The sequence below is a fragment of the Leptodactylus fuscus genome, chromosome 5, assembly GCF_031893055.1.
Source record: "Leptodactylus fuscus isolate aLepFus1 chromosome 5, aLepFus1.hap2, whole genome shotgun sequence".
In the NCBI taxonomy this organism is placed as follows: domain Eukaryota; kingdom Metazoa; phylum Chordata; class Amphibia; order Anura; family Leptodactylidae; genus Leptodactylus; species Leptodactylus fuscus.
Window position 1 is genome coordinate 32,853,756 of NC_134269.1, and position 143,613 is coordinate 32,997,368.

The 143,613-nt window shown below is 44.1% G+C and overlaps 4 protein-coding genes across 6 annotated transcripts; 1 reads left to right on the plus strand and 3 right to left on the minus strand.

Annotated features, from left to right (window-relative positions):
- Nucleotides 1–32,397: 32,397 nt before the first annotated feature.
- On the minus strand, nt 32,398–36,948 carry LOC142204800 (endonuclease domain-containing 1 protein-like). The gene is made up of 2 exons (XM_075276125.1): nt 36,573–36,948; nt 32,398–33,227 (listed from the first exon to the last, which is right to left on the minus strand). Exons 1-2 carry the CDS (start codon nt 36,930–36,932, stop codon nt 32,637–32,639), a joined length of 951 nt encoding a protein of 316 aa, XP_075132226.1. The 5' UTR covers nt 36,933–36,948; the 3' UTR covers nt 32,398–32,636.
- Nucleotides 36,949–45,363: 8,415 nt separating this feature from the next.
- GMIP (GEM interacting protein) lies at nt 45,364–93,241 on the minus strand. Its single transcript, XM_075272829.1, has 22 exons — nt 93,046–93,241; nt 91,702–91,839; nt 82,507–82,600; nt 81,555–81,627; nt 74,448–74,508; nt 67,697–67,819; nt 66,935–66,999; nt 65,157–65,267; nt 64,623–64,703; nt 62,838–63,020; nt 59,415–59,552; nt 57,089–57,279; nt 56,443–56,552; nt 56,044–56,145; nt 55,255–55,350; nt 55,002–55,162; nt 54,691–54,879; nt 52,857–52,994; nt 52,261–52,445; nt 49,011–49,272; nt 47,060–47,099; nt 45,364–45,941 (listed from the first exon to the last, which is right to left on the minus strand). The coding sequence occupies exons 1-22, from the start codon at nt 93,239–93,241 to the stop codon at nt 45,802–45,804; spliced, it is 2,877 nt and encodes a 958-aa protein (XP_075128930.1). The 3' UTR covers nt 45,364–45,801.
- A 7,880-nt stretch (nt 93,242–101,121) lies between these two features.
- On the minus strand, nt 101,122–117,080 carry NXNL1 (nucleoredoxin like 1). Its single transcript, XM_075276126.1, has 3 exons — nt 116,996–117,080; nt 110,465–110,816; nt 101,122–101,572 (listed from the first exon to the last, which is right to left on the minus strand). The coding sequence occupies exons 2-3, from the start codon at nt 110,791–110,793 to the stop codon at nt 101,233–101,235; spliced, it is 669 nt and encodes a 222-aa protein (XP_075132227.1). The 5' UTR covers nt 110,794–110,816; nt 116,996–117,080; the 3' UTR covers nt 101,122–101,232.
- Nucleotides 117,081–118,805: 1,725 nt separating this feature from the next.
- On the plus strand, nt 118,806–140,813 carry PGLS (6-phosphogluconolactonase). Of its 3 annotated transcripts, none has more exons than XM_075272783.1 (6): nt 118,806–118,826; nt 132,348–132,609; nt 134,763–134,870; nt 137,005–137,106; nt 137,659–137,799; nt 140,065–140,813. In XM_075272783.1, the coding sequence occupies exons 2-6, from the start codon at nt 132,355–132,357 to the stop codon at nt 140,197–140,199; spliced, it is 741 nt and encodes a 246-aa protein (XP_075128884.1). In that variant the 5' UTR covers nt 118,806–118,826; nt 132,348–132,354; the 3' UTR covers nt 140,200–140,813. The 3 variants fall into 3 exon arrangements, with proteins under 3 accessions (XP_075128884.1, XP_075128883.1, XP_075128882.1); XM_075272782.1 differs by lacking the exon at nt 118,806–118,826 and adding an exon at nt 118,855–118,876; XM_075272781.1 differs by lacking the exon at nt 118,806–118,826 and adding an exon at nt 118,892–118,969.
- Nucleotides 140,814–143,613: the final 2,800 nt, after the last annotated feature.

Genomic DNA, 143,613 nt, shown 5'->3' on the forward strand with positions numbered 1-143,613 from the left:
TCAATGGTCCATAAACATGGTGTGTTTTCTGAACTCCAATAAATTGCTCCAGCATTTGATGATGCAGACTGAGGACTTTTTTGTCCTTTCGAGCTATATGTTATCTTTCTTCCAGATCATGATACTGCTAAATAGCCCCTCTAAAGGTGAATTCCTCATCCTGAGGATCGAGGCTTTCGGAGCTAGGTTTTTCCCTCGTGTGTGGGGGTCATAAGAAGTATGTGGGGTCTTGGTGTGGAAATCAACAGATGAGCAACAACATGTGTCTTTAAAGAAACCTTGTTACCCAAATTAGACAATTCCTTAAAAGCTGAAATTTCTAATTAAAATAAAAAGATTGCAAACTGTTACACATAATCATAAGGTACTATAGCATTGTTTGATGGAGACAAAGGCAGCAGAAAACCTCAGCAGTTAAAGGGGACTTTTCACCACCTCCATCAACTTCATCTCTTCAATAAGTGCCGTTCCAATGATTCTGACATTGTTGAAATTTTTTCTCTAGCCCCCACCATTGGTTCTGCTGATGTCAGCACCTAATGTGCTATTTTGGCTGTCTATTGCCAAATGTGCTGAGCTGGAGAAGACAGATCCAACAAATATAAGGAACTGGTCTTGGTGTTGGTGAAGGTTGTGAAAGGCTCACTTTAATCTGAAAAGATTCTATAGATGAAAGATGACCTGCTTTCCAATCCCCATTTTGGACCTTGGCTCTGATGCATTGTTCTAAGCTTCGTACAATTTTTAGTAAATTACAGGTGTAGCACAATGAATACAACTATGGCGTGACTTAGATTATGATATAGGGTAGAAAAGAAATACATGTTTATGGGGGGGGGGGGTTACAGGAAATAATGGCTTCAGAAATATTAATATTCACACGTTTCACCCTATAACAGATGAAGCCCTGAGATCTATATTGTGGAGAGCATTCCATTCAATGATTTAATATGATCCTTGTGTTCTCCTCCTCTGAGTAGTTTGTAACCTCCATCTCTACCTTGTAGATGTCCCACCAGTTTTCTAGATTCCTGGATATGACTATTTGGGCAGATACAACCGATTGGAGGTATATTGCTATAAAGATAGCTTTGCTGTCCAGGATTCTGGGCTAACTAGGGGACAACTACTGCAGTAGCCTTGCTGGTGGCTCCAAAGTCATGATCATATAAAATATTACTGATGACCTACTGTAATTCCAAGGAGAACTTGCATTCTTGGAGGATCTATGGTCTTTGTTATGGTAAGGAGCTAACGCCAATCATAAAATAGCAATATGGATATCCGACCATCTACCTCTGTTCTTGGGAAATACAACTTTTTGAATCCACAGCCATGTGTACAATCTCATTGGACTTCGTAAGCATAAATATTTGGTCTTTTCAGTTATAATAGGACTACGTGGGACATTGAACCATTGGCCTATCAGGACCTGGGGTGGTTTAGTGTCCCAAATAGACCCGACATGTTCCCTTCAAATCTACTTCAAGAAGACTGTGACCTTTTGTATACCTAAGATCTTTGCTGATAAGATCAAAAAGTCAGGAACAGAACTGTCACTGTTTAAGTATGACTTCTTTTATTTCTTGAATATAGGACAACTATAAACCAACTATTCTGTACAATAAAAAAATCCCTAGTCTTCCTTAGATCAGATCCTAATGGTGGGTTACCCCTCTGAGCCTCATTGGACTCCTCTTGTTCTCCCATAACCAGCACAGTTGTTCAGTAAAGATGGGAAAGTACGTCTAATCTTCATTGCGCATGCGTCCAATGTCCGGTGCATGTGCGCTTAAGCTAAGGCATTAGTAAAGAACTACTGTATGTTGGCATTGGGAGTATAGAAGCTGGAAAACTTGTACAATAAGGCTATAAAATGGACCCTAATAAGATAAGAGATAAGATAATCCTTTAATAGTCCAAAAGTGGGGTAATTTCAGCATGTTACAGCAGCATAGTAATACAGATACAGGATAATACACAGTAATATATTACAGACGTAGACACACATATATAATAGGGACTGTTGGATAGTTTAGTGATCCAACTAGACCTTACAGGTTCCCTTTAATACTGTAATACGACTATGATGAGACCCAAAATACTGAAACAGATCATTCTACAAATCCAAAAAAGGTCTAAAGACTTGACTTTATATCTGATGCCTCCAGTAATTTGCAGCTGGCAGAATGTTTGCATATCGATACCTATACACCTATACACTGGTCACTAATATTACTGTTAGTATTTTCTACCTGTAATTCCCACATCCTCAGTCCTATATATTAAGTACATGCTTTGTTACCTGTGTTGGAATCATCCAACGATCGCTCATAAAAATTCTTCATTTCTTCAGTGGCCGCGGCTGTGTCTCTTGTGACTATCACTTCCTTCAGTATGGAGAATTATGGTCACCTCGACACCACAGATTCACCACATGTCCAATCTCATGTACATTTGCTCCCTAGTGCTTCCTGTGAGCAGGGAGATAAATACAAGGGAACATAAAGTGTAGAAAGAATAGAGGAAGCCGGAGGAAAACGCGGATTCAGCTACTATCTCTGGACAAACATCCCATTCAGTGGTGTGTTATATTAAAGGATACAGAACAGAAATAATAAAAAGTCTTACAGGGAGTCTGTCAGCAGCAAAATAAGCTAGAAATATTATTATTTTATTATGCTTACTTGTATAGCACCATCATATTCCGCAGCGCTTTACAGATATTGGAGTCACTGCCCCACATAGACCTCACCATCTATATTCTCTATCAGTACGTCTTTGGAGTGTGGGAGGAAACCAAAGTACCCGGAGGAAACCCATACAAACACGGGAACAGGGGCGTGACTACCTCCATATTAGCGGAGGCAGCTGCCACAGGGCCCGGGACATTAGGGGCCCGGTGACAGCCGCTACTGCTGCTATCATTATACTCGGGGGTCTTTGCAGACCGGGAGAGGTAAGGGAATGTAACAAACACAGTTACTTACTAGAGATGAGCGAACACTAAAATGTTCGAGGTTCGAAATTCGATTCGAACAGCCGCTCACTGTTCGAGTGTTCGAATGGGTTTCGAACCCCATTATAGTCTATGGGGAACATAAACTCGTTAAGGGGGAAACCCAAATTCGTGTCTGGAGGGTCACCAAGTCCACTATGACACCCCAGGAAATGATACCAACACCCTGGAATGACACTGGGACAGCAGGGGAAGCATGTCTGGGGGCATAAAAGTCACTTTATTTCATGGAAATCCCTGTCAGTTTGCGATTTTCGCAAGCTAACTTTTCCCCATAGAAATGCATTGGCCAGTGCTGATTGGCCAGAGTACGGAACTCGACCAATCAGCGCTGGCTCTGCTGGAGGAGGCGGAGTCTAAGATCGCTCCACACCAGTCTCCATTCAGGTCCGACCTTAGACTCCGCCTCCTCCGGCAGAGCCAGCGCTGATTGGCCGAAGGCTGGCCAATGCATTCCTATGCGAATGCAGAGACTTAGCAGTGCTGAGTCAGTTTTGCTCAACTACACATCTGATGCACACTCGGCACTGCTACATCAGATGTAGCAATCTGATGTAGCAGAGCCGAGGGTGCACTAGAACCCCTGTGCAAACTCAGTTCACGCTAATAGAATGCATTGGCCAGCGCTGATTGGCCAATGCATTCTATTAGCCCGATGAAGTAGAGCTGAATGTGTGTGCTAAGCACACACATTCAGCACTGCTTCATCACGCCAATACAATGCATTAGCCAGTGCTGATTGGCCAGAGTACGGAATTCGGCCAATCAGCGCTGGCTCTGCTGGAGGAGGCGGAGTCTAAGGTCGGACCTGAATGGAGACTGGTGTGGAGCGATCTTAGACTCCGCCTCCTCCAGCAGAGCCAGCGCTGATTGGTCGAGTTCCGTACTCTGGCCAATCAGCGCTGGCCAATGCATCCCTATGGGAAAAAGTTTATCTCACAAAAATCACAATTACACACCCGATAGAGCCCCAAAAAGTTATTTTTAATAACATTCCCCCCTAAATAAAGGTTATCCCTAGCTATCCCTGCCTGTACAGCTATCCCTGTCTCATAGTCACAAAGTTCACATTCTCATATGACCCGGATTTGAAATCCACTATTTGTCTAAAATGGAGGTCACCTGATTTCGGCAGCCAATGACTTTTTCCAATTTTTTTCAATGCCCCCGGTGTCGTAGTTCCTGTCCCACCTCCCCTGCGCTGTTATTGGTGCAAAAAAGGCGCCAGGGAAGGTGGGAGGGGAATCGAATTTTGGCGCACTTTACCACGCGGTGTTCAATTCGATTCGAACATGGCGAACACCCTGATATCCGATCGAACATGTGTTCGATAGAACACTGTTCGCTCATCTCTATTACTTACCTCTCCACAATCCTGCCAGGCCTCCTTCCTTCTTGTCTGACATCTCTGACGTCATATGAACCCGGCCTGCTTCCCGGGTCATGTAACGTCTGACGTCATAGAACAAGCAGCGGAGAAGACAGCATAGGAGCCGGGGGACAGGTAAGAAACCGTAATTTATGTTTTTATTCCCCCGGGTCTCCGATTATTATACTCTGGGGTCTGAAAAGACCCCAGAGTATAATAATTGTTTATGGGTGTCCACTATGGGCTGAAATACTGTGTGCAGTAGCCATTATGGGGGATAATACTGTGTGCAGGGGCCACTATGGGAGATAACACTGTGTGCAGGGGCCACTATGGGGGATAATACTGTGTGCAGGGGCCACTATGGGACATTATACTGTGTGCAGGGGCCACCATGGGGCATAATACTGTGTGCAGGGGCCACTATGGGGGATAATACTGTGTGCAGGGGCCACTATGGGACATTATACTGTGTGCAGGGGCCACCATGGGGCGTAATACTGTGTGCAGAGGACACTATGGGGATAATACTGTGTGCAGGGGACACTATGGGGGATAATACTGTGTGCAGGGGCCACCATGGGGCATAATACTGTGTGCAGAGGACACTATGGGGATAATACTGTGTGCAGGGGACACTATGGGGGATAATACTGTGTGCAGGGGACACTATGGGGATAATACTGTGTGCAGGGGACACTGTGGGGGATATCCTGTGTGCAGGGGACACTATGGGGGATAATACTGTGTGCAGGGCTTACTAAGGGACATAATAGAGTGCGTAGGAGGCGGTCGGTCTAGGTCTTCGGCGTCGGTGTCGGTTGGGGGGGGGGCCATATCAAAAGTTCGCCACAGGGCCCTGCCATTCCTAGTTACGCCACTGCACGGGAAGATTTACTTTAAGAGCCTTCGTTCTCTTCCAGGCACCCCATGCTTCCATCTATAGGATTTCAGACAGGTCTGGGTACAGGGAGGATGTTTTTGTGAATGAAAAGGGCATATACAAGAAGCAAGAAACACTGATGTACTCCCTTGGAATAATACATTTACATAATTTTTACACAATTTCATAATTTTCCTGAACTATAGTTTCTACTTTCATAGACACTCATGACTGTTCCAAAATAAAGCCAATATACAAATATATCTGTAGTCTCCCATAAGAACATAACATATATTCGGTGGTATGGACCGAATATATGTTATATAATGTTTTTGCAATTTTCTAAATTTACACAGTGCCTTTAGGTTTAAAAATGCATTTTTATTTCTGCCGTGTCACACTTTCTACATGGGAGAGGAGTGTTTCTAGAAAGTTCCAACCCTACGTAGTCTCTAGTCATATTGCTGTTTATACCGTATGCCCCGTAAATCTTGCTCACTTACCAAATACATAGAAAGCAGATGAATAGGACTGTAGGATCTGACTATTGGTTTTCTTTGTTGTCTGTAACTATGGAGGCATGGAGATCTACATAGAGCAAAAAAAAAAACAAAAAGAGAATCAAAATTTTCACTATTTAAATGAATCTTTATGTATTATCATTTTATATGCATTAAACAACTGGTTGTAAAGATGGACCTTATCCTATCTACTGTATATTGTCAGCTGCCAGAAGAGGAAGGAGACTGATTCTATCTAGAATCCTGAAGCCCCCAGCAGCACCAAGGTGAATCCATAGAAGCAAAACAATATTATGAAAAATCATTAAAAATCAGAACTTTAAGTCTTTAAAATGATTCCTTTTGATTGATTTTCAGTTAATTCTATTATGTGTAGTTATTTGTGTATAGCAAAATATATAGAGAAATGTATATATTGGTAAGGCTTTCTTCACATCTGAAGGCTTGGGGACCTCCCAAACGGAAACCTTATCTTCATAAAAAAAAAGCGGTTACCTTAGGAAACCCGTGGACCCCATAGACTACATTGGGGTCCGCATGATTTCCGTGCAGTTTCCACTTGAAAAGGGCAAAAAATGAGGAGAGGGGAACGGAATCCCCGTACGGCATTGATCAGAAAATAGCTGGGCTTCTGACAAGTCTCAGACCTTCGAAAGTTCCTGCATTAATTATTGAGATGGAAGACTGTCACCACTAGAGGAAATCTTTAAAATTCTGCAAATTTTACTTCTATTTGCCAAAACATGTATCTTTTCCTTGTCTAGAAGCTACAATATGGTTCTGTCCATGGTAAAACCCTTAGAATTATTTTTGTGATGCCGCTGGAACAGGAAATATTTTCTGACATGCTCCTGCTGATTCGTCTGTATTGCTAATCTGTTTAATTTCCAGCAATTCCTCTATTCAGCCATTGTATTCTGGGATACTGCAGGAAGGGCTTGTTTGGTGAAGAATCCCACAAGAATACTTGCATGTGGAGCAATGTCATTGCTGTCATGTTGTACATGTTAGGATACTTGTTGTATGTTTTATACTGTTTTTATATAATATTGGTCCTGTGCCCCCGCTATTGTGGTTTGTAAGCTGGAGGGCCATCCCTCAGCAATTTCTAGAAAAGTCGGAGGGGTTAAAGTTATGACTAAGCTAGCTCCACCCTTAAGCTAGGGCCATACGGTCTAATGTGCAGAGAAATTTGAAGTGGTCTTCCTCCTCAGATTCCTCTCCACAATCTGGCCCTAAGGATCCTGCACCAGAATACCATGGCTTTGCTTGTTGGTTATCCCCAGACACAATGGGGCTGATCAGCCTGAGCCTCACCCTGCCAGTCCTTGTTGAGTCAGTCTCAGAATTTTTGGCAAGATTGAGTAAACCACGTCTTTTTTCAGCGTCCTGAAGAACAAGCATCCGTAATTGTCTTCCATTGAAAACTGGAGTAGCCAAACCTTTGGGCTCCAGAAGCCTTCAGAAGATCATTCTTGATTGAGAACATCGACACTAGTTGACAGTGATGGACAACGTCTTTGGTATACATGCCCTGACTACCCAAAGAAGGCTGCATTGTATATGATGGGGATGGCCATGAGTCCTAGAAAGCGAACAGTTACCTTACGTCCGCCAAGAATAACCTTTGGTCAGCCAAGAATAGCCTTTGGTAGATTTGGATGAGAATGGGGAGATATTTCCACTCCACCACACACCACGTCACAAAAGTAAATCAGGGACTAAAGTTAATTGTATCTTCATTGCTGTATTAGAGTTAACCATGAAGTCTTGAAATAAAGCATTGCAAGCCACGGCCTGTTAAATTGCCACTACATCTTCTGGTCTCTTTTATGTCTATCAGAGGCACCCCGGTTCACCATCATCCAGGGGAACATTTCAGTTGAGTGTGCTCCACGGGTTAACACCATTACAACCCTTTCACCACGGCACCACTCTGGATCTGTGAGGTATCTGCCACTGTTACTATAGGCAGAATTTGGTATCCCTCACCCTGCTGCGCCTTGTTTTCCCCAGTGGTGGCACGGTGCTGCAATAATATGTAGCCAGCTGATACTAATTTTGGAAATAAGTATGGACCCTTTAATGACCCAGCTTGTTTGCAACTTTATAAGCAACTTTTCACCTTCCAAGAACCATAACTTTCTTATTTTTCTATTGATGTAACTTTTTTTGTGTGGAATGAGTTGTATTTTTCAATGGAACCATTTTGGAGTACATACATCTTATTGATTAACTTTTGTTAACACTTTTGGGGGGAAATGGAAAATAACCTGCAGTTTTGCTATTATTGGCATGGTAAATTTTGCGCTACTCATTGTGCAGCATATATAACTTCTCACCTTTATTATGTGGGTCTTCACAATTATGGCAATGACCAATATGTAATATATTTTTGGGAGCCTTATTTTTTTTTTCCATTGATTGAGCTGTATAAGGGCTTGTTTTCTGCAGAATGAGGTGACATTTCCATGACTTGACAAGATGGCATAAGCATTGGGGATAGACTTAAAACCTGTATTTCAGCATTTTTCCTGAGCTATTGGGTAGAAACTAGCTGCTATCATGTCTGCCATATACGGTATATGAAGAAAACTGGGAACTTGTGCTTCTTGATGCTCACTCGGCAGCAGCAAAGGACATTTTAGTAAAGAACTTCTTTGGCAATTTGTAAAGTGATTTTTCAGTGAGCTGTAACCCATCTTGGCAGACCAAGACGGATTCAGCAGAAATTTTTACAATGAGTGAGCAGTTTAGGAGGTAGAGGGAAGAGTAAGAGAACCTGATAAGCAGAGAAACAAGCATTTTTCTCTGGTAAGACATTACAAAGTTTTCTACTGATTGCTTTATGGTCAGTGTATATTTGCTATTTGTCAAGTACCTTAGTGCCAACCAATTTTTTAAGGAATCCATATCCCTACTCACCACACAAGCACATGTGATCTTGGGTGTGACCATAAATGGGGACTCCACTACCACACTCACCTATCCCACTAGACTCTACACAAATAGCTTCCACCACCCACCACTTTACAATAGGCAAGATACCAATATACTCAGACCACCCAATGGCATGCAATAGCAAACTAAAAGGTAACATTATTTATTCTCTTCAGAATTGTAGGGATGTTTAGAGCCAAGGAAAGGACATTAAGAAATTTAAGATTTAATATACAAAAAAGCACAGTGCTAACAAAAAATAGGTGTAATAAAAACATATGAATTTAAAATAAATCAGTCCATAGCTCATTACACTGTTAGGGTGCATTCACACGGAGTAACGTGCCGCGTGACCTGGCACGTATAAAATCACAGCTGCAAAATAATGCGGCGTATACGATCCAGGCTCCCATTGAAATCAATGGGAGTGTATACGGCGCTCAAAATCTCACACGGTGTATACGTGCCAGGTCACGCGGCACGTTACTCCGTGTGAATGCACCCTCAGGCAAACTCTGGTGCACTACTTCTAGAGTCTTAGAGATGTCTGGAGTCAATATGGTGTGCACTTTCCTAGCACCATCACTATGGAATTCAATGAATCCAAGACTCCCTTCAATTCACATTGACTTTGTACAGTATCCTATAGATTCTTGACGGTGGTTCATAACTGTGGTTGAGGGTATTTGCACAAATATACAACAGATTTGTAGAAAAAAATTCTGTACTTAAAAAAATCCAAGGTAGTACCGTCACAGCATATCTGCCACATATGAATATGCCCTAAAAGCTCATACACACAAATAAGGAAATCTGGAACAACATCTATGCTTGAAAATGTGTAGGACTGTAAATGGACACCAGGCCTGTTGTCCATTTAGTAGGTGTCCATTATTCCATAATATGAAAATGTTGGAAGGACTTTGCTGGAAAGGACTGACAAAGAATTTCAATAACTTCCAGTTTTTGTTTTTCATGCCAGATCTAAAATACACTTAGCAAAGCAATTTCTATGTCTCCGAGCTTCCTGTTTCTGTTGTCGTATTCCAGCAAATTAATAATTTTGTGGTGTGATGAAACGTACTGCAAAAGCAAATATTTCAAGAGGTTTTCCTGGACTGTGATACTGGTGACCTCTGCCAACACCCTCACTGATACTAAATACAGCAATGTACTGTATATTGTATAGTGGCTGTACGAGGTATTGCGGTTCACTTCGATTCATGAAAATTAAACTGAGCTGTATATGGCCTGGAGACTAGTAAATGTCATGTGGCATGAGGATTTTTGGGTATACATTTTTAGCCAAAGCAGAAATTTTGACAAAACATTACAATGTGTTAGAAAATTGCATTTACACAATGCGCTAGTTTTCTTGACAGCGACAGGGTTCAATGGCTAACTTGCTGATTGGCGGAGGTCTAATTGCTGATTATGAGAACTGGGATATGTGTTGCCATGCTATTGCTTTTACTAGGAGCCACAGAGATAGCTGAGCACTGTACTTTGGCTACCATTGTCTTTTCCCATTGGAATGACTGGCCTGGCAGCGCACATTTCTAACCTGCTACCCCATTCACATGACTGGACTGGCAGCGCACATTTCTAACCTGCTACTCCATTCACATGACTGGCCTGGCAGCGCACATTTCTAACCTGCTACTCCATTCACATGACTGGACTGGCAGCGCACATTTCTAACCTGCTACTCCATTCACATGACTGGACTGGCAGCGCACATTTCTAACCTGCTACCCCATTCACATGACTGGCCTGGCAGCATGCATTTCTAACCTGCTATTCCATTCACATGACTAGCCTGGCAGCGCACATTTCTAACCTGCTACCCCATTCACATGCCTGGTCTGGCAGCGCACATTTCTAACCTGCTACCCCATTCACATGACTGGCCTGGCACCACACATTTCTTACCTGATATCCCATTCAAACTCAAAACAGTTCTTGTTATCAGTGGGAGACCCTGCAATTGGACATCCACCATTCAAGTATGGTCCAGTAGACTACTTCTTTCTCTTTGGTATCTACAGCTCCATCCACATTTCTTTATGTTATTTGGTTTGTCTTTTTTGAAGGTTCTTAAGAAATAATGCAAGCCAGGGGAATGATCTTTGGTGGTGGAAGTAAGATTAAACAACATGGCCACAAAGCTACATGTCATAGATGGAGATGATTTATTGGTAGGGTTTCTATAATCCAGGATGCTGGAGCACTGCGGCACCTAAAGCATAACAACATACCCATACATAATGGTGTTGTAGCATCTCAGCCTTATCCCCTTCATCTAAGACCAGGTATTACTATTTCAGTCCTAGAAGACCCTTTGGCAACTGGTCAGTTACAAAACTGACACATAAGAGTCCAATCTCAAGCCCCTGTTCTTTTCTGGATATCTGAATATTCCACCAAAAATATAGCAGGTCCGCAATCCTTGGGCTTGGTAAAAAATAACTTTTAATAAGCCATTAAAACTCACATAACATAAACCAAAACGTGAAAAGTCAGAAAAAAGAAAACATAGTGCTTAAAACCGCCGACGCGTTTCGAGGCTATACAGCCTCTTAGTCATGGCATTACTAAACAATCCTATATACCTTTATATATGTTCCACAGCAGCTGTTTCATCCGTGGAGTGACCCACCCATCATAACAGTATTTCCGGCTTTTAGCTTTCATTAAAATTCTAATTGTAACATTCAATACGAGTATCCTTATTTCTGTTAGTTATTTATTACCATCTTCTCATATTTGCAATATAACCAATATATCTAAAGTTTTTGGTACCTCCGTCCGCAATTCTCACGCTCCCGTCCACCTTCTACCTGCAGCCCACGTGATGCCTTTTGTCCTATCCTATTTCTCTCTTATTCACTTACACACCCTCCCGAACCTAGCCAACGTGTCATTCCTCGGTCACGTGGTACAAATCCACCAATCACCACTTCCATCAATCCCTTCTCACTCTAACAGGCAAAACCTGCTCGGGAATATATCACGGCTTACACATAGAATTCTAGGCATGTTATACAGTAAACTACTGACATGGTGTTACAATCAATCCGATCACGGATTTCCGATTTAAAATTAGAAGCATTACTGTTTATATTTTTAGTAGCTAATAATTTAGCACACGTTCTGCATTTTGGGGATCCACATTTAAAATTTCCTCCTATTGTTCTTGATTTAACTTCTGGTTCTGTATAGCAACTCGGAGATAAGGATTGTCCTAAAGTTCTACATTTCCTTGTTGTAAACTGCACTCCGTCCTTTAATATTTCACTGGGTCTAGTTCTAAAATGGGCAAGGTTCTCTGTACTATATTTTTGATTTTATTAAACTGGGGACTGTAGGCTGTGCTAAAGACCAAACTTCCTTCTCTCTTTATTTCATTTTTATTTTTTGCACCTATTAACTGTGACCCGGACGGCTGCTTAAGTCGTCCGGGTCTTGACCGGGCGTGTGGCCTTTTCATCCTCCTCTCTTCCCCCCTCCCGGCGGCTGTTGCTGGCCGGGGCGGGGTTTCGGAGGAGGCGGGGCTTACTTGCCCTATTTAACCTCCGGCGCTGGGCGGGGACTTTCTCTCGGATCCCCGCCAGCGTCGGAGATAGATCGTTCTACAGCGCGATGTCTTCAGGTGCCCGGCAACAGCAGCTCATGGAGCTGCTGCAACAACGGGTAAGAGATGAGGCTTGGCTAGAGACGCTGCTCTCTTCGAGCGCCGGCCCCCGGTTCCGGTGGTCAGTTCTGGTGCGGGGGGTGCGCCCCCCCCACCCACCCCCTCCGGCCTTAGCTGACAGTGGCACTTTAAGCACCTTGCCTGTGATGGGCCCTCCGCCCCCCTCCCAGCATATTTCAGGGAGTGCTCCCCCTATGGTAGCCTCCCAACAGGCCATGGTTGTTGTGCCCCCTGTGGGGCCCAGTGATATTACGCCTTTGGTTGCTCCTGTGGCGCCCCCACCGCCGCCGGGTAGATTGGCGCGGTGGTTTGGGAGGGCAAGTACCACCCCGGCAGGGGCAGACAGTGCCGTGACAGCCCAGGATATGGCAGCCGGTGTATCCACCCAGGCTTCTGCTCTGGCTCCGTTGCCGGCTGCGGCTTCCCCAGTTTTGTTCCAAGAAAGTGAGGAGGAATTCTTTGATGTAGATTACGTGCCCGGAACTCCTCATGTTTTGCCTCATACGCACTCCCATTCCCTTTCTAGCCACGTGCCTGGATTTGGGGCTCGCTCCTACAGGAGCTTTGGGCCTGAGGATGATATGTCTCTGCGTTCTGGTCGGTCTCGGCGTTATCGCAGTCGCTCTAGGTCGCGGAGTCGCCGCAGGCGTCGTGGATCTCGCTATAGTAGGCGTAGGTCAGAGTCACGTTCATCATCTTCGTCACGGGATTCACGTAGATCGCGGCGGTCGCATTATAGCAGGAGTTCCAGGAGGCGGAGTGGGAGGAGTGCATATGGTTCCGCCCAGGGCGCCCCTGGCGCACCTGCTGTGGTGGTTCCTGACCCTCCTCCTGTTGTGGCTCCGTTGCCTCCACCCCTGGTCGCTTCGTCGCAGATTCCAGTGATTCCGGCTGGTGAGTTATCATGTTCACAGGCTTGATCTACTCAAACGCCACCTGCTGGTGGTGATGTGTTGGATGTCTTAAAGGCTATGGTTAGTCAGTTAGAAGGTAGCGGGCAGTCACTTGCTTCTCCAGGGGCGGCTAGTACGCAGCCTGAGCCGGTTCCCCCTCCTTCAGGTTTGAGGTTTCGTGATTCTTATTTTTGTGCCGTGGCTCCGTTGGGTACTCATGTCTCAGCGGAGCTTCGCCATAAGATCACGTCTAATGAATATGTTGATATCTGGCTCTTGTTGTCCCCTGATCAGCTAACAGTAGATAAAGAGAGAGGTTTTGGTCGGGGTGATGACAAGAAGCCCAAAGTGGCGAAGACGTTTTCTAATTGGTTACAAGCCTTTTCTATTTTTTCTTGTATACTCTGTCAGACAGCGCCTTCTATGGCTGCTGATCTCTTTGTTTATTTAGAGACGATTTTTACAGCCCATGCGTTTAGTTTTAAAATGCTTACAGTTTAATGTGGTTTTCAGGGCTCGTCATGTCCCGGGTGTTGATAACATGGTTGCTGATGCTCTTTCTCGTTTTCAGTGGGAGCGCTTCAGAGACATGCACCCGAGAGCGGATTCGGTGGGCTGCCCGTGCCCTCCTTTGCTGTGGGACCTGGTTCTGCAGTCTTGAGCCCGCTGTTGCAAGATTCCGTTACGCCGGCGACGTGGTCAGCGCATGGTAAGGCGTGGAATGAGTGGCTGTCCTTTGGTTCCCCGGAGAGATTGTTAGATCCTGACTACTGTAAGGATTTAACGTTTGCTTACCTAGCTCGTTTGAAGTCTGAGGGCGTGTCGGCTGCTACCGCGGCCAGGAGGTTGTCGGGTGTAGCCTTTGGGCTTAAGTTGTTGGGTTTTCCGGATGTAACGAAGGATTTCGCTTTTCAGTTAATCCTGCGTGGTTGGAAGAAGTCTGTGCGTCCGGTTGATAAGCGTCGCCCGGTTTCGTTTTTTCTTTTGCGTCGCTTGGTAGGTATAACTGAGTCGGTTTGTTCTTCCCCGTTTGAGTCGGAGTTATTGAGTTGTGCTTTTGTTTTGGCCTTTTTCGGTGCTTTGCGCGTGGGTGAATTGGTCGCCCCGTCTCGGCGGGCGGCTGGTGGGTTGGCTGCGGACGATGTGGTGCTTTTGCAGGATTCCATCCGTGTCCGGGTTAAACGGTCTAAGACGGATCCCTACGGTCAAGGTACTTGGTTGACTATTTTGCGTTTAGAAGGCCCCTTATGCCCCGTTGACCGTGTGCGTCGTTTTGTGTCGGTCCGCCCCCTTGCTGGCCAGTTTCTGGTTCATGCTGATGGTTCATTTTTTACTAGATTCCAGTTCGAATCATTGTTTAAGCGTTGTCTTTCCGCTTTGGGAGTTCCGTCGGATGATTTTGGTACTCACTCTTTCCGCATCGGGGCAGCTACTGCGGCCGACGCGGTGAGGAGGAAATTAAGCGTATTGGCCGCTGGCGGTCCAGCTGTTACAGGCGTTATGTCCGCCCGGGTCTTCTTACGGCTTAGTTTTTTTGTTTTTCCTTTGCGTCTTTTAGTTTGTGGTGTGTTTCCTTTGTAATTATTAAAAAAAAAAAAAAAATTTCATTAACATTGTTCTCTTTTTTAGGTCATTATCCGGTGGTTTGGATCCTAGGCCACTCGTATATTTATTGGGCAGCACGGCGTGCCGCTATACGGCCTGGAGGTTTGCAGCTGGGTTTTCAAGAAGCGGAGCTGAGATGGCACGGAGTCAGAGGAATGAGCTGGTCGCAGATGTTGCCACAAGTTGTTGAGATTGGTCGAACCTCCCAGGCCCCAGTGGTGCTGGTGTTTCATGCTGGTGGTAACGATTTGGGCGTGACCCGCTTGTCCGAATTGATTTCCCTGATCAGATCTGATGTGGATCGCTTTCCTGCCTTTTTTCAGGATGTTGTTATCGTGTGGTCCGAGATTGTTCCTCGGGCCAGATGGCGTGATGCTCGAGACCCGGCAGCTTTGGAGCGTGCGAGGTGCCTGCTCAATTTGCGTGTGTCGCGCCACGTGCGCTCCCGATCGGGAGTCGTGGTTCGGCACAGGCAGCTTGAGGGTGATAATAGAGCGCTGCTCCGGAGTGATGGTGTCCATCTGTCTGACATCGGTCTAGACATTTTCTTGTCTGGGCTTCAGGATGGTATCGAGCGTGCGCTTTTTATGCTCTTGGAGGGGGGTCGGACCCCTTTGTAGGTTTACGTCGGGGTCCGGTGGCGGGACCTTGCGCCTTCCCCTTCCCATCCCCCTTCGGGTCATTGGTGTAGAAGATGGAGCGCGTCACCCGTGGAACATCATACACATGCACACCGCAGGCGGTGGCGGGGCATTCCGGTGACGCGCTTGGTCCAAGAAGAAAGGGGAGGGGGATAGCGGGGTTCTGCCGATATGTATATAGTTTAATAAAGCTGTGGCCGACCCCCACTATTTTTACCATCCAAGAGCGTGTCAGTGTTTTCTTCTATGTTGGGGTTTAACAGCTGTGGGAGGTCCTTGGGGGGGTAGTTATACCACATTCCGCCTGGTCTGTGACCCGGACGGCTGCTTAAGTCGTCCGGGTCTTGACCGGGCGTGTGGCCTCTTCATCCTCCTCTCTTCCCCCCTCCCGGCGGCTGTTGCTGGCCGGGGCAGGGTTTCGGAGGAGGCGGGGCTTACTTGCCCTATTTAACCTCCGGCGCTGGGCGGGGACTTTCTCTCGGATCCCCGCCAGCGTCGGAGATAGATCGTTCTCCCTCCCGCCCTCCCCATTTTTGTTTTTGTTTGTTTGTATTATGGTTGTTTTTTATTATTTATTGATTTCGGTGTTTCCTTACTTTGTTATTTATTCTGGTTTATTTTCCAGGTGTCACAGCTTGCATGTTGGCGGGACCTTGCGCCTTCCCCTTCCCATCCCCCTTCGGGTCATTGGTGTAGAAGATGGAGCGCGTCACCCGTGGAACATCATACACATGCACACCGCAGGCGGTGGCGGGGCATTCCGGTGACGCGCTTGGTCCAAGAAGAAAGGGGAGGGGGATAGCGGGGTTCTGCCAATATGTATATAGTTTAATAAAGCTGTGGCCGACCCCCACTATTTTTACCATCCAAGAGCGTGTCAGTGTTTTCTTCTATGTTGGGGTTTAACAGCCGTGGGAGGTCCTTGGGGGGGTAGTTATACCACATTCCGCCTGGTCAAATCCTTTCTCTCCCTATGTTCAACTTTCTTTTCCGCCCTTTTTCTTGTCCATTCTGGATATTTCCGTTGTCTAAGTCTTCTCAAAGTTTCTTCCTTTTTATATTTATATTCTGTCTCCTCGCTAAACGCCCTTTTTGTGCGGACCAGTTCACCCACCGATACACCTTTAACCACTTCTGGACCGCCCATAGACTATATACATCCGGGAAGTGGTTGCCTTGTTCTGACAGGACGTACCTGTACGTCCAGTCAGAACACAGCAGCTACACGGAGATCGTGTAGCTGCTTTCACTAGGAGCCGGCTGTAACTTCAGCCGGAGCTCCCAGAGAGATAGCAGGGAAGATTTATTACCTCCTCTGTTATCTTGATTGCTGTGTATACAGCGCTCAATGAGCGCTGTATACACGGCTATGGACGCAGCCATAATTCAGCTGCCCTCTGACCCGGCGGACACGTGATCCGCAGCAAGCAGTGTCCTGCCAGAGCTGCTGGGTCCTACAGGACCCCAGATCAGCTCTGTATACTGTGTATACAGTGTGCAGGAGTCTGTATTTCTACTGTAACTGATGTTAAATGTACCAGCCCCAGTTATAGGAGAAATCAGCCTCAAGTACAAAAAAAAAAGTGATCAGATGTCCCCAAAGGTCTCTTATCACCTTATGGGGACACAATCTGGGAAAAAAATAAAATAAAAATATAGTAAAAAAAGTTTTTAAAAAATGTAAATAAAATAATAATTAAAAATAAATAAATAATACGCTAATAAAACACCGTTATTAAAGGTTATAGCCCCACCCCCGACGACACCATACAAAATAAAAATTACCGTAACAGTGAGGAAAAACTGTTTTATAAAGTTTTTCTGTGACACTTTGTGTTATTAAATAAAAAAAAAATTATAAATTGAAAACCAGACACAATTTTCCTCCTATTTTGTTTATATTTTCCTGGATATAAAAAAAAATTAAAACACATTTGAAAATAAAAATAACATAAAAATAAAGCTCTATGTGTCCCCGAAAAAAAACGCAAAAATTAGTTGACTAAGACATACGAGAAAAATTTTACAGACCTCAAACCCGCACATACAAAATAAACCTAAAATGTGTCTGGTCTTGGACCACAAATTGGCCCGGTACTGAAGTGGTTAATGGTGTGCAGTGGGTGACAACTATCGGCTCTCAAAATTCCATTTCCAGCACTGGGTTTCCTAAATAAAGATGTAATAACTCTCCCTTCTGTAATGGACCCTCTGAGAGTAATGTCCAAAAAAATCAATCTCCATTGTATTGTGGGTGAACGTAAATCGGAGACCGTGTTCATTCTGGTTAAGGTATTGGATAAACTCTGGTATGGGTGCTACATTTCCGACCCACACAATGAGTAGGTCATCAATGTAGCGCCCATACCAGAGGAGGGAGGAAGCAAAAGGATTACTGTCCATTACTGGTAATAAATAAATAACAGAAATAAGGAGACTCATATTGAATGTTACAATTAGAATTTTAATGAACGCTAAAAGCCGGAAATACTGTTATGATGGGTGGGTCACTCCACTGATGAAACAGCTGCTGTGGAACATATATAAAGGTACATAGGATTGTTTAGTAATGCCATGACTAAGGGGCTGTATAGCCGCGAAACGCGTCGGCGGTTTTAAGCACTATGTTTTCTTTTTTCTGACTTTTCACGTTTTGGTTTATGTTATGTGAGTTTTAATGGCTTATTAAAAGTTATTTTTTACCAAGCCCAAGGAGTGCGGACCTGCTATATTTTTGGTGGAATATTCAGATACGAAGATTGCCTCACTCAGTCCAGAGGTAAAAGGCCGTGCACCCAGGGGATTTGGAGCATATTTACATGGTGAGATCGAAACTTTTTTCATTTCTTTTCTGGATAGTTGAAACCATACATGTCTACATATATAGTTATGACTGTGTGAACATCCAACTAACCTCTAAAGGAAAGGATCAGTGAATTGGGCAGGTTGTTTACTAGCATTACATCCCCCTTCTTTAAAGGGATTCTATCATTAGAATCCCGTTTTTAGCTAAACCCACGTAGGAATAGCCTTAAGAAAGGCTATTCCTCCCCTACCTTTAGATGTCTTCCATACCTTAGATATCCCAGTTTTTGTCCATATGCTAATTAGTTTTCTCGCAGCACTGGGGGTGTCCCCTGTGCTACGAGAAAACTCTCCAGCGCCGCCTTCTTCTATTCACCGCCTCCGCCTCTTTTTTCCTATTTGACCACAAGAAAATGGCGACAGACATGCGTAGTCGGCTCTTTTTGAAGATGTCACGGGACAAGGTAGAAGAGGAGCAGGCGGGGAAGAAGGCGGCACTGGATAGTTTTCTCACAGCACAGGGAACATCCACTGTGCTGTTTGAGCACTGGGGACCGCCCCCAGTGCTGCGAGAAAACTAATTAGCATATGGACAAAAACCGGGATATCTAAGGAACGGCGGTGCGGGGAAGACTTCTAAGGGTAGGGGAAGAATAGCCTTTCTTAAGGCTATTCCTACGTGGGTTTATCTTAAAACGGGATTCTATTAATAAAATCTATTATCTGATAGAACCCCTTTAAGATATCCTTAGAATATGTCATAGCTTTTGGATATTTAAAAAGAAATTTCCAAAAATACCACCACTTCGCAGGTAGTGTCTATTATCACACATACAGTATATACTTTAGTGGTGGTGAGGTGCAATACTACACATAGACCATGACCTAGAAAGCATTATAAAAAACAATCCTAACTGGAAGTCTTGTATTTCCCATCACTTGGCACAGATACCTCTCTAACCAGAATTCTGATCAATCTACTTTTTCTTGACTAAGCATTCTTTACTTCTTGTGAAATCTCTGGCTGGACCTGCTGATGTAGTGACCAAAGTTTCCCCATCAACACCCTGATTAAATAGGATGTGGGTCAGTTCTGTACAATGTAACGTAACAAAGTCTCAAGCCAACGCTGTAATAGTAGATGAGAAGAGGATGAGATGAGCCAAACATGTGCCAAGCTGAGATACAGTGTTGCCCACTTTTTTGACACAGTTCTGTGAACCATAGTGTGCAGGCCATAAAAGTGTCATCATTGCATAGATAACTCACCACCAACGTCTTACAGGTCTGAAGCCAGGCTAATGTAAGGATTCCATAGCACAGATGTGTGGGGTGAGAGTAAGAGTCATGAAGCAAACCAGTAGGCTAGACACGAGGCTATGAGAAAGTGCACAGTAACCATGTGTCTTACACAAGGGGCACCTAACATGTAAATCTGGGTACAGTGACTCAGTGGGCTCAGAGTAAGGCTAGTCTAACATTACACAACTTTCCATAGCCTCATTGCACTGACATTAAAGAACTTCCATCTATGTTTCTGGTGAGATGTTTTTTTTCCTCTAGACGTAGAAGACGTCCCCTTGTCACAAAGGCCTTTAAAAAAATGTTTGCACTTTAGATATACCAATACGACAACTAACGGATACTACATAGAACAATGTACAATTCGCAGAGAATAATGCTGTAAACTAAATCGTTTCTATGATTTGATGAAATCGCCACCTAGTGGTCACATATGAAAATACAGCTTTATATATACAATGGTAATTTGGCTCATAAAACTGTATAAGGCCACCACTAAAAAATTTGAGTCCCCATAAAGACAGAATCTATAGGATGGATTTTTCATCGGATTTCACATTTGCACAGTAATGAGTTTAAAATAGGCAAACACATAAGCAGCCGGGTGGTTAAGAGTCCGGGGATTTTCCCTGTCATTGCGGGGGATTTTTTGGAACCCGAAATTGAGTCGACTTATCATTCAAGCAGCCTACAATTCTCTTCCATACTTTACTTTTGTGTTCACTTTCTGTGTTTTTGTCCCAATTTATGAGTTTCCTCTCCACATATCGTTCCTGTGTATTTTCTATTTTTTTTTGCCCCATTATTGCTAATGTCCAGCAGATTGTTGGATAAGGCCCAAACCCTGTGAACATCATTGCCATTTGCTTGCCTGTTCACAGGCGGCGTCAGTGTGTCACCAGTTGCTATTGATGCTGATATAGGGGCAGTGTTCTGGTGCTATATCCAGTGCCATGGTATTGCTGTTCAGTAAGGGACAGTACATGGACCCAGCACCACTTTATCATACCTCCCAACCGTTCCGATTTACACGGGACATTCACGATTTCAGTGACGTGTCCCGCAGTCCCGGTTGGAGGGAGGTATGTCCCGATTTCAACTCAGATCTGCGTCTGAAGCTGAGACACAGGAGCTGCAGGTCTGGCTCCTGTCAGCGCTGCAGGATGCTCCCCCTCTCTCCCCCCTCCCTTTCTCTGCTGTCCTCTGCCCACCAATGAGAGGAGGAGGCGGGGCTTATCCCTGCCGTCCAGCACAGAAGAGAAGAGGAAGAAGCTGCTCCAGGAAAATGAAACTGAAGCTACACAGGTACGTACTGGGGTTACTTATTACTATCAGGCATTTGGGGGGATTACTTGTGTTTTAGTAACTCCATGTGCCTCATAGTAATAGCAGTTAACCCCATCATCTCCCTCACATTAACCCCTGTTTGCCTCACCATAAGAGTTACTGATATGTGAGACATTTGGGGGTAATAATAATGAAGATACTTTATTATTACCTCCATGTCTCTCACATATCAGTAACTCTTATGTGAGGTACACAAGGCTTAATGTGAGGGACATGATAGGGTTAACTGTTATTAATATGAGGCACATGGAGTTACTAAATTGTAATGCACAGGGCCAGATTTTTTTTTATCCACAATTTGTCCTGGTATAGCGGTCAGCGGGTGACAGTATTTAGTCCTGTAGGGGCCACTAAGGGACATAATACTGTGTGCAGGGGCCACTATGGGACATAATACTGTGTGCAGGGGCCACTATGGGACATAATACTGTGTGCAGGGGCCACTATGGGACATAATACTGTGTGCAGGGGCCACTATGGGACATAATACTGTGTGCAGGGGCCACTATGGGACATAATACTGTGTGCAGGGGCCACTATTGGGTATAATACTGTGTGCAGGGGCCACTAAGGGACATAATAGAGCGCGCAGGAATGCATAGGAGGGACTCGGTCGAGATCTTCGGTGTCGGGGGGGCCCCATGTCAAAAGTTCGCCACGGGGCCCCGCCATTCCTAGTTACGCCACTGGATGGGGGGACATGAATCTGGGGACAGAGATGGGGGACATGAAACTTTGGACAGAGATGGGGGGGGCATGAAACTGGGGGCAGAGATGGAGGGGGGACATGAAACCGGGGCAGATGAAGGGTATATATGAAACTGGGGGAGAGATAGAGGGGGGGCATATAATTTACGGGTGACTGCAGGAGGATTATACTGTGTGGGGGCACATCAAAAATGAATGAGAATGGGCGGAGTCAACATAAAAGTGGGTGGAGCTAAATTTGCCGCGGCGTGCTATGCGCGCTGCACATTTTGTCCCTCTTTCAGTTCTTCAAAAGTTGGGAGGTATGCTTTATCCATATGGAAAACGGTGCATCCGCCCTGGGCCCTATGGTATCGGGGGCTCCTTCAGCAAACTGCATCAAACAGGACAGTCCAACATTTTGGGCAGCCCTGCATGGACCCATACTACAAATCACATGACATAACATTGCCAGCTCCCCCATAATAGTGGTCCCCCATAATAATGCCCATAATGCTCATAGTAATAATAGGACTTGGTCATCTTCCAGAAACAGTGGCTCTTATATATAGAGAATATGGCGGAGAGCCCGGCCGCTGATAGAAGAACCCACAGCCAGAATAAGAAACTGATATCCCAGATATGGAGAGTGAAAATTTAGACAGACGCTCTATCTAGTGGCCACTGTGGAGTATGACAGCTTTGTCCACCAGGTATCCAGACAATGTTATTGTATAAAGGGGCTTAGCCCATCAACATAATCATATTATTACACATTTTAGATTTTTTTCTAACCATCATAGTGGCGATAGTCTTTTGTCTTGATCAGTTGTCAATGGACATAGCCATGAATGCTTAAACTTTCTATGGTCTGGGACCTGTCAGAAACCCAGCCATGATTTCCTTATTTTGGTCAGGTTATTGGGCAAGGACACTACATGTATACATGTATCAGAAGATAACCCGGCCACAAGAAGAAAATCATTGTTGGGTGTCTGACAAGTCCCAGACCATAGAAAGTTCCTGCATTCATGGTCATATCCATTGGCAACCACCGATCAAGGCACTACTGAAGATGTCACTACTAAGGTGGTTACTGAAAATCTTTATCCCCTTCCCGCATTTTCACGTACATGAAACTCAGGGAATGGGGGTAATTACTGCGTGGGATGGTAAAATGATTTCAGCATGCCCAAAAATCTGATTTTTTTTGGTGCTAACAATCATATGATTGAAACTCAGTTTACATCTGCCAGGAGTAACTGTAGAGTAGCAAACAAATAGTTGAGAAAAACCTGACCATAATATAGGAGACATTAGACTGCAAATATGTGGCAAATATGTGCAGGCAAGGTGCTAAAACACTAGAAAATCTATGAGCAAATTCAGGAAAGCTGTATGCTGTCTGAATAATACCCCATCTGTAATCACATAAAAAGCAAAGTATAGATATTACGGTAAGAAGACTTTTCTTACATTGTAGGTTGTGAGATTTGCAGAATGTTCAGTCCGTTGCACAGAGCAGAAGTCTGCAGATGTATGCACAGGCTGTGAGGAGAATCAACCGCCTTAACTTGCTGTGATTCCGTCTTGCTTATCTACTGTATTTATGAATGTACTTCCCTGGTAACAAAGAAGTGAAATGTAAATTAGCTAGAAGGGAGACACCAAGTGGCAGGAATTTGCTTTTTCCTTTGTGCACTTTTTGGATTGAATAAATTATGTGTTAATTCTTTGTATTGACCACATGTATATTCATACATGTAAATCAGATCACCTCTAAGCTGCTGTATATGGACAGCAGCCTACCCTGTCATCCATTTTTTTTTTTTTTCACGAACACCTAGGCCCGTGATGGCGAACCTATGGCACTGGTGCCAGAGGTGGCACTCAGAGCCCTCTCTTTGGGCACCCATCCATGGAACAGATTATACTGTGTGGGGGCCACTATGGAGCAAATTGTACTGTGTGGGGACCACTGTGCAGCAGATTATACTGTGTGGGGGCCACTGTGGAGCTGATTGTACTGTATGGGGGCCACTGTGGAGCTGATTATACTGTGTGGGGGCCACTGTGGAGCTGATTGTACTGTATGGGGGCCACTGTGGAGCTGATTTTACTGTGTGGGGGCCACTGTGGAGTAAATTGTACTGTGTGGAGACCACTGTGGAGCTGATTATACTGTGTGGGAGCCACTGTGGAGCAAATTGTACTGTGTGGGGACCACTGTGCAGCAGATTATACTGTGTGGGGGCCACTGTGGAGCAAATTGTACTGTGTGGGGACCACTGTGCAGCAGATTATACTGTATGGGGGCCACTGTGGAGCTGATTATACTGTGTGGGGGCAACTGTGGAGCTGATTGTACTGTATGGGGGCCACTGTGGAGCTGATTATTCTGTGTGGGGGCCACTATGGAGCTGATTGTACTGTATGGGGGCCACTGTGGAGCTGATTGTACTGTGTGTGGGTCACTGTGTAGCAGAAAGTTCTATAAAACCCCATTCATATCACCATATTTTGCAGGTCTGTAATTGTGTGCAATTGTGAATCCACACATTATTAAGGTTAAATTGCTGTTTTGGCACTTTGTGATAAATTAGTGGGTTTCTGGTTGCAGTTTGGGCACTCGGTCTCTAAAAGGTTCGCCATCACTGACCTAGGCTTTCATTGGTGTGATGCATCCATGATTTTTACAAAGATGGACCAGATAACAGATTTGTGATTGCAAACCTGGACACAAAGGACCCGTGCTTGCCAAATGGATGAGTAGATATACGATTTTTGTTGAACAACACACTACGCGTTTCGGGCGTAACTCCGCCTTTCTTCAGGTGTAAAAGTTCTAAAACAATAATAAAAACAAAGCATACTCATATGTATCTCTCAGTTGCTTACAGTTTTTAAAAATAAAACATTTTGATCCAACATCCAATTATGTACAAGATTAATCGCAATACATTTGTAGTTCATTCCAAAAATCCAGAAGAGAAAAAATGAAATAAACTCTAAAAACTTATGGTAAATTATCTGGTTCAAATAATAAAAACAATTACCATAATGTCCATCCTGTGTGTATCATACACAAATCATGCTATAAGAACAAACGGACTATACTGTCAGATCAATTGACTGAAATAATGACCCAAATGGTTGCCTTACTGCCCCTCCTGTGCATTACACACAGAATGAGGCCGGATAGAACAGTGTTTCCCTTATTACAGACCGTCTCAAGAGTGCCCCACTGTTTACAATACACAGAATTCTGCTAATAAATAATTCCAAGTGTTCCCTGTATAGGTATAAAATTACAATAAGGCAGAAATTACTTCATCCATGATATGTATTAAAAGAGTACATGGTCTTACCTTTACCGTCAGGCCAGGAAGCTTGTTAACCCGGCGGAAGGCAAGGTTTAAATACCAATGGTAGGCGTGAAGCATCGCTATGCTTCACGCCCAGCGCCGCACCTCCCATGAGGCGACCTGAAGCGATCACTTCAGACGGCGCTATGCCAGGGCCCCAGGGAGGACGGCATTTTTTCTTACCTAAGCCAGTCCAGGACAAGCTGTCCTGGACTGGCTTAGCACCGAGCGGTGGATTGGGGAGGCCATTGGAGCAGTGCTGCTCCAGCGGCCTCCCCTCACGCTCAGGCAGAGAGCAGGTCCTCTCCGTGACTGCTCTCTGCCTGCGAACGGCGCTAAGCCCCGCTCCTTCACTTAGCCCCGCCCCCGCTTCGCCACACCCTCTCCTCCCGGGGGGGGGGGGGGGGGCAGCTTTCTGTCGTTCGCCTCGGGCGGCGAAAGGGGCAGGTTCACCCCTGTTCACGCCTACCATTGGTAATTAACCCCTTCCCACCGATGGCACTTTTTGACTTCCTGACCAAGCTCGATTTTTCAAAACTGACATGTGTCACTTTATGTGGTAATAACTTTGGAACGCTTTAACTTACCAAAGTGATTTTGAGATTGTTTTTTCGTAACACATTGTACTTCATGTTAGTGGTAAATTTTGGTAGATATGTTTTGTGTTTAATTATGAAAAAAATAGGAAATGTGGTGGAAATTTTGAAAAATATGACATAAATAACATAAAAATAAAAATAACATTTTATGAAGTCTTAAATGATGCGCATTACATACAGATAGTCAGACCACCAAAATTATATCATAAATCTCATGTCCCAGATCTCTGCTTTATGTCGGCATCAAACTTTAGTCGCCCTTTTATTTTTTACGGACATTATAAGATTTACATGTGAAGCAACAATATTCAAAATTTTCAAGAAATTTCCAAAACCCATTTTTTAAGGGACTACTCTAGTTATGAAGGGGTTTTGAAAGACTCTTGTATTAAAGCCCCCCATAAATCACCCCATTTTCAAAACTGCACCCCTTAAATAAGCCAAAACAACATATACCTAGTAATTTAACCCTATAAGTGCTTAACAGGAATTAATACAAAATGGAGGTGAAATTTTCAAATTTGAATTTATTTTACTAATATTTTCGTTTAGCCCTAGAATTTGCACATTCACAAGGGGTTAAAGGAGAAAACGCATCCCACAACTTGTTATGCAAGTTCTCCCGACTACCATAGTACCCCACTTGTGGGTGTAAACTAATATATGGACGCACAGCGAGACGCAGAAGGGAAGGCGCACCAAGGAGCTTTTAGAGGGCAGATCTGGCTGTGATCAGTTTCAGGCACCATGTCGCATTTACAAAGCCCTTGAGGTGTTAAACAGTGGAAACCTCTAGAAAGTGACCCCATTTTGAAAACCGCACCCCTCAAAGAATTTATCAAGTGATGTAGTGAGCATTAGTAACCCCGAAGTGAATGTGTAAGCTATGCGGAGTAAATTGGGTACACCAAATCCCATTCTATTTTCCCACTAGCTCCTATGACACGGATGGGGAAGAGGGGCATTCTGGGGGGTCAGCGCTGGTGTATTCTCTCTCATAAGCTCTAAATATGGGGGGGTCCCCTGAAAACGCTCGCACAGATTATACATTTCCTTCTAGTTGCAGCCACTTACGTCCTAATGATTTGGCGACTTTTAGGGGTTTTGTCTTCACATTGTACAAGCTAGATTTGTATTTTTATTTTCTGGCAATGTGGCCATATGAGGGCTTGGTGTTTGCAGTATTAGATGTGCTTTTCAATGGCACCATTTTGGGGCCTGTAACTTATTGACTACATTTTATTAACTCTTTCTGGGTGGGATGTAAAAGGAAACATCAATTCTGGCATAGATTTTTAGCATTTACTTTTTTTCACGCGCAGCGTACACTATAAGTAACATGTTACCTTTATTCTGCGGGTCGGTACGGTTACGGCGATACCTCATTTATATTATTTTTTTAATGCGTTGCTATTTGTGCAGAATAAAATTCAATTTAGGGAAAAAAACTATTATTTTTGCATCGCCATCTTCTGAAAGGCATAACGTTTTTATTTTTCGCTAGACAGAGCTGGTTGAGGGCTTATTTTTTGCGGGAAGACCTCTTCTTTTTATTGGTACCATTTTGGTTTTCATCTGACCATTTGATTACTTTTTATTGAACATTTTGTAAGGGAAAGGTGGTGAATAATCATTATTTTGTGCGGTTTTCTACTTTTTCTTTTTACGCCGTTCGCCGTTCGGGTTAGATAATGTTTTAATTTTATTGTTCAGGTTATTACGGACACGGCGATACCAAATATGTAATGTTTTTTTCTTTTTTTCTTAGTTTTACATAATAAAACATTTTATATGGGGAAAAGGAGGTTTTTGGGGCTTTATTTATTTATAATTTATTTTAAACTTATTTAAACTTTTTTATAACTTTTTTTTTCCTGTCCCCATGGGGGATTGAAGCAGTGATCGGCTGATCACTGCTTCACTATATATACGGTGCAATACACGTGTTACACATGCATTGCAGTGTATAGGAAGCTGTCAGCCTGTGTGGACGCACAGGCTGACAGCTTCCTTTTTAGGCAGGATCAACCAAGTACGTGAAGGGGGTAAGTGATGGGGCAGACCCGGGGTCACTGATCAGACCCCGGGCTGCCCCCTACGAACACCGGCACCCCCCGAAACTGGCGCGGGGGGTTCCGATCGGCACTACATTATATTGAAACCCCGGAGATGCCGGTGGTCATGTTGACCGCCGGCATCTCAGAGGTTAACACCCGCGATTGGACCCGGTTCCGACCGCGGGTGTTTTGGGGCATTGTCAGCCGTAACATACGGCTGACACCCGCAGTGCAAAGTGCGCACACAGGTTCTGTGTGCGCACCATGCAGCTGCCGTAATAGTACGGCGATTTGCGGGAAGCCCTTCCCGGCAGTGCCATACTATTACGGCGGATGTCGGGAAGGGGTTAAACCTTGCCTTAAACCATTTGGGTCATTGTTTCAGTCAATTGATCTGACAGTATAGTCCGTTTGTTCTTATAGCATGATTTGTGTATGATACACACAGGATGGACATTATGCTAATTGTTTTTATTATTTGAACCAGATAATTTACCATAAGTTTTTAGACTTTGTTTATTTCATTTTTTCTCTTCTGGATTTTTGGAATGAACTACAAATGTATTGCGATTAATCTTGTACATAATTGGATGTTGGATCAAAGTGTTTTATTTTATAAAACTGTAAGCAACTGAGAGATACATATGAGTATGCTTTGTTTTGCTTTTATTATTGTTTTAGAACTTTTACACCTGAAGAAGGGCGGAGTTACGCCCGAAACGCGTAGTGTGTTGTTCAATAAAAATCGTATATCTACTCATCCAAGTAATCCCATCATCACCAAAGCAGTTGTGTATACACACAACCTAAAAGGTGAGCCTGGTTTTTGTCATCTGAAATTATCACTATCAGTACGATCTGCACTACGGGTTGCTTGGTGTCTCTTTTCTTTTTGAGATCCATGATTTTTATCAGGGCAGGTTAGGGGCTGTTCACACTGCGAAAATTTTCCTATCTAAAAAATGCAGCTTCAGGAATTTGAAGTTAAGTATCTGTAGATCAGGTCTGCAGTCTGAAATAAAGTGTCTGGGGTCTGGGGTCTGTACTATTAGGGAGGGTTCACACGGTGTAACGTGCCACGTGATGTGGCATGTCTACGCCGCGGGACCCTTTGCGGGCCGTACACACTCCCATTGATTTCAGTGGGAGCGGGGATTGTATGCGCCGCGCTAGTTTGCGGCCGTAAAATCACGGCCGCAAACTAGCGTGGCGCATACGATCCCCGCTCCCATTGAAATCAATGGGAGCATGTACGGCCCGCAAAGGCTCCCGCGGCGTACACGTGCCACATCACGTGGCACGTTACACCGTGTGAACTCTCCCTTAAAGGGCATAGGAGAATCTGTACTAATGAGACTTGGTCTGTAGTCTGTCTAGGTTTAGAGACTGATCTGGGATCTCCATTTGTTTACAATTTTTGGTCTGGAATTAGTTTTCGTTCGGGGTCTGGACTGGGATTGGAATTAATTTAGGTGGCTCTGTCTGTAATAATTTTGGGGTGTGATAATGATATTTATGTGCACTCTTTAGGATTCAAACGCCATGAGGTCATACATTTTGTTTGTCATGTCACTTGATATTTCCCCTTTTAGAATCTCACTGATATTCTTTCTGATACAGTGGCAAGACACTTTCATCACCCTTAGGCTGGGTTCACACTAGCATGCAGAAGACGAAAAGCTGTCAGACCGGGCCCGGCCGTGAGCGCCGGTGAGCGTTTTAGTCTCCATTCAGTCACAGAGAATTGATTTCACTGTAAATGACTGGGCAGCAGCTGGACGGTAGAGAAACATGTATTGCTTTATATTGATGAGCGAGTCAGCCGATCCAAACAGCACGCTCCATAGAAATGAATGGATGCACCTGGTACTTCCGCTTTGACGTCGGCCGGCCGCTTAACCCCCGCGTGCCGGCTACATCCATTCATTTCTATGCGAGCGTGCTGTTCGGATCGGCTGATCTGAACAGTACTTGCTCATCTCTATTGATTACATTTTCAGTGTAATTTTTTTTGTAATATTACAACACATCTTGGGCAACCAGCTCTTACGCTGACCTATGAATTTCCACAGACTATAAGTTCTACTTCCATGTGTGACACTTAGTTCTCCATGAAATTGTAGACACAAAACAGTTGGATATTTTTTGAAGAGATGGTTTTCTTCCAAAAACAGTACAACGCCTGTCCGCAGGTTCTATGTGGCATAAGACCTAAATCAGTGATTATGTCTGCCAGCCGATATCTATCTCTCCCGACCTTGTGATAAACTCACATGAATGGCTAAAAATGCAGACAGTGGCATTACTAGGAATGATGGGGCCCCAAAGCAAACATTTGGCATGCCCCCTTCCCCCCCAAAAAAAAACTTGGACCAACCAACTCCCCCTGCATTCCAGTACATACTATTGTGCCCCATAATGCCCCCTGTACACAGTATTATACCCCACAATGGCCCCTGTACATAGTATTATGCACCATTGTGGTCCCTGCACACAGTATTATACCCAATAGTGGCCCCTTCACACAGTATTATGTCCCATAGTGGCCCCTGTACACAGTATTATGCCCCATAGTGGCCCCTGCACACAGTATTATCCCCCATAGTGGCCCCTGCACACAGTATTATGCCCCATAGTGGACCCTGTACATAGTATTATGCCCCATAGTGGCCCCTGTACACAGTATTATCCCCCATAGTGGCCCCTTCACACAGTATTATGCCCCATAGTAGCCCCTTCAGACAGTATTATGCCCCATAGTAGCCCCTTCACACAGTATTATGCATACCTCCCAACCGTCCCGGATTCTGCGGGTCAGTCCATCACCTCCTTCTGGCGCCTGCACAATAGAGCCAGTTCTATTGCGCAATTGCCAGCAGAAGTGAAGAGCTGAAGGATCCGGCCTACCACACATTTAAGGCTAAGACAACAGGAAGATATCCATGTAACCAAATGCAGAAGATGCCAGGAGCTCCCAGAGAAACTCAGAAATCACTCAAAACACTGCTAAAGCTATCTTGGTGGACTTATTAACTAATAAATAGTACTAAAACACCTTTTTTTAAAAAAAAAAATTTAAAAAAGGGTTCTTGCCCGGGAAAACCTCTTTAATGGTTAGGACTGGTCTCTGATCCACCTGTGTGACCAGTCGGTCTGAGAGACGTACCGATAGGAAATGTAGATTGTGAGCCCTATATGGGAAAAATGACTGACAATGTCTGTAAAGTGCTGTACAACATGTCAGTGCTATACAAGTAAGAGAAATTAATGTATGAACTCCTGACAAAATTCAGGAAGTTTGAGTAGCATCTAGCGCCCTCTGCAGCCTTTCACTTGTCCCTTTCTGGAGATCTTGTTTTATTCCCATTGTACTGTGATGGCCTTATTATATAATAACAGGCGTCCTTCTCCATGGCTACCTATAGGCCTATGCCTACTTAGCCTATGTGTAAAGACAAACTGGACAAAAGTTGCTGAGAAAAAAATTATTTTATTCTTGAAGCAGAAGAGCGAGAATATTATAACATATGATATACATAACATACCGTACTGTACCATATCAGTGTAACACATTACAATGCAGGATTAATTATATGGGCTAAACTGTGATTACATATTAAGAAGTCCTAGAGCCAATACAGTAGCCTAGAGATAATTCTATGGCCTCATTCAGACAGTCGTAGCAATGCAGCCACATTTTGGCACCCATATAATGGCAGCAAAACCCAGATCCCTGATATCAAGAGAATTAGTGGTGTAACTAGGAATGGCGGGGCCCCGTGGCAAACTTTTGACATGGCCCAATGATGCAAGCCCAAGTCTGGGATGTCACCAAGTAGGCTTGAAGCCTTCCAGAACCAGGAGAGGTAAGTAACAGTGTTTTTATATTAACCTCACCTCCCCTGGGCCTCTGATCATTATGCTCGGGGGTCTGAAAAGACCCCCTAGTATAATAGTAGCGCTTGTGGGGATCGCAGGCCTCCGGACTTACTTACCAATCCCGACTCCTGCTCACAGCCTTTGCAGAAGGGGAATCGGCGGCGGCCGTGAGCAGGAGCAACGATCGATAAATAAATAGGGCCCGTTGCCTCCTGGAGTTACTCTAGCACAGGGGTGCCCAATACGTCGATCGCGATCTACCGGTCGATCGCAATGGACGTATGGGTCGATCGTGGGATGCAGCCAGGGATCCCTGGTGTCTGCTTGTTCACAGTGCAGGCTGAGAGTCGACTCTCAGCCTGCGCTGTGAACAAGCATTCCGGACACTTGCAGGCCGCTCTTAGGGATGGAGGGGGCCGGGGTGCTGCTTGTTCACAGCGCAGGCTGAGAGTCATCTACGGACACTGGCAGGCGGGGCTGCCGCAGCCCCAGCCCCAGCCTGCCAGTGTCCAGAGATAACTCTCAGCCTGCGCTGTGAACAAGCAGACACCAGGGATCCCTGAGCGGCCACAGAACACCGCTGTCTCCTGCTCTCACGATCCGCATGGCCCTGCCCACATGCCCGTCCCCGCCCACAGACACCCCCACCCCGCCCACAGACACTCCATCCAAAGGCCCGCCCACAGACCCATTCCTGCCCCGCCCACAAGAAGTGGGTAGTAGATCTTTTGACTTGGTAATGTTATAAAGTAGCTCACATGCTGACAAAGTGTGAGCACCCCTGATCTAGCAGGTAACGGTCTATTAAAAAAAAATAAAAAATCCAGAGCGGTAGCAGCTGCTGCCAGGCCCCCTAATGTCCCGAGCCCTGTGGAAGCCGCTACCATTGCTACCCCAGTAGTTACACCCCTGAAGAGAACCAAACTTTGATTCCCATGGTTCATTTTAACCTTGGGACGTCTAGGCCTGTGGCCACATTATGACTGTCTGAATGAGGGCTACAGTATCTTCTCCTGGCTCTGGACACATCCTAAGGGCTACAGTTATTATGAAATAACACAATATCATCAGAAACACCCAATAGACGTTTCAGTTCACTTTGGAAATCGCCAACATTTTGAAACTTTCGAAGTTGACTGTGTTTAATATTTTCAGCAACTGCGGCTCCAGAGAAGAATGGTTTATCATTGTTATCTATACAGCAGTAAGCGTTCCACATATAAGCCGGAGCGATTAACCTACTACGGGGGACTCGGACATTCCCTGGCACAACGCCTGTTATTACATACATCTGCTTACACTGTGCTGACATTTTAATCATTTCAATTTCATATTGGCTCCAAATGTTATTATTTAGCTCTTTTATCATTGGTGCTACATTGGTAAAGGTGAACGTTGCTTTATATTCATCCTGAACGGCACTATGGTGCCCACAGGGACTTAAATGCCCCTTATCATAATCTCCAGTTGGATAGTCATTATCACCAGCCTGACTTCTTTTTAAGAGGTATGGGGGTCTGTTTTTCTCCTTTGTTTGGTCAATCCCTTTTTCTTTGTTATAATTCTTCAATACTGTAAATGCGTCTCTCGTCATGTCTCCGGACACTCCTCGATAAACCAACTACGAAAGAAAGTAAATGAGTTGTCATTACTCTTATTCTTCTAAAACATCGCTTGGCTATCTCTGGGACTCCCATTGAAATGAATGTAGCTATATGTGCACTACCCAAACATGGCTACATTCAGAATGGGGGACAAAGCACCCATGTTGTCCTCCTGAACAGTCCCAATGGTCAGACCCCACTGGTCTTCAACTGCAGTCATCAGTGTGTCCGACTTTGTACCCAAAAAAAAAAAAAAACGGTTTAGCCGTGGATAGAGTGGACAATTGCCTGCAGGTTTCTGTTTCCTGCCCAGTTTCAGTCAGGAAACGGAAACCTGTATGAACAGAGACCGGGCGCAGATGTGAACGAGCCCTGAGATGAGACTGTGATGGTGCTGAAGTGTTGCAAGTGTAAGTGAATTATAATACGTTAGTACTTGCAAGACTGTTATATAACCATCACACTAGCATACCTCCCAACCGTCCCGATTTCCGCGGGACAGTCCCGATTTGGGTGACATGTCCCGCGGTCCCGGTTGGAGGGAGGTATGTCCCGATTTCAACTCAGATCTGCGTCCAGAGGACGCAGATCTGAGTTGAACACATATGCGGCTGAAGGAAGGAGCTGACACAGGTCAGCTCCTCGCTTTGCCGCTGGCCGCCTCTCTCCCTGACACACGCGGCTGAAGCTGCTCGCGTGCTCGCTTCGCCGCTGCGTCTCTCTCTCGCTGACACATGCGGCTGAAGCGAGGAGCTGACCTGTGTCAGCTCCTCGCTTCACTGCTGCCGCCGGCTCCTGGCTTGTAGACGCGATGTACAAGCCAGGAGCCGGCGGCAGCGGCGAAGCGAGGAGCTGACACAGGTCAGCTCCTCGCTTCAGCCGCATGTGTCAGCGAGAGAGAGACGCAGCGGCGAAGCGAGCACGCGAGCAGCTTCAGCCGCATGTGTCAGGGAGAGAGGCGGGCAGCGGCGAAGCGAGGAGCTGACCTGTGTCAGCTCCTTCCTTCAGCCGCATGTGTCAGCGAGAGAGGCGGGCAGAGAGCGGCGAGGGAGCGGAGGAGAAGGTAAGTTTAATGTGGAGGTGGAACGTGAATCTGGGGGCAGATGAAGGAGAGGACAGCATGACACTGGGGGCAGAGATGGAGAGGACATGAATCTGAGGGCAGAGATGGGGGACATGAATCTGGGGGCAGAGATGGAGGGACAGGAATCTGGGGGCAGAGATGTGGGGACATGAATCTGGGGGCAGATATGGAGGGACATGAATCTGGGGGCAGAGATGGAGTGGACATGAAACTGGGGGCAGAGATGGAGTGGACATGAAACTGGGGGCAGAGATGGGGGACATGAATCTGGGGGCAGAGATGGAGGGACATGAATCTGGGGGCAGAGATGGAGTGGACATGAAACTGGGGGCAGAGATGGGGGACATGAATCTGGGGGCAGAGATGGAGGGACATGAATTTGGGGCAGAGATGTGGGACATGAATCTGGGGGCAGAGATGTGGGGACATGAATCTGGGGGCAGAGATGGAGAGGACATGAAACTGGGGACAGAGATGGAGGGACATGAATCTGGGGGCAGAGATGGGGGACATGAATCTGGGGGCAGAGATGTGGGGACATGAATCTGGGGGCAGAGATGGAGAGGACATGAATCTGGGGGCAGAGATGGAGGGACATGAATCTGGGGGCAGAGATTGGGGGACATGAATCTGGGGGCAGAGATGGAGGGACAGGAATCTGGGGGCAGAGATGTGGGACATGAATCTGGGGGCAGAGATGTGGGGACATGAATCTGGGGACATATGGAGGGACATGAATCTGGGGGCAGAGATGGAGTGGACATGAAACTGGGGACAGAGATGGGGGACATGAATCTGGGGACAGAGATGTGGGGACATGAATCTGGGGGCAGAGATGGAGAGGACATGAATCTGAGGGCAGAGATGGGGGACATGAATCTGGGGGCAGAGATGGGGGACATGAATCTGGGGGCAGAGATGTGGGACATGAATCTGGGGGCAGAGATGTGGGACATGAATCTGGGGGCAGAGATGTGGGACATGAATCTGGGGGCAGAGATGGAGGGACATGAATCTGGGGGCAGAGATGTGGGACATGAATCTGGGGGCAGAGATGTGGGACATGAATCTGGGGGCAGAGATGGAGGGACATGAATCTGGGGGCAGAGATGGAGAGGACATGAATCTGGGGACAGAGATGGAGGGACATGAATCTGGGGGCAGAGATGGAAGAGGGACATGAAACTGGGGGCAGATGAAGGGTGTATATGAAACTGGGGGAGAGATAGAGGGGGGACATATAATTTACGGGTGACTGTAGGAGGATTATACTGTGTGCGGGCACATGAAAAATTAACGAGTGGGTGGAGTCAACACAAAAGTGGGCGGGGCTAAGTTTGCCGCGGCGCGCTACGCGCACCGCACATTTTGTCCCTCTTTCGGTTCTTCAAAAGTTGGGAGGTATGCACTAGTTGCCTTATCTGAGAAAATTGTAACTTCCAAGCTCATAACCTACTTGTGAGCAAAGTTCTACAGTTCCCATGTGTTTCTACCATCTTTTTTCTACTGTGGGTAGACTTCAAAATCCTAATCAATTTAAGGGGTACACCAACAAACTTAACCTCAAAATTTAAGCATATCAAAATATATCCAGTGCTTAAATTGAGAATTTTTTTTAGGGAGAACTCCCCTCTCCCCCAAAAGACCCTGACCAACCAATGTTCCCCCCCACACACACACATTCCTGCACACACTATTATCCCCCATAGTGGCCCCTGCACACAGTATTATGCCCCATAGTGGCCCCTGCACACAGTATTATACCCCATAGTGGCCCCTGCACACAGTATTATGTCCCATAGTGGCCCCTGTACACAGTATTATGCCGCATAGTGGCCCCTGCACACAGTATTATGTCCCATAGTGGCCCCTGTACACAGTATTATATCCCATAGTGGCCCCTGTACACAGTATTATGCCGCATAATGGCCCCTGCACACAGTATCACACCTTGTAGTGGCCCCTGCACACAGTATTATGCCCCATAGTGGCCCCTGCACAAGGTATTAAGCCCCATAGTGGCCCCTGCACACAGTATTATGCCACATAATGTGCAGGGGCCATTATGAGGCTGTCACCAAGTACACCTGAAGCCTTCTGGACCCAGGAGAGGTAAGTAACATTGTTTTTTAAGTTTCGCATTTCAGAAAATTTCTTTGTTTATACCAGATACCAATTTAACCACTGAATATAATTATATATCTCATTGCTTAACAGGAAATAATCATAGACTGACAAGGATTTGTCATTGGAAATACTATATATGAGAAATACTTACCTGAGGCTCCAACTTAAAACCTTGAGGTCGTGAACATTCTTTTGGAGTTTCACCATGATTTACATCCATGATGTAGGCTGAGTACAGGGGCATCAACCTCCCTCTGTCATATAAGGTGGCATACCAAGAGGTACCTTCAAACATTTGACATATGTAGGCTGGAGAATTCAGGTCTTTTCTGTTCATCCCATCTGGAAAATTATTGCGATCAAAGCGATCAGGCTGAGCAATATCTTCGAACCCAGTGGGGACATGATTCTTATAAAAATACTTCAGACAGTTGCTAAAATCATCATCCACCAGGGCCTGGATGTCATTGACAGTGGCCAGAAACAGTGAAATGCTCAGCAATAGCTTCATGTTCTCTGCTGGAGGACGCAATGTATGAGAAGATATATGTGTGAGCAGAGGAGCCTTTATATAGTGCAGCTAATACTCATACAATAACCGAGTAGGAAGGAACACCCGGCTATGTAAACACTAAAATCGAAAGTGAAACATTTTCCAAAGAAACCAAGTGACCTTCAATATTTGATGAGTCTGAACAGACTTCCAGCAAAAGTTTTGAAATAGTGAATTTTACCCCACAAAGAACCTTTATCCTAATCCAATCTGGGAGGTTTATAGCCTGCACACTGACTGTGTATGATATTGTGGGTTTTCCAGGATTTTTTAACTCATGACCTATCATTAGGATAGATAGATCAATTGAAGATCTGTGAGGGTCTGACACCCAGGACCCCCACCCATTCACTTGAATGGGTCTGAGCTGCAATCAGGCTATGTAGCTGATGAAACAGTATCCTGAGAGTCTGTCCCCTGCCGGTCTTTAAAGAAGAACTTTCATGGATTTGGGCACATGTGGTGCCATATACCGCTGGAAAGCCGACAGTGCGCTGAAGTCAGTGCACTGTCGGCTTTCCTGATCTGTGCCCCGGGTAAAGCGCTATTGGTCCCGGTACTGTAGCGCTTTACAGTCAGAAGCACGTTTCTGACAGTCTGTTGGAAACGTCCTTCTGCACAGCAGCGCCTATCGCTCTGTACAGTGTGAGCGGGGAGGAACGCCCCCTCCCCTCCCTCTGCTCACAGTGCTCAACCATAGATGAGTATTATCAGGAGGGGTTGGAGGCGTTCCTCCCCGCTCACACTGTACAGAGCGATAGGCACTGCTGTGCAGAAGGACGTTCCTGACAGACTGTCAGAAACACCCTTCTGACTGTGAAGAGCTATGGTACCAGCACCGATAGCTCTTCACCCAGGGCACCCAGCGGTATATGACACCACATGTGCCCAAATCCATGTAAGGTCCTCTTTAATTGATGATCTATCCTAAAGCTAAGGAAGACCTACTACAGGACAGTCAGCAGCTAGTGCCCAGCCAAGATCTGGAGGAGACATCCACCGCTTCCTCCGGTAGGCAGGCAAGTAGCAATGAGGAGAGTGGCATGGGAGCTGGTGTTGTGAGCAGTCAAGCTCCTGGCTCAGAGACTGATGAGGAGGATATCAGTGACCTGCAGACATTAGTAGATGACGATGTAGCCAATTGCAATGGGGAGCCGGGTGATGAAGGGGCTTCATCATCATCGGGAGAAGAAGGTGGCAGCTTAAACATGAGGCAGAGGCAGAGTCAGCAAGTTGGTAAACGAATTCCCAATGTTCCTGTATAACGTGCCTTATATATAATGTATTAACTCATAGGACGGGGGATACCTGTCCCAATAGGACGTCTATTTCTAATTAATAACAATTTTATTCGTTACCATTTAAAAACTGTTGACCTAACCTAAATATAAAGTGAAACAGAAACAAAAAGCCCTAAACTACGTGCAGTAATAGCACAGCTGCCAAGTCAATTCCTGTTAACACTATGACTGCCGATAACACTCTAATGCAGTCATCATCTAAATGATGGTCCGGGACCCGAAGGGTTCATTAATAGAGATGAGCGAGTACTGTTCGAAACGGCAGTTTCGAATAGCACGCACCCATAGGAATGAATGGAGCCGGCCGGCACGCAGATGGGGCCGGCGTCCTGCCGCTTAACCCCCTGCGTGCCGGCTGCGTCCATTCATTCCTATGGGTGTGTGCTATTCGAAACAACAGTTGCGAACAGTACTCGCTCATTTCTATTAATTAATGCCCACCTTATGGATACTATCAGCTGTTTGTAACCATTTCTATACTGTTAGTCCTAATCCATTATAATTTCCCCGGCCAAACCCACCACAGATACCACTTAAATTCCCCCCTCACATGGATTCTACCAGTACACTACTAACGCGTTTCAATGTTCCCTCAACACGGAAACATATCGTCAGAGGCAGAATAAATTATCGGACCTAGCCAGCTCTTGTACTATGCTGCTAGCTAGTCTCTTTCATCGTGAATCAGGAGCTCAGTCTATCACCTAACAGTGTTCAATGTTCTAGGTGATCTTATCAAGGAGTTTCTATTGTCTCCCATTTCACAACTCCCCCCCTCCCCGCCGGCATTATCCTACAGCCTCAGGGATTTTTGTTTCTGTTTCACTTTATATTTAGGTTAGGTCAACAGTTTTTAAATGGTAACTAATAAAATTGTTTTTTAACCACTTCAATACCAGGCCAATTTGTGGACCAGGACCAGACACATTTTAGGTTTATTTTGTATGTGCGGTTTTGAGGGCTGTAACATTTTTCTCGTATGTCTCAGTCAACTAATTTTTGCGCCTTTTTTCGGAGGCACATAGGGCTTTATTTTTATGTTATTTTTATTTTCAAATGTGTTTACATTTTTTTTATATCCGGGAAATTGTGTCTGGTTTTCAATTTTTTTTATTTTTTTTATTTAATAACACAAAGTGTCACTGAAAACTTTATAATATAGTTTTTCCTCTCCGTTACAGTAATTTTTATTTTGTATGGTGTCGTTGGGGGTGGGGCTATAACCTTTAATAACAGTGTTTTATTAGCTTTTTTTTTTACTATTATTATTATTTTATTTCCTTTTTTTTAACTTTTTTATTATATTTTTATTTTATTTTTTTTCCAGATTGTGTCCCCATAAGGTGATAAGAGACCTTTGGGGACATCTGATCACTTTTTTTTTGTACTGGAGGCTGATTTCTCCTATAACTGGGGCTGCTACATTTAGCCTCAGTTGCAGGAGAAATCCAGCCTCCTGCACACTGTATATACAGCTTACTGAGCTGATCTGGGGTCCTGTAGGACCCAGCAGCTTTTGCAAGACTCTGCTCCCAGCGGATCATGTGACTACCGGTTCAGAGGGCGGCTGAATTATGGCAGCGTCCATAGCTGTGTATATAGCACTCATTGAGCGCTGTATACACAGCGATCAAGAAGGCAGGGGAGGTAATAAATCTTCCCTGTCTTCTCCCTGGGAGCTCCGGCTGAAGTTACAGCCAGCTCCCAGCTTAAGTAGCTGTAGGATCTCTGTGCAGCTGCTGTGTTCTGACTAGACGTACCAGTACTTCCTGTCAGAACAAGGCAACCACTTCCCAGACGTATATAGTCTATGGGCGGTCCGGAAGTGGTTAATCAATAATAGACGTCCTATTGGGACAGGTATCCCCCTGTCCTATGAGTTAATAGAGTCAGCAAGTTGGCAGCAGTGGGACGTTAGGGGCTGAATGTGTCTGAGGTAGACCACCCGCTTCACAGCAGCCTAACTGCCCAGAAAGCAGTGGTGCAGGGGCAGTAGCAGTCAGTTAGTGCAGAGTGTTGTGGGTAAAATCACCCACTCAGCGGTGTGTCAGTTTTTTGTTAAGCCACCGGGAGAGGTGAACATGGCCATATGTTCAATCTGTGGGCAGAAGGTGAAGCGTGGCCAGGGTGCCAATGCTGGCACCACAGCCCTGTGTCAAACATATGCAGAAGCACCATAAATTGGCCTGGGAGAGCCATAGCTTCAATGAAGTGGTCCAGCCTCTGCCATTGGGTGACTGTATGGGCTCCTTACCCTGCTGCCACCTCTGTACTCTGCCACTGGGTGATTGTATAGGCTCTTCACACTGATGCCACCTCCTGACTCCTCCACTGGGTCACTGTATAGCCTCCTAAAGCTGTTGCTACCTCCACATTATATCAACTCTCCACTCTGTGGCCTACTCCCCACTGGAACAAATCCGCGCTGCAGCTTCATGGTCCTCACATCATAGATATGTGAAGCACTATAGATTAAGCTCTCGTGCTCCAGACGCTACTGCCTTCGGGCAGTTGGTCTTCAGCTCTGTAGGTCAAGGAAACCCTCCCTAGGGGGATTACTTGTCATCTGCCCATATTGTGCTTCTGGTATGACGATAGGGAATAATTTATTAGCTAAGTTAATATGTATGAACTCCAGAGGCAACATGGTGGCTCAGTGGTTAGCATTGCAGCACTGGAGTCCTGGGTTTGAATCTCACCAGGGACAACATCTGCCAGGAGTTTATATATTCTCCCTATACTTGTGTGGATTTTCTCCCATACTATAAAAACATACCGATAGAAAAAAAAAACATGTACATTGTGAGCCCTAGATGGGGCTCACAATCTATATAAAAAAAAATATGTATGAATTCCCAAAATAATAATCGGCTACAAAATATAACTTTTAATACATACCAATAAAACAGAAGAACTACAAAAATTAAAATACATAAAGATCCCATGTAACAAGGGCAAAAGGGCCCATATACTAAAAGAGGGATGTCACCAATATATAGCAAATAACATTGAGACACGGCAGGCTCCAAGAAATAAAACCATGTAACTGACCGTGACATAGTTTTACTCAATTGGCAACAGCATACTGGCAATATGGAATATGGGATCTAATAAAATCCCAGTACACACTAGTCAGTCGCTTAAATGCTATTTTAGTTGATACTGGTTGATTTGCTGTTAGTAACTTATTTTTGGAAAAAACATTATTTGCTTCCTCTATCCACTTCTCTAGATCTAAACTTTCTGATAGAAAGCCTGCCATTCAGGTATGTGCACAAAAATCTTTTCGATTAATTGGGATATCTCTACAGTATAACCACAATTATAACGTCACAGAGAGAATCTTCCACCAAAATTTATATAGTCACAGAAGAGGAAAATGGAACCTAAAATATAACTTATAATCACACAATACTAATAAAAAAAGATTAGATCCACTTCTCCATAGTGTCATAATATAGTGTTTGTGCAACAATCATATGATCACAAGTCAGCTACGATGCACTCCAGAGACGCCCATAGGATAATAAATCATGGGGTGTTTTACACAATGATGCCTTAGTACTCCTCGTGTCCAATAAAATAATCTTCAGCTCAGCATATATCTATCTTCTTAATCAATTCGTCCCATCTTCTATAAGGTTTACAAGGTGGGACACTGGGACATATTAAACATGGACCCAGATTTGGATGGTTTGATTACTACTAGAGATGAGCGAGTACTGTTCGGATCAGCCGATCCGAACAGCACGCTCCATAGAAATGAATGGATGCACCTGGTACTTCCGCTTTGACGTCGGCCGGCCACTTAACCCCCCGCGAGCCGGCTACGTCCATTCATTTCTATGCAAGCGTGCTGTTCGGATCGGCTGATCCAAACAGTACTCGCTCATCTCTAATTACTACCAATCCAGCACTCACGTTCCATAGAGGGAAAAAATTGAGAGACCGGTTAGTTGACACCAGGGGCGTAACTACCGGGGTAGCAGCGGTAGCAGCTGCCACAGGGCCTAGGACATTATGGGCCGGGATCGGTAAGTTAACCCACGGGTCCCACAAACACTATTATTATACTCAGAGGCCCAGGAGAGGTAAGGGAACATAAAAAAAACCAGTGTTACTTACCTCTCTGTGTTACAGACAGGCTTCAGGCCTACTTCTGTGACGTCCCTGACGTCACATGACCAAGGCATGCGTCCCGGGTGATTTGATGTCCCAGATGTCATTGAAGATGGTCGACACCACCGAGGAGTACAGCGGAGCCAGGGATAGGTAATTAACAGTGTTTTTTATGTTGGTATCCCCCATCGGTCTCCGATTATTATACTCTGGGGTCTGAAAAGACCCCAGAGTATAATAATTGTTCATGGGTGTTCACAATGGTGCATAATACTGTGTGCAGGGGCCACTATGGGGCATAATACTGTGTGCAGGGGCCACTATAGGGGATAATACTGTGTGCAGGGTCCACTATGGGATATAATACTGTGTGCAGGGGCTACTATGGGGTATAATACTGTGTGCAGGGGCCACTATGGGACATAATACTGTGTGCAGGGGCCACTATGGGGCATAATACTGTGTGCAGGGGCCACTATAGGGGATAATACTGTGTGCAGGGTCCACTATGGGATATAATACTGTGTGCAGGGGCTACTATGGGGTATAATACTGTGTGCAGGGGCCACTATGGGGCATAATACTGTGTGCAGGGGCCACTATGGGGGATAATACTGTGTGCAGGGGCCACTATAGGGGATAATACTGTGTGCAGGGTCCACTATGGGATATAATACTGTGTGGTATTATCTAATTTGCCACATGTCCTTGTCCATTAAACTATGTTGGTAAGATGAATAGGAGATTTAGACAACATATCCAGGAAAATTACATGTAGAGATAACAGACCGATCAGACAACATAGGTGGGAATTTCACAACGGAGATCTGAGGGGCCTGACTTTTCAAGGGATGGAAATTGTCCATCCATCTGGGTGGAGCAGTAAATTCGGAACGTTGGATAATGCAGAAGTAGGTACACTGAATCTTTAGGATCCAATGTGTTAGGCCGCAAGAGCTAAATGATAGTATTTCATGCCCTTCGTATATCTGAGGCCTTGGATTCAGGTATCTGATTACTCCTATTTTAGTGTCATATAGGGGCTATTAGATTTTGTGTCCTCCCTTCATAAGCACCAGGTCTTTTTATGACTTAGATACAATTTGTCTTCTTCTTTACTACATCATTCCTCTGTATGAATCTATCCATCCACCCACAAGTAACTTGGATGTAGTACAATTATTTGGAGGTATCGGTGTATAATACATATACATACATTCCCTTTATATTTTATATCTACCATATTGAGTGTTACACGTCACCGTCAAGTCTTCATCCAAAAGCGCTGACTGTGCAAGTCTCTCAGCCATTTTCCTGTGGCCTCTTCCGTTCGGCCACAGGAAAATGGCTGACGGACATTCGCAGTTGATGCTTTTGGGTGAAGACGTGATGGTGACGTGAGAGAAGAGGCGGTCTGGAGAAGAAGGCAGAGGCACTGGAGAGTTTTTGGACAGTACAGGGGACACCCCCAATGCTGTCTTAAAACTCATGTACATAAGGAAAAAAGAAGATATTCCTGAGGAACGGCGACACGGATCAGAATAATAAAGGTAAGAGAAAAATAGCCTTTCTTAAGGATATTCTTATGTGTACTTAGTTAAAAAAGCGAATTCTAATGACATTATCCCTTTAACATTTGAGTACCAATGTCCACCATTGGAACCCAGGAAATTCAGATTTTAATGCCATCTTTTTCTTTTTTAGGCTGTATTGTCTCTTTAGGGAGACTGAATATTATTTTATATTAGACAAGGAGTACTAAGGCATGTTTTGTGTAAAACGTCTCTGATTTACTATCCTATGGACGTATCTGGAGTACATCGCAACTGACTTGTGATCATGTGATAGTTGCACAAACACTATATTTTTTTATTATTTTTAGTGTATTGCAACTATTGGGTGGAGTATCTAGGACTTTACAGTAGTATCATGAGTATACAAGTTATGCTTTAGCCTGTTTATAGGTTGCCTTTTCCTCTTCTGTGACTATATAAATTTCACTGGAATAATCCCTATGTGATGTTAGGATACCTTTTTTTTAATTTTTTTTATGTAGATTGTGAGCCCCACATAGAGCTCACAATGTACATTTATTCCCCTATCAGTATGTCTTTTTGGAATATGGGATGGAAATCCATGCAAACACGGGGAGAACATACAAACTCCTTGCAGATGGTTTTTTGCGCTTGGCGGGATTTGAACACCAGGATTCCAGCGCTGCAAGACTGCAATGCTAACCACTGAGCCACCATGTGGGTCCCCTTTAGGATAACTATTGGTGGATTTTTTTCCCAGAGCGTTCCCTATTGAATACTCCTCTATCCATGTTATATGGTGTATGCTTCCATTAATACTTTTACAGTGTTATATTCATAAATTTATTTATATATAACAACCAATATGTAAGAAGTTCTGTACAAAAAAGGAATATGTAAAATAAGGAACAATAAAAGTTCATTTAGTTGCAGAAATAAATAAAAAAAAGCCAAGTTTGTAACCACATATGTTTGTCGCAACCACAGAAGTTTTGTTCAATCTGCTGGAATTATTGCTGTAAATCCTAATTAAAAGAAATCAGATCAGTACCATATATTGTATAAAGACACAATGGTGAGACCAAGGAGAACCTCTGGAAATTGGAACTCCTGTTCTGGGGATTTAGCCTGACCATGCGTTATATATTAACCTATTAAATCTCCTGACCACCAACGTGTCTTGCTTAAGCCAAGTGGTTGTTCATACTGTTGACTTTTCATCCTTGCTTAACCAGTTAACTGGTTATATCTAATAAAAGGTTACTGTATCAAGGCTGGGCTTACACATTGAGGATACATTGGGGAATCACCATAATGGTTATGCCACTTTTGTGACATAAAATAGTTGAAAATTCAACATTTTTCAACAGAACGTCTGGTTCCTTGTAGGCCGACCATATTCTATGTCTGAGGAATACAAACCAATACTAGCAATTCAGGTCATTGACAAAGACAGGGTATGTCCTGTTGAATTCAGAAGACGCAAACATCTACTGTTCCGTCCATCTACTGAAAAACATATTCCGTCTTTAAGTTTTTCAGCGTCGGTGTAATTATCTCATTATCCTCGTAGTCTATAAGTCTATCTTGACTCTTCCCAAAGATCATTTGAGATGAGTCTTCCACCAGAAACACGTTTCTCAGATGTTTGCCAGTTCCCATATTGGGAATGGAGTTGAGTATTTGATTTTACATGTAAACATGAACGATATGTCTTAGAAAAATAAGTCTGGATACTTTTTTTCCATGAAGAATAATTAAATATTCATTAAAAAAAAAAATCCTTCAGATTTTCCATTCTTCTTTTTCTCATCACATCCTCCTTGGTGAGTTCCCTCATCCTCGCCGTTCAGTTCCAGATTCCCCATCTGATCATTTGATCTGTTCACCACGTGGAGCCTTTACGGGCATACGGCTAAAATGACCCCTGGTATATGTCGCGCTTCCCGATAAGCTCTCGTCGTCTTCCTCTTCTCCCAGACAGGCCTTTTCACCATCTTTTCCATCAAAATCTAGTACAAAGGATATTGATCTATCAATGGCAAGATCTGTTATTTCAATCATTCACCTTATTTAATACCAGCATACTTTTTTCAGTGAATGGTTTACATTCAGAAGTCATAATGCCTTTCCTCCATTGTTCATACTAGAATTTAGAAATACCTGAATTTGTAGAATAGACATAAATTGACATTTGGGTGTTACCAGTTTTGGGTGTCTAACCACACCCTCACACTATGCTATCAGTGGTGACTCTGTAAAGACACACCCCTTTGTCAGGTATATCCAGTTAGCAATTTATGCATATATAGATAGGTAGAATAACAGAGGAAAATCACTATAGAAAGTTATAAGAAAGGGTGTTCAAAAATCTCAGGCGAAATATTAAGTAATTCCTGGTAGTTCCTCTTTAACCCCTTCTTGACATCCGCCGTACTATTACAGTTTTTAAATATGGCGCCTTCTCAGAAGCAGAGCAAGTGTCATAACTACTTACTATTAGAGATGAGCGTGTACTGTTCGGATCAGCCGATCCGAACAGCACGCTCGCATAGAAATGAATGGACGTAGCCGGCACGCGAGGGGTTAAGCGGCCGGCCGCCGTCAAAGCGGAAGTACCAGGTGCATCCATTCATTTCTATGGAGCGTGCTGTTCGGATCGGCTGATCCGAACAGTACTCGCTCATCTCTACTTACTAATATAGAGTGGAGACCTGCCAGTAATGGATGGACAGAGAAAATGGTGCAAATGCAATTTTTCTCTAATTCTACCTCTTTCTGACTTTTTTCCAGCTTCCCAGTACATTGTACAGAATATTAAATGGTACCAATATGTGAATTACAACAAAAGAAGATAGATATGGTTATGGATAGATATGGCGGGGAGTAAAGAACGATAATGAAAAAAAAAATTCTGTTGAGAATTTAGTGGAATTAAAAAAATTTCACAGGGGGACCATTTTATAAGCAATAGGCATGTAATCTGCTGTTCTTTGAGGGACCTCTGTTGTCTGAGTCTGCCCCTGAGTAAAGTTGTAAAAATTTTTAATTGTACAATATATGACTTTTACACACAGAAGCTTTTTAGATCTATGAAGATAGATGGAATGGATAGTGAATGTATTTTTACCTGATATATCAGCACAGTAATCAGCGCCCTCTGGAGGATCCTATAGAACAAAACACGGAATAAATCACTTCATATTTACTCAGAATTTTGTTACCAGATGCCAGAACCAAATGCAATGTAAATAGTTAAATAATGTACACCCTTTTCATGTACTAAACCTACTGGAAGCAGTTAAGAAGACAAAAATAATATGTTCTTCTAGCACAGGGGTAGGCAACCTTCGGCACTCCAGCTGTTGTAAAACTACAACTCCCAGCATGCATACTCGCTCTGCTGTTCTTGGAGCTCCCATGGAAGTGAATGGAGCATGCTGGGAGTTGTAGTTTCACAGCAGCTGGAGTGCTGACGGTTGCTGACACATGTTCTAATAAATCAATTCATCTACTATAGTACTGTGCAAAATATTTAAGACAAGATAATCCTTTAATAGTCCCACAGTGGGGATATTTCAGTATGTTACAGCGGCATAGTAATACAGATACAGGATAATACACAGTAATATATTACAGAAGTAGACACACACATGCTGAGAAGAGAAGATATACTAGGAGTCCATAGCAGCCAAGGAACAGAAGAAGAAAGAAGGAGGACTTCAGGGTCATTTAGTTTTCTGTGCGGAGTGATCTTCGCTTGGCCTAATGTAGATTGTTTAGCCTGACCACGGTTGGAAGGAAGGACTTGTGATAGCTCCTTCTCACACTTGGGGAGAAGCAGACAGTCACTTACAGTGCTGCCAAGTCCCATCAGGGTCCCATACATGGGGTGGGATTTGTTCTCCCGCATGGAGGTCACCACAGACAGTATCCTTCTGTCACCCACCACCTGTACTGGGTCCAAGGGGCTCCCCAGGACAGAGCTGGCCCTCCTGATCAGCCTGTCAAGTCTATTTCTGTCCCTGGTTGATATACTGCTCCCCCAGCAGGCCACACTGAAAAAAATGGCTGAAGCAACCGCAGAGTTGAAAAAGGGCCTAAGAAGTGTCCCCTGGATTTCCAAGGCCCTCAGCCTCCTGAGCAGGTAGAGTCTGCTGTGGCCCTTTCTGTGCAGCCCATTCAGGTGATCAGCCCAGTCTAGTTTATTATTGAGGAGCACACCCAGGTACTTATAAGCCCTGACTATCTCAATGCATGTCCCTTGGATCTCCCTTTCATCACCATCAGTGATGAGTCCTACAATTGCAGAGTCATCGGAGTACTTCTGTAAGTAACAGCTAGATGAGTTATGCCTAAAGTCAGCAGTGTACAGTGTGAAGAGAAATGGCAGGTGTGTTACAAATTGTGTGTGGCAGGTGTGAAAAATATTACAAAGTAAAAATGCTTTGAAATGTTATTAATGCCAATTAACACAATGAAGTGAATGAAGAAAAGAGAAATGTAAATCCCATCAATATTTGGGGTGACCTCTGCCCTTTGGAGGAGGGTCCTAGAAGTGATGATACGGCCCCCGCAGAGCCCTCAACATCATCCAGTCTGTCTGGGATTACATGAAGAGACAGAAGGATTGGACAAGCCTATTTACACAGAAGATCTGTGCTTAGTTCTCCAAGATGGCGGGCACGACCTCCCTGCCTATGTCTGCAAGTGTATCTAGAAGAATTGATGGAGGGCTGAGGGCAGTCACACCAAATATTGATGGGTTTAGATTGGTTTTCATCATTCACTTAATTTTAATTGACAGAAATAAACTATTAACATTTCTATTTTAGAAAGCTTTCTCACTTTGCAGCATTTTTTACTCACCTGCCTGCAACTTTTGCACAGTACTGTTAGAAATTGACTAGATTGATAACTAGATATACCATGAAACCTCCTTGAAACACATTCCTGAAATTGTAGTCAGAGATGGCCTTCTCAAAGAGGCCAATATGTTGTACATAGAACATGGAGTAAGAGATCGGTCAGGTCTAGATCATGGAGTCTTCTGGAGAGGTTTCATTGCACTATATTCTTACCTCAGATATCATTGACTCATCCATTTCAGCCTCAGAGGGCTCTTCGGCTGCCTCCTGCCGCCCTGACGCAGGTAATTCATCCATCCCAAATATCTTCTCATAGTTATTAATAAGAAACTCCACCGCTTGCGCTTGGTTTCCAGAATCTAACAAGCAGGTCATAGGTTTGTCTTGGTCCGGCGCTGGGCGAATCAGGGTAGGCCCAAAGATAATTCCCAAGTTATTAGGATTCATCTTGTTGTCCTCAAACCTTTCTGAAACTCTGAGAAAATTGGAAAGAAAGGATTTATCTTTAGTTGTGCACCATTGATAAGTGTATAGATTTCCTGTAGGGGGTGGTCCAGACTACACAACCAAAATACTGTTGTAGGTGGTGCACTAGACTACAGAACCAGACTGCTGTTATAGGGAGTCGTACAGAGTACACAACCAGACTGTTGTTATAGGGGTAGTCCAGACTATACAACCAGACTGTTGTTATAGGGGTAGTCCAGACTATACAACCAGACTGCTGTTATAGGGGTAGTCCAGACTATACAACCAGACTGCTGTTATAGGGGGTCGTCCAGAGTACACAACCAGACTGTTGTTATAGGGGTAGTCCAGAGTACACAACCAGACTGCTGTTATAGGGGTAGTCCAGACTATACAACCAGACTGCTGTTATAGGGGTAGTCCAGACTATACAACCAGACTGCTGTTATAGGGGTAGTCCAGACTATACAACCAGACTGCTGTTATAGGGGTAGTCCAGACTATACAACCAGACTGCTGTTATAGGGGATCGTCCAGAGTACACAACCAGACTGTTGTTATAGGACAGTGATGGCGAACCTTTTAGAGACCGAGTGCCCAAACTGCAACCCAAAACCCACTAAATTTTCGCTGAGTGTCAACACGGCAATTTAAACTTAATACTGTGCGGATCCACAATTGCGGACGGTTACGGACCACAAATTACAGTCGTGTGAATGGGGCTTTACAGAGCTTTCAATAATATAAACTGTACTAATATGTAAAGCTATCTGCATTTTGTACTATGAACAATTAATTTTCACTATTTACACAGCACAGGATCTGTTTTATAGTGACCGTGCAATGTTATTACAGCCTGTACTAATATCATGTCTGCTATAAAACAGATACTGTGTGATATAAATAGTGAGGGGACACCAGACAGAATTATATGCTCTGCAGTGGCTCCCCCTACAGTATTATATGCTGCACAGTAGGCCCGCCACACAGTATTATCCACAGTACCAAGGTAGCCCCCTAGTCCTATATGCTCCACAGTAGGCCCCCCCCCCCCCCCCACAGTATTATACACTCCATAGTAGCCTCCCACAGGATTATATGCTCCACAGTGGCACCCACACACAGTATTATACGCTCCATGCTCTTTAATATGCCCCCCAGTATTATAAGCTCTTTAGTACGCCCCCCCAGTATTATAAGCTCTTTAGTATGCCCCCCCAGTATTATAAGCTCTTTAGTACGCCCCCCCAGTATTATAAGCTCTTTAGTACTCCCCCCACAGTATTATAAGCTCTTTAGTACGCCCCCCCCCAGTATTATAAGCACTTTAGTACGCCCCCCAGTATTATAAGCTCTTTAGTATGCCCCCCAGTATTATAAGCTTTTTAATACGCCCCCCAGTATTATAAGCACTTTAGTATGCCCCCCACAGTATTATAAGCACTTTAGTACGCCCCCCCAGTATTATAAGCTCTTTATTATGCCCCCCAGTATTATAAGCTCTTTAATACGCCCCCCAGTATTATAAGCACTTTAGTATGCCCCCCACAGTATTATAAGCTCTTTAGTACGCCCCCCAGTATTATAAGCTCTTTAATACGCCCCCCAGTATTATAAGCACTTTAGTACGCCCCCCCAGTATTATAAGCTCTTTAGTATGCCCCCCAGTATTATAAGCTCTTTAGTACGCCCCCCCAGTATTATAAGCTCTTTAGTACGCCCCCCACAGTATTATAAGCTCTTTAGTATGCCCCCCAGTATTATAAGCTCTTTAGTACGCCCCCCCCAGTATTATAAGCTCTTTAGTACGCCCCCCACAGTATTATAAGCTCTTTAGTACGCCCCCCCCCAGTATTATAAGCCCTTTTGTACACCACCCCAGTATTATAAGCTCTTTAATACGCCCCCCCCAGTATTATAAGCTCTTTAGTACGCTCCCCTCCAGTATTATAAGCTCTTTAGTCTGACCCCCAGTATTATATGCTCTTTAATACGCCCCCCCCAGTATTATATGCTCTTTAGTACGCTCCCCTCCAGTATTATAAGCTCTTTAGTCTGACCCCCAGTATTATATGCTCTTTAATACGCCCCCCCCCCAGTATTATATGCTCTTTAGTATCATATACACACTCGCACACAGTCAGCCACAGACAGTCACACACAGCCACACAGTCAGTCACGCTCAGCCACAGACTGTCACACACAGCCAAACACTCTCATACTCACCCATGAAGAGCTGTTGGCATCCACCTCCTTTTCACTGCCGGCGCTGATGACGTCATCGCGCCCGCGTTGGGGCACAGGTCAAACTCTGCAGTCAGTGTAGGCCACGGACGCGATCCGTGGCCTACACTGACGGCTTTCAGCTGTATGTGCATTTGCACATACAACTGAAGGCAGCGATCGCTCATCAATGGGGAATTCTGTACCGGATTCCCCGTTGGTGAGCGATCTGGGCGACCGCACGCATGCCAGCATGGAGGGCTCTGCGTGCCCTCTCTGGCACGCGTGCCATAGGTTTGCCATCACTGTTGTAGGAGATCCAGACTACACCACTAGACTGCTGTAATAGGGAGGGGTCCAGACTAGACCACTAGACCGCTGTTATAGAGGGAGATCTAGACTACACAGTCAGACTGCTGTGCTACGGAGTGTGCTAAACTAGACAGCCACATTGGTCTCGTATTTGTTTCAGACTACACAACTAGACTGCTGTTATAGACAAACTCCAAACTTAACAATCAGACTGTTGTTATAGGGGATGCTCCAGACGTTTTAGACCACAACATCTGGCTGCTGTTATATCAAGTGCTCAAAGCTTAAGAACCAGATGTCCGTATTAGGGGACGCTCTAGACTACACAGCCAGATAGCTCTTAATGCATGCACTCTAGACTTCACAACTAGACTGCTGTAATGGGGATGCTCCAGACTACACAGACTGATGTTATAAGAAGACCTCCAGAAAGTGGACACCCCCTTGATTTCTTACTCACCGGTACAGATGGGCTGTCAAATGGCGCAGTGTGTTGTAGTTACTCGCTGGTAGCCGGCAAAGAATATCCTTCATCTGCTGAACGGCCTCTTGTCGAGTTTCTGGATCCCTCTTGTCTTCAGGGAATTCTTTTGAGAAAGCCATAAACTTCTCATACAGATGATGAGAGACCACAGAGTCTGGCAGCTGGAGAATAAGATATGAAGTTTTACAATTGAGTCTACCATTGTTTCTCCTTATCAACTGCAGGAGATAATCTGTTCTGACATCTTCCTACAATGCTAAGCCATGGAGCATTGGAAAATATCCATAGCTCAAAGACGGAGCAGGTTTATATAATATATACTGCATACAAATAACAGCAAAATATACTGTATGTGTGAATGGGAGACAAATTCAGGGATACAGTATACCATATCACTCCATATGTAGTCCATACACTATGTAGTCCATACACTATGTAGCCCATACACTATGCACATGTGCAGAGACATAGCTATAAAATATATATTATAAATTTATGGAAGTTAAGTGGATAATTTGATAGAATTATTTGATGTATCTATGCGATCTATGCAAAATAACATTATATTATACCTCCTTCAGAAAATGTTTGAGGGCACTGGTGATGTCATGGGGTGAATGTCCTGACAGATCCACAAGTTCTCTGCCATTCTCAAACGCCTGCAGAAGTTTCTCCACCCGAGCTTTGGCCCCACTGATACGATATAAACCCTGGAAAATATACAGTATAAAAACATGTGTTATTAGTCAGGCTTAGGTCTTGGGGGTTTGTCAGCAGCATGGTCGGCTCTAGCTTTTCTGCTGCCGGAGGTGAAAATTGAAATGGTGCCGTCCCTCCCCCTTCCTCCAAAGTTAAAAAATTAGGCTTGACTACCAGTTGACTACCACTGAAGCCACTTGACTGATCATGTTGGCATTATGATGCCTAATGACACTGATGTAACCCACATGACGTGACCCATTTATATCTAATACCGAAAGATGCCCGAAGACTGACACCAGAGGCCAGGAGAGGTCGGTAACACTGTACTCAATCACCTTCCCTCAGCTTCTGATCATTCTGATCTTCAGACCCAGAGTACAATAATGGCTTGTGAGTTGTAAAACTCAAAAATTGTGGGTCCAAAATTTTTTGAAAATTCTAACAAAAACCGTAGAGTATAATATTAGCAATTCCGTTTTGCATGTGCTCAGACTGAACAAAATCTTGCAAGGTTTGCCTAAAAAATACTCTCAGTGTTGCCCCTCAGGGACTTAGCAATGTGCCGCCTGAGGCAAGATACTCACCTCGCCTCATGGCAGATGCAGTCCTGGTCAGTAAAGATCATCAACTTTGAACAATCCATACTTGTTAGCAGGGGTGAACCTGCCCCTTTTGCTGCCCGAGGCGAAGTGCAGAAAGCCGCCTCCCCCCCTGCTGGGAGGGGGCGGAGCCTGGGCGTGGCTTAGCAGAGGGGGCAGGGCTTAGCGCCGTTCGCCGGCAGAGAGCAGGCCCGGAGACTGCCTGCGCTCTGCCTGAGCGTGCGGGGAGGCTGCTGGAGCAGCGCTGCTCCAGTGGCCTCCCCAAACCACCGCTCCGTGCTAAGCCAGTCCAGGACAGCTTGTCCTGGACTGGCTTAGGTTAGCAAAAATGCCGCCCTCCCTGAGGCCCTGGCATAGCGCTGCCTGAAGCGCTCGCTTCAGGTCGCCTCATGGGAGGTGCGGCACTGCTTGTTAGAGGAGTCCCATAAAGGGGTTGTTCAGTTCATATAATTAATATTGAATACTACTGCTACTAAGGATACAAACATAAATATTGGGTACTCACCTCTCCCTGGGCACCCGTTTCTATACGTATAACAGTAACTCCCCTGGATGATTTCACCAGTCCTGTTTGAGCTAGGAGACTACTGCAGCCAATCACAGACCTCAGCTGTGACCTCTTCACAAATGGCACATAAGTGCCATGATGTGACCACAGAGGCCTGTGACTGGCTGCAGTGGTCAACTGGTACAAACAGCTAGGGGACCTGTATATGGATCAGCTGTCGCCACTGGAAACAGAAGCCCATGGAGAGGTGGTTACTTGTTTATTATGTTTACTGCCCATCTAGCAGCACTATTAAATAATGAAAAGTATGAACTGGACAACCCTTACATAATAACAATAATAACCTGGCTATAAGTTTTTAATTTCTCTGCAGCACCCCTACAGGCAATATTAAGAATTACACACTGCTTATTTGAAACACTGTGTTGCCTGTGTAATATAGGACAGGTCCTCCAGAGCAAGAGGCACTCTTTGTAACCATTCTTCACACTGGAGAATAGATAGTTTCCTGAACAGAGGAACCAAATACACAAGTTAAAAGAAGAAGATTATGGCCAACCATGACCAAGTTTAGTATACAATAATAAATAGGGTTACCTGTTGTCCCAGTGCCCGTAACTCTATCTCAGATGTACACTTGGAGATGATGAAGGGAACCTCCTCAGGAAAGTATCTTGGGAATTGATGAAAATCAACACCAAACAGAGGTACTTTGGGTGGCAGCTTCTGATGTCCACATTTGATCAATAAGCCCTCGAGACACTTCTTATGACAAGTCAAGTAGCACTGTGGTAGAAAGATAGAATTTAATCTAACGGTATTAGAGATCTATAGCTTCTTTATGTATAGGAGAGAAGAATTGGAGTTGACCGATTCATATATTATACGCAAGACTTTTGACATCTTACCTCATCACACTCAAAGCCTGAGACCATGAAGTTTTCACACTCTCTACATTTGCTTGGAACTCTTATACGTCGAAATCGGTGAGTATGTCCAGCTGGTGAGACGGCCAGCTTGTCCATGATGTTTACTGGCAAACCATTCTCTGAGGAAGCATCCGTGGAGTCTACAAATTCATGTAAAAATGAGGTAGGTGGCCTATGGAGTGTATCCGCAAAAACTTAGCAGGCGAAGGCTTCTCCATAGAAATTTACTCACCTACATCCTCACCATGGAAGGAATCTCTCTCATCAAGGTCTTCAGAAGACATGGTCCCGGTAGAGGAAGCTTTAGCTACCTTCCTTACCAAGTGAACTAAGGGGAAGCAAGAACAAACAGAATTGGCGTAATTGATATTATCTACAGGAGGCAACATCAGTTGGGTCTTCAAAAACAATAGCTTAGGGTTTGAAACCTTGGGAATTGTCTTGTGAAGAGAGCACAAAGACTTAAATGGAACCTATCAGGTCGATCAGTGGTTTAGAGCCCCAAATATCCCCATTGTAATCCTTAATTCTTACCCAGAGATAAGTCTGATGTTCTGACTGGAGTCATCTCTGGTGCTCCTGGTGCATGTGCAGTTTTACAATGAAGCCTGTACATCTCAATTTCAATGTGCTAGAACCACTAGAGGACTACGCATGTGTCGGCAGCAATTATCTCTGTCCGTATATTCCCTCTACTCCCCTTTCCATCCCTCTACAAGTACACTATAGGTATATTTGGGAAACCAAACCATCGGATCAGAAAAGCCTGCTGGTGATTTAGTATCCTAAATGGACCTGACATGTTCTCTTCAAGACCGTGTCCACAATTATAAAAGATGGCTGATTTCTTTTAAAAACAGCTGCACACTTGTCCATAGACTGTGTATAGTATTGTACTTCAACTCCATTTACTTCAAAGGAGCTGTGCTGCAGACAAGTATGTTGCCTGACGAAGAAAGTAGCCATGTTTTCTGCCAGGATCTCCTGATATCAACACCTAAGGACTACAAACTTTCCTTACCTGGACTATCGAAAGGAGATTCTAGAGATCTGGGCTCACTGCTGCCCCCTACACTTTCAGAGTCACTGGGCAGAATCTTGTTACCCCAAGAGCTTCGTTCTCCTTAAATAAAGAGAAAAAAAAGTTTAAACAAATATATTATTGTCTGGATAGCTAGATAGATACTGTAGATAGATAGTTAGATAGTTAGATAGATAGATAGATAGATAGATAGATAGATAGGAGATAGATAGATAGATAGATAGATAGATAGATAGATAGATAGATAGATAGATAGATAGGAGATAGATAGATAGATAGATAGATAGGAGATAGATAGATAGATAGATAGATAGATAGAAGATAGATAGATAGATAGATAGATAGATAGATAGATAGATAGATAATTAAATACAACACCTGGCAACATCCTTGCTCCTGACTCATCAGTTCTGACATTGAGGTCAGACAAGGAAGATGACACTCGGACCAGATGCACTGCATTTTTCCTTTTACCGCTAGGAGACGATCTGCAAAATTATCATTATATTAGCTATGCATGAATCAATGAAAAGTACCCAACCACCAGGGATTACTCCCTCTTAACCTGGCATACCATGGTAAATCCCACTAACCATCTCCTGCCTATAGGGACCAGCAGGCATGGCTGGATATAGCGATTGGGAAAGTTTCAGTCCATCCTATTTTAATGTTTCCCAAAGATGAGCAGCATCTACAATACCTAGTAGCTGCCCATCACCCGATACAGGGAAAGACAATTTCCAATGATTATATCCGAAGTGTTATATTAACTTTGCTGCAATCTGCATAGAAACTGGACAAGAATTCCGTTTTCCTGCAGTGCCTCCACTGGCGAAATAAAGCATTACATAGTTTCTATTGACATCAACAGGCTGAGCATGTCATGATGGGTCCTCCAGATCAAGAGACACTCTTTGTAGCTATTCTCTGACATATATTAGTAATTTCCATAACATGTAGGAGACCAGTCTATTATGATGATAGAATATATACAACAATATTCCCCATCACGTGGTGACATCACCTTTGGCCTGCAGGGGTATGCTCCTGGAAAGTGAATTTTTCAGGCTCTATATACTTTCTTGGTATTGTCAAGACAAACTGAAGATATCGGTCTCCAACTTCATAAGGTTCACACAAGCTGAGCAAATTGCCATATCCAAACGGCACAGATTCGCACTGTGAGCGCTTCATACGCATAAGGTTCTGTGTCACCTGTCAGAAAATAAGAAATATTTCATAGATTCTATTCAGTATTTGGATCTGCATTAACAGTCAACAATCAATTTTTAATTATCAAAGTTAATATTATGCATTTTAGTGGCCACTAGAGATGAGCGAGTAGTATTCGATCGAATACCTCGCTCCCATAGGAATGCGTGTAAGCGGCCGATCACCAAGGGGTTAAGCGCAGTGAATATTCGATGCGCTTAACCCCTTGGTGTTCAGCCGCTTACAAGCATTCCTATGGGAGCGAGTTATACGAAAGAATACTACTCGCTCATCTCTACTGACCACATTTTGGCTATTTGGCGCCCGCTATGGGGCACACTCTACCCAAACTATGTCCAAGGTCCACTAAAATGTAGATCCTGTTCTGCCTTTTTGTGGCTATATCAAAGATGTTTCTCCATAATAATAATAAGGATCATTAAAATCTTCTTGTGAGAGTTACCGTGTTTTGTTCCTCACATACCACTTTGACGTGAACATGTGTGATATGATATGGAAACTACTTGGGCAGACAATGGGATTGCGGCAGACTTATTATAGGGTTGTCGGTATTTCCAAGCACAAATAATCTGGTCCGAGGTTTGGTTACATATGGTGACAATTCATGTCCTGTGGTAGTTTATGAGATACACACATAGATGTAGCCATACCACAGACCTCAGGAGATAACGTCTGCCATATGGAACTTACTACATTTACAGCAGGAACTAAAAAAATAATATATTTCTGCAACGATATTTTTGATGTCAAAAATTCAGATACTTGATATCCCCCCCCTTGAGATCCCCTTAAAAACTGGTCCATCATACCGCTCATTGGTAGTATGAAGAGAAGCTTAAGCCACGTACCTAATATTCACTTTGCTTATTGACAAAATAGCAATATCTCAGCAATGGTGGCAGCAATTCACATGGGGTAATCGGTTTTCGATTCAGGTGAGCATAACCTATCCATCCCCGGAGCTTAGTTGATAGGCTGGGTTCTGTTTACGGTCTCCCTTTAAGTGAGAACTTTACCGGGTGTAATGGTATCCAACAGTATAAGGGCCCCTTCACACTACGGATACGCTGCCTGATTCTGAACGTTAAAACACGGTCAGAAAAAGCGCGTATAAAGCAGATTCCATTCATTTCAATGGGAGCCGGTATACGAGCGCTCCCCATTGAAATGAATGGACTGCTTTTTACTCTATGAGCGCTCCCATTGAAGTGAATGGGAAGCACTCACGTGTATGGCTCGCCGTGTGAAGGGGCCCGGCACTCAGCTCAGTCCCACGCGAGCGCTTCCCATTCACTTCAATGGGAGCACTCGTACAGTAAAAAGCAGCCCATTCATTTCAATAGGGAGCGCTCGTACGCCGGCTCTCATTGAAATGAATGGGAACTGCTTTATACTCGCAGATTCTGACCGTGTTTTAACGTTCAGAATCAGACAGCGTATCCGTAGTGTGAAGGGGCCCTTACTCTTAAAGTTTATCCACATGTCTGAATTTCTCGGCTGTTTGATGTCCATGATCAATCAAAAATAGGACTTGCGTGTTAAAAATGGCTCAGACATATGAATGTAGCCTTAGGATATCATACTGATCTTTTTAGTTGAATATGCCCCAATATAGTCCTCTCTACATTGGGCTGATGAGATCCAACCAGATCGAAACAGCTGTCCTCGATTGAGAGACTATACCTGGTATTAATCCCAGCGTCATTGCTAAACAAAGGCCTCTTGGAAGGTCGGGCATGAGGCTAAAGGGAGCAGCCTTTATTGGGTTATTTCACTGGAATCCTGTCTTAAGACAGGCTTGCACATTCCAGTGAGCGCCCTCTATTGGTTTGCAACAATGAGGCAGCAACTGTCTTCCTAATTACATCATGGAAGGCAGATTTGCATATTCTTCCCATAGTTCCTTGCAAAGTGGAGTGCTAAAGGCTTAACAAGTCTCCACACACCTATATGGTGGTCTCTCCCTAAGGAGTGACAATATCCCCCTATGCCCCAATAGTCATAGTTTGTTTTACGGTGTCCCTAATTGAAGAACCAGTACCAAAGTTTCATGTACCATGAGACACAACATGATAAGTATGGTCATTCATGTCTAAGACCATATATTTGGCACATACCTCTTTCATCACCTGGTCTCCCTGGTTGATAAGTTTTCTGATGTGCGATATTATTCTCTGTCGGACTTTTTCCTGTTGTTCACTGCGAGCATTTGCCTCTGTCACACAGGTTCTGTATATAACCTCGGCCTCGTGTGCCTGAGATGGAAAGAGAATATTCAGAATATATCTAGAAACAGTCAGCTAAATACATATATACGTAGACCATTACCAATATCTAACCAAATACACTGTGCTGCTGGTGTAAGAGCCGATAATTATGAGTAGGCTATTCATGCCTGACCTTAAGAGATCCCAACATGCCAAACTGGTTACTTCTTACTCCTTAGAAGACTCCTCAATATTTAGCAGAGCACAAAGTAGACCTTTGTTGACATCTACAATGATTTGTTCAGTAAGAGTTCAGATCGCTGACCCAACACAGGAGAAATTAGGTATTACAGAGTGCCCATTCCATGGGTTGTGTGTATAGTAAAAGACAGGACAGGTCCGCCAGAGGAAGACATGTTTTTTTGCCAAGTGATAACTCCCCACCTGTATTAACTCTGTATTTCCTAACAGGGTGTAGAAAATAGACAACCCATATTAGATATATATGTAATGAGTGTTGGTAGGCTTTGAAGATATTTAGGACACCATAGAGAAGAGGACATGATAACCTGGCTCGAGACCCCCTCTTACAGTTCGAATTGAACGCTGATTCAATATATAAGTCGTCCATGTAAGACAAGTCATCTTATTGACCACTATGGTATACTACAAATGTCTGGTTGTGGCCTCCTTAAAGTTTTTGGGAGCCAGATATACTATCTTCTATATAAATGGTGCACAATTTTTGCCAGGACTTGCTCTAAATGAATGAAACATAGTAATCCATTATGGCCGCTCCTAAAGGAGATGCTTAGAATGACTGTACACAAACTGTGTACTCTGCCAACTATGGCGGATTTTCATCTCCAACAAGTAGATTCTAATACTCAAATATTGCAAAATTACCGTATATACTCGAGTATAAGCCTAGTTTTTCAGCACACTTTTTGTGCCGAAAAAGCCCCCCTGGCTTATACTCGAGTCAAGCAAAAAAAAAAAAAATGACCAGGCGCAATAGTAATGTATAGAATCTCCCATAAAATAGTGTAAAAGAAGAAGCTTTAGAAAAATACAGTAAAAAAATAAAATAAATAAAAGTTGTAAATCCCTCCTTTCCCTAGAATACATATAAAAGTAGAAAATGACTGTGATACACAAACACATTAGGTCTCCCTGTGTCTGACAGTGCCCGGTCTACTGAATATAGGGGATCTGCAGTGCTCCTGTTCCGTCAGGAAGGGGTTAGTAGGAGCACTGCAGATACTCTATAGTCAGCCAGGTTGAATTCCAAGTGGGGAGAAGAAAAAAACAGTCCTCAAGCTCAGGGAAGGGGAAGACAGACAATCAAAACACCCCCTCCCCTTCCCCAGCAACTACTGCACCCAAAAACTCCGACCATTTTAATTTTTGAAATTTTCCAGTAGCTGCTGCATTTTCCCCCTCGGCTTATACTCGAGTCAATAAGTTTTCTCAGTTTTTTGTGGTAAAATTAGGGGCCTTGGCTTATATTCGGGTCGGCTTATACTCGAGTATATACGGGTATTCAAAATTATCCCATTATTTTATATTATAGGAATTGAGTTTCCGGTCTACAAATTCCCGTCTGTAGAAGACCATTCAACAAATAAAATGTCCAAAATATGTCAGAACATTAAAACAAATGATGAAAATGGTTGAGAATCTAGAACATGTTACAGCCAGGATCACATTTTTCCGGCTGACTCATCCTCATTTACAGGACCTTAAGCGATCACACCTCATATATAATGGAAGGATCACATTTCATAGACATGACACAGCTTATGCTTTAAAGGGGTTTTCTCATGAACATAACATATTTAAATTTGTAGACAATTAAAGAGATTTTTGCATGATACACTCCTTGGAAGATATCCCAAAAATTTAGTAGAGTGTTTATGGAAATGTGTGCTGCAAAAACAACATTAATGAGGCCATTCACTGATGTTGGATGATGTTTGCTCACAACTGGTATACAATTCATCACAAAAGTGTTGGATGAGGTTGAGTTAAGGGCAGCTCCTCGGGTTCCTCCACACCTAACTCTTTATGGACCTTATTTTGTTGGGAGCATAAAGTTGACCAAAAAGTTGTTGCCTGCTATAGTAGTAACATTACCCATCAGCGGTCTAACCCAAACCCTGAAAATCAGCCTTATATAATTATCCTTCTCTTAAACTTTAGAGTAGACTCTATGTATTCAATAAGGTAGTGTTCAAAACATGCCCCATACTTTCGGCAGCCCGCTCTATGGGTTTGCATGGTCTACCATTTTATAGCTGAGCTGTACACTAATAGCACTTATAGGCAACCTAGGCAGATCTAACCAAACAGCTTGAAGGAAAGGTGGCAACATGCCATGATTAGTCACTGCACTCTAAGGGTGAGTTCACACGGAGTAAAGTGCCGCGTTATGTGACTCGTATACGCTGCGTGAGATTTTGCGGGCCGTATATGCTCCCATTGATTTCAATGGGAGCCGGGATCGTATATGCGGCGCTATTTTGCAGCCATGATTTTGCGGGTTGTCCAGGAAAAACCTTTTTTTTTCCTGGCAGTCAGGGAAGATGAAAAGTAAAAATAAAACCAAAAACCACTCAGCTGTCCCCAGCGCACCATTGTCCCAGGTCCTATGGAAAGGATGTTACTCAAATATGTCACCTGTGACATCCCAGGTCCTTTCTTTAGGTCACTGATTAGCCTCAGAGGTAAGGTGCGACAAGGACTTCCATCCACCAGAAAAAGCATTGGACGGCCGCAGGACCAGACAGCAGGCTGGGACATTAGAACGTCCTTTTTGTCAGCGTGCTGTCCATTATATTAATACAACTCTATGACTTTGTGCACAGAGGTCCATGTGGAGGTTGCAAGCTCGGGCAGCAAATGTCAGGGCAGGTCCTATTCCTGTTGGTTTTGTGGTCTTAGGGGGCATTCACATGGAGTAACACGCCGCTGATTCTGGCACGATAACTCGCGTAAGAATCAGCTCTGCAAAACAGAATCTCATTGACTTCAATGGGTTCTGTTTACCGGGCATAGTGTATTGAAATTAATGGGAGGCTTTTTAACCCATTAATTTCAAAGTGTTATGCGTGTTAAATAGAACCCATTGAAGTCAATGGGATGCTGTTTTGCAGCGCTGATTCTTACGCGAGTTATCGTGCCAGAATCAGCGGCGTGTTACTCCGTGTGAATGAACTCTTAGGTTGTTCATTCAAACCTAGACATTCATGGAAAGCATAGACAGCTCACAGATGCCGTTTTTCACAGTGTTGCGATGTCTTCCACCATGTCTTGCTATACACTGAGCCTCACCTTGATTTGAGCTTCTTCACGTGACTTTCTCCTTTTCTCCATAAGTTTGCTAGCACTTCCAGGGTAAGTTCCTGTGTTCTGCTCCTCTTCTATCTTGGCACTCAGTTGCTTGGCCTTCTCGAGGTCTTCACAGCGTTGTACATATTGTTGACGGGCCTTACGTAATGAGCTCAAAGAATCCGACTGTGGTAGAATAGAAAAATGTGTCACAACAGGATGCAGTAAAGTTTACAGTTCCTTACATGGTGAACAAGTGTCTTAAATGAAACGTACATGATATTAGGTGGCCTTTCCTGGTTCAGTCTCTAAGGAACCATAGCTACATGGTCTTCTAATGTAATATCTATTAATATCTTCACTACTGAAAGGTCTGTATGGTTGTCATGTTGTGTACTGAAGAACCACCTTCATCAAACCTGAGATTTCTGAGTATGAAGTGATAGATTAGAAGGAAGTGGTAACTTAAAGGACTTGTTTGGTTTGGAAGACATTTTGCTATTATGGTAGTCTGAGTACCACCAAAAAAGAAGGGAAAGTCAACCCCAAAGGTCATCATGGCTGTCCAAGACGTAAAGCACCACATATGGAACTTACCCCGGTTCACATTAGCGTTTGTATTCCGTCTGGGGAGAGTCCGCATGGAGACTCGCTGAAGGGAATACAAGCACAATTGCAAGGCAAAGCGCATGGACCCCATAGACTATAATGGGGTCTGTGTGCTTGCCACGCACTGCCCGCACAAATCATGTCCACTTGCAATTGTGTTTGTATTCTGTCCGGGGGGATCTCCGTGCGGACTCTCCACAGGCGGAATACAAAAGCAAATATGAACCACCCCTAATATATCACGTGACATTGTCCCAAGCTTCACATCTATTGGGAAAAAAAATATTGATATTATTTCTAAGATCTGTAATACTCCTTGGGATCTTTTAAGGTGGCAAAAACCATGACATTTTACAAAGCTTGCAAAATTCCCCACAAGTCCCCAGCGAATCCCATCCCCACATTGCAGAAACATACCCATAACCGTTGCATTTTTGGAAATCACAGCATGTCAATTATACCTATGGAAACACTGGCGTTTCCCTATAGGTATAATAGAAGCAGACAGTCACAGAGAAAATCTTTGCGGATTCTGTTCTGTAAAAAGCGCTACAGGAAAAACTGTGAGGAGTCGTTATCGTGGTTTTTCCACCACCAGCTTTTTTGCTGCAGCCCAGTACATGGGGCTATAACCCGGATGGGTTTTCTGACCCCATAAGGATTTTTCATACTGCTGATCTATACCACACCTGGACCCTGCACAGATCAACTGTTTGACAGTCTCCAGACACTGCAAGTTACAGCAGTGGACAAGAAGCACAAGTAATAGTCTACTCCTGCTCATGCACATCAGTCCTGTCTGCATATTACTGGTTCTGGGGGATTCCTCCTATTACTTATATGCACTCCCTAACTTTTCTACCTTGTGCATTGGAGGCATTTAAAAAAAAATGCCACATTTTAAGGTTTATATTTACGTAAAATGATGAGTAATTTGGTACATTTTTGTTTCACTTCCCTTACACTGAATTTTAGTAACATGGCGATTTCTTCTCCAATCACGGGTAAAGCTAAAGACAGCAACGTAGCTGGCTTCCTCTTGCATTATTAGAGCTCAAATGACCCTAACAAATCTGAAAAATGAGTGGAATTGGACCTGGTATGCTCAAAATAAGAACAAGGTTCCAAATAATTGGAAGCCAAGGCCGGCATTGTCAAGGTCAAGGCAAGGTTACTTACCATTCTCTTCTGTTCTCTAAGCCATTGTTCCCTAAACTCCTTTCTCCACTTCTCAATTTCTGTCTTCTTTGATAATAAAGGCTGGAAAACAAATCAGGTGTTATGTTTCAGAATTCTAGGATATAGGGAAATTTTTTACAAAATTGCCAAAATGTTTTCCCTAGGTATTCAGTTGGTTATAGTTAAAATTGAAACTCTATCGAAAGAGTGAGTTTGGATGTAGAACCCATCACAAAAAAAACCTCCAAATTCTACCTCTATTTATCTTCATGGGGGTCACTTCATGATCTATCTTTGGGTGGATTCCACTTTGCCAAGCCTATTGAATGGGAGGCAAAAATAAGTGTTTTTTGTGGGGGTTGCAACAGCAGTTTTTGCAAAATTCACTGCAAAATTCAATGGGCTTTGCAAGGAGGAATCCACCTGAAGATAGATCATGAAAAAATTAGTTACTATGTTTGTATCACCATATGGTTATGCCCTTCAACTTCCCAGTGGAGTGTAAAGTCAAGGGTTAAATGAGCAGCTACTTACTTGACAATACCTCTTCATCTGTAGCAGACCCACTGTCTCAAGGGCTGAGTTTCCCGTCTGGGTTTCATGGTCCAACAGTAGGAGGTAGACATCTTGTAGGGGCATGCATGTCTGTAATAGGCCAAAAAACTAAGAAACCACATGGAAGTAGAGCTTAGTCATCCATGCTAAACACTGATATGGTATGGACTGTTCTACTGTGGGTGGGTATCAAACTCAGTGTTTCTGGTTAAAAAGAATACTTTTTTCCTTAGTCAAAGATTACTTCTCTCGAAAAGACAAATCTGTCCTTGCATGATTTTCCCATATCCATATGTACTTAAGCATCAAAAAAGTTGACAGGTTTACTGCATTACCCAATAGTTATGTTAACACTATAATCCTTAAAATTACCACTAACCCCCACAGAAAGACTGCCAAAAATATAGATATTTTGTTTTCTTCTTTACATGCATGTTATCTCTATTCTCTTCTGGATGTGATACTGGAGCTGTGTTTTGCTGCTAGGACTATTGGGGTCTCCATTTCCCCTCCCGTTTCATCAGGACTCTAAATATCTGCACTCCTAGTTCTCAGCACAAATCTCGTCATTCTTTTCTGTGCAGTGCTGCTGATTCTGTTTGGCATCTGCACTTACCACAAGGCTATTCCTTTAAGGTTGCTATTCCTTCCAGTCATACTTTGGCTGGGTCTGCTCAGCTAGTCACAGGTTTGAAATACAGAGCCAACCAGTCAAGGGCTGTGGCTGGGTCTTGTAACCTGAAACTTTCCTTACTTAGGTGGCTGTGATTGTTCTTGTATCCTAGGCTCTGTGTTCTCAAAATATTCTTCCTTACATCTTCTTATACATTCCCTACTTTACCGATTTGGGCTCGCTTTCTTGTTACTCCCTTTCTTGCTCACCTGTCTTTATCTGCGACCTTCTGAACTCAACCATGGGCTAGACATCTAATAGTCCTCTGTTTTCATTTTGATAATTATCATAGTCTCCAGATTTTTGCCCCTGGTTTGTGTATAACTCTCAGGCCAACATTGGACTCAGTCCATAGCCTGAAGTACACCTATTTTTCGGCACCTTGTTCTGGGGTTGCAACCTGGGTCCCAAGAAGCCAAGTCTGTCCATCTTTTTTGGCAGGCTCTGGTCAATACACCAGTCATCTTAGACTCCACAAACTAGGGCGGAGTAGTATTATAATAAGCTAGTTTACTTGATGTCATCTGGTCCTGACACCTGCTACGCATTAGGATATTGCTTAAATAGAAATTCTGTTACCTTGTGCCAATTTTTTAAGCAGAAATTCCATAACACAGTCTCTGATATACACATTGAGTGACAAATACTGCAGCTACATCTCCCTCCTCTCCCCTTCTTTACAGTTTTACAGTGTACAAGGGACTGAGGACGTTTCAGAACATTTACAGAAAGCCTACATGCAGGGAAAGGGAAGCTACAGACTGCTGGAAATTTAGGAAGATGTCCATTTCCCCTATTCAGATATATATAGATTTCAATATATTATTATATACTACTGATCTATGCCAGTACGCAAAGTTCTACATATGATCTGCATATGAAAAAGATAAGAGATTTATGACAGATAGGGAATGACACATATTTGAATGATCAAAATCTGCTTCCCATTTCTATTCATATGAACTGTACAGAACATTGTGCAAAAATTTTGGTGTCCATTTCTCAACCAAAATCCTGCAAGTACTCATTGTGAATTCAGCCTAAAACTTCATATTGCCTGCTGGACTTTAATGGAGGATCCTACCTGTTGGTTAAGGTTGCTCCTTGCAGACTCACACAATCGGATGGTATTCTTAGCATATTCCGCTTCTACAAAGAAGAATAATCAGGGTCAAGAAGAAATATCTTACAATTCATAAGTAATTTCAAAAAGCACATAGAAAGACATAACAAATAATCGATATAAAGTGATTACAAATTATTCTACAATCTAAACGAAGCAAGGAAATTTCCTCGCTCCATTACATCAAATGGGTAGTTCATTGATTTATTGCCTCATTCTGTCCATTTACAACCTCTTATCTACAACCTAGCAGTGTTAAAATATTACACTCTGGGGTTTGAAGAGACTCCAGAGCATAATAATGTTACTTAGAGCATCCTACAATAGAAGATATTGAAAGACAGTCCTGGAAGCCCTCAATAGGCTCCCGGCCGTCTTGGTAACGGGACGCCGGTCCAGGAACTCACTCCAGGTGCTGGCAATCTCCAACAAAATGGCGGCGACTACCAGCTTTGCATAATACAAAAGAGACCCAATGGCTATGGCGGCTGCTAAGCTCCTGAGTGGGTGTCATATTTAAATACCTGACATCTGCCATATTATTACGGCGGATGCTGGGAAGGGGATAAGGTCTGGTTTGCAACAAACCCAAAATGGGACCCAAACCACCTGAAACAAAATGAACTATGAGAGGTTTGTTCATCTCTACCAGTAACCCAGTATAACACATCTCATTATCTAGCTGCATACTGCCGGTGAATTTTATTATTTTTATATACATACCATAGGTAAGTTTCTTCTCAATGTACCCCAGCACTTCGCGCACGTATTTACACCACCGCTTGGCATAGTTGAGAGCGAATTCCACTCCCCCCTCATTACGTATGAGGATTTCATCAGCTTCAGCTACAAAAAGAGGCAAAAACAGACTGAAATAAGAGGGATGTAAGTCATAGGGGGTGTAGACATAGCCAAAAACCTTAGGGTAAAATTATATATGTGCGAACACATGAAAAAACTTAGTTTTTTTTAATCATTTTAAGAATGTTCACCATTAAATTTATTAGAAAACATAACTTATGGGAGAAGACAGTGCGGGGATATTTTACATTTGTTTTTGGGACTTTTATAAACTGATTTAATTATGTTTCTTGCATTTACTTGTTGTTTGGTGCTTTTCTACATGGTATATAGTGGTTGATCTGGTTATAGATTTATGGGCTCATTATTATTATTATTATTATTATTATTATTATTATTATTATTATTATTATTATTATTTATCTGCTATTGAACCCACCTCTGCTTTGCTGTCTGAATTCTCCCTTCGATCATCTGCTGTAATATTCAATGGTATATAATCCTGTATTTCACCTCTGCATGATTACTGAACTATATCCTAGCATTTCATCCAGGCTGTATATTTTTTGCACTTCCATGTCTTCTTATTTGCACTAGTGTCAGTCTTTTGATCATCAATGATTTTATTGCTGTTCTGGCCAAGTGTTTACTTGGATCCACACTGCCAGTCTCCTCATGTGTCACAGTTTGTAGATTAATTAGTTAACGACTTAAATTAGTGCTAGTCTGAAGCTGTGCTTCCCTATATAAGTAGATATAGCTTATGGGGTGCATCTCATATGCGGGGGCATCTCATCTGCAGCATGCATCTTAACCAAAGTGCATCTTAACCAAAGTGCATCTTAACCAAAGTGCATCTTAACCAAAGTGCATCTTAACCAAAGTGCAGATTAACCAAAGTGCAGATTAACCAAAGTGCAGATTAACCAAAGTGCAGATTAACCAAAGTGCAGATTAACCAAAGTGCAGATTAACCAAAGTGCACTTATACATGGCACTTAAACAGGGCACGAAACAGGCTAACCATGGCAGAACACCAGGTAAATTTCAACCTAAAACAACAAGTTTTACCACATGGTATCCTGTAGCTGCACTGTCTCTTACTATCTTAGCCATTGTCTTCCTGCAGATCTCTCCTCCACCTCTACCACCAGTATACACCATCCATGTCAGTCCCTCTTTTCTTCCTTCTCCCATGTACAGCTCTCACACACTTTTCACACTCTGTAATCACCCCTTTACTTCTCTTAGCAGTGACACCAAACATAAGCGCCCACATAAATCCCTGAACCACCTTCTGTCTCTGTCCATTCTGCTCCTCCTAGCTGCTGGGGACATCTCTCCTAACCCCGGCCCTCCTTCCTTCACTAACTCTTCTCCCTGCACACATAGAAGGCCTACAAACCTCATCAATATTTACCATGTTCCTTCCCCTCATCTCTCCCCTGTCTCTTTTAACTGCTCTCTCTGGAACGCCCGCTCAGTGTGTAACAAACTAGAATACATTAATGACTTATTCCTTAGCAAATCCCTTGGCCTGCTCGCCCTTACTGAGACTTGGATTCAGCAGTCAGATACGGCCTCCCCTGCTGCTCTGTCTCATGGTGGCCTACAATTCGCACATACCTCTAGGCCTGATAATAGGCAGGGTGGTGGGGTAGGATTACTTCTGTCACCGCAGTGCATTTTTCAGTCCATTCCCCGGGTCCCCTCACTCACATTTTCCTCATTTGAAGTCCATGCTATCAGACTTTTCCGCCCACTCTCCTTACGTGTAGCCGTGATCTACCGCCCACCTGGCTCACCCTACCAATTTTTGGACCACTTTGCTTCTTGGCTTCCCCACTTTTTATCCAGTGACATTCCTACCCTCATCATGGGTGACTTTAACATCCCTATTGCCCCCCCTCACTCCTCGGCTGCCTCACAGTTTCTCTCATTAACCACTTCTCTTGGTCTCTCACAATGTTCTTCTTCCGCCACACATATAGATGGTAACACGATTGATCTAGTCTTCCATCGACTCCTCACAGTCTCTAAATTTTCTAACTCTTCTCTGCCGCTCTCTGACCACAACCTTCTATCTCTCACCATCAGTGCTCTCTCCCCTTCACAAGACGCCCCTACCCATCACACATATAGGAACTTGCATGCTATTGACACCCAGCACCTCTCAGATACTCTACAGTCCTCCCTGTCCCCCATCTCTTCAATCTCCTGTCCCAATCTGGCCACCAGTCACTATAATGAAACCCTCAAAAATGCATTGGATGAGGTGGCTCCCCCCTCCACTCGTAAAGTCCCACATAGGAGGCAGCAACCCTGGCACACGCCACAGACACGATTTCTCCAGCGATGCTCTAGGTGTGTCGAACGTCTCTGGCGAAAATCATGCTCACCTGCAGATTTCCTCCACTTCAAGTTTATGCTTAAAACATATAGCTCTGCCCTTTACCTCGCCAAACAAGACTATTTCACCGCCCTCATCTCTTCTCTCTCCAGCAACCCTAAAAGGCTTTTTGAAACCTTTCACTCCTTACTCACACCCAAGGAACAGACGCCATTCACAGACCTTAGTGCTGATGACCTGGCCATGTATTTCCATGATAAAATTGATAAGATCCGTCAGGAAATTACTGCCCAAGCCCCAGGTGGCATTGACTCCCACACCTACGATAGTACTGATCCCCTCACCAGCCGCACTTCAGACTGTCCATTGTCATCTTTTGAACCTGTTACAGACGAGGAAGTCTCCCAGCTACTTTCTTCATCTCGCCCCACAACCTGCAGTAGTGACCCTTTCCCCTCACACCTTCTCCAATCTCTGTCCCCTGCTGTCACTACTTACCTTACTAAAATATTTAACCTTTCTCTCTCTTCTGGAATCTTCCCATCCTCCTTCAAGCATGCTGTTATAACCCCGCTACTGAAAAAACCCTCCCTGGACCCATCCTGTGCTGCTAACTATCGACCCGTCTCTAACCTCCCCTTCATCTCTAAACTTTTGGAACGCCTGGTTTATTCTCGGTTAATTCGTTATCTCTCTGCTAACTCTCTGCTTGACCCCTTACAATCTGGTTTCTGCGCTCTGCACTCTACTGAAACAGCTCTCACAAAAGTCTCTAATGATCTACTAAAAGCTAAATCCAATGGTGACTTCTCTCTTCTTATTCTTCTGGACCTCTCTGCAGCTTTTGACACTGTTGACCATCAACTTCTCCTCACTATGCTCCGCTCAGTCGGCCTCAATGACACTGCACTCTCCTGGTTCTCCTCTTATCTCTCAGACCGCACTTTCAGTGTATAATTCGCGGGCTCTGTTTCCTCCCCTCTTTCCCTTGCTGTTGGGGTTCCTCAGGGCTCGGTCCTCGGCCCCCTGCTCTTTTCTCTCTACACAGCCCCCATTGGACAAACAATCGCCAGATTTGGCTTCAGGTACCATCTTTATGCTGACGACACCCAATTATACACATCTTCCCGTGACATCACCCCTGCACTCATACAGAACACCAGTGACTGTCTCTCTGCTGTCTCTAATATCATGTCCTCGCTCTATCTGAAACTAAATCTCTCCAAGACTGAACTACTACTGTTTCCACCATCTAACAGATCTGTCCCTGATATATCCCTTGCAGTCTCAGGCCTTACTATAACTCCTAGGCAGCATGCCCGCTGCCTCGGGGTTATATTTGACGCAGACCTTTCCTTCACCCCTCATATTGAATCACTCGCACATTCATGTCACCTCCACCTCAAAAACATCTCCAGAATACGCCCTTTCCTTACCAGAGATACACTAAAGACACTTACTGTCTCTCTGATTCATTCTCGCCTTGACTACTGTAACTCCTTACTAATCGGTCTTCCCCTCACTAAACTCTCCCCTCTACAATCTATTCTGAATGCAGCGGCCAGGCTCATCTATCAGGCTAGACGCTACAGCGATGCCTCTGGTCTGTGCCAGTCACTACACTGGCTGCCTATTCATTATAGAATAAAATATAAAGTTATTACTCTCATCCACAAGGCTCTCCATAAAGCCACACCTCCCTACATTTCTTCCCTCATCTCTGTCTACCGCCCAACCCGTGTTCTCCGCTCACTCAATGATCTAACACTTACATCCTCTATTATCAGAACCTCCCACGCTCATATACAAGACTTCTCCCGAGCTGCACCACTTCTCTGGAATGCTCTACCCCGGACAATAAGATTAACTCCCAACTTCTACAGTTTCAAACGCAAACTAAAGACGCATCTTTTCAGACTAGCCTATCACAATTCCTAATGCACAAAATTGTCTGAACACTGTATAAGCAATGCCGCCCCTGCTACCTCCTGTGTCACCCCCTCTACCTCATAGATTGTAAGCTCTTTTGAGCAGGGCCCTCAGTCCCATTGTGTGAAATGACGTTCTTTGTTATGTATGTCTGTCTGTATCTGAACCCTATAAATTGTACAGTGCTGCGGAATATGTTGGCGCTATATAAATAAAATGTATTATTATTATTATTATTTATATAGCACCATTAATTCCATGGTGCTTTACATTTGGGGGTTACATACAGTACACAGAATATACAGGTAGATATAATACTAACAGTGACTGACTGGCACAGTGGGGTAGAGGGCCCTGCCCGCGAGGGCTTACAATCTATGGGGGAAGGGGGATAGAGACAGAAGGAGAGGGGGAGACTGTACAGATGGTGGTGCGGTGATAGTGTTATTGGAGGTTGTAGGTCTTCCTGAATAGGTGAGTCTTCAGGGCCTTCTTGAAGCCTGTGATTGTGGGGATCAGTCTTATATGTCGTGGTAAGGAGTTCCAGAGTATGGGGGATGCACGGGAGAAATCTTGGAGACAGTTGTGTGAGGAGCAGATGAGGGCAGAGCGGAGTAGGAGGTCATTGGAGGATCTGAGGTTACATGTCGGCAGGTAGCGGGAGATGAGGTCAGAGATATATGGAGGGGACAGGTTGTGGATGGCTTTGTATGTTAGTGTTAGTAGCTTGAACTCAATTCGCTGGGCTATAGGTAGCCAGTGGAGGGACTGGCAGAGGGGAGCAGCCGATGAAGATCGGGGGGTGAGGTGAATTAAGCGAGCAGCACAGTTTAGGGTGGACTGGAGGGGGGCGAGGGTGTTAGCTGGGAGTCCATGGAGAAGGGTGTTGCAGTAGTCTAAGCGGGAGATTATGAGGGCCTGGACGAGCATCTTGGTAGTTTCAGGGGTGAGGAAGGGGCAGATTTGATGAATGTTCTTGAGCTGGAGGCGACAGGAGGTGTTGAGGGTTTGAACGTGTGACTTGAAGGATAGGTCGGAGTCCAGGGTAATCCCAAGACATCGGGCCTGTGGGACAGGGGAAAGTGGGGTTCCGTTAACTTTGATAGATGGGTCAGGTGGAGGGGCCATATGGGGTGGGGTGAAAATGATGAACTCCGTTTTCTCCATGTTCAGTTTGAGAAAGCGTGTCTGGGCCCACCAGAGGATATTCTGCTATTCCAATAGGCTGGTTTGACCTTGAAATCAGATGAAAACCAAAACCAGATTCCTCTTTTGAAGTCCAAAACACTGAAACAAATCTGCCCACAGATTCCTGTTATGTATACAGTAACCGAACTTTCCATTGCATTCAATGTATTGACTCACATTTGTTCCTTTGCCTGTGAACTACCATATGTATGCTGTACACAAGCATCAGTGTAATAGGAAGCCATTAATAGTATGTTTTTGTGGTAGGCCAGAACACCAGAGAACCTGGAGATAGCCTATGCAATCACAACTGTGCGTATCCCATGGGGTAGGCTGCACAGTCCCTAAGAGTAGGAGCCACCGTTTCCTCTGCCCATGTTGCGGCACTGAAGAGTCCATTTTAAAACATGTGGGGGGCATTCAGGGGGTCATTAAACTGAATGTAAGGCCATTCTACTGAATGTAGGGGCCTTTAAACTATACGTGGGTCAGTGAAGGATTCACTATTCTAATTGTGTGGGGGGCATTATAATATAGGTGGGAGCACTAAGAAACCATTTTACTTCATGTGGAGCCACCAAGGTGGTCATTACATAAAAGTGATGAAGGGTCCAAACAAAGCCAGATTTTGTTAACATTTTGGGGGTGCTCAGTCAGGAGTTTCTCACTAGGGGGTACTTCTCTTGATAAGGTTAAGAAACACTGACATATGTTCTCCCTGGTAGGATACAAAGTGAGACCACCAGTCCTACAAGGTGACAATGTTAGCCACTAGAAGACCATATCACACACATAGCGCAGTTCATAATATTCTAAGGGTGTCAGACTACTCACAAAATGTTCCATTAGTCATTAGCTACATGTCTGCAAGTCTATGTGTGTTCTCAATGGGGACAATGTTCCCCTGATGATGCACATAAGGGTAGTCAGGACATAAGAAATTACACAAATTTATCAAAACAGGGCCTTGCATACAGTGTTGGTCTTCCCACCTTAGTAGCAGAGGATCCTCTTGTAGGCCCAGGCTCCAAAACAATAATGGTCCAGCAGAGGACACACCAAAATTTGAAGGAGTCTATTTCCAAGGAGTTGTTGGAGGGTAGGCCCTCAGGATCAGTTTATCCAAGGAACCACAGGCTGACACTGCTTACATATAAAGAAATATCAGATGGAACTAGAAAAGATAAGACTAAAGATACTACTTACTAGATAATGGTGTCCCATCCCGGTCAATGGTTGTGCGATTTATCTCCAGAGGAGTGCTAATCTATAACAGAATAGAATATAGACATGGATAAGATCAATGTGACAAACTCTCTAAGGAGTCTTTACTTGCAAAACACTGTGTCAAGGTGTTGTAATAAATGGTTGTCCTTGGAAATCACCAATAAGTGATGACTGTTCAGACCAGTGATGTACAACGAAGAGAGGTGACCCCAAAGCAGAGATGTGGAGCTTACTATGGCGCCTTCCCACTTGGTCATTGGTGGGATGTTATATCTCACCACAATCCATTTATTCAGGGTGTCAAATGGGGTGATAGCTTGCTCATCTCTAAGACACATAAAAAAATAGCCAAAGATACAATCTCCAGTAAGGAGCACCAAGTTAGTAAAAAGACCACCGTATAATGAGTCTGTTTGCTCCCATCAGTGGTCAGAGCAATAGTTTGCCTTTATCAATGTGGGCACCCTACTAGGGAATCCCCTATTATCTAGAATTCTCCTAAAAGGGAAGTTGGAATGGGTTTTTCTAATAATAAATACTAGAAATGCTACTTGCAAACTAAGCCATGTATTTTGGGGAACGGAACTGATATACATCTCAATAATGGCTGTAATAGGGTATTTCATGGTGTTGAAGATACATAAAGCAGGATAGGACTCTTTGGCAGCTAAAGGACCACAATAAGCATTATATTGTTCCATGATTATTTGGGTTACAATTCATATACATATAAATTGTCCTTCTATAAGTCCATATACACAATACAAAGTCACGTGGTCTGTAATTTTGGCACTGTAGACATTACAATACCTGTCCCACATAGGATGGCTTCACAAGACACTTTATCCTACACTAGAAGTAATTGTTCTAGGTGCAAATAAAACAATGTATGCCTGGGCATACCACAAATGGTTCCGCCATGTTTCATTTAGTATGTAGACTTCATCATGACATTTGACCTCGCAGTCTAAATGTAGCAGGTAAGAAGAATGTACATGTCAGATGGAAATGACACCATAAAATCTGAGACAGATCCCTTCTTTATATGCAGTGACCATAAGTTTATATGTGGTATACTCCACAAGATTTATCACCACTCTAGTCCACGGTAATCCGTCTCCCATAACTGTCAATAAAGAGACGGATTTTTGTTTACAAGATTTCCTAGTAGAAAGTTAGGGCATGTTCTTATGGTGAAAAAGAAAAGGAATTTGAGAAGGACTTCCACCTCAGATTCCTTTTCCATTTATCATCCGTCTGGCTTTCCACTACAACTTTAAGGCTGAGGACCTGCACACAGTATTATGCCCCATTATGGCCCCTGCACACAGTATTATCCCCCATAGTGGCCCCTGCACACAGTATTATCCCCCATTATGGCCCCTGCACACAGTATTATGCCCCCTTAGTGGTCCCTAAACACAGAGTCATGCCTAGGGTTGAGCTGATGTTGATATTTCAGGATCGATTTTAAAATCCAATTTCCAATAATTTTCCAGCCGATCGCGATCGTGAAATTTGCTCGATTGCCGATTGGGATCCGATCTTTCCCGATCACGATCGCTCAACCCTAGTTATGCCGCATTGTGGACCATCCATAAACAATTATTATCTGGGGTCTTTTCAGACACCAGAGTATAATGATCTGAGACTCAGGGGAGGATACAAACGTAAAAAACACTGTTACTTACCTCTCTCTGGCTCCTGCGCAATCCTCGCTGATGTCGCCCGTAGGGTTGAGCTGATCTTGAGATTTCAGGATCAATTTTAAAATCCAATTTCCGATCATTTTAGAAGCTCATCCCGATTGCAATCGTGAAATTTGCCCGATCGCCAATCGGGATCCGATCTTTCCCGATCCCAATCGCTCAACCCTAGTCGTCCATCTTCAATGATGGAAGAGACGTCACTTGAGCCAGGCCTGTGTCGCGACACATTATGACACAGGCCCATCCCACATGACGTCCGGGGCGTCACCAAATAGTTGTGAAGCCTTCTGGAACCCAGGAGAGGTAAGTAGCAGTGTTTTTTTATGTTCCCTCACCTCCCCTATCCCTCTGATCATTATATTCGGGGGTCTAAAAAGACCCCTCAAGTATAATGATACTGGTGTTTATGAGGTTCGTAGATCCCCTCTCCTGATCACGGCTGCCTCCGCAGAAGGGCGTACCGCTGGCAGCCGTGAGCAAGATCGAGGATGGGTAAATAAGTAGGGCCTGTTACCTGCTGGGGTTACTCCAGCAGGTAACAGCCTATTATAAAAAATAAAAAAAAATCAGGGGCCCGCCAGGTCCCCTAATGTCAAGGGTCGTGTGGCAGTGGCTACAGCTGTTACACCAGTATTTACGCCCCTGGTTATTACTGTAATTACAGTGTAATACTGGATAACTTGTGTTCATTTTCCCAGTGTCTAGGAGTTGGGATAGTGTTTCGGAATGCTCCACACAAGCAGCACAATGATGTCATAACTCCAGCCACTTATGCAGAGGGATTAGAGTTCAGGTGATGTCATTACCCCAGGACACCTGCCTCAGTTCCTGTCATTTTGTTCATATCAGATATCCAGATGAAAAATAATAGCCAGATACCCTTTAATGATTGGCCACAGAATAGAAACCATTATCCCATTTCAGCTCACATCGTGGGCTAGGACTACTCAAATGTGATTTTTCTTGGATAAGCATTTTATAAATTAGTAAAAACAAGTCTACAAAACATGGCAACAATGAGGAACGCTGCATCATCTGGCAAACACATACAGTGGGGCAAAAAAGTATTTAGTCAGTCACCAATAGTGCAAGTTCCACCACTTATAAAGATGAGAAGCGTCTGTAATTTACATCATAGGTGACCTCAACTATGAGAGACAAAATGAGAAAAAAAATCCAGAAAATCACATTGTCTGATTTTGTAAGAATTTATTTGCAAATTATGGTGGAAAATAAGTATTTGGTCAGTAACAAAATTTCATCTCAATACTTTGTTATATATCCTTTGTTGGCAATGACAGAGGTCAAACGTTTTCGGTAAGTCTTCACAAGGTTGGCACACACTGTTGTTGGTATGTTGGCCCATTCCTCCATGCAGATCTCCTCTAGAGCAGTGATGTTTTGGGGCTGTCGCTTCTCAACACGGACTTTCAACTCCCTCCAAAGGTTTTCTATAGGGTTGAGATCTGGAGACTGGCTAGGCCACTCCAGGACCTTGAAATGCTTCTTACAAAGCCACTCCTTCGTTGCCCTGGCGGTGTGCTTTGGATCATTGTCATGTTGAAAGACCCAGCCACGTTTCATCTTCAATGCCCTTGCTGATGGAAGGAGGTTTGCACTCAAAATCTCACGATACATGGCCCCATTCATTCTTTCATGTACACGGATCAGTCGTCCTGGCCCCTTTGCAGAGAACAGCCCCAAAGCATGATGTTTCCACCCCCATGCTTCACAGTAGGTATGGTGTTTGATGGATGCAACTCGGCATTCTTTCTCCTCCAAACACGTAAAGTGGTGTTTCTACCAAACAGTTCCAGTTTGGTTTCATCAGACCATAGGACATTCTCCCAATACTCTTCTGGATCATCCAAATGCTCTCTAGCAAACTTCAGATGGGCCCGGACATGTACTGGCTTAAGCAGTGGGACACGTCTGGCACTGCAGGATCTGAGTCCCTGGCGGCGTAGTGTGTTACTGATGGTAGCCTTTGTTACATTGGTCCCAGCTCTCTGCAGTTCATTCACTAGGTCCCCCCGCGTTGTTCTGGGATTTTTGCTCACCGTTCTTGTGATCATTTTGACCCCACGGGGTAAGATTTTGTGTGGAGCCCCAGAGCGAGGGAGATTATCAGTGGTCTTGTATGTCTTCCATTTTCTAATTATTGCTCCCACAGTTGATTTCTTCAATCCAAGCTGGTTGCCTATTGCAGATTCAGTCTTCCCAGCCTGGTGCAGGGCTACAATTTTGTTTCTGGTGTCCTTTGACAGCTCTTTGGTCTTCACCATAGTGGAGTTTGGAGTCTGACTGTTTGAGGGTGTGCACAGGTGTCTTTTTATACTGATAACAAGTTTAAACAGGTGCCATTACTACAGGTAATGAGTGGAGGAAAGAGGAGACTCGTAAAGAAGAAGTTACAGGTCTGTGAGAGCCAGAAATCTTGATTGCTTGTAGGTGACCAAATACTTATTTTCCACCATAATTTGCAAATAAATTCTTACAAAATCAGACAATGTGATTTTCTGGATTTGTTTTCTCATTTTGTCTCTCATAGTTGAGGTCTACCTATGATGTAAATTACAGACGCATCTCATCTTTTTAAGTGGTGGAACTTGCACTATTGGTGACTGACTAAATACTTTTTTGCCCCACTGTATTACAAAGTATCTGTTTCAACTGATAGTTATTAGAGATGAGCGAACAGTAAAATGTTCGAGGTTCGATATTCGTTTCGAGTAGTCCCTCAATATTCGACTACTCGAATTGAATATCGAGCCCTATTATAGTCTATGGGGGGAAAATGCTCGTTTCAGGGGTAGGCAACGTTCGATCAAATTATACTTACCAAGTCCACAAGTGAGGGTCGGGCTGGATCCTCCGAGAAGTCTTCTCCATGCAGCGTCCCTGCGGCGTCTTCCGGCTCTGAATTCACTCTGCCAGGCATCGAGCCTGGGCAGAGCCGACTGCGCATGTCCGCACTACAAGCAGACATGCGCAGTCGGCTCTGCCCAGGCCCGATGCCTGGCAGGGTGAATTCAGAGCCGGAAGACGCCGCTGGGAAGCTGCACGGAGAAGACTTCTAAAGGTAGGAGAAGAACCAGCGTTGATTGGTCAACTGTATAGCATTCGGCCAATCAATGCTGGTTTTGCATCGAACTTTTCCATTCGAATAGCGAGTGGTACTCCATCGAGTACGAGTATTTCAAATACCGTAGTATTCAATCGAATACCTACTCGATCAAATACTACTCGATCATCTCTAATAGTTATCACTGAAGTTCATGGGACCCTTGCCAAGATATATATATATATATATATATATCCTATCCTACTAATATTATGAATGTGAAAGTTTAGATGTTTGTTCCTCAATCACACAAAAACGGCTGAACGGATTTGAATGAATTTTGGCACATAGATAGTTTGTAACCTCAATTAAAATATAGGCTACTTTTTATCCCGGTAAATGACATGGCTTCATAACAGTTATGAATTTATGTTCACATACTATATTAAACGGCTCTTAGCAGCAGCCTTATCTCAGCCAGCGCTGTTATCTCTAGGTGTGTAAACACACTTAACCCTCAGTGTGTAGACACCTTCTCATATTATCTGACCTGCTCCAGTGCTGACAAACATGGGCAAACACCTAAAATCCAAATTGGCAGTTTGCCAATTTTTAAAATGCCTGGGAAAAGAGAATCTAATTTGTCGCAAACAACAACATCTATGAGGTAGCCAGAAGTCACAGAGTTCTTCTCAAGTGCAGCTGAGGTGAATCATCAACGTCAACAACATGCTCATTATATGGCTTCCCAACGAGGTGCTGAGATGCTGGAACCAAGTTCAGCAGCAGGTCAGCTTGAGAGCTGCGGAAACGCTGGAACATGCGAATCATCAACGCCAACAACATGCTCATTATATGATGTTCCAGTGAGGGGCTGAGATGCCGGAACAATCCCAGGCACAGTGCAAGAAACAAGTTCAGCAGCAGGTCAGCTTGAGAGCTGCCGAAACGCCGGAACATGCGAATCATCAACGCCAACAACATGCTCATTATATGTTGTCCCAGTGAGCTGCTGAGATGCCAGAACAATCACGGGCACAGCGCCAGAAATGAGTCCAAAGGCAGGCCTGCTTGACAGCTGCCGAAACGGCGAAGCAGGCGGATCATCAACACCAACAACACGCTCATTATATGATGTTCCAGCAAGGTGCTGAGATGCCGGAACAATCCCAGGCACAGTGCAAGAAACTAGTTCAGTGGCAGGCCAGCTTGAGAGCTGTCAAAATGCCGGAGCATGCGGATCATCAATGCCAAGCACACGCTCATTAATATGGTGTTCCAGCGAGCTGCTGAGATGCCGAAACAATCACAGGCACAGCACGAGGAATGAGTTCAGAGGCAGGACTGCTTAACAGCTGCCGAAAAGACGGAGCAGGCAATTAATGTGACCACCTCCTACTTTTGATGTCAACGTTACATAACCAATGGCAGAAGGCACGTGTCATCAGCCATCTGGGTGCACTCATCATTGTGGAAGGCACGATGGATCAACACAAGTATGTATCTATCCTTGCGGACCATGTTCCCCCCTACATGCAAAATGTTTTTCCTCAGGATGATGGCATCTACCAGCAGGACAGTGAGACGTGTCATAAAGCTCGCAGTGTACGTGCGTGGTTCAAGGAGCACCAGGATGAGTTTACCGTACTCCCTTGGCCAGCAAATTCCTCGCACTTGAACCCAATCGAGAATCTGTGGGACCACCTCGATCGGGTTATTCGCGCCATGGATGCTCAACCGCGTAACCTAGCACAGCTGGCCACGGCACTGGAGTTGGCATGGCTCAACATCCCAGTGACCATCATCACAACATCCCCTCTCTTCCTGGATTCTGGATTTTGACAGGTGGTCACATTAATGTAACAGGACTGTGTATATCACCATCCTACCACCCCATTGCCCAAATGGTCAACCTTGACCTGGTTCTCCTGCATATTTTCCAGCTTACAAATGGACATTCCACAAATTACTAGTACCAGTCAGATAACCCACTAAGATATAATAATAACACCACATAGCACCAAGTATGTGCCAACTTCCCTCTTCGACACCTACTGATAAAATCACACAGTAGTACTCTCAGCCTTTGACGCACCCAAACCTAGTACTACGAAAGTCCGTGCCAACCTCTGTCAGATAAATACAGCATCCCAAGGAATCACTAGCAATGTCATCCTCTTCTTGTGGGAATGATAATTGAGGACAATCATAATGCCAGCCATGTCTGATAGATGCAATGACAACACCACATGAAGAAAATATCCATCCCTGCCCTCCAGTTCCACAGACAGACAAATAGTTCCCATATCTCACCAGCGGTTCTTCTTCATCGTGTTGTATCTCAGAGTTTGCTAGCCCAGAGTCATTTAGGAACATGTCCACGGTCCTACAGGGAATAGACAAGATTATCAGTCACATAACATGATGGAAAGACCACAAATACGCAGGAATTTTTAATATCTCTTTCATCCATAGAAAGGTAAGATATCCCAACGGCTTCCAACATCCTACCAAAACCAGCACTACACCTTTCCATGAGCTATGTCTCGTAATGCAACTGAGCAATACGGAAGTGAATAGGGCTAAGCAGCAATACCCCACCCAGCCTGGGTACAGGTGTGGCACTGTTTTTGAACATGTTTTTCTAGTCCCAGGCCATCCCTTTAGATCTTGAAGGACAGCTCTATGTTAAAATCAAGGTTAGGACTTCATGGTGACTCCAAGACCAAAGATCACCATGTTACCTTGCAACTCTTTCACTATTGTAAGGGAAAGGAGTCACCTTATGGCTGTGAGGGTGCTGCGACTGAGACTGATGGATTTTTTTGCAACTAGAAGTCGCAATTTTTGCACCCTCTGAGTCATAATGTAACATGTGATCTTCGGTTGTATATCGGAAGCCAAAGTTGCTGTAGCCTTCATTTTTTGTGAACTGTTGTCTTCCAATTGACGCATGCCATTCACTAAGGTGTATACAAGATCCTGGCTTATATGTCTTGTAAGACCAAGCGACATTTTGGTCTGGGCTGAGATATATATCAGAAATGGATGGAAGTCAATGTCTTAGGGTAAGTATGGCGGAATTTCCATGCAAAATCCATTGCAGAGATCTCCAACTCTTATTTACTTCAGTATAAGGTTTGAGCAAAATCCGCGAAATACAGTATATCACACTATGTTGAATACGTTTGAAAACACCTTTCGAATTTTCATCATCGATACCAAATTTCCAGGCTCTAGCCACAAATATATTGGTCATACTCACTCATTCCCAATGCTTATTTCCAGGGCATCCAGATCCCGAAATATTTCGCTAAACCTTTTCCGACCCTCTGTAGGCCCAGCCTGTGCGTTTACATCTGTAAGAGACATAATAATACGATATAGGTAGTCAGACACTGTAGGTACCATAGATGATCGGTCCTCCTACATAAAATGGTGGGACAAGGTACTAAAGTTATAAATTGATAGGGTTTTTCAGTTTCCGACTGGCCCAAAAGATGGTGGACTTGAGATGTGATAAAACAAGTGGGCCTAGACACAACGGGTTCAAGATTTTATAGGAACAATTCCATTGTTGGAATCCATTGTTGGGTCCAAGGTACTTTGGTCCTCTATAGGGTTTGTTTAGATATATAAGGTTCTACTCTTGGTGTATGACACATAGTGAATATATGGTTATTTTATATAGTCCTTGGTCAGTATAAAAAAAACCAAATAGGTGTCTATGAGCTGATGTTTTTTACGGGGTCGGTAACATCTCTAATCCCTTCACCCTCCTGCCACATTGTGTGCGGACAGAAGTAAAGTCACGGACTTGGTATATACTAAGCTGTAAGCAGGATGTGGTTAGACCATCACTACAAGAACATATCGCTCTATAAAGTCTGACACACACGTACTATGAGTATGATATGATAGAACTAGGCTTCCGAGTATACATATGGGTTATAATCATAGGATCGCCTATAGATATATAACAATCCCTATACATGCAATATATATGAGCCCTACCGTCATACAGGAAGTGGTAGACCGATAACTGCACATATAGTGACACAATATACATCTGTCTGTATCCTGCTAAAATAGACAACTATCTCTGCAATATAATACAGATATCAAGACGTGAATACTGCACTGAATAGAGTACAATCTACGTCTGGTCAGTGGGATTGCGGATTGTGGCCATAATATGGTAGATGGGTCCACGTTAGAGCTTTGTGTAAATGGTCAATGCCCCACATATACTCTGATCTAGACATAGCATATACATCGTACACATGGAATATATATGCATAGTACATGTACAATTGTATACTATTACACTACACACATCTTATATCCAAAAACATCAATACACCAGTACGTGATTCTCAACACCAAAGGGGAACAGACTGCAGTAAACAGCTATACACAGAATAAGAGGCAAGTCCATAGAGACTGAGGAGACAGCACAATGATAATGGGGGGCAGGTTGTAGTTTCTTACCCCCTCCTCTGCCTGACGCCATGTTTCCAGGCCCAGCTGGAGTGGACGCCCCTGCCAATTGTGGAACCCGGGTTTACTGGTGTAGTGACAAAGACCCACAGCTTCCTGACAGCAGTCATCACATCAGGAAGTGCAAAGTGAGAGTGCTGAGCGCTGCAATCACCCTCATAGGCGTAGTAACTCCGCACCGAGCACAAAACAGGGCCCTGCTTACTGACCTTAAGACTGGACGGTATAATGTGCATCCTATCTGGTCACTTCTATATACATGTAGAGTAGAGAACAGTATTCATACCCACAGCTTTTTTGCAGAGTATAAAAATAATATAGTTATATAATTTTTATTTTATTTTTTAGCAAAAAAAAATCTCTACAAAGTGATCAAAATAAATAACAGGACCGGTCACCAAGAACAAAATGTCGCCCGCCTATTCAAAAGATGATGCACCACGTTTATTAATGGGGAGACATTATACTGTGTGGGGCACTATGGGGAGACATTATACTATGTGAGGCACTATGGGGAGACATTATACTATGTGGGACACTATGGGGAGACATTATACTATGTGAGGTACTATGGGGAGACATTATACTATGTGGGGCACTATGGGGAGACATTATACTATGTGGGGCACTATGGGGAGACATTATACTATGTGGGACACTATGGGGAGACATTATACTATGTGGGGTACTATGGGGAGACATTATACTATGTGGGGCACTATGGGGAGACATTATACTATGTGAGGTACTATGGGGAGACATTATACTATGTGGGGCACTATGGGGAGACATTATACTATGTGGGGCACTATGGGGAGACATTATACTATGTGGGACACTATGGGGAGACATTATACTATGTGGGGCACTATGGGGATACATTATACTATGTGGAGCACTATGGGGAGACATTATACTATGTGGGGCACTATGGGGAGACATTATACTATGTGAGGTACTATGGGGAGACATTATACTATGTGGGGTACTATGGGGAGACATTATACTATGTGGGGCACTATGGGGAGACATTATACTATGTGAGGTACTATGGGGAGACATTATACTATGTGGGGTACTATGGGGAGACATTATACTATATGGGGCACTATGGGGAGACATTATACTATGTGAGGCACTATGGGGATACATTATACTATGTGGGGCACTATGGGGAGACATTATACTGTGTGGGGCACTATGGGGATACATTATACTATGTGGGGCACTATGGGGAGACATTATACTATGTTGGGCACTATGGGGAGACATTATACTGTGTGGGGCACTATGGGGATACATTATACTATGTGGGGCACTATGGGGAGACATTATACTATGTGAGGCACTATGGGGATACATTATACTGTGTGGGGCACTATGGGGATACATTATACTATGTGGGGCACTATGGGGAGACATTATACTATGTGGGGCACTATGGGGAGACATTATACTATGTGGGGCACTATGGGGAGACATTATACTATGTGGGGCACTATGGGGAGACATTATACTGTGTGGGGCACTATGGGGAGACATTATACTATGTGGGGCACTATGGGGAGACATTATATTGTGTGGGGAAATATGGAGATATTATACTGTATCGGACACTACGGAGGGATTTCATGGTGTGGGGCACTATGGAACCATTATACTGTGTAGGGGTATTATGGGACTATTAAACTTTGTATGGGAAACTAGGAGGTCATTATACTGTGCGTGGCCAGTCATGGGGTATTACACTGTGGGAGGGCACTAAGGGGACATTATATTGTAGGGGGGCACTAAAGAGGCATTAAACTGTGTAAAGCAACTAAGGGGGCACTATTACTTTATTGGGGAACTAAGGGACTAGGTGAGGTCAAAAGGGGCACAGACAGGACTGGGCAAGGTTATGGGTGTGGTTTAATATATGTAAATTTGTTTTGTCCCTCTTTCTGTTCTCTGTAAGTTAGAACTCTATGCACTACACATCAACCTGTCCACACAAATCACCAACATACTGCTTACTACGTATCATATCATCACTTACACCAACCAGTACAATGCTGGGAGAAATGGGGGGGAATTTAGTGGCCACACTACATGCCAACAAGAGAGACTCAGAGATGCTATCTTTGCTATTAGATGACTTAGGCTCCCTGTACTGACACAATTACCTTCCCCTGATGAGACCAGTATAAGTCGAAACGTGTATTTTAGTCCTAATTTTTGTTCCCCTTTTTATGGATAGGACAAACCCCCTTGGATAGTTGGTATATTTTCATGATATTGGTAGCAGGATCACGCTTGATATTGCCCGTGTAATTAATTTTGTCATGGATTAAACACCTTCCATATAGCCATCTAATGTCATATAACATGAATGACTAGTATGACATGGAATGACAAGTTGATGCATACATGGATAAAAAGCATCCATATAATTATATAGGATTAACCTCTGACATCACAGTTCTTGAGTGGCATTTACTATTCTGCTTTGGTTCTGGTTGATATTAATGACATCCCTTTGCCCTGACATCTATTACTGTAATGAATGGGATTGTGCCATTATGGACATGTATCCTCTATGCACAAGACAAGGGATAAGTGTCCAATCGCTGAAGGTCCAAATGTTGGGTTCCTCAGGGATCAGGAGCGTAGGGAGACAAAAAGTCCCCCTAAATCTTCGTTGTGAATAGAAAACCAGTGCAGTTACATGACCAGCTCTCCATTCACTTCACTGGGACTGCTGGGACTGTAATCTCTGGCAGCCCCAAAGAAGTGAATGAATCGCTAGTCACGTAACAGTACGAGCACTCCAGTTCCAAGGAGGCTTTAGGGGAACTTTCGTTCACAGTTTTCCTGATCACAGAGGGACCCAGCATTCAGGCCCCCAGCGCTTAGACACATATCGCCTTTCCTGTGGATATGGGATAAGTACTTATAATGGCATAACCACTTTAACTATGCAATGTGCAGAAGACATGTTCCATGGAAGGAACATGCACAAGACTGCAGGCTAATGCAGATCACAGTACAATTATCGTAACCCAAAAATGGCGAAAAGAGTCATAAAAGTGGGACTGGATTAGATCTGACCTGTCCGAATCTGACCTACTACTGCAGACACAAATAGAAGATGTGACTAGACATTCTCCATTAAAATTTGTAAGGGGGTTGTTGAGCTTGAACTACCTGAAACACAGTACAGAACCCCTTGCAGTGTTCATTTGAACTGAACTTACTGTGCTCTCTATTGTCACCACCCCAGTTAGCTTAAAGGGGTTTTCCAGAATTTATTAATTCATGACCAATCCTTAGATAAAGATTTTGGTAAGGTGGTCCAAGACCCAGGCCCCTGGCTGATCAGATGTTTGATGGCACTGCATCCTCTTTAGCACATACAAAGCACAGTGCCATCTTACATGGTGTCACAGCCCAGCTCATTCACATCAATGATACCGACCCACAACCAAGCCATGTGAACAATGAATGTGACATCACATGACTTTTGAAGTGTAAGCGCCTGCTGCTTTTCACAGCTGATCCATGGAGGTACCGGGTGTTGGACCCCCAGAGATCTTCAATTGATGACCATAGGTTATCAATTAAAAAGTCCAGTAAAAAGCCCTTTGAGTAATATTATTCTGATGACACATTCTGCAGTATTATGTCTTGTTTTGTGCCAATGTGCACATTATACAGAGTTTCTTTTCCTAAAGTGGGAAGGGTCAAGTATGCGACATAGGCGCAAAGATGCCAGCCTCATCATTAATTAAACGTACTAGCACGTAAAGTCTAAGTCTGGAGTATAATATTCTGGTCTTATGAATGCCCCCGATATGCATTGTTTTTCAAGTGGGCACAAGGGTTATAAAATTACAATTGTGGACATCATGAGATCAGTTAGATTCAGTCAGCGACTAACGCTATTGATCCTGAGATCCTGGGATCCTAGTAAGTTGTGTGCCAGCCACAGACTGTAACCACCAAGTTGTGTTCCAGCCATAAACTGTAACCACTATGCCGTATGCCATTCAGAGAATTGGAACCACTAAGCTGTGTGCTAGCAAGAGACTGTAACCAATAAACTGTGTGCTAGCCAGAGTAACTGTAGCCACTAAACCATGAGTCCATCAGAAAGCTATAACCACTATGCTGTATCAGAGATTGTAACCACTAAGTTGTGTCTCATCCAGAGTCTTGTAATGACAAAGAGTTGTTTCCAATCAAGACCTTCATCCAGTAAGCTTTATGCAAGACAGAGAACTGTAACCACTAAGCTGTGTGCCCACTAGAGAACTATAACCAGTAAGTTGCGTGCCCACTAGAGAACTATAACCAGTATGCTGTGTGCCCACTAGAGAACTGTAACAAGTAAGCTGTGTGCCCACTAGAGAACTGTAACCGGTAAGCTGTGTGCCTACTAGAGACCAGCAACTAGTAAGCTGTTTGCCCTAGAGAACTGTAACCAGTAAGCTGTGTGTCAGCAAGAGAACTATAACCAGTAAGCTGTGTGCCCACTAGAGAACTATAACCATTAAGCTGTGTGCCCACTAGAGAACTATAACCAGTAGCTGTGTGCCCACTAGAGACCTGTAACCAGTAAGCTGCGTGCCCACTAGAGACAAGCAACCAGTAAGCTGTTTGCCCTAGAGAACTATAACCAGTAAGCTGTGTGCCCACTAGAGAACTATAACCAGTAAGCTGTGTGCCCACTGGAGACTTGTAACCACTAAGCTGTGTACTCACTAGAGACCTGTAACCACTAAGCTGTATGTCCACTAAAGACCTATAACCAGTAAGTTGTGTGCCCACTGGAGACCTGTAACCAGTAAGCTGTGTGCCCACCAGAGACCTGTAACCAGTAAGCTGTGTGCCCACCAGAGACCTGTAACCAGTAAGATGTGTACCCACTGAAATTACAACTAGTAAGTTAAGAGCCTACCAGAGATCTGTAATTGCCAAGTACTTTAGCTATTTGTGATTGTATTTACCATGCACTTTACCAATATGTGACTCTAACCACCAAGCTAAGTGCTTTGTATTATAACCTTCAATGCTTATTGAGCTAAACTGACATAGAGACTTTCTAAGACTGCTTTGCTCTCATGTCTAGATGTCCAGTATTTCCTATTCTTACTGTCCTCTCCTCCCATTGTAATCTATAAATAGATATTAACATTATTGCCCTGCAGAACAACCTCAATAATAACACTAATAGAGAACCTAGGTGCCTACATTACGTCCGTCCATCTTCCATGACGACAGTGCTTACTATTGTTTACCTAATTGTACGGATCCCATTAAAGTGACGCTTCACGTTGGAACCACAATAAATAACATATTAGATATACTCTGACATCATGTTATTACTGGCCTGGTGTCCTAGAGCTGCGGTTGTATTCCCAATACAAGCAGCTCTATGGGACATTCCAGGTGAGAATTTCAGGTTTGCCCATTTGCCTTTAGACCAGTCTTGGACCATAGTCTTGTTATAGTTATGGTCTATCCCAGGCTACAGTAAAAAATGAAAAAAAAAACCTGAAGAGCAACCAAAGGGAACTTGAAATTCCTATCGGAAAATTTCCTGCAATGCTTCATGTTACCATCTAATAATAACTTGCACGATAGGAAATCGCTAGGTCCTTTGTATTTTCCTTACATATTACCTTATGATGGTGCTTACTATTATATAGGGTCATATTATATGGTCATATACTGTAGAACCCAATGATCTGTATAATGTAAAAGGAATGGTATATAATAATATGGCAGTGAATAATGATATGTAGTATGACATAGTCAAAGGCAGTATATATATATATATATATATATATATATATATATATATATATATATATATAGTGGCCATAAAATAACCTCAGGTGTTTGGCGACTTGTGCAGGCTGACCCAATGGACGGAACTGCCTGAAAATTTGTATGTGTGCTAATCAAGGCATGGGGAAACGGACAACATGAAAAAAATATAATACCAAAACTCCCCACCAGGGGATAATGTGGCGCTGTACAGTAAACGTCCCTTATTCTCTACTCAGTCGATGCCTGTCTCTTTGGCAGATTGCGCGCGTCTAGTGAGGTTGTTTTATGAGAATGTCGGGAACGCCACAGCTGCCCTGAGAGTTTTTCGGCGTTTGAAAGACCTGCATACAGGTGCCGGCCCAATGTCTGTAACGTCGTTGAGACAAATGATGAAACTTTTGAGGCAACTGGGTTACTGAGTGTGCAACCAGGCCATGGCCGACGACCTGTACGCACCGAAGTCGTGGAGGATATTGCAGCAGCTGTTGAGGAACAGAGCACCAGTAGTCATAGCGGTAACTGCAGTGCACGCAGTGTTTCCAGGCAATTGGGCCTCCCATACAGTACTGTGTGGAAAGTTCTGCGAAAAGTCTTGCGGGCATACCCATACAAAATTAGCCTTCATCACCAACTGCTTCCTCGTGACAATGGCACCCGCATGACATTTGCATTAATATTTCTGGCCAGAGTGGAAGTGGATACCAATTAGCCATGGAATATCCTGTGGAGCGACGAAACGCATTTTTACCTGAATGGAACGGTCAACACACAGAACTGTCGCATAGGGGCCACCGAAAACCCGCGTGCGCTCGAGGGTGTTCCGCTGCATTCGCCCAAGGTGACCGTTTGGTGTGGGTTCACCTCATCATTCATGATCGGACCGTTCTTTTTCGAAGATTTGGGCCCAACTGGGGTTGCCACCTGTTCCGTCACAGCAGCGAGGTACCGGACAATGCTGGTCGTTCCGGTCGACAACAGTGGTCGTTCCCCAACTTCAACAGCGGCAGTGTCTGCAGATGATCACCTTCATGCAGGATGGAGCCCCTCCTCACATCACAAATCCTGTGAAGAACGCTCTTCGTGCACATTTTCCCAATAACAGGATTTTGAGCCGCTCATTCTCTACAGTGTGGCCACCGCGCTCTCCGGATCTCACTCCTTGTGATTTCTGGTTGTGGGGATACTTGAAGGAGCGTGTTTATCGGGGGAATGTGGAAACCCTGCCTGACCTCAAAGACTGCATCACGTTGGAAGTGCGCAGCATTTCACCAGAGATGTTACACGCAAGCGTCGAGCACGTTCTGCATAGGATGACCATGCTCACCATGCATGATGGTGGCCACATTGAACAGTCATGCTAGTCGGTGGTCCAAATGGGACATCCCCAAGTATCGACAGACGGGTTTTGCGCCGCGCGCTCACTGTACAGCGCCACATTATCCTCTGATGGGGAGTTTTGGTATTAAATTTTTTTCATGCCATCCGTTTCCCCATGCCTTGATTAGCACACATACAAATTTCCAGGCAATTCCGTCCATTGGGTCAGCCTGCACGAGACTCCAAACACCTGAGGTTATTTTATGGCCACCCTGTATATTAGATAGATAGATAGATAGATAGATAGATAGATAGATAGATAGATAGATAGATAGATATTATAACATAGCACATAGAAATAAACTAGCTTACAGTGTATTAGAGGATAATGATATATAATGGTATATAACAGTATAACACACAGCAATATATAATGATATAATGGAGAGCAGGATATAACAATATACCTGCCTGTAGTAGAGGATAACAATATGGCAGAACACAGTGTATAACAGTATAAAGCACAGCAATGTGTAATGATATAGTAGAGGGCAGTATATTACAATATAGCATAGAACAGTGTATAATGTTATGTATAATAATATAGCAAATGGGTAGCATATAATACAGTATACCGCATTGTATAATAATGTAGTAGAGGGCAGTAGATGATCATACAATGCAGAGCCGTGTATAATGAGCTATATAATAACATAGCAGGGGGTAGTATATAACAATTAAGTATAGAGCAGCGTACGGCAATGTAGCGGATGTGGATAGGTCACTAGTCTATGGAGATATGGTAACCATCTGGTGTGTACGGTCATACCTCGCACTCTGTTGATAAGGTTGGTCATTGCCTCTTGTATACAGTGAGATTTTAGCGCTGGATATTTGAAGAGCAGGAATACAATGGACTGGAGTAATTCATTTAATTTCAGCTCAATGTGGTCACAAGAAGGGAGACCTGCAAGAAGATCCAATAAGTGGAATGACCAAAAATAGCCACACATCACAAGTTTATTGATACAGTATTAGAGTATAGTGAGCAGAAGTCCTAATGCTAAATTCGTAATAGGGTTCCCAGCTATAGGTGCCATTTATAATACTTATGTGTCCCTTGGGCCCCTTTAGACATTGTCATGGAAGTGTTACCTCTGCATCCCCCATAGCAACATTCCTAAGGGTGAGGCATGAGGTTGACCCCTTACACTTGCTAAGTACAGACCATAGCATGCATAGAGTTGGAGGTCACTATGCCTAATAGCCATTTTAATTATAAGGAGCCATTAAGCTCATAACCCTTAGTATACCAGTGAAACATCTCTGATACTACCTTAACCCCATAGAACTCTCATAACGTCAAAAATACTTGAACACCCACCCATCCCTCTTTGATGCATCCCATCTTTTAAGCTGCCCATAGACATTGGAGAAAAGTGTGTCATCTCTTGGCTAAACCCCCAGTAGAGTATACAGTATGATGGACTATATCTTGATTTGAGGTTGGCTTATGGTGTCCCAATGGACAACTCATGTTCAATGATTTGCCATTGTTGTCAATAGTTCAACCAAAAGACTGTTCGCTGTTACTTCTGTGCCATCCAGGTATGTGGACGGTCCCATCGAGAACCTTGTACTGAAGATCTCAATGAGACCAAACTGCACACAGAGAACACACAGATCCATGGCTGTGATGACGCAATTCGCACAACTGTTCTTCCACACAAAGATCCATGGTCTATGCGCAAAAAGTACTTAAAGCCATATTGTGGACAAAATGGACTTGGAAACCATTGACAACAATCGGGTCCTAAAGCAACACCAAGAGTCAATTTCCTCTATGGACATATGGACAGTACACAGATACCAGTCATCCATTAGATGTGGGTTCCAATAATATGGTTATTTTTTTATCTATATAAACACATGTGACTCATTTTACGCGCTGTCACCTCTACGGTATAATGAAGTTCTAAAAACCTTCAAGTGTCCACAAGGTCACCACCAATATCACAGATTAGAAGATGCCATGAAAATGGAAAAACTTCAAAGCCTATAACCAATGCAATCTCTTTATTGTCCATATTATCCATCCTATAACCCACCCCTTCCACATAGCTCTGATTGTCACTATGGGTGTTCTCTATAGATTTCCCTTTTAACTTCTCACCTGACCCTTGGTAGACTTCTCGGATCTCCTGAAGTTTCTGGTCAACTTTCCTGAGCCGGGCGCAGAACTGGATCAATTGAGGAGAATTCACTGGAACGTCATGACTCTCCATCAACGAAGAGTGGAAGAGAGCCAGCAGATAGCACTCACTTACATGGTAACTTGGCATAACCTGATCTTTCCCTGCACAGCTCATGTCTGAAGTAATAAGGAAGGCTTCACCTTAAATATCTCTTATATCTATCAAGGAGAAGCTCATCTTACCTCTATCTTAGCTCCCCATGCGGTTCTTGATCCTTTCATAAATAACTGCATAGCTCTATATGTGATACCTCACCATCTACAAGGAAGGCGTCTCGACCTCTGAGCCTGGGACACAAGAGCTGACACTTGCTATCGTAGATGAGCCACCTTAAAGACAAAGTCAGTGATGGTACCTCTAGTCCACCTCCATGCTGCCTGAAATTCCCCGTCAGCCTGGCTAAAGATATTATGATCTATATCTTGGAGTCTGGATTAAGGAAACTGTGGAAATCATAGCAATGTGGGTGAGAAGAGGAAACTCCCTGATGACTCTGTCGCCGCCGTGTCAATGAGTAAGACCGGGGCTGGACATGATCACTGATCTGCCATACTTATCTACCGTACATGTAGCCATACATCTACCTGCAGTAACTGACCCTGTGCTTCACTTTCAGGGGTCCATAGAGGTTTAGCTCTGCTGCCGAATACCTGTGAAAATTTTAACATCAAGGGTTAAATTCCTGTAACAGGTGTGTGCGGACAATTTTAATTATCCTACTAATTGCAGGTAACCTGCTCTGCAGGAAAATAGAGACAGACCTGCCCTTCACCACTCCCGCATATCCCTATTAACCAGGGTCCTCGACAGAAGACGGAAGTCATCATCAAATGGAAGATGACAAGTTTTACTATTAAAATGTCAACGTGTGACTATCTGATCTTACATATATGATGAGTGATCCATTCTGTATCATATACAATAGCCCCCCCCCCCTTATATATAATAATTCATATCTTATAATAGCCCCCATATATAGTATTTAATAGTTCGCTCACTATAAATAATAGACCCCCTTACAATAGCCCCCTTATCAGATCCCTTCTCACTTTCGTGAAATCCCACAATGAGTGAAGCAGCCGAATTCTGGCTCAGGTGACGTGAAGCAGTGACATCATCACCCCGCATGTGCTGTGATGTCACATGCGTTGCTATCAGCCTATGGCACAGCAAGGACTTGTCAGCTCCCTGCTCTGATACAGTATCGGTGTGAATATCAGTATCAGCTGTGGAGATCCCCAAATTCAAGGGGCCCCTTTGTGGACATGGATCCGGGCAATTGCCCAGTCTAATGCCAAACCCCTGCCAGCCATCTTGGAGAAATAAACAGATATCTTCTGAGGATGTAGGCTTGTAGACTGGATGATGTTGAGATCAGGGCTCTGTGGGGGCCATATCATCATTCCCAGGACTCCTCCTCCAAAGGGCAAAGGTCGCACCAAATATTGATAGATTTAGATTTCTCTTTTGTTCATTTGTTTCATGTTGTTAATTGACAAAATAAACTATTAACCCTTCTATTTCTGAAAGCATTCATACGCTACGTTCACAGTAGCCGATTTTAGGTAGAGTCTCCTACAGAGACTCTAACACTAGTGTGAATCCAGCCTTACTGTACAGGATTTTCTCCGCACCTGCCTAAAACTTTTGCACAGTTCTGTATAGATAGATAGATAGATAGATAGATAGATAGATAGATAGGAGATAGATAGATAGATAGATAGGAGATAGATAGATAGATAGATAGATAGATAGGAGATAGATAGATAGATAGATAGATAGATAGATAGATAGGAGATAGATAGATAGATAGATAGATAGATAGATAGATAGATAGAGAGATAGGAGATAGATAGATAGGAGATAGATAGATAGATAGATAGATAGATAGACAGACAGACAGACCCAGGGCAAAAATTCAGTTTGTTAGTTCTGTACCTTAATATCCTGGCCATGGCAGAGACTTGTTAGTGCCGACCGTCAGACCCAGGGCCCAGGGCACATATCCCTAGCTATGCCTGTGGCACTGAGCTTGCCACACTATACAGTTTTCCATGTAAGCAGTCAGGATAAAGCTTTTGCCAGCTCTCTCCATAACTATACAGCCAGTGCAAGCCCCCTCAAGCTCTGACCACTGTCCATGGTACTGACTGAAGCAGAGGTCTGTATACCTATGTGTTAGTATAATAAATATATGCCATCGTGTTAGTATAGCAAATACTTCACGATAACTAGTTATAATACACCTTCTGGTAATAACAGGACATAGAAATATATATAAGCAAATAGTCACAGATTTTATATCATTGGCTGGGGATTAAACAAGGCAGCAAAGTGTGAAAGACACATATAGCAGTAGTATAGCAGTGGTATAGCAGTGGTATAGCAGTAGTATAGCAGTACTATAGCAGTGGCATAGCAGTAGTATAGCATTTGGTATAGCAGTACTATAGCAGTAGTATAGCAGTAGTAACTGGAGATTATGGTCTGGGCACCTTAGTTTCCCCAATGCCACAAAGGAGAACTGAGGTACTAAATGTAGCCAATGCTGAGGCACAACTTCCTACTTTCAGGGTCGGATTAAGGTCTTTGGAGATTCCTGAAGGAAATTAGCCATGTATAATGCTCAGCTGCAGGAATTGTCTCAAAAGTACTTAAAGGGGTTGTCCAAGGTAAAATGCATTTTCTACACTATTCTATATACCCTCCCTGTGCCTATTTTCTAAATGACATTCTTTACAGTCGAGTAATGCAGTGCCAAGTCGAAGTCCAAAAGAATAGTCAATTGGAAAAGCCAAAGTCAGGATAAAGAATACAAGTAAATAAACAGCAAGAGAAAGCCAGCAAGCACAAGGCAATAACAGGCACCAGTGTGAATGTGAGCCAAGACTAAATAGGGGAGGATGAACCCGCCCTGAACCTGACAGGAAGGCAGGCTGTCAATCACAGGGCAAGACCAAATTTAACTACTTCATGGACAGAGGCAGACAAGGGCAGAAGACGGGTATGTGCAAATACAATTAAAGAACTAGAGTCATGTTCACACAGTGCAACTAAAAACTCTAAGCAAGGAACTAAACTGCAAACTCCTCAAGCACCGCCGCATGCGAGCAGAGGGTGGCACAGTGACCTGAACAGGCATATATGTTACAGGAACCCAAAGGCTCCTTTGTGATGTAGGAAGACACCAAGCGCCACTTGGCAAAAGGGGGCCATGTTACAGATTTTGCAATGGGGACCAGGAGCTTCAATTTTTTTTCTCATTTTCTGGTTGGCTTCTGGATTGTATTTCTTCTGGAGAAGCCGTCCTGTCCTTCGAGGCTGTATACAAGTGTAATGTAGGCCCGGAGAGCTGTAGATCACAGTCTATGTGGTAGGAAGTGTTTCCTCACCGGCTGTGACACAATGAGCACACAGGAAATACTGAGCTGTGTTCTCCTCTGCCAATAACTGCAGTCAATATATAGAACTTCCTTTAATTTCACAGCCTATGTATAGCTGTATATACGCCTGCCAGCTGGCGGCACAGAGAAGTGGCAGATAGTGAGACTTATGGTGAATATGCAAAGCTTGTGGGATCCATCGGGGCTGGAGGCATACGCGTCTCGCTTCTAGACTCACATACTGGTCAGCTGAATATTGTACTGTACAAATATCGCTGCAATCAGGAACAAAAACACTCTGGGATTTTGGCATCAAAAAGTCACAGAATACAAATTTACAACTTTTTGGAATTATTTTCAGAAAGCTTTTGTGACATTTGACCCTTTTTACTCTGCTCACCCTACTTTTGAAAAAGGGGGAAATAGTGACGTCACCTTATCAAGTGCATATACTGTACGACAGATTTAGGCAACAGTTTAACCCCTTAAGACTGCTCTATTATGCCCCATGGTGGCCCCTGCACACAGTATTATACCACATAGTGGCCCCTGCACACAGTATTATACCCCATAGTGGCCCCTGCACACAGTATTATCCCCCATAGTGGCCCCTGCACACAGTATTATACCCCATAGTGGCCCCTGCACACAGTATTATACCCCATAGTGGGCCCCTGCACACAGTATTATCCCCCATAGTGGCCCCTGCACACAGTATTATACCACATAGTGGCCCCTGCACACAGTATTATACCCCATAGTGGCCCCTGCACACAGTATTATACCCCATAGTGGCCCCTGCACACAGTATTATCCCCCATAGTGGCCCCTGCACACAGTATTATCCCCCATAGTGGCCCCTGCACACAGTATTATACCACATAGTGGCCCCTGCACACAGTATTATGCCCCATAGTGGCCCCTGAACACATTATTATACCCCATAGTGGCCCCTGCACACATTATTATACCCCATAGTGGCCCCTGCACACATTATTATACCCCATAGTGGCCCCTGCACACATTATTATACCCCATAGTGGCCCCTGCACCCACTATTATGCCCCGTTGTGGACACCCATTAACAATTATTATACTCTGGGGTCTTTTCAGACCCCAGAGTATAATAATCGGAGACCTAGGGGAAGAACAACATAAAAAAAAAAAAAAAAACACTGTAAGTTACCTGTCTCCCGACTCCCCGCTGGCGGCCATCTTCAATGACGTCAGGGACATCATGTGACCGGGAGCCTGCGTCGCGACGCATAAGGACGCAGGCCCCGATCATGTGACGTCTGAGACGTCACACAAGTAGGCCGAAGCCTGCGCGGAGCCTGGAGAGGTAAGTAACACAGTTTTTTATGTTCAGTTACCTCTCCTGCACTTCCGATCATTATACTCGGGGGTCCGAAAAGACCCCCGAGTATAATAGTGCTTGTGGGGCCCGCAGTGTCACTTACCGATCCCGGCCCCTGCCAGGATCGGTAAGTATATAGGGCCCGTTAGCGGCTGGAGTAACTCCAGCCGGTAACGGCCTATTAAAAAAAAAAAAAAAAACGCAGCGGTAGCGGCTGCCACCGGGCCCCTAATGTCCCGGGCCCTGTGGCAGCTGCTACTGATGCTACCACGGTAATTACGCCACTGTTCACAATCTACTTTCCTGTCCGCATGATTAGTGTGGGCAGCGCGCGGCAAGCACACGGACCCTATTATAGTCTATTGTCTATGGGGTCCATGTTCTTTCACTGCACAGTGCTTGCAAATGCGTTCGGTAGTCCGTTCGGGGGGGGCCCATGTGGACTCTCTGAATGGATTACCAAACGCAGATGTGAACGAGGGGTTATTAGTGGTGTCTTCTGTCACACCATTGGTGCCCTTGAGGTGAAATTACAGAGTACTGATTGACTATCATGGCAGTCAGACATAAGATAGTAACCCTGACAAGTGTAATAAACTCCAATACATCAGTGCTGCAATGTATTAGCGAGTGACCACTTTTTCAAGTCTCATAGTGATAAGAAAAGAAAAAAATTGTAAAGTGTAAATAACTTCTCAAAAAATGTTAAATATTGGTTTCTTGTAGAAGAGGGAGCTCACACTACCATTGTTAGTAGTAAAGGTTAACAATGGAAATTAACAGATCCGTCAAAAAGCTGTTAAAAATCCCTTTCATTTCAATGGGATTTTTTGTGTTGTCTGTTACTGCCCATTTTCATCTGTTATTTTGCTGGAGATAATAACATAGGGTGCGAGTTAAAATAACAGACTTGGGGGCCACACAGTGACTTGGTGGTTAGCACTCCAGTCTTGCAGTGCTGGAGTCCTGGTGTTCAAATCCCGCCAAGGGCAAAAAAACTATCTGCAAGGAGTTTGGATGTTCTCCCCGTGTTTGCATGGATTTCCATCCCATATTCCAAAGACATGCAGCTGGACCAGACCGCACTGGGAAGACACTGGGGACAGGTGAGTATGATTTTTTTTCACCTCTCTTGGCCTACCCTACCTTCCTTAAACTCTCATAGACCTACATCAGCAGAAAAAAAAATGAAAAATTATGAATACTAGAAAATTTTGATTTTTTTAATGTAAAATACTTTTTACTGTACAAAAGTGGTAAATGATATTTAAGGATTAATATAAAAAATAGAGAAAATATTTTTCTTTTCTTTTCTTTACTCATCAAAAGATATTTAAGGGTGATCCATACATGATATGTGCAATATAGAATAATACGGTATAACTTGCCATGTGTGATGATGAAAATGACCAAAACAGAGAAGATCCTGGATTTGATGTTTGGACATCTCACCACTACTTTAGTCAGGGACTATTATCATTGTGTAGAAAATTGCTGCAGTGACATCTGCTGGCTACAATAAGGTACTGCGTTATTTTACCATTCTGAGCCTTATGGACTACAATTAAATGTTTAATATAAAAAAAAATTGGATCAAGCAATTATTTCATAATTTATAATAAATAACTTATAATAAATTAAGAGCAATTACCTTATTAGCGGCTGCAACAGTCGGTGACATTAGCATTTATAACAACATGAAGTCTTCTGATCCTCATTTTACAAGCAGGAACACAATGTACATGTGGAGCACATCCGATAAGTGAGTATAAAGCTTTTTTATTTTAATACGGCCGCGGATTGATTTATAACTTGGTAATTCGGGACACTTAATCCCTGGTCTGTAAGGACCTGTGTGTGGTTTATTGTCCCAAATTACCACGATAAATTCCCTTTAAAGGTTTGGATATCTCCAATCTTGAAGACGTCTCATGAACCCTATAGGCTTTATTGTAGGGTATTGAGTATAAAGTGAAGTGAGTGGTTAAAGTGGGCCTCTCATGTCCTCGGAGATGTGCGGTATTATAAACCACTAGAAAGCTGTGCTGATTTCAGCTTTGCCGTTATGCGTTGGGTGCTGGAGATATCGGCGTTGTTAGTTTCAACACCAATATCTCTCTAGCATCAGAAAGGCGGGCTTTGTAACCTAGCACAGTGATGGTGAACCTTTTAGAGATCGAGTGCCCAAACTGCAACCCAAAACCCACTAATTTATCACAAAGTGCCAACACAGCAATTTAACCTTAATAATGTGCAGATCCACAATTGCACACAATTACAGACCTGCAAAATATGGTCATACAAATGGGGCTTTATAGAGCTTTCTGCTCCACTTTGACCCCCACACAGTACAATTAGCTCCACAGTGGCCCCCACACAGTATAATCTGCTGCACAGTCGTCCCCACACAGTACAATCAGCTCCACAGTGGCCCCCACACAGTACAATCTGCTCCACATTGGCCCACACACAGAACAATCTGCTCCACAGTGTCCCCCACACAGTATAATCTGCTGCACAGTCGTCCCCACACAGTACAACTTGCTCCACGGTGGCCCCCACACAGTATAATCTGCTGCACAGTTGTCCCCACACAGTATAATCAGCTCCACAGTGGCCCCCACACAGTATAATCTGCTGCACAGTCGTCCCCACACAGTACAATTTGCTTCACGGTGGCCCCCACACAGTATAATCTGCTGCACAGTGGCCCCCACACAGTATAATCTGCTGCACAGTCGTCCCCACACAGTACAATTTGCTTCACGGTGGCCCCCACAAAGTATAATCTGTTCCACGGATGGGTGCCCAAAGAGTCTCTGAGTGCCACCTCTGACACCTGTGCCATAGGTTCGCCATCACCGGCCTAGTATCATCGCTGGGTTTAAAGAATGTCCCCCCCGACACTAGCCTTAAAGAGGACCTCTCCCCACCTCCACTAGCTCCCACATTTTGCATTCTTCAGGAGAAGATGCTCCTAACACCGCCAATCAAGCAATGGTTTCTGTTCATTTCAACACAATTGAATGCTCTTTATCTGAGCACATTATATCAGGTGGGCGTTTCCTATCTGATTGCACCAGCCCACGTCCACCCACCAGACAGTACACAGCCTAATTAGCATATTGGGTGCTGAAACTAATAGCACAAATTGATCAGGAACAGTGAAGACTAGAAAAAAAAAAATTCATGGAGACACCACACCAAAAATGATACCAAAGACATACCACATCTTATACAAAATGATTCTTTATCATATTGGCTAGAACAGAAGGTTCTCCTAGTGAATGTCCAGAAAGTATCCATGCAGTAATATATCCATTGATCTATAATAAACTACTTATAATATTAAGGATGTGTCCTGCTCAGAAGAAGCCTGCTCCTCCTCCTCCTCCTCCACCACCACCACCTCCATCGTCATCATCATCCCCTCTAGGCCGCTCCTTCTTTTTCTTCTCGGGGCTCTCTAATTTGTACGTTATCCTACGGAAAGGGTCACTGACACTTCTTGAAGGTGTTGAGTCACAGAATTCTGGAAGAAGGAAACTTCTGTCAATGATATCAGAGACTTCCTGCCAATTTTTGAAGCATGGAGGTCCTAGGCGAACCACCTCATCCACTGCATTTGGAGAGATAATCTGTCCGGATGGCTTCAGGACTACAAGGACTGGTACTTCAGAAACTGAGAACTGAACTTCCAGGTCCCTAAAACAGAGAAATATTTTCAAAATGTCAATCTCCGATCCTTCAAGAATGAGAAGTCAAGTATTGTTTTTATTGTAAGGAGTAATCTGGGACAGAGAAGATATAGAGAAATTGTAGGGGCAGTGAGAGTGGCAGAAATGGACCATAAGGGAGCTTGAAAATTAGAGCTGTGGCACAGCAGAGCTAGGGGAGGTCCGATCTACTGCAATCCATAAGAGAGGTGGGAAAGGAGTGAACTGGAACAAAGGAGAACTAGGGAAAGATTAGTTGGGAAAATTACAGAGCTAGGGAAGGAATGGTGGACTGGCACATAGCAGTGCTACAGCAGGGGTGGTCTGGCATATAGCAGTACTACAGCAGGGGTGGTCTGGCACATAGCAGTACTACAGCAGGGGTGGTCTGACACATAGCAGTACTACAGCAGGGGTGGTCTGGCACATAGCAGTACTACAGCAGGGGTGGTCTGACATATAGCAGTACTACAGCAGGGGTGGTCTGGCACATAGCAGTACTACAGCAGGGGTGGTCTGACACATAGCAGTACTACAGCAGGGGTGGTCTGGCACATAGCAGTACTACAGCAGGGGTGGTCTGACATATAGCAGTACTACAGCAGGGGTGGTCTGGCACATAGCAGTACTACAGCAGGGGTGGTCTGGCACATAGCAGTCCTATAGCAGGGGTGGTCTGGCACATAGCAGTACTACAGCAGGGGTGGTCTGGCACATAGCAGTCCTATAGCAGGGGTGGTCTGGCACATAGCAGTACTACAGCAGGGGTGGTCTGGCACATAGCAGTACTACAGCAGGGGTGGTCTGACACATAGCAGTCCTACAGCAGGGGTGGTCTGGCACATAGCAGTCCTATAGCAGGGGTGGTCTGGCACATAGCAGTACTACAGCAGGGGTGGTCTGACACATAGCAGTCCTACAGCAGGGGTGGTCTGGCACATAGCAGTCCTATAGCAGGGGTGGTCTGGCACATAGCAGTACTACAGCAGGGGTGGTCTGACACATAGCAGTCCTACAGCAGGGGTGGTCTGACACATAGCAGTATTACAGCAGGGGTGGTCTGACACATAGCAGTCCTACAGCAGGGGTGGTCTGGCACATAGCAGTATTACAGCAGGGGTGGTCTGACACATAGCAGTCCTACAGCAGGGGTGGTCTGGCATATAGCAGTGCTACAGCAGGGGTGGTCTGGCATATAGCAGTCCTACAGCAGGGGTGGTCTGGCACATAGCAGTACTACAGCAGGGGTGGTCTGGCACATAGCAGTGCTACAACAGGGGTGGTCTGGCACATAGCAGAGCTACAGCAGGGGTGGTCTGGCACATAGCAGAGGCACAGCAGGGGTGGTCTTGCACACAGCAGTACTACAGCAGTGGTGGTCTGGCACATAGCAGTACTACAGCAGGGGTGGCCTGGCACATAGCAGAGCTACAACAGGGATGGTCTAGCACATAGCAGTTCTACAGCGGGGGTGGTCTGGCAATAGCTTTCCTACAGCAGTGGTGGTCTAGCAGATAGCAGTGTTACAGCAGGGGTGGTCTGGCACATTGCAGTGCTACAGCAGGGGTGGTCTGGCACATAGTAGTGTTACAGCAGGGGTGGTCTGGAACATAGCAAAGCTACAGCAGGGGTGGTCTGGAACATAGCAGAGCTACAGCAGGGGTGTTCTGGAACATTGTTACAGCAGGGGTGGTCTGGCAAATAGCAGAGCTACAGCAGGGGTGGCCTGGCACATGTCAGTGCTACAGCAGGGGTGGTCTGGCACATGTCAGTGCTACAGCAGGGGTGGTCTATAAAATAGCAGTGCTACAGCAGGGGTGGTCTGGAACATAGCAGAGCTACAGCAGATGTGGCCTGGCACATAGCAGAGCTACAGCAGGGGTGGTCTAGCAGATAGCAGTGCTACAGCAGGGGTGGTCTGGCACATAGCAGTGCTACAACAGGGATGGTCTGGCACATAGCAGTCCTACAGCAGGGGTGGTCTGATACATAGCAGTTCTACAGCAGGGGTGGTCTGGCAATAGCTTTCCTACAGCAGTGGTGGTCTAGCAGATAGCAGTTCTACAGCAGGGGTGGTATAGCACATAGGAGTCCCACAGCAAGGGTGGTCTGGCACATAGCAGTCCCACAGCAAGGGTGGTCTGGCATATAGCAGTACTACAGCAGTGGTGGTCTAGCAGATAGCAGTCCTACAGAAGGAGTGGTCTGACACATAGCAAAGTTACAATAAGGGCGGCCTGTCACATAGCAGAGCCACAGCAGGGATAGTTTGGCACATAGCAGTGCTATGGCAGGGGTGATCTGGCACATAGCAGAGGTATAGCAGGGCTGACCTAGCACAGAGCAGTGTTACAGCAGTGGTTGATAGCTACTGTGTGATGGGAGAACAGCAGTAGCTGCTAGATCCTAGAAAACCCAGATCAGCTCCGCACTGTATACTGAGAGGCTTTATTCCTCCTGTAAATGGGGCTATAAATACAGTCCTATGAAAAAGTTTGGGCACCCCTATTAATCTTAATCATTTTTAGTTCTAAATATTTTGGTGTTTATAACAGCCATTTCAGTTTGATATATCTAATAACTGATGGACACAGTAATATTTCAGGATTGAAATGAGGTTTATTGTACTAACAGAAAATGTGCAATATGCATTAAACCAAAATTTGACCGGTGCAAAAGTATGGGCACCTCAACAGAAAAGTGACATTAATATTTAGTAGATCTTCCTTTTGCAAAGATAACAGCCTCTAGTCGCTTCCTGTAGCTTTTAATCAGTTCCTGGATCCTGGATAAAGGTATTTTGGACAAACAATTCAAGTTCAGTTAAGTTAGATGGTCGCCGAGCATGGACAGCCCGCTTCAAATCATCCCACAGATGTTCAATGATATTCAGGTCTGGGGACTGGGATGGCCATTCCAGAACATTGTAATTGTTCCTCTGCATGAATGCCTGAGGATTTGGAGCGGTGTTTTGGATCATTGTCTTGCTGAAATATCTATCCCCGGCGTAACTTCAACTTCGTCACTGATTCTTGAACATTATTCTCAAGAATCTGCTGATACTGAGTGCAATCCATGCGACTCTCAACTTTAACAAGATTCCCGATGCCGGCATTGGCCACACAGCCCCAAAGCATGATGGAACCTCCACCAAATTTTACAGTGGGTAGCATGTGTTTTTCTTGGAATGCTGTTTCTTTTTGGACGCCATGCATAACGCCTTTTTTTATAACCAAACAACTCAATTTTTGTTTCCAAAATGAAGCTGCCTTGTCCAAATGTGCTTTTTCATACCTCAGGCAACTCTATTTGTGGCGTACGTGCAGAAACGGCTTCTTTCTCATCACTCTCCCATACAGCTTCTATTTGTGCAAAGTGCGCTGTATAGTTGACCGATGCACAGTGACACCATCTGCAGCAAGATGATGCTGCAGCTCTTTGGAGGTGGTCTGTGGATTGTCCTTGACTGTTCTCACCATTCTTCTTCTCTGCCTTTCTGATATTTTTCTTGGCCTGCCACTTCTGGGCTTAACAAGAACTGTCCCTGTGGTCTTCCATTTCCTTACTATGTTCCTCACAGTGGAAACTGACAGGTTAAATCTCTGAGACAACTTTTTGTATCCTTCCCCTGAACAACTATGTTGAACAATCTTTGTTTTCAGATCATTTGAGAGTTGTTTTGAGTAGCCCATGATGCCACTCTTCAGAGGAGATTCAAATAGGAGATCAACTTGCAATTGGCCACCTTAAATACCTTTTCTTATGATTGGATACATCTGGCTATGAAGTTCAAAGCTCACTGAGGTTACAAAACCAATTTTGTGCTTCAGTAAGTCAGTAAAAAGTAGTTAGGGGAATTCAAATCAATAAAATGATAAGGGTGCCCATACTTTTGCACCGGTCAAATTTTGGTTTAATGCATATTGCACATTTTCTGTTAGTACAATAAACCTCATTTCAATCCTGAAATATTACTGTGTCCATCAGTTATTAGATATATCAAACTGAAATGGCTGTTGCAAACACCAAAATATTTAGAACAAAAAATGATTAAGATTAATAGGGGTGCCCAAACTTTTTCATAGGACTGTATATAAGCCTCAGTTACAAGGAAAATCCGCAAAAAAAAATATAATGTTAAAATGTCCCCCAAAGGTCTATTGGGGTGCACAAGGTGTAAAAATAAATAATATAAATAAATAATATAAATAAAAATAATAAATAAATAAAATATAAGGCAAAAAAAAACAAACAAGTAAACTACATAAATGACAGTTCTGACTGTGTAAGACTATGTCAGGACACAAGTCTTTGGTAAAATGAATGAGCTGAAGATTCATAAATTTATAGGAACAATAACTGAGGCAGCGAAATCTACCGGTACATCCGGAAACATGTATAATAAATTCTAAGCATATAAAGCTACAGCAGATCGATTTATCTCACTAAGTAACATAATAAAAATCAATGGATATTATGATCCTGTAATACTAATCCTACAACATCCCATAAAACCACACAGGGTATCTGTACTGTGTTAATCCTATGTGGAAATCCAGATTACCCTGAATTAGGATGATTAATGATGCACGATGAGGGGATAAATAATTGTAGGGAAATAATATCCATAATCATTTACAGTATGTCAGAATGTAGAGCTCATTCCTGCTTACGGGTATTCCTTCTATTCATTACTGTATGATGTGACACCATTAGTAAGCGTGCGCAGATTATGAGGCGGTATTTTATATTCCAATCATGATGAGTGATGCTATAAACTGATGAATCACTAAAGATGACTGACAGCATGAACCTGGTGCATGTGTGATGTCATAATTTATTCTGTGATAGGCTCCATGATATCATTTTAAGTTTCTCAGTTTGGTTTGTTCCTAAAATGTAACCTTTGGTTTTAAAGAGGACCTTTCACCACCTCCAACAAGGCTCTTTACATCAATTAATAGTCGCACAGTTGGATTATTTTTCTCTAGCCCTCACCGATCCTGAGCAATCAAGGCAGTTAGTTTTGGTACCTGATATGCTATTTAGGTTCTGTACTGTCAGGTGGGCGGTGTCAGGCAGGAGTAGACAAGGGGTGTGGTTCTGAGCTCTGACACTGGCTGCCTCTGATTGTAGCTCTGAATCAAGCCCCCTGTCTGACACCACCCACCTGACATTACAGAGCTTAAATAGCACCAAAAATATCTGCACTTGTTGCTCAGTAATGGTGGGAGCTAAAGAAAAAATTCCAACTACACTGGAATTTTTGGAGCGGCGACTATTAACAGATGCTAAAAACTAAGAATTGGCGGAGGTGGTGAAAGGTCCTCTTTGATATCTAAATTCAAGTCTGTTTTGTTAGACTCTGTAGACAAGTGAGGGTTGGTGGGCTTGCCAAAGGAAAGTTTCTCTGGTGCCTTTAGAGAGCATTGCATCTAGGGGAAAAGCTGCAATACGTCTTGTTTGTACCTGAAACTCTGTAGATGGTCATCCTGTAACTTGAGTGGCATTTGCTGCAAGTGGTTTTTAAGTGCACCTAAAAGTTCTGATTTTGTGGCAGTCACAGCATCACTAATACAATTTGTAATATAAGTTATTCATAAATGTCAGCTCCTTTCTGTGAAACCCTGCAGTCAAATCCACTGTCTGGTCCTTCTATAGCTTTCACTCCTTCTCCTTTTCCCCGACTTCTGATGTCTGTGTGCATAGCGGGCTCCGATAAATCATGGAGATATTCTGTAAAGTTCACACAATGAGTTGTACGGCCCTATGGTACACTAAAGGTGTTTTACCAAGACATGGGTAGCAAAGCGTTAACTATCTCCACAGACTGACCACATCACAAGACTGTCACATAGCCATTAGTCACAACCCCCAAGGCTAAAAGATGTGAAGAAATGTGACCCATTGAATGTATGTGTCCAGTGTGTGCGGGCCTTGGATGTCTCCTTTTAATCCTTCACATACTTAGAAAGTCTCTCCTGAAATAAGCCGGATATGACATAAAATTGACCAGTTATTTTATACGTTTCGAACATCAGTTCTGGGCTTTCACAGCTGCGTGGATCTTCACAGGAACACATGGTTTGCTTCTAAGGATGATCACAAGAGAGTATCTAGCTAGCATCTTGTAATTATGGTTCAGCGATTGGGATCGGAAAAGATCGGATCCCAATCGTCGATCGAGTAAATTTCACAATTTGCAATCGCAATTGGGTTCTGATCCCGCCTAAAAAAGTAGAACGGAATTCCGATCCTGATCGCGCAACTTACCTGCACAGATCCTCTGCCGCTCTCCGCTCTTATCGCTCCTCTTCTCTCTCATTCACATGCCTTCAGAGCGTCGTGTGCGCCCCCGCCTCCCTAGGCTAGTGTTGGAGATGCTGGAAGAAGGCAGGGCTTAGGAGAGTGTGGGCGGATACTAGGATGGGAGACGTGAGTGATGCACTCATGTCTCCCTGCCCTGTACCCGCCCACACTCTAAGTCACAACAAGCCCCGCCCACTACCAGTATCTCTAACACTAGCCTAGGGAGGCAGTGGCGTCCACGGCGCTCTAAAGGCATGTGAATGAGAGAGAAGAGGAGCGAGAAGAACGGGGAGTGGCAGCGGCAGCGGATCTGCGTAGGTAAGCGGACAGCAGGGGCGACTAAGTAGCCAGCAGATTTTTTTTTAATCACTACACAGCGTGGAGTCCAAAAATTGAAGCATACAATTTTTGGACTCCATGCTGTGTAGTGAATAGGATCGTCTTAAAAATCCAGTCTTCGATAATTAAAAAAAAATCCCATTGACTTGCATTAGGATCGGAATCGGGATCGGGTTCAGATGGAAAATAATCGGAAATTGGATTTTAAAAACAATCCTGAAATCTCAAGATCGGCTCAACCCTAGTTGTAATGCTATATCAAGAATTTCCTTCCTATGTGCAATTTAGTCAAATGATGTATTTTATGTAACATTGTTTACTGTATAACTTAGGTTGAGATTGGGTGGGGGTATCACCTCAAATATCCATATCTCAGGTTTTTTTAACATCTAAAACAATGATGTTATCAGCTTTCACATGCCACCAGGATCGCAGTTCTATCTATAGCAAAACCACAGTTGAAACCAACACCAACTGTATATACAGAACCCGTTCCCGACAGTGTCTCCAACTGGTGGTATGTCCATTTTTTTCACTGCTAGAATTGCTATCACAAACAAAATCAATGTTCTAGGTGAAAGTGGAATTTATGCAAAGCAACCAAAATTTGTTGATATTACAAAATTTATGAATGACAGAAATTCTGCCAGAAACTCAAAAGTTGTCCAAAAATGTAGGTACACCAGGAGCGGATCCAGGGCCAGGCGAGCCGGACAACCGCCTGGGGCCCCGCGCCCAGCGGGGCCCCGCGGTGCGGACCGGACCTAACAAAACGGTCCCGGTCGGCATGTCCTGATTTCAACTCATCGGCGTCCTACAGATGCCGATGAGCTGACTACATAGGCATTTAAAGCAGGAGCTGTCATAGCTCAGCTCCTGCTTTAACGCTGCTCTCCTGCATTTGTAGCCGCGATGTGATGACGTCACATCGCGTCTACAATATGTGTATGAGTGAGAAAGCGGAGAGAGCGGCAGGGGAGCGATGGAAGGTGAGTGTGTTTTTTTGTGTTAAACATTTAGGTGGAACATAATGTAGGGGGCTCATGAAACTGGTTGCAGATGAGGGCGGGGGAGAACGGCATGACACTGGGGCAGATGAGGGAGAGGGGAAGAACGGCATGACACTGGGGCAGAAAAAGGGAGGAAGAACGGCATGACACTGGGGCAGATGAAGGGGAGAGAACAGCATGACACTGGGACAAATGAAGGGAGGGGAGAACGGCATGACACTGGGGCAGATGAAGGGGGGAGAACAGCATGACACTGGGGCAGATTAAGGGGGGAGAATGGCATGACATTGGGGCAGTTGAAGGGGGGAGAACCGTAGAACGGCATGACACTGGGGCAGATTAAGTGGGGGAGAACGGCATGACACTGGGGCAGATGAGGGAGGGGGGGAGAATGGCATGATACTGGGGCAGATGAAGGGGGGGAGAATGGCATGACACTGGGGCAGATGAAGGGGGAGGAGAATGGCATGACACTGGGGCAGAAAAAGGGGGGGAACGGCATGACACTGGGGCAGATGAAGGGAGGGGAGAACGGCATGACACTGGGGCAGATGAAGGGGGGAGAACGGCATGACACTGGGGCAGATTAAGGGAGGGAGAATGGCATGACATTGGGGCAGATGAAGGGGGAGGAGAATGGCATGACACTGGGGCAGATTAAGGGGGGGAGAATGGCATGACATTGAGGAAGATGAAGGGGGGGAGAATGGCATGACACTGGGGCAGATGAAGGGGGAGAATGGCATGAAACTGGGGACAGAGATGGAGGGGGGGACATGAAACTAGGGGCAGATGAAGGGTGTATATGAAACTGGGGGAGAGATGGTGGGGGGACATATAATTTACGGGTGACTATAGGAGGATTATACTGTGTTGAATCACATGAAATATGAATGAGAATGGGCGGAGTCAACATAAAAGTGGGCGCAGCACATATTATTCCCTCTTTCTAGTCTTCAAATGTTGGGAGGTATAGGTTAGAAGCACGAGACCCCCCGGTAAGTAGGGCCCCGCCAAAGTCAATTGCCCAGGGCCCCGCAAACCCTGGATCCGCCACTGAGGTACACCTTAGGTATATTGTTTCCCTTTACCCTGTAATCTGCAAGGGTGGAGTCCAGAGTAGTGCACGAATATATAATGGAGACAACATAATGTTTTTACACTCAATATCATATGAACCTTCCATTATTACTATAAGCAATAGAATAGACGACAGAAATTACCTTCTAAAATCTTCATCCTCAAAAGGAACCAATAGCCACCGTTTTGGCATGTCCTTTATGAAGTTGTCGTATTCTTCTTCATTGCGGTCTAGGGACACATAAACCAATGCGAGCTGAGAAGATCGGTTCACGTAGAACTCATCAGTCAGTTTGGTAAAAAATTCCTTTAAGAGCGGTGCAAACTCCTGACAGCGTGAACATCCCGACTCCGCAAAGTACAAAAGTAGAACACGATTTTCCAGTCTTTCCCAAATTTCTCGATCCGTGTCCAACTCATCCAGATCACGGTTATTTTTTAACAACACTTTGCCCAAAAATAATTCAGCCATATTATTCTGACCAAGGTCAACCCCTGCAATGAAGAAAACACTTTAATGTTGCCGGTAGTTCCTACAACACTGAAACATGATGCAACAGAGCTACAGCCACGGCGAGACTCCCTAGGCTCACTAAGACTAAGTCCCCGTGTTGCAGAAAAGTAGTGTTTGCAGATTTTGCTGCGGTTTTTGAGCCAAAGTCAGGAGTGGAATTACAGATGGGAAATGTCTAAGGGCTCGTTCACACGGGGGGGCGGTGGGGCAGATTTTGACCATATTTTGACTCAGGGAACCAAGTCAAAATATGGTCAAAACCCGCCTGCCACGATGTCGCGGTCACGGCTTCCCCACCCCGGAGTTGGCTCAAATGAATGGGCCGACGCCGGAGGTTGCGGCTGCCAGGCGGGAGCCGCGGGGAATCCGCCTGAAGAAAGGGCAGCTCGCTTCAGAAAAAAGAACGCTAGTGGTTTTCATAGACCACCATTGTAAAGAGGCGGATTATGACGTGGATTCCGCTGTCAAAATCCGCCCCTTTGGCCCCATGTGAACTAGCCCTAAGGGCTTCCTTTATATTTTCCATTCCTTTGGCTCAAAAAAAATGCAGCAAAATTTGCAGCCAACAAAACTGCCTTTCCGCAACATGGGGCCTCAGCCTTAGAGAGGACTAGACCTTGTGAGTGGCAGTAGGTGGGTACAGGCGACCCACTTCATTTTTGGAGTTAGTTTGGGTTCTGGTTCATTTTTAGGGTCTGTTCGAGGGTATGAATTAACTTAAGAGGCTTTCAGAGCAGAGGCACAACTTGAAAGTCCTGGGCCCATTGTATAATCTATACCTGGGCCTGCACTTACCATATTCTATCTGTAATACTATTGTCTTCTTATATTTTAGAGAGTCCCTTGGGCCCCCTCAGGCTCCAGGGCTCAGTAACATTTGCTACCTCTTCACTCTGTATAGCCACGCCCCTGTTTCAGGGGTCTGGTTAATTTTAGAGGTTTGGTTTGTAGTCTGGGTAAGTGTTAGGCTACTTGCACATTGTAAGAAAGGGCTGTGAAAAAATGGAAGTAGTGTTGTTTTTCTTTCAAGGCTATTTTGCAACTGTCTCGACCAATCACAGCGCGGCTTTCATTTTTCAGGAGCATAATGTGAAATGAATACTGTGCTGTGATTGGTTGTTATGAGCAACTAAGACAGTTCCACTTGTAGAAAGTTTTAATAAATCTGTCCCTATATGTTCTAAAAACAGCCATATGACGCCCATTGCAAATACAGCCATCACACAACCATTTTTCAATGTTGTGTGCATGAGGCCTAGGGGGTTTATCATTTTAGACATACCTCCCAACCGCCCCGGATTCTGGGTCCTGTCCTGCTGCCCTGGTCAGCTGTAGTTATGTCACAGATGCAAATGAGTTGAATACAATGGTGAAGCAGGGAGATGTCTGCTCCCTGCTTCACCATTATTCCCTTGTCTCTGCTCCAAGAGTAGTAGGTGCGACATGATGACATCACTCACATTGCACCTACAGCTCCCTGAAGCCTACAGGTGCAGAAAAAATCAGACACAACAGCAGGGGAGCGAGGAGAGGTGAATATTCAATTTTTTAAAATTTTGGTTGGTACCAGGAGAGGGACATAATATTGTGGAGACAACTGGAGGCCACTAGAAGGCTACATTAAACTGTGGAAGAAGCAGAAAAGGGACGCTAAACTGGGGGCAACTGGAGGGGGACATTAAATTGTGGGAACAGGTGGAGAGGGATATTAAACAGGGTAACTGGAGGAAACATTAAACAGGGGGTAACTGTAGGGGCACATTAAACTGGAGGCAACTGGCAAGGGACAGGTTTTTCACGGCTAGCAAACTGACCAATTAATTTCTATGGCCCCATACACAAAACCATCTATTATCACGGGCCCATTCCTGTCCATATAAAATCCCAATCACATGGAGGTACAGTATGGCACATAGCAGGCAAGTCTCAATTTTTAGACAATCCCCTCTTTCATTAAAAAAAACAAAAAACTTCTTCCAAATTAAACTGATCACAGGATGTCCCATTATTGGAAACCAAATGCTCAGCCGTTATCTGTAAGGGAATCGGGCAGTAACCTGCAGCTCCACCACAGGCAAAATTAAGAATTACACAGTGTTCACCAACATCAATAGTATGTGTGAGTATTGTAGAACAGGACGGGACAGGAGTGAGAGATGGTCTTTATAAAAGTTCTCTATTTTGAATATAAAAATTTACAGAATATAAAAATGTAAAAATGTATTAAAATAATTACAATCAACACTTAAAATAATATCAGTATATAATTGTAATATGAAATAGTTAATTTTATTCATTTCAATTATTCATTTATAATTCAATTTAGAAATGTAAAATCTAATACCTAAAGATATTGAACATAAGATCCCCTCTATCCTTCAAGTTTTTTGAACAAAACAACCCCTTTTTAAGGCATTGTCAGTGAAGGGACACGGCTAGGGTTGAGCAATCGGGATCGGAAAAGATCGGATTCTGATCGTCGATCGAGTAAATTTCACGATCGCAATAGGAATTCTGACCCAATCTTTTCCAGCGGGATCGAGATCAGAGGTTATCTCAAGATCGACTCAACCCTAAAAGTGACTTTTCCCATAGAGAATCATTGACTAGGGTTGAGGATCGGGATCGGAAAAGATCGGATTCTGATCGTCGATCGAGCAAATTTCACGATCGAGATCAGGATTGAGATCGGCTGGAAAATGATCGGAAATCGGATTTTAAAATCGATCTTGAAATCTCAATATCGGCTCAACCCTAGACACGGCAGGTCCTCCAGAACAAAGGACACTCTTTGTGGCCAGTCTCTGCCCTGGATTACTAAATGTTGAAGACCTTCTATCTATTCAGAATTCCCTAAAAGGATATTTAGGATTGGGTTTTGTAAACCAGACAACAAATGAAGATTCACTATTGAAAAAGAATTGAGAAGCCCTGAACTTATCGAGAATTAACAGTAATTTGTATTCCTTTCCATGCAGCGCACACAAGCATACAGGGTTAATGAATCACATTAGATGTTAATGACTTAATATTCTACATGCCATGTACTGTATGGTAAAGCTGTTTCGGTCTAATTCCTGTAATGACTTCATTAGTTTGCTAATCTCGAGAAGTCTTCAATCCACTTTCGGTGTTGGCAATTATCTAAATACCTTTTTATTGCACACACAATACGGTAAAGCTTTGTCTTTATAGACCAATTACTAATACATTCACGTAGTTACAGACCGCATTGGGATCAGTAAAGTAAGTATAAAGCAAAGTCATTTTCATTATGGGCCAAATGTAGAGTTCTGAAGTCCCAAGAAACCTTTTTAACCCCTTTCCGCCAATGGCAATTTTGAATTTTCGTTTTTGAACCTTTAAAAACCTATAAAAACCCTAAAAAAAAAACATATGACAACTTAATGTTTGTGAGATTGTTCTTCATAGTGGTACCATTTATTAGTCTGTACAACGTACTGGGAAAAAATTCAGAACGGGATGGAATTGGAGAAAACGTACATTTGTGCAACCTTCCTATGGGTTTAGTTTTTATGGTTTTAAATGTGCAGCCAAATTGACATGTCACCTGTATTCTACTGTATGTTTCGGTACAATTCCAAGGATACCAAATTTATATTGTTTTATTTACATTTTAACACCTTAGCAAAAGTTCAAAACTTTGCAAAAAAAAAAAAAAAATTCTTAAAGGGGTTTTCCAGGCAGAAAAGTGTGTTAGTGCTAGTGAAGGGTTAATAATTACACCCAAATGCCTTTAGCAGTGTTTGGAGTGATTTATGGTGTCTCTGGCATCTGCTGCATCCTCTGTGTTTGTTTATATGCTGTAGCTTCCTGCTGGGCAGACTTCCTGTGTAGCTGCTGCACTAACTCCCTCTCACTTAGCTCCCCCCCTCTCTCAATCCATTACAAAACCCTCCATCTCACTAAGCCTAGCCCCTCCCGCCTTGCCTTTCTCACTAAGACTAGCACCTTCCACTCTCATTGACTAGCAATCCCGCCCATTACTAGCCCCTCCCACTCTTCCTATCTCCCTAGCTAAGCTATTCCGCCCACTACCAGAAGACAGGAAGAGGGGGGGGACCTGTTTCCCAGACACAGGAAGGCTTGGTAAGTATATTAGGGATAGGGGAGAAGGAAGAGTGATGGCGACGTTTCAGAAGTGGTGAAACGGAACATCACTGGATTATCAGAAAGTGTCCCTGGAGCGGTCACATGACCACACCAGGAATATGGGTAATTATAATTTAGAAGAAATTAGAAGTTAGGTGGGGGTAGGGAGTTTAGTTTAGGGGTTAATTATCAGTTTATCCTGGACAACCCCTTTAAGGGCTTGTTCACACGGAGTAAACGCAGCACGCAATGTGCCGCGTGTACGGGATGTTTGCGCCGCGATCTTGACGGTGCATGTTTGCGGTCGCGTTAGCGCCGCGTAAACACACGTTAACGTGACCGCAAACATGCACAGTCAAAATCGCGGTGCAAACGTCCCGTACATGCGGCACATTGCGTACCGCGTTTACTCCGTGTGAACAAGCCCTAAAGTCACCATATTCTGACACATGATCTTGCCATGCCAATGATCTTACCATGCAACGTTAAAGGTACAGGGCCATTCTTTTAGTTTGGGGGTGCCACAGCAAATAGCTCCGGGTCTTCATTGTACATGACAGCGGAGGCCTAGTAGCTAGAGATGAGCGAACACTATTCGGAACAGCCATTCCGAATAGCACGCTCCCATAGAAATGAATGGAAGCGGCCGGCTACGTCCATTCATTTCTATGGGAGCGTGCTATTCGAAACGGATGTTTCTAATAGTGTTTGCTCATCTCTACTAGTAGCTATGGCGGCCACTTTACCATCTCCTCAAGCATATTCAGCAGTCATCGCCATCTTACAGAGCGCATTACAGTGATACACAACATACCTTTGTTACGTATGTCACTTTTGTAGATTTGGAAAAAAACTAATTTGAAGTCCTATACACATAAGGCACATGGTGCACTGGGGGCGGGCTTTCAGCCCTGGGAACACTGGTCTTGCAACTCAGACCCCTATCATCCTGTGGCCGTACCAGCCTGTGCAACTGCTATGACAATAGAAGAATCGATTTGTCTTATTTTAAATAATTTGCATAGAAAATTCTCCATTGCATTCTAATGTCAAACCACCAAACATTTCAACGTTGAGGCAAAAATTTTCTCATCTCTGCAATTCATTGTAAATTTTGGATATTGCTAAAAAAAAAAAAATATTTGATTGTGAATTAGGATTTTTTATTTCTTTATTTTAAAATCAAACAAGCCATTGCCAAAATATCATGTCCTATCACTAAAATAGACATTTTTACTTTATTTTTTTCAGATTTAGTATATAGCTGTAATATTATAATTATTTAATCTTTTATATTCATCAAGTCATGGACATATAAGAATTATTCTAGAATAAAAAAAAATGTTTAACACATGATATTTCCCATTTTTTTCTGTAAATAATGTGAATCTAAAAATTAAAAAAATTCTTCAAATAATTACAACGAATTCTTAAACAGAATTTTAAAAATTCTTAGAATAATTACAATGAATTCTTAAACAGAGTTTAAAAAATTCTTAAAATAATTACAATGAATTCTTAAATAGAATTTCAAAAATTCTTAAAATAATTACAATGAATTCTTAAACAGAATTAAAAAAATCAACATAAAAAATGTAAATTCGTTTTTTTTTATACTTGATGATATAAATTGTTATGCAAATGTAATATCACGTACAGTAAGACTCAAGAAAGTGAACGCAATATTAAATAAGCCGATTTCTAAACCCGGTGTCCATGGATTTGGAGAGGACACAGTTTATCGATGATGCTTTAATTTTTTTTATTTTCTTCTACGTTTTCAGTACCTAATTGTAATATAATATAGTTAATTTTATTAATTTAAATTAATATTACTAAAAATTAGAATTAAATTTACAAATTTCAACCCCATTACAGTCATGGTAAGAAATAGTCATTATAATAAATGATCGCCAAACCTTTCTTATTGTCTTCTTTCTGCATCTGCTCTAAGAATATCAGCCGTCTACATGGTAACTTTTATGTCATATAATGTTTATACTGATTTTATGCTTTTTGGTAAGTTAAGATTAGAGATGTTACCTACCTTCTAAGGAAGCATAGGAGACACCACGGGTCCATTAGAAACCATGCAATCTAACCCTACTAGACCTTTACATGTGAGATCAATGGACGCTGCCAGGGATTTAGGATGCAGCCCTATAAATAGAGCAGATATGACGCAAAGGATTGTGGGAGCATAATCAGCTTACGTGAAGGTCTAAATATATAGTATGCGTTAGTTAGGGTTTGGGAAGTTTTTAAGCTTTGAGGGATCTGGTTTTGTACAGCTTAAATGATTAAAGGGAACCTGTCAGGTTGATTTGGGACTTTAAACCGGCCACAGGTCCTAATGGACCAGTGGTTTAGTGTCCCAAATAACCCAGTTGTAATTTTGTCCATGCCCACCCCTCTTAAAGAGAATCTGCTAGGTCTATTTGGGACACTAGGCCACCCACAAACTTTTATTAACCCTTGGTTTAGTGACCATATAGCCTACTAACACTGTCACTGTCCACTGTGAAAAAGAAGAAATCTTCATACTTAACTCAAGATAAGCACGATGAGTCTTTGTAGCTGCTATCCTAATCCTATTAATCCTATCCTAAATGTGAAAGTTTGGATGTTTGTGTGTTTGGATGTTTGTTCCTCAATCAAGGCAAAACAGCTGAACGGATTTGGATGACATTTCACACATACCTAGATGTTCACCTGGAAGGAAACATAGGCTACTTGATATACCACTAAATGCCCCGAATTACCGACCACTAGTGCCGAACGTATGCTCCGGCTACACTTCAGGACCCAAAAGGACGTCATCCCAGGTCCTTCATCCAGTCTCCGATAGGTTCACGGCACTGTGTGGGCGGGCCGATGGACAGTGCGCGAGCGGAAGAAAATGGCGGCTACTCGCAGCTCCGGAGTGACGCTGACATGTGGCCTGGCGGTGCAGAGCACGAAAAGTGGATCGGGTGTGGACAGTCTGCAAGCCGGAGAAAATGGCACCTACTCGAAGCTCCGGAGCATCGTGGACATGCGGCTTGGCTTTGCAGGACATGACAAGTGGATCGGGTGTGCCAGTGGTAGACTTCAATGCATTTGTCACACATTGCCTTGGTGCCAGTGATCTTTTGGGGTCCCGGGTGTCAGCCCACCACATCTGATATTGAGGATAGGACATCAACCTCATACCCAGATAACCCATTCAAGGTATGTAATGTTAGACGGGGGTGTGATTCAGAGCTCCAATCAGATTCAACCAGTGTCAGTGCTCAAAAATCACACCCCTTGTCTGCTCCTACCTGACCACTCCCACTTGACAGTTCAGAACCAAAATAGTATATCAGGCACCAAAACTAACAGCACTGATTGCTCAGGAACGGAGGGGGCTAGAGAAAAAAATTCCAACTGTGCCAGAATCAGTGCAGCAGTGACTATTAAAGAGTAATGTATGTAAGAGCTGTACTTGTTGGAGGCGGTGAAAGGTTCTCTTTACATAATTGTCCACCATACTTTACCTATCTTCCGTCTCCACAGTGCCTATATTTTCCTACTACTTTGAGATTTGACAAACTTTATTTAGCAAGGCATATATTAGGAAATGCTGCAATTATTAGTACATAGAACATTGTCCACAAAAAAGGGAACATACATGTGTAAGCATGTAAAAAAACATCTTGCAATCCTTTTACTTCAGGGTGTGACCATGAGCTTTCTTCTACACAGTTTTATCTTGGCTTCCTGGACAATTCATAGCATATCACTGTCTGGGTTGGTTTCTCTTGCCAGTACTCGGGACCACTTACACGTAAGTACTTCCGCCCTTACCCAACGTCACTTCCTGTGCAGCCCAGCAACGCTGAAGCGGTACCTGCAGTGTGAGGAGTTGTGCTTGTTGATCACGTCCGCCCTTAGTGAAGCCTCACAGGTAGGACTGGGTGACGTCACTTCCGCCCTCTCACCTGCCAGTTCCCTTCTCTCTTTTCTGACTCTTGCCATTGTGCTGCTCAGTGGGCGCTCGGTACAGTATCCATTATTCCTCTGCTCTTAGTGTAAGGGGTGGATGTGCATGCTGCTGCGACAGGCTGCCTGCTGAGCGCTAATGTACATGACAGTGGGTGTGGGTGTGGATCATGCTGCTGGGCATTGTTCTGACCTGTGTGTAAGAGCAGGTGGAAAGCAAGAGCTGCCTGCCGCAAAGCCATGTCCTGGGGAACTACAATGTGCAGCATGCCCTGCTGGGACTTGTAGTTCCACAGCAGCCACAGCTTATTGGTGTGCAGGTATGACAGGGACAGTGCTGGGACCTGCCACTGTTGCTAGGTTACCAGCTGCCATCATGGCATGTACCCCAATTGTTGCCCTCTTTTCACCTCTAACCTGTTGCATTTGACATGGCACCTATGACTGGCATGGGTAAACTTTCCCTGGCTACATTGCAGGTGGTGTATACACCACAGTACAATAGACAGCAGACTATTGTTATATATCACAGGTTCAGTGAGCTGCTGCTTTATTTCAGTGTCTGGGCTGTTATATTCTGTCTAGGCAGGTGTATTGTATTATAATGTATGTCTATCTAATATACGTCTATCAATAATGTCATATCTATCAATCATATATTGTATTACAGTGTATCTGTCTAATATACACCTATCAATCAATAATCTCATATCTGTCTAGGCAGGTGTATTGTATTACAGTGTATCTGTCTATCAATATGCATCTATCCATCATGTCATATCTATCAATCATGTATTGTGTTACAGTGTATCTGTCTATCTAATATACATCTATCCATAGTCTCATAGCTGTCTATCAATCATGTATTGTGTTACAATGTATCTGTCTATGTAATATACGTCTATCAATAATCTCATATCTATCAATCATGTATTGTGTTACAGTGTATCTGTCTATCTAATATACATCTATCCATAGTCTCATATCTGTCTATGCAGGTGTATTGTATTACAGTGTATCTGTCTATCTAATATACATCTATCCATAGTCTCATAGCTGTCTATCAATCATGTATTGTATTCAGATCTGTGTATCAGTGTATTATCTGTCCGCCTATCCTGTCTTCAGTAACTATTTTCATGTCTCTCTGTCATATCTCATATTTATACAGGACAAGTATAAGGCTGTGTTCACATCTGTGCTGTAATTTAAAAATGATGGATCCCTGACGGACCACATTATAGTCGAAGGGGTCTGCCAAGCTCCGTTGTTTTAGTGCTCCTCCTGTCTGTTGTTTGGGTCCCCCGATAGACCTGAACAGCAGAAATGCAATGTTAGTATGAGCCTAGCCTAATATATGTGAGCCTTTGTATATACTGTATCTATCTCCTATCTATGTATCTACCTCTGTTTCTATACATTTATCTTTCTATCTCATATGTATTTATTTATGTATCTATCTCATGTAAAGTATTATGGAGTAAATAGAGATGAGCGAACACTAAAATGTTCGAGGTTCGAAATTCGATTCGAACAGCCGCTCACTGTTCGAGTGTTCGAATGGGTTTCGAACCCCATTATAGTCTATGGGGAACATAAACTCGTTAAGGGGGAAACCCAAATTCGTGTCTGGAGGGTCACCAAGTCCACTATGACACCCCAGGAAATGATACCAACACCCTGGAATGACACTGGGACAGCAGGGGAAGCATGTCTGGGGGCATAAAAGTCACTTTATTTCATGGAAATCCCTGTCAGTTTGCGATTTTCGCAAGCTAACTTTTCCCCATAGAAATGCATTGGCCAGTGCTGATTGGCCAGAGTACGGAACTCGACCAATCAGCGCTGGCTCTGCTGGAGGAGGCGGAGTTTAAGATAGCTCCACACCAGTCTCCATTCAGGTCCGACCTTAGACTCCGCCTCCTCCGGCAGAGCCAGCGCTGATTGGCCGAAGGCTGGCCAATGCATTCCTATGCGAATGCAGACTTAGCAGTGCTGAGTCAGTTTTGCTCAACTACACATCTGATGCACACTCGGCACTGCTACATCAGATGTAGCAATCTGATGTAGCAGAGCCGAGGGTGCACTAGAACCCCTGTGCAAACTCAGTTCACGCTAATAGAATGCATTGGCCAGCGCTGATTGGCCAATGCATTCTATTAGCCCGATGAAGTAGAGCTGAATGTGTGTGCTAAGCACACACATTCAGCACTGCTTCATCAAGCCAATACAATGCATTAGCCAGTGCTGATTGGCCAGAGTACGGAATTCGGCCAATCAGCGCTGGCCAATGCATTCTATTAGCCCGATGAAGTAGAGCTGAATGTGTGTGCTAAGCACACACATTCAGCACTGCTTCATCAAGCCAATACAATGCATTAGCCAGTGCTGATTGGCCAGAGTACGGAATTCGGCCAATCAGCGCTGGCTCTGCTGGAGGAGGCGGAGTCTAAGGTCGCTCCACACCAGTCTCCATTCAGGTCCGACCTTAGACTCCGCCTCCTCCGGCAGAGCCAGCGCTGATTGGCCGAAGGCTGGCCAATGCATTCCTATGCGAATGCAGACTTAGCAGTGCTGAGTCAGTTTTGCTCAACTACACATCTGATGCACACTCGGCACTGCTACATCAGATGTAGCAATCTGATGTAGCAGAGCCGAGGGTGCACTAGAACCCCTGTGCAAACTCAGTTCACGCTAATAGAATGCATTGGCCAGCGCTGATTGGCCAATGCATTCTATTAGCCCGATGAAGTAGAGCTGAATGTGTGTGCTAAGCACACACATTCAGCACTGCTTCATCAAGCCAATACAATGCATTAGCCAGTGCTGATTGGCCAGAGTACGGAATTCGGCCAATCAGCGCTGGCCAATGCATTCTATTAGCCCGATGAAGTAGAGCTGAATGTGTGTGCTAAGCACACACATTCAGCTCTACTTCATCGGGCTAATAGAATGCATTGGCCAGCGCTGATTGGCCAGAGTACGGAACTCGACCAATCAGCGCTGGCTCTGCTGGAGGAGGCGGAGTCTAAGATCGCTCCACACCAGTCTCCATTCAGGTCCGACCTTAGACTCCGCCTCCTCCAGCAGAGCCAGCGCTGATTGGCCGAATTCCGTACTCTGGCCAATCAGCACTGGCTAATGCATTGTATTGGCTTGATGAAGCAGTGCTGAATGTGTGTGCTTAGCACACACATTCAGCTCTACTTCATCGGGCTAATAGAATGCATTGGCCAATCAGCGCTGGCCAATGCATTCTATTAGCGTGAACTGAGTTTGCACAGGGGTTCTAGTGCACCCTCGGCTCTGCTACATCAGATTGCTACATCTGATGTAGCAGTGCCGAGTGTGCATCAGATGTGTAGTTGAGCAAAACTGACTCAGCACTGCTAAGTATGCATTCGCATAGGAATGCATTGGCCAGCCTTCGGCCAATCAGCGCTGGCTCTGCCGGAGGAGGCGGAGTCTAAGGTCGGACCTGAATGGAGACTGGTGTGGAGCGACCTTAGACTCCGCCTCCTCCAGCAGAGCCAGCGCTGATTGGCCGAATTCCGTACTCTGGCCAATCAGCACTGGCTAATGCATTGTATTGGCGTGATGAAGCAGTGCTGAATGTGTGTGCTTAGCACACACATTCAGCTCTACTTCATCGGGCTAATAGAATGCATTGGCCAATCAGCGCTGGCCAATGCATTCTATTAGCTTGATGAAGCAGAGTGTGCACAAGGGTTCAAGCGCACCCTCGGCTCTGATGTAGCAGAGCTGAGGGTGCACAAGGGTTCAAGTGCACCCTCGGCTCTCCTACATCAGAGCCGAGGGTGCGCTTGAACCCTTGTGCAGCCTCGGCTCTGCTACATCAGAGCCGAGGGTGCGCTTGAACCCTTGTGCACACTCTGCTTCATCAAGCTAATAGAATGCATTGGCCAGCACTGATTGGCCAGAGTACGGAATTCGGCCAATCAGCGCTGGCCAATGCATCCCTATGGGAAAAAGTTTATCTCACAAAAATCACAATTAAACACCCGATAGAGCCCCAAAAAGTTATTTTTAATAACATTCCCCCCTAAATAAAGGTTATCCCTAGCTATCCCTGCCTGTACAGCTATCCCTGTCTCATAGTCACAAAGTTCACATTCTCATATGACCCGGATTTGAAATCCACTATTCGTCTAAAATGGAGGTCACCTGATTTCGGCAGCCAATGACTTTTTCCAATTTTTTTCAATGCCCCCAGTGTCGTAGTTCCTGTCCCACCTCCCCTGCGCTGTTATTGGTGCAAAAAAGGCGCCAGGGAAGGTGGGAGGGGAATCGAATTTTGGCGCACTTTACCACGTGGTGTTCGATTCGATTCGAACATGGCGAACACCCTGATATCCGATCGAACATGTGTTCGATAGAACACTGTTCGCTCATCTCTAGGAGTAAACAGTTATTTCTATACATTTGGTATAGCTACACTATAAGACGCTGCAGTCACATTTATTGATTCAAGGTTGGGTTTCTTTAGTGCCAAGGGAAGGGAAGGGCTGTGTGTTATAAGGTAACTGTAGCAAGATTGGGCAGGACTCCCCACCTACACAATCCTTTGGTATACAAGCTGGGCTGGGATCTGTAGTTCTGCTGTATCTGACTAGTATAAAGTTTCAGAGGTTGTCGATAAACAAATTACAGTATACACCTTCGGCTCTCCAGCTGCTGTGAAACTACAACTCCCATCATGCTCCATTCACTTCCATGGGAGTTCCAAGAACAGTGGAGCAAGTATGCATGCTGGGAGTTGTAGTTTTACAACAGCTGGAGTGCCAAAGGTTTCTGATCCTTGGTATACACCTGGTATACACCTTCAGTCCAGTTATTGGGAAACGACAACACCTAGAAGCCATTTTTGACCATACATTTCCCCCACAGGGGGCGCCATAGTGGTCAGCTGATGGCGGGGCCAGTTTCGGTATATTATATGTACTATTTTATGTCTAGTATTTCTTCTTTCTGCGCTAGGGCATTGTAAGGCGTTGTCTCTTCACTAAATCCGTTGTCTCCATCATTCCTTAAAAACAACTTTTCCCCCAGGAGTCGAATCCTCCGGCGAGAAGACTCTGTCAGTCATAACAAGTGTAAAGTTGATACCTGGTTATGTCTCTGAGCGTCGGAGATGTTAAATTTGTCACAAGAGTATTGCGGTTACCTAGGAACTAGCTTCCCGCTGCCTACATGACCCTGCAAGGAGAACATCTGGGGCTCGGTGCTTAATCTCATGCGCTTATTCCTGACACCACAATGTACATTAAAAGTGGTTTAGAGCCCAAAATGGAAAAATTCAGTACATCTACTAAATTTGGTCCATCCCAACTACACTTTGGCTGCCAATCTCAGGCCTGGTTCACATCTGCATTCGGTATTCTGTTTGGGGAGTCCGCGTGGGGAGCCCCCGAACAGAATACCGAATGCATTGAAAAGCGGTTAGCTAAGAAACCACACGGACCCCATAGACTATAATGGGGTCTGTGTGTTTTGTACGCGGTGTCTTCACGAATCATGCAGAGAGAAAAGTACTTCAGAAACTAATTTTCTCTCCGCATGACTGAACGGAACCTAGATGTGAACCAAGCCTGAGATTGGCCGTCAAAGTGTAGTTGTGATGGGCCAAATTAATTAACCCAGTTTTGTGGCCTTAGGGTGCATTCACACTGAGTAAACGCTAGCTTATTTTGTAGAGTAAAATTACACTTGTAAATTTTGCTATCCCATTGACTTCAATGATATTTTTTTACAAGTGTAAAAATACGCCTGTAAAATGTCATTGAAGTCAATGGGATAGCAAAATTTACAAGTGTAATTTTACTCTACAAAATAAGCTAGCATTTACTCAGTGTGAATGCACCCTAAGGGTGCATTCACACTACGTAACAGCAGCGTGTATCACAGCTGTACACACTGGCGTTACAGCAGGGCTGCCGTACACTTCACATTCATTTCTATGGGAGCCGGCATGCGAGCCCTCCCCATAGAAGTGAATGGGCTGCTTCTTTCACTGCGAGCAGTCCCATTGAAGTGAATGGGAAGTGCCGGCGTATACAGCTAGCTCTGCTCATGCCGAGCCGTACATGCCGGCACTTCCCATTCACTTCAATGGGACTGCTCGCAGTGAAAGAAGCAGCCCATTCATTTCTATGGGGAGCGCTCGTATGCCGGCTCCCATAGAAATGAATGGGAAGTGTTCGGCAGCCCTGCTGTAACGCCGGCGTGTACGGCTGTGATACACGCTGGCGTTACGTAGTGTGAATGCAGCCTAAAAGTGACACTTTTTTTTGGCACACAGCTATTCTGCGCAAAAAAAAAAGACTTTGTTAGTTTTGCAGCTCCCCTTCAATAAAAGTGTGCACAGAAGTGCGAGGAGCATGGCGGGCGGAGCAGAACTCATGACTCAGATTTGCTGTAACTTACCTACCTTACTAGCTGAGATTTCATTTTGGGACCTCCTGTGGTGCACCAGAGTCTGGAGCCTCTTAAAGGTGCAGTCTGGACCTCTGTTTCCAATGGTTATGTTGGATAGTTGTCGCCATGTTTATTATACAATGATTTATCTCATGTCTGTATGCCGTATTAGATCTCATAGACGTCATAAAGGTGGTGTCCCGCTCAGGCCCCCAATAGCTTGTATACGGCAGTGCTTGTCTTTGGTAATAAAACCACCAAGGGACAGGAGAATCCTACAATGGTGTACTCTCTGCTGTAAAACTAATAGTCCCATGGTGTGTGTGAATACTTGTGAACATCCGCAGCATGGAAAGGATTGTGGATTTATCCCCCACACAGTATGTCGCTGGTTGGAAAAATTCTCTTGTAGATTCCTCCCCACCACAGGAGCAGCTGTGATATATACCATGTGTATGTCTATTACTGACAGGGGGGGGATTCATTCGGATGTACCGTAATTGGAAACATTCCTTGTATGTTTGACTGTTGCGAACATTGTACAGCGTTAACATACTGCAGTTTGTCTTTCAGCCAATTCCAAGGTCTCTGCTTGTGCTCTGCTCAAAGAACTGAGGATTTGTTACAATGTATCAGTCTATGCAATCCTCTGTAAGGCCTGCTTCACATCTGCGTTTGGGGATTCCGTTCCCCTACCTGCATGAAATATGTGGAGAGAATAATCCTACAAGCAGCGCTTTTCTCTCCATATTTTTCATGTGGGAACCACACGGACTCCATTACAGTCTATGGGGTCCACAGGTTTCCGTAGGTAGACGCTTTTTTATGTGGATAGTTTTCCGTTCGGGGGGTCCCCAAGCGAACTTCCCGAACGGAAATCTGAACACAAATGTGAACCGGGCCTAAGGCCTCATGCACATGACTGTACTTTTTTTGTATGGTCACATTCATTGCTATGGGCCCATATACACAGGTGTAGTTTTTGTGGCTGTGTGTCCAGGCTGTAGTGAAGACACGTAAAATATGGAGCGGTTCCTATATCTGTCCGTATTTGTGGATCAATCCATTCATTTCAAGGTATGGGTCAGTGACCTATACACTGCATATGTTACACTAATAGCCCAGATATATGCAACTCTATGTATTGCACAATAGTCATAAAACTGATCTTTATTTGTTTTTCCCTCCAGGATCCCCTGCATTGATATTGTAGCCTAAACACATTCCCAAAAGAAACTTTTACCGGAATACGTTGGGCCCGCTATAGTATTCCCAGCTAGAGATGAGCGGACACTATTCAGAACAGCCGTTCCGAATAGCACGCTCCCATAGAAATGAATGGAAGCAGCCGGCACGCAGACTTTGCCGGCAGCCGGTCGCTTAACCCCCTGCGTACTGGCTACATCCATTCATTTCTATGGGAGCGTGCTATTCGAATAGTGTTCACTCATCTCTAGTCCCAGCATATAGCGAAAATGTACACAACAAAATGGTGCGATAGTAAAATGGCCCTACTTATACTAATACATTGTCCCCAAGCGGACTCCCTGCATGGAATACCGAACATAGATGTGAACCAGTCCTTAGGCTAGGATCGCACTTGCGCCGTGCTCTTCGTCGTTCGTACGCGCCGTGGGACCCAAACAATGGAGAACCTGCCCGCTAAAACAGCAGTTACCCGCGGACTCCATAGACATACAGTGGGAAAAAAAGTACTTAGTCAGTCACCAGTTGTTCAAGTTGTCCCACTTATAAAGATAAGGTCGGCCTGTAATTGACATCATAGGTGACCTCGACTATGAGAGGCAAAATGAGAAAACAAATCCAGAAAATCACATTGTCTGATTAGGAAAGAATTTATTTGCAAATTATGGTGGAAAATAAGTATTTGGTCAGTAACAAAATTTCATCTCAATACTTTGTTATATATCCTTTGTTGGCAATGACAGAGGTTAAACGTTTTCGGTAAGTCTTCACAAGGTTGGCACACACTGTTGTTGGTATGTTGGCCCATTCCTCCATGCAGATCTCCTCTAGAGCAGTGATGTTTTGGGGCTGTCGCTCGGCAACACGGACTTTCAACTCCCTCCAAAGGTTTTCTATAGGGTTGAGATCTGGAGACCGGCTAGGCCACTCCAGGACCTTGAAATGCTTCTTACAAAGCCACTCCTTCATTGCCCTGGCGGTGTGCTTGGGATCATTGACATGCTGAAAGACCCAGCCACGTTTCATCTTCAATGCCCTTGCTGATGGAAGGAGGTTTGCACTCAAAATCTCACGATACATGGCCCCATTCATTCTTTCATGTACCCGGATCAGTCATCCTGGCCCCTTTGCAGAGAAACAGCCCCAAAGCATGATGTTTCCACCCCCATGCTTTACAGTAGGTATGGTGTTCTTTGGATCCAACTCGGCATTCTTTCTCCTCCAAACACGATGAGTTGTGTTTCTACCAAACAGTTCCAGTTTGGTTTCATCAGACCATAGGACATTCTCCCAATACTCTTCTGGATCATCCAAATGCTCTCTAGCAAACTTCAGACGGGCCCGGACATGTACTGGCTTAAGCAGTGGGACACGTCTGGCACTGCAGGATCTGAGTCCCTGGCGGCGTAGTGTGTTACTGATGGTAGGCTTTGTTACATTGGTCCCAGCTCTCTGCAGCTCATTCACTAGGTCCCCCCCGCGTGGTTCTGGGATTTTTGCTCACCGTTCTTGTGATCATTTTGATCCCACGGGGTGAGATTTTGCGTGGAGCCCCAGATCGAGGGAGATTATCAGTGGTCTTGTATGTCTTCCATTTTCTAATTATTGCTCCCACAGTTGATTTCTTCAATCCAAGCTGGTTGCCTATTGCAGATTCAGTCTTCCCAGCCTGGTGCAGGGCTACAATTTTGTTTCTGGTGTCCTTCGCCAGTTCTTTGGTCTTCACCATAGTGGAGTTTGGAGTCTGACTATTTGAGGTTGTGGACAGGGGTCTTTTATATACAGGCGCCATTACTACAGGTAGTGATTGGAGAACAGAGGAGCCTCTTACAGAAGAAGTTACAGGTCTGTGAGAACCAGACATCTTACTTGTTTGTAGGTGACCAAATACTTATTTTCCACCATAATTTGCAAAAAAATTCTTTCCTAATCAGACAATGTGACTTTCTGGATTTGTTTTCTCATTTTGTCTCTCATAGTTGAGGTCACCTATGATGTCAATTACAGGCCGACCTCATCTTTGTAAGTGGAGAACTTGCACAATTGGTGACTAAATACTTTTTTCCCCACTGTAGCTTGTTCAGGACTTTTCGGCAGATTCTGTGACAGTCTCTTAAGGAGACTCCAAGGCAGATGTGAACAAAGTGAGATAAGAAGTAGGAGAAGGGTTAACCCTTTATAGATTAATTTATCAGTAGGGTAGACACAATCAAGATATTCATCATTCCCCCTAGGCCAGTTTTCTAGTGTATGATATAGTGGAGCACATTTGACTTAAGGCCCTTTCTTGCGCCAAATATTGGCCACAAGCTCGATCTGCTCATTTGCCACGGTGTGTGTACATATGTGGGTACAGCGATGGTGCCTCGCCCTCGACCCACCAGATTATTGTCATAGATTTCCAATTTGCCGCAGCCTCGTTATAAATCTCTCTTTCCTTGTATCAGTCAGGCCCCTTATTAAGACCGGCATACGAAACGCCAGCCTTAATAAATTTGAGGATTCCCGGGGTTAACAGCGGTAACACATCTGTGATGGGTGATAGTTTTTCTTTGGGATTTGAGGTCTATGAGGACTAGGAAAACTTGTGTGCAATATATAGAAAGGAATCTGTCAGCGTGGTAATGTCCTACATAAACATAACCTTTCATCTCTGTTCTTCACTGGTGTATTCATCTGTTACTAATACACTTACTACTCCCAGACTAACATTAAAGGGGTTGTCCATTTTGGACAATCTCTTATTTGTTAGAAGGGTCCCCTGACAATAAGTAGATCACAGGATGTGCTGCTGCGTTGATCTATAGCCATCACCTGTTGCTGATCATATGGAGTTGCTGAGCAGCAAAAATGAAGTATTACATAGCTGTAAACTCGGTCTACTGAATATAGGGGATCTGCAGTGCTCCTGTTTGTCGGGAAGGAGTTAATAGGAGCACTGCAGATACCCTATAGTCAGCCAGACTGAATTCCAAGTGGGGGGAAAAAACCCAGTCCTCAAGCTCAGGGAAGGGGCAGACAGACAAGCAAAACACCCCCTCCCCTTCCCCAGTAACTACTGCACCCAAAAACTCCGACAATTTTAATTTTTGAAACTTTCCAGTAGCTGCTGCATTTCCCCCCCCCCCCCCCTCGGCTTCTACTCGAGTCAATAAGTTTTCCCAGTTTTTTGTGGTAAAATTAGGGGCCTCGGCTTATATTCGGGTCGGCTTATACTCGAGTATATACAGTACTTTATTGGCTTATTATACTTCCTTTAAGTAGAAAATTGGCTCTAAAGTTCTCCCTAGCACACTTCTGATAAGCACTTTCATGGAGATCAATCCCATATACACAGTGTGTTGCCAGTATTTACAGCTGTAGCAGTTACCAAAGGCTAGGGTCACTAAAATGGCTCTATCTCTGGCTTTACACCACCTAGTGCTCCTGGTGTCATATGAAAGCTGGGACTCTCCACTTTCATATGCTACCAAGATTGCAGCTTTAGCTCCAAAAATGACAGCATTGTCACTAGTTAAATACAAAGATGAGAGTAGGAGCTTTATATTCTGAATATAAAAATCGAATTCCTGATGGTGTAAAACTGGAAATACAGCTGTTTGAAGTAACCCCTTCCCAGTTTGGCAACTGCTGTATCTGAACTGGCAATTCCCATTGAATACGGGACTGATCTCTATAACAACACTAAAGGTATCATTAGGGAGAACGTTAGAACCTGTTTGTTTTTTTGTTTGTTTGTTGTTTTTTTTTTTTTACTAAAAACAAGTAAAATAGGTTAAAAAAAATATTACAAAAGTATTTACCAAACTCAGCCCTACATAATGGTAAAAAAAGGAAAATGATGGTGTAATGGAAATCCTAATTTGTATGTACTATCAGTGAATTATATTAATTATATGAGTACATATGGGATGTTGTATTCTGGTTTTGTCACCTTTCACCTTAAGTTTGTGATTGGTGTTGCCTTTTGAAGTTGCAGACTTACTACACAAATAAGGTTTATGGCTTTGATAGATGGCTGGCACAAGACAGGTCCACCAGTTATTAGAGAGGGGCTTAGAACTGCCAGACACAGGAACTTCTTCCTGACATCAGAGAAAGAGGTGGAGGTTTGGAGGAACACATTTCCCGGTAAAGGGATTTTATCATTAGAATCCCGTTTTAAGTTAAACCCATGTCGGAATAGCCTTAAGAAAGGCTATTCTTCCCATACCTTTAGATGTCTTAGATATCCCAGTTTTCGTCCAGTTTTCTCGCAGCAGTAGGGGTGGTCCTCAGCTCTCAAACAGCACTGGGGGTGTCCCCTGTGCTGCAAGAAAACTATCCAGTGCCACCTTTTTCTGTTCGCCGCCTCCACCTCTTCTTTCCTGTTCGGCCACAGGAAAATGGCCGACTGCACGTGTCCGTCGGCCATTTTCCTGTGGCCTCTCCTGTTCGGCCACAGGAAAGTGGCGACAGACATCCGCAGTTGGAGCTTTTTTGAAGAAGACGTGATGAGAGAAGGAAGAAGAGGCAGAAGAGATGAACAAGAAGACGGCGGCACTGGATAGTTTTCTCGCGGCACCAGGGACGTCTCCAGTGCTGTGAGAAAACTGATTAGCATATGGACAAAGACCGGGATATTTAAGAAATGGTGGCGCAGAGAAGACTTCTAAAGGTAGGAGATGAAAAGCCTTTCTTAAAGGGGCTCTATCAGCAAAATCATGCTGATAGAGCCCCACATATGCCAGGCCATTTTTTTTTATATCAATGTCAGTTCACGAGCGCCGGAGGAAGACAGGACCCGAGGACATCGGAGGAAGAGGAGGCGTGGATGAAGAAGACGGCGCACCCTTAATGCCCGCCCATCGTGCACGATGCGTAAGTAGATCACATTCTTTTTTAGGGTATTATTTTAAAACTGGGGGTAGTTTAATATAACGTTTCCGGTGCATGAATAGCCTTTTTAAAGGCTATTCACGCATATGTGAGGCTCTATCAGCATGATTTTGCTGATAGAGCCCCTTTAAGGCTATTCCAACATGGGTGTAGCTTAAAATGGGATTGTAATGATATCCCTTTAATTCATGGAATCCCTTTAATTCATGGAAGACCAAGGCCCTAAGAGAGGTGAGTAATTTTAGTGTAGGGACCCACCTCATTTTCATGTATCCTTCTATACAGTAGATATTTGCAGTAATGCTCTTGGTGCGAGCAGAGTGGTGTTGCAACTTTTTGTTTTTGCCAAGAAAAACATTGTCACACCTTTGGAACCAGCCGAGCTGTGTGCTGGCCATCCAATCTGAGATCCTTCCAAGCTCCATTGAATTCAAAGGACTGTAACGTATTAGGTTTTTCTGTTCGTTCTCCCTTTTATTTTACTCTTTTGCTGGTCTTTGTCAACTTTTTCTTTTTTATATAAGCACTGGGTCTTTACATATTAAAGCATTCACTTTAATGGTGGTCCGGCTATGCTCTACGAATCCTTTGCCTGGTTTTTAGAGGGATGTGTGCATATGTGAGATAGGTGCATACTGTCTCAGAATCAGTAAATGGCGGCAGGCTATATCTGGTTTGCGTGGTCTGTGTTGTGGTGTGATTTACCCTCAATTTGCAGCCTGAATGAAGAGCAAGTGCAAGATTGAGTGCATGGAGTGAATTAACCTGTGACAGCCGCACCCAGCATCATATGCTTGGACAGTCCGGACGTGACAGATGGTGTATAATGTTTACCACTGCTTTGACTTCATCCATTGTTACTGGAGTTGCCCTTTAGTTAAAATTGTTAACCTGATATTTGTGGTGTTTCTCTTCAGATTTGTGATGTCCTCCAATAGTCAGATCCGTGTGTTCCCCTCGCCAGCAGAGCTTGCCCTCTCTCTGTCGCAGCTCATGGTTAATGAGTCCAAGGGAGTAGACAACTTCAGGATTGGCTTGTCTGGAGGGAGCCTGGTGCAGCTTCTGAGCCGAGAATTGCCTAAGACTGCAGGTCTCAATACAGATGGATGGAAAGTGGCTTTTTGTGACGAGAGGCTGGTCCCGTTTTCCGATCCTGAGAGCACATATGGCGAGTACAAGGTGAGATGGTCTTTTGCTTTATTGAGTGGAATTGCACAGTTAAAGGGGTTATATGTGGAATAGGAATAGGGGATAAATTGCTGATGGGTGGGGTTCCAACTGCGATTGAGGGTGTTTGACCCCCATGGTGAATGTGATGGTGCACCCTGTTCCATTCACATCAGTGAGGGTGCCAATAATGAAGTGGTCCCATTGAAGTCGATGGAGCAAACTTCAGACACTGCTTCACTTACGATAAGGCTGACACTCCCCATCCTAAGAATTGGTGATTTTTCAGAAGATGGACAATCTCCAATCGGCAATCTATCCCCATCTTATGGATCGGTAATACATTATTTTCATGGTCTAACCCGTTTAATGTATAGAAATCAGTACAAAGCTGATCATGCACATAATCTGCCCATAACAATACTTATACCCTATCCACAGTATAGAGACGAAGTGTCTGATCATTGAGATTCCCAACAATCATAAAAAAGAGTCCCCAAGTCCTCTTTGTGAATGGTGTGGTAGTGTGATGGCACATCCACCATCCCATTTACTTCTATGGGACTAACAGAGATAGCTAAGTAGTCAGTCTAATAGAGGTGATTACAGTAGAGCACTGGCCATGTATGAGCGCTGCTATTCTCTTCACACTGGGGATTTGGGTACTCCCATTCCTGTATCAGACCCCAAGTATTCGGACAGTTATCCTCTATCCTGTGGATAGGAGATAGGTGTAATTAGTAGGAAAACTGGTTTAAAGGGTTATTCCCACATCGCATACTCACCAGTCTTCAATGCTGTAAATTCTTCTTTCTTTCGCCTTTGTTGCGTCATATGCAAAGCCAGCGGCGAGAAGTCGTCGCTTCTATGCCGCTGGCCCTGCGTGTGCGCTCCCGATGTAGCTAGGCATCGGACGTACAGCCTTCACAATGCAATACAGACCCGGCATCCGCTGTAATAGAGAGGCGGATGCCGGGGAGTGTTAGACGCTGGCATAGGTGCCTGCAACATCGCTACGCTCCTGCCCTGCATGAAGCCAGCAGTGGCAGGAGCGATGCTGCTATTCCACTCCTCCGCCCCCCCCCCCCCCCTGATTAGGAGGGATAGTTGTTGACCAATGGATCGATCAGGGACCACCAGAGATGGCCGAACACTTCAGCTACCTTCAGCATTGCTACGGAAATGGATACAGTGTGGCTGCGCTTTTCTACCATCACCCTATTCGATCTGGGGTGCAATTACTAACATTCTAGTGACTACTGAGAGTCCAGCAGTCAGACCCCTATCAATATGCCAGTTACCCCCTAGAGTGCCAGAGATGCCTAGCAGCCATTACTGATCCTAGTTGTACGGAATTAAAGGGGTGTTTCAATCACAGCACGTTATGTTATGGGGAATACAAGTATTTACAGTAATCTGACACTTCTCCTTTAAATGTCAGACCTCCAGCCCTGTCCTCATACAGTAATTGTGTCTCACAAAGCAAACCTTTCACAAACATGGATGAGTTGCGGTGTGTTTTGGGAAGTTACACAAGAAACAACGGCGTGTACAGCTCATGGACGCTATCACAAGCCGAGCCCTGACCTGTTGCATAACAATGTCATCCTGTGAAAATGCTGTCTAAAGTAGAAAAGAGTTAAAAAATATTCTAAAATGCTGCGTGGACATTGCTCTTCACTATGTTAAGGTCTCATAGGTTATCTGCCTCTGTACTGCACAGCTCTGTGATCCAGTCATTCATTATACTGGGTAAGACTGAAAAATGACCGCTAGTCCCTATAAAACATGGGCCAACGGTTCATTAGCTTCCCCTTTAAGAGGTTCTGCAGCAGACAGAATGGTGGAGATTTATCAAACAAAATGCTCCAGAATTCTAACATATTTTCTCGGAAATTGCTATGATTAAGAATGGATTCCATGTAAAGGTTTGAGCCACATCACAGGCTACAAGTGTCAGGCGGAGGCTGGAAAATACAGTTATTCTAGAAAGTAACCACAGTCCTGGTGTACATCTTGTATTACAACCACAACGGGGGAGGACGAAGTCACCACAACTCCAACAACTACCAAAATATGGAGGCCGTGGTTGGCAGGGCGCTCATTACCTTCTCCTTTTATACAGTGTACTGTTCTTACACATGACCATTCACTTCTTGTCACAGCGTCAGCTCGTTCCTCTCGGCCTCCTGTCAGAATCCCAGTTTATTGTCATCGATCCTGCTTTGTCTGTGGAAGACGCGGCTGCTGACTACGAAAAGAAGCTGCGAGAGGTGAGGACCCAGTGCTGGGCTGCAGTCCATCCAGGTTGTCTCTGTCTGTCTATCTATCTATCTAGATAAATAGACAGTCCATGGTCATGTGATATATAATCCATGGTCATGTGATGTACAGTCCATGGTCATGTGATATATATAATCCATGGTCATGTGATGTACAGTCCATGGTCATGTGATATATATAATCCATGCTCATGTGATGTACAGTCCATGCTCATGTGATGTACAGTCCATGCTCATGTGATGTACAGTCCATGCTCATGTGATATACAGTCCATGGTCATGTGATATATATAATCCATGCTCATGTGATGTACAGTCCATGCTCATGTGATGTACAGTCCATGCTCATGTGATGTACAGTCCATGCTCATGTGATGTACAGTCCATGCTCATGTGATATACAGTCCATGGTCATGTGATATATATAATCCATGGTCATGTGATGTACAGTCCATGCTCATGTGATATATAATCCATGGTCATGTGATGTACAGTCCATGGTCATGTGATATACAGTCCATGGTCATGTGATATATATAATCCATGCTCATGTGATGTACAGTCCATGCTCATGTGATATACAGTCCATGGTCATGTGATATATATAATCCATGGTCATCCTATTAATATTATAAGCTTAGTCGCTCAGGTCTGTGCCTGCTATAGTGATAGCTCCTGCCGAAGCTGCTAGCAAACTGAAAGTAAGAAACACACAGCTCCTTCCTTTACTTCCTATTCTCATTAATGTCAGGCATTTGGGGTTATTAGTTTAGTGTTAGTAACTCCATGTACCTCACATTAATAGGAATAAACCCCATCATGTCCCTCATATTAACCCCTGTGTGCCCCATATAAAGGTTACTAATATGTGAGACATATGGAGGGACTAATAAAAGACCTCAGTAATGAAGATACTTAATTATTACCTCCAAGTCTCTCACATATCAGTAACTAGAGATGAGCGAGTACTGTTGGGATCAGCCGATCTGAACAGCACGCTCCATAGAAATGAATGGATGCACCTGGTACTTCCGCTTGGATGTAGCCAGCGCGCTTAACCCCCCGCGTGCCGGCTACGTCCATTCATTTCTATGTGAGCGTGCTGTTCGGATCGGCTGATCCCAACAGTACTCGCTCATCTCTATCAGTAACTCTTACACTGGGGTTAATGTGAGGGACATGATGGGGTTAATTGCTATTAATAAGAGGCACATGGAGTTACTAATCTGTCATGCACAGGGCCAGACTTTATGTTGCTTACTCAAGAGTATCCTGTGCCCAAAACTTACATGTACTGGCGGAAAATAACAAATCATACAATGTCGTATATCGAAGTATATTAACCTGAAATACTTCTGTCCCAAAGTCACTATGTACAGTTTATACCAACACCGTATAGCGGCTGAAATACAAATTACATTCAACACAAAAGTCTCATGTGCTCTCAGAATTACAGCAACAACAAGATACACAGTTACATTTTATATCCCATACCTTATACACAGTACGAAAACCTTACCCGCGCCTGTATATACCCACTTCTACAATCACCGCAGACGAAGTCGCGGGTACCAGCTAGTGTGATATATAATCCATGGTCATGTGATGTACAGTCCATGGTCATGTGATATATAATCCATGGTCATGTGATGTACAGTCCATGGTCATGTGATATATAATCCATGGTCATGTGATGTACAGTCCATGGTCATGTGATGTACAGTCCATGGTCATGTGATGTACAGTCCATGGTCATGTGATATACAGTCCATGGTCATGTGATATATATAATCCATGCTCATGTGATATACAGTCCATGGTCATGTGATATATATAATCCATGCTCATGTGATGTACAGTCCATGCTCATGTGATATATATAATCCATGCTCATGTGATGTACAGTCCATAGTCATGTGATGTACACACAGGCGCACATCTCGTTACCAGGCACGTGTCTGATTACTGTGCTGTGACAATAACTAGCTGTGCTCTGTAGGGGGCAGTATTGACAATTGCAGAGTATAATGGGGCTATATAAGTAAGAGAAATAAGTACATTTGTATAAACTTTCATGGTTGTTCTCATCTCATCACTTACCTGGAATTTTGTTCATTTGCCTTAGATCTTCCCTGGGAATGACCTCCCGAAGTTTGACCTGCTGATTTTGGGAATTGGCCCAGATGGGCACACAGCTTCACTCTTTCCAGGACATCCACTCTTAGAGGTAACTACTTCCACCCATGTGACAGAAAACTAATGAGTCTATTATGTCAACCCTCAATATAATCCTTGGCACATCATTTATACAAGTAATGTCTCAGTAGGCCCAATCTCTTTACCTACTTAGACTCATTTGAGGGTTATTAAAAGGGTTGTCCAAGACTATTGACACTTATCCCCCTACCCTAAGTATCTAATTGATGGGATTCTCAGCATTGTCGAAAATGGAGATCCTTCTCTGCATGAATTGAGGAGGTGAAGATTTTATCAACATTTATTCCCTATACTTGAGATCATCCGTCACTCCACTTGGGCCAAGTGAAAGCCCATTAGTCTATTAGTGTAGAGATCTATTAAACACTAGCCATTGATAGGGGATGTGTCTGCAGGTTCTCAAGGGAGAACCACAAGACTCAACAAGTATGAATTAAGGCAATGTATGTGCTGTTCTACATCTAATACACATCTAAACTTGACTGTGTTACATTTTTAGTTTAATAAAGTTGATAGACATACCTAATGTTCTTCTCCCGTTCCGATATTATTTCTTCATCAGGTAACAGATAAGATTGTGGCTCCCATCAGCGACTCCCCCAAGCCTCCTCCGGAGAGAGTCACTCTCACACTCCCAGTGATCAACGCAGCTAAAACAGTCGTCTTTGTGGCCACCGGAGAAGGCAAAACTACGGTTTTGAAAGTAAGTTGGTTGGCGTATATTTCCTCACCACACTCATATTTTTTTATGAAAAGGGTTCTTGTGTCTCACCGCTAAGCTCCTTTCCTCAGAAGATGTCACCTGTTACTCCTGGAACAGTTCTCTTTATAGAGGACCATTCACAACCTCTTTGATGCTGCTAGAGTGCCCCTTGTGACAGTACAAGTCTATGGAAGAGTAGTACTGTCAGGGGAGGCATTCCTTACAGTTCACGGATGATCCTGAGCTGTAAAGACCATCTTTCTGACAGTGGGGAAATATTGGTGCTGAAGTTTACAGCACCTATAAGTGGCGTAACTGGGAACGGCCGGGCCCCTTGGTGAACTTTTGACATCCCCCAACTGACGCTTGCCGAAGACCTCGACCAAATCCCCCCCCCCACATTCCTGCGCTCTCTATTATGCCCCATAGTGGCCCCTACACACAGTATTATGCCCCATAGTAGCCCCTACACACAGTATTATGCCCCATAGTGGCCCCTACACACAGTATTATGCCCCATAGTAGCCCCTACACACAGTATTATGCCCCATAGTGACCCCTGCACACAGTATTATGCCCCATAGTGGCCCCTGCACACAGTATTATGCCCCATAGTGACCCCTGCACACACTATTATGCCCCACTGGGAACACCATGAACAATTATTATACTCTGGGGTCTTTTCAGACCCCTGAGTATAATAATCAGAGACGGAAGGGGGAGTGCCAACATAAAAAACAATGTTACTTACCTATCCCCGGCTCTGCTGCAGTCCTCAGTAGTGTCGGCCATCTTCAATGACTTCCGGGACGTCACATGACCCGGGACGCAGGCCTCGGTCATGTGACGTCACGGGGAGTCACAGAAGTAGGGCTGAACCTGCCCGGAGAGGTAAGTAACTGTTTTTTATGTTACCTTACCTCCCCTGGACCTCCGATCATTATACTCGGGGGTCTGAGAAGACCCCTGAGTATAATAATGATGTTTGTGGGGCCCGTGGCGTCACTTACCGATCCTGTCCACTGCCTGGATCGGTAAGTAAATAGGGCTCGTCTCTGGTACCGGCCAATTAAGAAAATAAAAAAACACAGCAGTAGCGGCTGTCGCTGGGCCCCTAATGTCCCGGGCCCTGTGGCAGCCGCTACCCCTGCTACCCCGGTAATTACAGCACTGGCACTTGTATCTCCAGTAATTGGGCACACACCGGGAAAGCTGGCAGTGCCCAGAATTCAATACATTGTTGGCTTTCTAGCAGTATATAATACAGCACATCGATGGGGTCGTGAATGGTCCTCCCTCTGCTCACAGTGCTCGTCCATAGACGAGTATTATCAGGAGGGGAGGGGACGTTCCTCCCCGCTCACACTGTACAGCGCGATAGGCGCTGCTGTGGAGAAGGATGTACCTGACTGACTGTCAGAAACGCCCTTCTGACTGTAAAGAGCTACGGTACCGGGACCGATAGCGCTTTACCCGGGGCACAGATCGGGAAAGCCAACAATGCGCTGAATTCAGAGCACTGTCTGCTTTCCAGCAGTATATAGAACTGCCTGTGCCCCGGACCATGAAAGGTCCTCTTTAACTGACATTTTAGGCCACTGGTGATGTATTAGTGACACTGGCCTGAATGTGTGTGTTTCTCTGCACGGCCTGTAGCTATCCATAACTAGGAGCAGTGCAAAATAGAGGTGAATAGACTGTGAGCTAACGGACGTCCTCCATGATGCATGCACCCATCAACTCGGCCATATTCTATAGGCAAATAATACTGTGCATGCGTGGCGTCTGCTGCTATATCACAGCAATGGCCATAAACCCTGACCATAATATGTAAACAATGAAAGTGACCAGGTACAGAGATCTGGAGAAGGAGCTAAAATCCTAATTACTTAAAGTGATGAGAATACCCCTTTAATACATCATGTTCCTGTAAGCTTCTGACATTCGATGCCTGTTATAATTCCTTTGTGCGCATTTTGAAAGGCCGTCCATGAATTTAAGGCTTATTTCAGGGCTTTAATATTAATGGCTTATCCACAGTGTAATGGACCATCAAAACCGATTGGTGGAGATGTGACTCCTGGTGCCCCAGTTGTGCATGGACGAGTGCTGTTGCATCCTCTTCATCAGACATTCTGTAGGGGCTTTGCCTGGTACTATATGTAAGACTGGGCTGGAGCTGCACTACTACACTCAACCACTACAAAGTCTACTGTTTGTAAGATGACTTATTACTATTATTAATCATGCTTTTTATGTCTACAGCGTATCCTACAGGAGGAGACAGACCCATTGCCGGCTGCTCGGGTCCACCCGGTGAACGGTAAACTGCTCTGGTTTCTCGATGAATCTGCTGCTCGGGATTTGACTTGCCCTGTAGAGAAACACTCAGTCCTGTAATGTTACTGTAAGAACGCCAGCATCCGGAGCCGGTTCAGAACCAGAGTCCGGAGCTCCCCACACTTCATCCCTGGGTCTGCCAGGGCCACAGGCAGAAGCAGAGAGCTGGACAGAGCAGAGCTACAGATCATAGTCAAGCCAAGGAAAATTCAGCCATGGGCTGATAAGAGACACACAACCAAAACAAGTTATACATAGTGATTGTTCTGAAGACGGAGATGCAGATGGCCGCTGTGACTTCCTGGACCAAAGACAGAACTGGAACAAAAGCCAAGGATGCAAACACTCAGTCACCTCAGCCACGGACAGAACTGGAATCAGGACCAGGATAGATGGCCATCGAAGTAGAGAGGAACCCATAGAACCATAGCCAAAACCTCAGACCGATCCACGGGCAGGAACCAGAACATGAAGCTTTGCAGAACTGCCTCTCATATCCGTACCTTCCATATTCTTGACTCTGCCCGCTGTACCCTTTGACGATCTGTCCCCCTCTCACATCTGCCTCTTGCTAGGATTTGCTCCTCTGTGTCAGACGAGCCACAGCTTCCAAAAAGTTTGCACATTCCAAGCTCTTCACATGAGTGCACAGTAATAAAATGCTAACTCGTCCATCTCAAGTGTGGTTTACTGTATGTGTGACTGCCAGAAGGTAGTAAAGAAGGCCTCCAGCAAAATAGAACTTCTCATTTACTTAAAGGGGTTGTCCGGGATATAATTAAATCCCTACACTAATCTAAACACCCTCCCCCCACCTACTTTCTAAATTACATAATTTATCAAAAATGTATATATACCCATATCCTTTGGGCCAGCATGTGACTGCCCCAGGGACGTTTTCTAGTTATCTAGTGACGATCCGCTTCTGGAAACAGAACGTCACTTCTACTTCCCCACCCCATCCACTCCATCATACTTACCTCTCTCCCTTCCAGGCTTCTTCTTACAGGACGGCTCCTCCATGTTTTCTAACTCCCGGTGTGTGCTGTAGACCCAGCGCTGCACTGTGCAGCTGATAATCCACCTCTATTGTGCAAGCGTGGGAGCAACATCAGAGATCTGTGCAGTAGAGGATCGTCAGCTACAGAGCAGTCTTGGGTCTATAGCATGGGCCACCAGTCAGAAAAGACTGGAAGGAAGATAGGTAAGTATGACAATGTGGAGGGGTGGGCTGAGTTAGTTGGGAAGAGCTAGTAGTGGGCGGGATAGCTAGAGAGACAGCGAATGGCGGAGTGAGATGAGAGAGGTCAGTGTGGAAGTTACATAGCAGGAAGCTGAACCTATAAACAAATGCAGAAGATACCAGGAGCTCCCAGAGACACCCAGAGCTCAAAACACTGATAAAGGTATTTGGGTTCGTGTATTAACCCATTGATAGCACTAACAGACCTTTTAAAAATAATAAAAATTTTTGCCTAGAAAACCCCTTTAATACTTTAAAAGTTCAGATCCAAATACTAACATGTGCACCCTAAAAAATTCAATTTGACAGTGTAGTGCCATGGCTGATATGGTGGAGGAGGAACTTAATGTACAGTCCTATGAAAAAGTTTGGGCACCCCTATTAATCTTCATCATTTTTAGTTCTAAATATTTTGGTGTTTGCAGCAGCCATTTCAGTTTGATATATCTAATAACTAAAGGACACAGTAATATTTCAGGATTGAAATGAGGTTTATTGTACTAACAGAAAATGTGCAATATGCATTAAACCAAAATTTGACCGGTGCAAAAGTATGGGCACCTCAACAGAAAAGTGACATTAATATTTAGTAGAGCCTCCTTTTGCAAAGATAACAGCCTCTAGTCGCTTCCTGTAGCTTTTAATCAGTTCCTGGATCCTGGATGAAGGGATTTTGGACCATTCCTCTTTACAAATCAATTCAAGTTCAGTTAAGTTTGATGGTGGCCGAGCATGGACAGCCCGCTTCAAATCATCCCACAGATGTTCAATGATATTCAGGTCTGGGGACTGGGATGGCCATTCCAGAACATTGTAATTGTTCCTCTGCATGAATGCCTGAGTTGATTTGGAGCGGTGTTTTGGATCATTGTCTTGCTGAAATATCCATCCCTGGCGTAACTTCAACTTCGTCACTGATTCTTGAACATTATTCTCAAGAATCTGCTGATACTGAGTGGAATCCATGCGACCCTCAACTTTAACAAGATTCCCGGTGCCGGCATTGGCCACACAGCCCCAAAGCATGATGGAACCTCCACCAAATATTACAGTGGGTAGCATGTGTTTTTCTTGGAATGCTGGTTTTTTTGGACACCATGCATAACGCCTTTTTGTATGACCAAACAACTCAATCCTTGTTTCATCAGTCCACAGGACCTTCTTCCAAAATGAAGCTGGCTTGTCCAAATGTGCTTTTGCATACCTCAGGCGACTCTGTTTGTGGCGTGCTTGCAGAACCGGCTTCTTTCTCATCACTCTCCCATACAGCTTCTCCTTGTGCAAAGTGCGCTGTATTATTGACCAATGCACAGTGACACCATCTGCAGCAAGATGATGCTGCAGCTCTTTGGAGGTGGTCTGTGGATTGTCCTTGACTGTTCTCACCATTCTTCTTCTCTGCCTTTCTGATATTTTTCTTGGCCTGCCACTTCTGGGCTTAACAAGAACTGTCCCTGTGGTCTTCCATTTCCTTACTATGTTCCTCACAGTGGAAACTGACAGGTTAAATCTCTGAGACAACTTTTTGTATCCTTCCCCTGAACAACTATGTTGAACAATCTTTGTTTTCAGATCATTTGAGAGCGGGCTGTCCATGCTCGGCGACCATCAAACTTAACTGAACTTGAATTGTTTTGTAAAGAGGAATGGTCCAAAATCCCTTCATCCAGGAACTGATTAAAAGCTACAGGAAGCGACTAGAGGCTGTTATCTTTACAAAAGGAGGATCTACTAAATAGTAATGTCACTTTTCTGTTGAGGTGCCCATACTTTTGCATCGGTCAAATTTTGGTTTAATGCATATTGCGCATTTTCTGTTAGTACAATAAACCTCATTTCAATCCTGAAATATTACTGTGTCCATCAGTTATTAGATATATCAAACTGAAATGGCTGTTGCAAATACCAAAATATTTAGAACTAAAAATGATTAAGATTAATAGGGGTGCCCAAACTTTTTCATAGGACTGTATCTTCTCTATCCTATGGCCCTTGGGTCTGATGTATTCCCCTCTGTCTGGTGCAGTATCCTGCCTACCAAATGGAAGAAAAACTCTCTAAGGCTAAGTTCACATCTGTGCTGGAGACTGCACCACAGAAACCACCAAAAATGGGGGCCACACGGTGGCTCAGTGGTTAGCACTGCAGCCTTGCAGCACTGGAGTCCTGGTGTTCAAATCCCGCCATGGGCAAAAAACCATCTGCAAGGAGTTTGTATGTTCTCCCCGTGT

Excerpts from the sequence above, each read along its gene's own strand:
- LOC142204800 (XM_075276125.1), bottom strand. The coding sequence starts at position 36,932 with ATGAAGCTATTGCTGAGCATTTCACTGTTTCTGGCCACTGTCAATGAC. Across the intron at positions 33,228-36,572 it reads GTTTTAAGTTGGAGCCTCAG|TTGGTTTATCGAGGAGTGTC; the intron begins GTAAGTATTTCT and ends TTTCTTTCGTAG.
- GMIP (XM_075272829.1), bottom strand. The coding sequence starts at position 93,241 with ATGAGCTGTGCAGGGAAAGATCAGGTTATGCCAAGTTACCATGTAAGT. Across the intron at positions 74,509-81,554 it reads ACGATGAAGAAGAACCGCTG|ATTAGCACTCCTCTGGAGAT; the intron begins GTGAGATATGGG and ends ATTCTGTTATAG. Across the intron at positions 52,446-52,856 it reads TCAAACATTTTCTGAAGGAG|CTGCCAGACTCTGTGGTCTC; the intron begins GTATAATATAAT and ends CTTATTCTCCAG.
- NXNL1 (XM_075276126.1), bottom strand. The coding sequence starts at position 110,793 with ATGGCTGAATTATTTTTGGGCAAAGTGTTGTTAAAAAATAACCGTGAT. Across the intron at positions 101,573-110,464 it reads GAGGATGAAGATTTTAGAAG|GGACCTGGAAGTTCAGTTCT; the intron begins GTAATTTCTGTC and ends TCTCTGTTTTAG.
- PGLS (XM_075272783.1), top strand. The coding sequence starts at position 132,355 with ATGTCCTCCAATAGTCAGATCCGTGTGTTCCCCTCGCCAGCAGAGCTT. Across the intron at positions 134,871-137,004 it reads ACGAAAAGAAGCTGCGAGAG|ATCTTCCCTGGGAATGACCT; the intron begins GTGAGGACCCAG and ends CATTTGCCTTAG. Across the intron at positions 137,107-137,658 it reads CAGGACATCCACTCTTAGAG|GTAACAGATAAGATTGTGGC; the intron begins GTAACTACTTCC and ends TTTCTTCATCAG.